Raw genomic sequence first — 122221 nt, 5'->3', positions numbered from 1 at the left:
CCCTCCCTGGCGGGCCCCAGTGTGTTTCCCCAGCCAAGAGAGCACCTTCTTTTAAGGTCAGTTTGGGGGTAGACGCTGCTTGGTCGCGCCCCAGGTCCCGGCTCTGGCCTGGGAATCCCCCTGAGGCTCGGCGAGGGCAGCTCCGATTGGCTGAGGGTGCACGTGACGTCAAGGCCTCCCCGACGCCCCCTCCCCCAGAGGCACGTGGGGGCAGCTTGGCAGGGGAGAGGCCCGGGGTCTGGGAGGATTCGGGGTGTCCCCCCAGCCTGAGCCGGCAGCTGGGCAGCGCAGACGCGATTCTCCTCGGACAGATTTTTCCTTCGTCCCCAATCCCCCTCCAGCCCCCCCGGAACGGCAGCTGCTCAGGCGACAGATGCGCCAGTTAAATCCACCCAGCTGGGCCCTCCGCAGAGCTAACCGCCTAGAACCCACGATATGGGGGGAGAAGGTGTGTGTGTGGCACGGCCCTGACCCATCTCTGCCCCCTGCCCTTTGACCCCTTCCTCTTTACCGGGCAGGGTCAAGGGGCCCCTCTTGCGGACGCTTCCCCAAGTTCAAACGCCCTCCTGGAGCTCCAGGAAGATTTGGGGGACCTGGTGCCCAGAGAGGGTGTGGCTCTTTCCAGAGACTACACAGCACCCCTGGGCCTACTGCCCAGAAAATGCCCCATATTATGCATATATTAATAATTATAATGATCAGCTAACATTCATTGAGCACCTACTGTGTGCAACCCCACGAGTCTAGAACATTGGAATATTGTTATTATCCCGTCTCAGGTGTAGAAACTGAGGCCCATAGAGAAATAGCTTGAATAGCTTGGCTGCCCACATAGACAGGAATCTGAACACTTCTAATCATTTCCAGGAACTCAGGGGCCTCCTAGCTTGGAAGGCTCTTAAGGCAAGTGACTTACCTGAGGGCACTTACGGGAGTGGGGTCCTAATGACCTCTGCTGCCCTGTGTTTGGGCCCCTCTGAGCCTGGCCTGGACCAACCCTCACCCCTCTTGCTTCCTCAGCCCCATTGTGGGTGCTACTCTCGCATGGAAGCACTGAGGACCCCGGTGGGCTTCCTGGAGAAAGGTGTGAGTTTCCTCTGAAATGTTGGGGGTGCAGCTGTTAAGAGCTCGGTGGTGTCTCTGAATGTGTAGTTTTATACCCAGTCTGTCCTGCCCCAGGGCCTTTGTACTTGCTCTTCTTGCTGCCTAGAATGCTGTCCCCACAGATCTCCAAGATGGCTTCACCGAGTCTCAGTTCACATGTCACCTCCACAGCAAGGCCCACCTTGACCTCTGCAGCCACAGCTTTGCTGTCCTTTTCTATCTACCTACCTGCTTTGGTTTTCTTCATTTTATTTTTCACAGCAAACATTGTACACTGTCTCCTCTGCTGAATCACCATTGCCTAGAACAGAGCCTAGCACACAGTGCTCAATAAATGTTTGTTATCCAGAAATCTCAGAAACATGAGCATGAATAGGGCACTGGAGGGTAGAGGGCAGCCATGGAGAAGGCTCATGTAGTAGTTCTGTCTTGGTGTTTGTCTAAGAGCCTAGACCATGCCCCTGTCCTGTGCCCCTTCATCCGAAGTATCCCCAGGGCCCACTTCATTCTGCTCCGCTCCCCCCCACGATCCCCATCCCTCTGCTTCAGCCACTTGCCCTCTTTCTTTCAGCATGTCAGACAGACACAATCCTGCCTCAGGACCTTTGCATGGGCTGTTCCCTCTGCCTGGTCCAGGCATACCTCTCCCAGACCTCTGTAGGGCTGCCTCCCTCACCTCCAGACTCAGTTAGAATGTTCCCCCAACCTAAATAGTCACCCCCGTTTCTCTGGATTGCCTTGCTGTACTTTTTACCAATCGTATTTCTTTTATCTATTTACTGGTTTCTCTTCTTTCCTCCCGGCTGACAGTTAACTGGGCCAGAGTCTGTCTTGGTCTCCACTGTCTCCCCAGTTCAAGAACAGGGCCTGGCACCTAATAGGCACTCCACAAATGTGTTGAACAAACGAATGCATGAATTGGAGGTCTGAGAGCTCTCCAGTGCCCACCCTCATTGTATGGATGGGGAAACAGACCCAGCCTGGCTGGAGACAGGGGTGCTTATTAAGCACCTAAGATGTGCACTGCATGAATCTGGGCACTTTGCTCATCTAGAGATAGGTCAGGGATTTGAACCCAGAACATCTGGCCCCAGAGTCGGCCTGAGTCCCCCTCTACCATGGTAGAGAAAGGGAGGATGTGTGTGGGACCTGGATGCACAGTAGGCCTTCAGCCAGACAGGCACAAGTAGGGGCTGCCCAGCCTGAGACCCTCTCTCCAGCCCCTTGGACCCAGGATGTCAGGCTGACTATGTGTCTGGCTGGAGCTAAAAGTACCACACACACATATCCGGGCATCTTAGAGAGATGAGCAGCAGGATTGCATCCTGATTGGCTACTGGGAATGAGAGTGATTACAAGAGCTTCCTCCTGCTGTGAACCAGTGAAATCCCCAGAAAGGGCTAGGTGACTCCTGGGTGGTCCCAGAACCCTCCTTCTCCAAGGCCTCATCTCCATATGCAAATAAAGGGGCACCCAGAGAGGGAAGTGGGAGGGAACCAGTGACTTTCAAGCTCCCTGGGGTCTGTCCTGGTTATGGATAGGAAACTGAGGCACCCAGAGGGCAGAAGGCCAGTGTCCCTTGGGGAGGAGGAGGACAGTTGTCATATTCTCCCTGTTCAAAATCTACCCTCATGTAGGTGCCTCATCCCAGCATAGTGAACACACAGAGCTCAATCCTGCCTCAGGGCCTTTGCACTTGCCATTCCTTATGCTTGCGAAGACCCTTGTGTGTGTGGCCCATATTCCTTTCTCCGAGAGGCCTTCCCTGACCATCCCAAGTTGGGGGGAGAGCAGTCTTTACTGCCCTCCTTTTCTTAACTCTAAAATCATTTTGTTAATTCATTTTTGAATCAGTGATGCAGTGAGCTACCCTTCATCAGAGGCAAGCAAGCCAATGGTGGAACTGGGTGTGCTCTGTAGGAAATTCTGATACATACTACAATATGGATGGACCTTGAGGACATTATGCTCAGTGAAATAAGCCAGATGCAAAAGCGGAAATCCTGTCTGATTCCACTCCTAGAAAGTCCCTAGAGGAGCCACGTCTATAGAGACAGAATGTGGATGGTGAGGCCAGGGGCTGGGGGAGGAGGGGGGGGATTAGTGCTTCATGGGGACAGAGTTTCAATTTGGGAAGATGGAGAAGTTTTGGATATAGACAGTGGGGGTGGTTGCACAACAATCTGAATGTGCTTTAATGCCACCAAATTGAACACTTATAAATGGTCAAGACAATAAATATTACGCTATGCATACTGTAATGCAATCTTTAAAAAGAGAGAAAATAAAAACTGTTACGGAGAAAAAAACAGACGGCACTGGTGGAGGGTGTGTGAGAATGACCTCAGTGGGTGGCAATTCCATCATCGCCACCAGGCCTCGCGACTCAAGTGACACTGACGTCAGTGTGTGGAGGTGCCTTGGCGGCACTGGCTTCACAGTCCACGCCCGTAGTTCATCGGACCCTTTGCGTCCCGCCTGGGACAAGCTCAGCTCCTGCTGCCTAACCTCCGACGACTCCCGGGAAGCAGAGCTGAGCCTGTGGCCCTTACTCCTCATTTTATTGAGCGCCTTCTGTGTACTGAGTCGGGGCAGTGCTGGGGACACAGCGGTGACCAAGACAGAGCCGGGCCCCATCCTGGCAGAGCTCAGAGCTCAGGGCTGGAGATGAACTTGTTTAACAAGTATTCGTTAAGCACCTACTGGGTGTCCAGATTGTTCTAGACACTGGGCACACAGCAGAGAACCGAATAAAGTCTCTGGCCTTGTTCTGGTGTGGTTGACAGGTGAGAAACAACAGGGGTGGGGCGAGAAGGGGGCAGGGGAATGGGGGAAAGTTTGGATTTTATTTCAAGGGCACTAGAGAGCCATGGGAGAGTTTATAGTAAGATGATCTGATTTAATTGTCAAAGGTCCCTCTCGTTGTCTTGCACGATGCACTCAGGGCAGGAAGGGGCCCAGGGAGCCCAGGGAGGAGGTGACTGCACTAGTCTAGGGAAGCTAAGAGCAGGGTAGGACCCGGAGGTGGAGAGACATGGGTGCATTTGAGAGGCATTTTGGTTGCAAAGACAAACGCCTTGGGGAGTGAGAACGAGGGAAGAATCCAGAGGATTCTGAACTCCTTCCCCTGCAGCCCCTCCCCAACCTGGATCTCTTCACCCTCCATCTCTCCCATCTTCCTTTGGGCTCAGCTCATATCACCTCCTCCGGGAAGCCCTCCTGACTGCCCTGGCCAAGTCTGAACCGTCTGCCTTGGCCCCCTCCCAAGTCCCAGTGCTTTTACACAGGGCAGAAAGCCTACCTGTTCCCTAAGAGAAGGAAGGAAGATTCCAGGCTTTTGGGATCTGATTCCAGATTTTGACAAATCAATAATCCTGACTTCTGGGTTTAGACTCTTATCTGCACCTCCCAGGGATGCGCCTCTTTTTTTTCAGTCCCCTGAAAGCTGGAAGGGAGAGCAAAAGAGGTGGGACTCACTGGGGAAACAGAGGCATCATCCACTGCTTCCCTCCACTGCTTTCCAGTAAGGGTCCCTGGGGTTGGAGGCGGCAGCTCAGCTACCAGAGTGGAAGCCCGGGCAGGGGAGCCTGGCGTGGGAGCGAGGCAAGGCCGGGACGGGCTAGAGAAGAGTCTATTTTTCCTCCTGCAGCTGTATTTATAGATTCCCTTTGATGTCCCAGCGGTTGGCTGACCTGGTTCTCTGCCGCTGCGGGAGGAAGACAGGTTCTCAGAGCTGCTTCTTGGAGCTGGGTGGGGCGTGCCTGGTTGTTGAGAGCCGGGTGTGCCATGCCAGGGCCCTGGGCTTGGAAGGGGAGGCAGCAGGGAGCTGGCCTCAGTTTCCCCTTTTGCAAAGTGGGACTTGTCAAGGTACACTTCCCAAAGAGTTTCAAAATGTGTAACACAGAGTAAACACATGTCGGTGACTAATTACCTCGTTATTCAGGGAAGTCATTCAGTGGGCAAGCTGGTTCGAAGAGCATTTTGGGAACTGGGTATTTAACAGGATTTTTCTTCTTTAAGAATGTTAGGGTAAGATGAGGCTAGATACAAGTTAATGAAAATGACCTACCTGCCACAAAACCGCAAGTGGGGATCTCTTTTACACAAGACAAATCCTCTAGTTAACAGTAACTTCCCAGGGCCTGGGCTTCCATTGGACCATATGGAGCAAAGTTGAGCAGAAATGTGTTCTTGTAGAGCAACCGTGTCCAGTAGGACTTTCTGTGATGCTGAATGTGTTCAAAATCTGTGCTTTCTAGAAGGGCAGCCATCAGCCATGTGTGAGTGGCTAGTGCAACTGAGGAACTGCATGTTAAATTTAAGTAAATTTTACTTGATTTAGATTGCAGTGGCTATCGTATGTGCCTAGTGGCTCCATACTGGACAGCGTGGTGTGAACAGAATCTGCGATGATCCCGTGAAACATCGAAAGCACAGTGCACCACCCTTCCTTTCTTTTCCAAGTTGTAGATAAGTTTTCCTAACAGCTGAAACAACCATAACATCTCAGCAGCAGCGGCAATGACAGCCATGTCCTTGGGGCGCCCCTGGCTGTGAGGGCTTCCTACACAGATGCGAAAGAAGCATAGTGTTGACCCCGACGCAATGCAGCTCTCCAGCTTTGTGACTTTAGGCAAGTTGCTCACCCTCCCTGGGCCTTGTTTTCCACATCTGTAAAACAGGACCTGTATAAGTGGTTCCCAAGACCTCATTTGATTTGGGTGACAATTAAATGAGTGAACCCATATAAAGAAGGCACACAGTGGACATGTCTGTGAAATGGGGTCGACTATACTTAAGAACTCAAAATCGTGAGTTCATAGAAAGGCTCTAAACATGGCCCCAGGCACATAACACTAAGCACCAAGGATGGGTTAGCTGTTATTGTTACTGGTGGTGGCAGTGACCAGAGAGGTTGACTCACTTTCCCAAGGCCACACAGCCAGGCAATGCCACAGCTAGGAGTTGAAGTGGGGTCTTTCCAGCGAAGGTTGGGAGCAGTGCCAGGGCTCTCTGCAGGGTCAAGAGGGATGGCGTCGGGCCTCTGAGGACCCGGCGCCCAGGCTCCAGGGTTAAGCCCCTGCGGCAGCTGAGCTTCCGTACATCTACTCCTCTGAAATCCCTGGGAAGAAAGGCATCAGGTGTTCCGGAACAGGCGCCTGCTCTTGACAGGCCTGCACACACATGGAGGGACAGCTGGCAGAGGCTGGTGGGCCAGGGAGGAGGAGCACAGGAAGGAGGCTCCTTGGCTAGAAAAAGGTCACAGGCTGCCCCCAACCCACCCTCCTCCAGACAAGGGCCACACGCCTTCATGACAATCCTGCAGACCTCAATTCCTGAATCAGGATTTGGCAAATATTTAAGGAGTGCTCGCTGTGTGCCAGGTGCCCTGCTGAGCTCTCTCCTCCAGCACTATGACACTAAGGCTCAGAAAGAGGCGGTCACTTGTCCCGTTCACAGAGCAAAAAAAAAAAAACTGGCAAAGCTGGGACTGCAAGCCTGGGGCTCTTGCTGCTGCCTCAGGGCCTTTGTGCTTACCATCTCTCTGCCTGGAACACCCTCCCTGGGTCGCTCATGCCTTTAGTCCTCAGCTTAGATAACACCTTCCATGGGAAGCTTCCAGGACCCACCAGCTCCCTGACCCCATAGCTGCTTGTGTTCCCCTATCACAGCCCTGTGACCACCCCCACCACGGACCACCTCCCCAGTGGGCTGTGAGCCCCTCAGGATGGGGTTGTATCCCCAGCCGCCAGCACAGGCTTGCAGACAGTAGAATATATGTTAAATGTTGAGTAATATGAATGGATAAACGAAAGAATGAAGTCAGATTTTCTACCCATCCCCCATTTCAAAACTGGCTCCTAGACGGGCATCGAGGTGCGAGAGGTCTGGGATTTGAAGCGGGTAAGCGCTGGTGAAGGGCTTTCTGACAGTTTCAGATGAGAAGCTTAGCCCAGGACAGGTGTCTGAGGTGGGGGTCTCCGCAGATATTTGCTAGGTTATCAGGCCCAGCGGGACCCCCTGGGAGGACGGAACCTCAAAAGCTGTGGCTGTTCAGTTACAAACTATGAGGTTCTGCCGCAGATGAAGAAGAGCCGGGGGATCCCCACCGCGGAGGTCCCTTTTCTACCTGGCCTATGAGGCCACTCCTTCCGACAGGGCTGAAAGGCGGGAGGGGGCCTGGAAAGAGGAGGAGCTGAGAGAGGGAGGGAAACAGAGACAAAGAGAAGGGAGTTGAGTTAGGGGCGGGGCTCAGGAGGGGCGGGGATCGGGGAGGGGAGGGGCTCGTCACGGGGGTGCTCAGAAAGGTTGAGGACCGGGGAGCCCCACTTTCATCCTGTCTGTCCCGGGACCCCAGGACGCCAGGGTCCGGAGCGTTTCACGTCACCGGGCTTCACGTCCATCCAGGAACCTGACCGCGTCCCAAGGGCCCATGGTCGCCCCCGATCCCGCACCCTACTCCACCTTTTCTCGGATCTCCAGGTTGTCTCCGATCCCCCCCGCCTCCCCAGTCAGCTGTGTCTGTATTTATAGCGGTGCGGGCCGATGTCATTTCACTTCCGAAAGGGATCTTATCCCCTATGCCTGCCTTCAGAACCCCCCACACCTGTTCCCGGCACGAGCCCCGCGGCCAGCAGGTGGGGGCGGCCTCGCTTTCTGGAGCCTCCGAGGGGGAGGGGACTAAGCTCTCCCGGCTCCCCGAGATTCCCCCTCAGTTGTGAGCCTCTAGCGCCTCCACGAGCCACGCCCCTCGCCGAGGCCACGCCCCTCTTGCAACCCCTGCCTGATCTCAGGACCCCCTTCCAGCACGCCGGCCGGAGCCGCCTGGTTCCCAGGCCCCCCAAGACCCCCAGCCCCGCCTGCCCCCTCCTCCCCTGGCCTGCCCATTGTCCTGAATCCGGGGTCCCGGGAGCTGGGCGGGCGGGGGTCTGCGTGCAGGGGGCAGAGCCCGCCCGCTGCCCATCCGTCTCTGGGCAACGCTGGCAAACCTCTAGCGACGCTGGCCCTGCGAGCTTGGACACAGAGGCGGCGCTGTTCCCTGGGAGGGGCTGGGGACATCAGGTGACAGCCGGGGAAGAGGGTCTCAGGCAGGGGGCAGATCTACGTGCCCCAGGTTGTAGAGAGGGTAGCAGCGGTGGCCATGGGAAACCATGCCCCTCCTCTGTTCCCATGTGTCCCCCAGTCATTCAACACCCCTTCTTCCTCTTCAGACCCTATTGTTCTAGGCAGACCGACGCCCCTCGCCTGCACCCACGAGCTCCTCACAACCTTACCACTGCATTCTGCAATTAAACCCACCCTGCAGATGAGGAAACTGGGGTCCCCACTCCCCCTGACCTGGGCCGGGACCCACCGGGACCCACCCCTGCCCCCAGCCGAGATGGTGGCAGCTTTCATCTGCCCCAGTGGTCGCCTAGATGGGGGGTCCTGCCATTGGCATCTTCTCCCCGAGTGAGGTGTCCCCCTGCGGGGGTGGGGGTGGGGGGTGAGCGCCCCATCAGAGTGGATTCTGGAAGGAGCGGTGGGATGGGAAGCGGGTGCACGTGAGCACAGACAGTGGACTCTCATGTTGCTGTAAAGAGAAGCAGAAAAGCTGGGTGGTCACAGGAGGGGATGTGGAATCAACCCAAGTGTTTGACAAAGATGGAAAGTGCCGTGAGCAGTGTAAACGCTCACCAAACGGATGCTGCTAAATATACTTTTATTATATATTAATTAAAGTCATTATCCTAACGGACGGTTGTTACCGGTTCCCAAGGCTTTGGGCAAATCTCAAACAGCTCCAAAGTCTGCCATCCCCTTCAGTTCACAAAGGAAGGGTTAAAAGTGACAGCAGACACCTGGGGCTGGCCTCCCAATGTCTAGCCCGAGGTATCCCTGTGACGCTGGCGCCTATTTCTATTTTATTGTGTTGGTTTCAAAATCCAGGAGGGTACAGGTTTCCTGCCTCTGGGACTGGGGCAGAGCGGTAAACAAGGCCTCTCCAGGAAGGATGAAGAGGTGGAAACAGCTTCGAGAAGTTTGGTGGCTGAGGTGGGGACAGTCTGATTAAGTCAGGGTTGGGGGGCACCCTGAGCCTGACCTCCCCCAGCTGCCTGTTTACAAGTTATGTCTGGGAGGGGCTGTACCCTAGAACTGGGCCTGAATGCTGACTTTCAGCCAGTGCCCATTTATTAAGCACCTACTGTGTGCCAGGCCTCTCCAGGGCTCTGGGAACTCGCTGCAATTGCGACAGATATTAATGAAAGAAGCTCCGAAAGAGTCCCAAGGAATCAGAGACTCCCGAGGGAGTGAGGGAGCGGAGGGCCAGCCTGAGGAAGTGGCACTGCAGCTGGGAACAGGATGAGAGACGAGGGAAGGGTGGGAGACAGCCTAACAGCAGGTGCAGAGGCCCTGGGGCCACAAGGAGCACTACTGGTGGAGAAACTGTGTCATCCTGAACAAGCCTATCTTCTCATCTCTGAGCCTCACCTACACCGTCTGTGAAATGGGAATGATTGCAGAACCTCAGAGAACCTACCTGTCCAGGTTGTGGGTGGGTGTCCTCAGAACACACTTCAAAACTTACTTTTTTATTCTGTGGGTTGTGGATTTGTCTCCGTGTGCCAAGGACCCCTGTGCATCTCTGTGTGTTCTTGGTATGATCACATGTGTGAAGGTCAAACATACCAAGGGCTTGCAAGGGCTCGGATGGACATTCTGAGCCTATAGAGCAGTGGGTGCTCTAGTCTGGGGGCTAGAGGCAGGTGGACAGGCGGGCAGCAGAAGGTCCAGCCTGTGGGTTCGGGCCTCGTTTCCGTTCCTGGAGTTGCCCCCTCCCACCTGCCACGGCCTGGCTCTGGCCCAGCCACTGACCTCAGGAACTTGAGTCCCCCCTGGGATGTAAGCAATCAATTAGAATTGGCAGGGCCTACCTAAGTAAAAGGCCTGCTTTAATGAAGAGGCTGCATAACTGCTGAGGGTGGCAGGCACCAGGCTGAGCCAGGCCAGCCAGCGCTACAGGGTCCCAAGGCCACCAGTGCCCACCTGCCTGCCAACTCCATGAATCCCATGTATGCTTTATTATGTTTATCATCAATAGGCCAACGCTGTTGACAGGTGGGAGGGAGCAGCCCTTAACTCATGCGGTCCTTAAATATTTATTGGGCATCTACTGTGTGCTAGGCTCCGTGGTGGATATAAATGCAAAGTGGGGCAAGTCACACTGGCTGTGCCCTCCGCCCAGTGGGGGTGACACATAGCACCAGGTAACCCACATGGGGTGGAAGGCTGTGATGGGGACACACACATAGCTGTGGGGAACAGAGGGGGCATCAGGCATCAGGGTGGGCTTCCTGGAGGAGGTGATACATAAGCTGAGATCTAAAGGATGAATAGGAGCAAGTCCCAAAGGAGGGGAGGGAGGAGGAATATCGTGACATGGTTAGGAATTCCCCCACGTGTTCAGTTGTCTGAAAATCCACAAGCAACTGCAGAAGGCAAAGTCATGCCCCCTGACGACTTCATGTTCTAATCCACGGAACCCATGAATATGTTACCTGACTTGGCAAAGGGGAATGAAGGTTGCAGGTGGAATTAAGTTTGCTAATCAGTTGACACGAAGTTAAAGAGATGATCTTGGATTATCCCGGTGAGCCCGATATCATCACAGGAGTTCTTAGGTAAGGGAGGCGAAGAATCCGAACAGTTCAGGATGAAAGACTCTTGCTGGCTGTGAAGCCCTTGAGGAAGGGACCACCCTACGCCAAGGAGGCGGTGCCTCTTGAATCTGAAAAAGGCAAGAAACCACCCTCCCCTGGAGCCCCTGGAAGGATCAGCTCTACCCACATCTGATGTGAGCCTGGGAGACCTATGTCAGACCTCCAACCTACAGAACCTCAAAACCACGAGTCTGTGTTGCTGTAAGCCAGGGAGTTTGAGGGTCCTTGGTGTTCCTTGGCTTGTAGGGGCACAGCCCTAGTCTCCGCTCTGTCTTCCCATGGCTGTTTTCTCTGTATGTTGAATCTTACGAAGGCACCAGTCATTGGATTTAGGGCCTACCCTAAATCTGGGGTGACCTCGTCTCAAGATCCCTAACTAATTGTATCTGCAAAGACCTTGTTCCCAGACAAGATCCCTTTCTGAGGTTCCAGGTGAGCATGAATTTATTTCAAGGGGGCACCATTCAACCCGATGATGTGTGTTTGATTTTTGTCTGTCTCATCGTCTGGAACGTCAACTCTAGGGCAGAATTCTGCACACCTTGAGCCCTGCAGTGTCCCCTGTGCGTGGACCATTGCCTGGCGCACAGATGGCACTCAATAAATTTCCATTCATTCATCAAAGTATTAGGAAGCACTCACTGTGTACCAGGCCTAGGGACTCTGCCCTGGGGGAGCTGCTGACAGGCCCTTGGTGGTTTCACAGGGAGAGAGAGTTTTTTAGCCTCCAGAAAAGAGAGACAATGATTCTCCATTGTTTCAGGGCCTGGGCCAGACAGAGTGAGGGATGGGAGAGAACAGGGGACCTGACCATGACTTCAGTTCTTCATTGAGGTGGGGGGCGCGTTTATGACGCCCCCACTGTGTGTGATCACCTCGGCATTTTCCCTACCTTCTCTTGCACCCCTCATCCCAAGCCTGTATGGGAGGGTTTCACCCTATTTTATAGGAGAGGAGCTTGAGGCCTAAAGACAGGGAGGGGTTGCTGAGGGGCACAGGTAAATTCACTCAGCACATCGGCACTGAGCACCTACTGTGTGTCAGGCCCTGTGCTGGGGGCCCTGTGATCACTGCAGGGGCCAAGATTTATTGGTGCCCTGTCCTCAGGGGGCTCACAATCCTATGGGAGTGATAGACTGGAAAACAGGCAGTTATAATGAGTATAATGAGGGTAATGATGGGGTATTCCCAGTCTTTTGGGGGTGCAGATGAGGCATCTGGCCAAGTCTGGCAATCAGGGAAGGCTTCTCAGAGCAGGGGCCATTGAGGTTGAAACCTGAAATATGAATAAGCATAGTAAGAGGAGAGAACATGGTCCAGGCAGGGGGTACAGCATGTGCAAAGGGCCTGGGGCAAGAACCAGAGAAAGGATTGATTTTAAGAAGTGAAGAAGGAAATAGGAGGTGGATGATATTGGTAAGGGTCCACCCATGCAGGAACAGGTCTGCTTTATTATTTTGAGGGCTCTTTTGGGGTTTCATATCAGCCTGATAAAAATCCTTTTCTAATCGTTGATGTTTAAGCTTATCTTCACTGTTCTTTTCTTTTTTTTTCTTAACATCTTATCACAGGACCTTTCAAACATGTATAAACATAGAGAAAATAATACACGGAACCCCCAGGTAGACAGCATCAATGTCATGTTGACAGGTATCAACTCACAACTGATCTTGTTTCACGCCTTTTGGTATTACCTTGAAGAAACTTCTGCACATCGTATAATTTATCCATACACATATCATTTTGTATCTCTGAAAGATAAGGACTCATGGCTAAAAATTTAACAGTATTCCCATTATCTCATCCACCCAAATATCCCATCAGTCTTTAAATTTCCAATTCTATAAAAAAACGTCATCATTTCTTCCCCTACAGTTTAAAGCAGGATCTAAATGAGATCCACATATGTAATTGGTTGATACATCTGTTTCTTTTAGTCTGTAGGCACCCAATTATCTCTTTCTTCCTTTTTTTCCTTTTTTTCTTGCCATTTACTTGTTATTGACCCCGCCTTCTGTTTCAGGTGCGTGTCTTCAGACGCACATAGAGGTGGATTTTGTTTACTGTTGTTTCTCTGCATTCCAGTCTGAGAGTCTGTGTCTTTCAAGCGATGAGCTTAATCCATTTATATTTATTGCATTTGTGGACATATTTAGATAGATCTCCATCACCTTCTTTTATTGTGTGTTTTCTATTCAACTTGACTTTTTTTCCTGTTGCTTTCTTTTTACCTCCTCCTCCACCTTCTGCCAAATTTGTTTGACTTTCTTTATTTCCTTTTTTATTCCCTCTAGTGATTTGGAAATTATTCATTCTATTTCTGTCCTCTGACTAGTCGCCCTTACAGTTGTTAACATGTGTACTTAGTTTATCATAGCAGAGAGTAAGTCAACGCTTCTTTGCATCTCTCAACAAGACAAGGTCTTACGATTTATGCACACCAGATGCCCCCTCTACTCTGCATGTCACTCTTGTCTGGTATTTGAGTCCCTCTGTGGCACACCCAGGGATGGACATGAGGGTGAGAGGGGTACCCATTTGGGGCATGATTGCCTGCAGGAATGGGGGAAGAGGTGGAGAGGAATTCCAGAGGCCCTAATTCCCTGTGTGACTTCAGGCAGTTCCAGCTTTGGGCCTCAGTTTCCCCATCTGTAGAAAAGCATTACAGTCCCTCCTGTGCCCACTCTCTTCTTTGTTTCCACCATTCAGGCAAAAGACCCTGCAGGCAACTAGAAATCAGGCCTGACGTGAAGGGGGAGGGAGCCGCCGGGAGCTCGAAAGAGAACGCTAATGTCATTATTTACTTCACTGAGCTAAATAATTTCAGGAATTGCTCATCAGGGCCTGATAATTCGATTGGATTTCACACACAATTAGGCCTTCAGAGATGCGGCACCAAAGAGGACTTTGGGGAAGAAGCCAGTCTCCCTACCAGGGAGGCTCAAGGTGAAGGGGGCAGTGATGGGGGTCCCCAACTCCAGGAAAGGCCAAAGGTGGAGGTCAGAGGGAGACCCGGACGTCCCGAAGTAACTGGGTCCAGCCGGGACTGGAGGCAGAGACCCACCCATCAGATTTAACATGCCATCATTCATGTATTAGTTGATTTATATTTGGAGTCCAGAGAATCAAATATAATAATAATATCACATAAGGAACAACCTCGGTTAAGAATACAGTTTTGTCACTTTTGCCTGAGTTTTTTGTTTTTCTTCTTATGTGAAAGAACTCAGAATGCACAATTTAAAATCTAAGCCAGATCCGTCCCACCTCCTGCCCACAGCCCGTGAGGCCCTGCATGACCTACCCTGTCCCCTTCCTGCCGTCTCCCCATCCTTCTCCCCCTCGCTCACTCTGCTCCAGTCACAAGGGCCTCCTCACTGGTCCTCCAACGTGCCAGGCCTGGTGCTGCCCCAGGGCCTTTGCACAGGCTGTGCCCTCTGCCAGGAATGTCTTTCCTCCAGGGTCTTTTCTTCCTAGCGAGTGGCTGTCTGTCCATCCTTTAATGCCCTTGTCCTAAGTTCCTCTTCTGTGCAGCCTTAATTCTCCCACCCAAACCGGAGCATCCTCTCCCCATCCTCTCTAGACAACCCCCACCCCACCCCTAGCTCCAGCTCCCTTCCTCCACAGCCTGTCCTTGAGGGCTGGGGGTGGGCTCTGGGGGACCTCCTGGGCTCCAGTACCTGCCCGGATACCCAAAGATGCTTGTTAAAACACACCAAAGAGCGATTCAGACTCTTGAATGTCACCGAGTGTCTAAGGCTGACCAGGTCTCTCCTAATCTCTGCAATGCTTCGTCTGTCTCTCGGGATCTGGGCATATCCCGGATCCCTCACGTGTCTCTGGGTCTGCCCCCCTCTCCCTCTGCCTGGGTGCCTTACCTTGGGGCATCTGCATCATCCACTGCCCCTCTCCACACACCCCCTACTTCCCTCTGCTCATTTTCCTGCCTGCCCCCCCCCCCGCCTCCCCCTCCCTTCCTCCGTTTTCTCCCCTCCCCAGGCCCCTGTGGAGTCACACACCTGGTAACCCTGCTCACAAGGGCAGGGGATGGTCTGGCCTCTCTCCAACATCTCCCCTCACCCCTTCCCCTCTCCCTGCCTCTCCTCCCTCCTCTGACGTAATATTTCAGTGTGTGTTTGCTGAGATCTCAGATGTGCTGGGCGCCCTCCCCCAGCACTGTCTGTCTCTGAGCTTCACATTCCTCTGCTCTACCAGGTTGGGCCCCTTTTATTTCCGGGTCTCTCCATCTGCTCCCCGCCTCCCCAGGTACTCAACTTAGAGCTGGGGGGTGGAACTGTGATGGATCCTATCGGCTCACTGTCTCCCTGATTGGCTGGGAAATGGGGGTGGGGAGCCAGAGAGGGAAGGGGGACTCCTCAGTCACACAGCACCTGGCTTGGGGTCCCCTGAGGCGTCAGGAGCTGGTCCCAGAGGCAACCCCTGCTTGCCGTGCGACCCCTGGCAGTTCGGCCTCCTCTTTTGTATGGGACAATGGGCGCACCTTCTCATGGGGTGATGATTAAGTAAACCAGCACCGAGAAGGTGCTCAGAACATGGGAGGAATGGACTCTGAGGGTTGCTGTAGCCATGGATATTCCTAGGTGGGGAGGGGGACGTGGGGAGGGGCTGACTTGCTTTGGGACCCTCATCTGAGACAGTTTGGTTCAGAAAGAGTGATCTGGGGTGGGTGGGCTTGGTGGGGGGCAGGTGGGAAAAGCTAGTCTGTTTTACCCAAGAAAGGGGGTGAGGGTTGGGAGGCTGGGGGAGTCAGGGGCTTTGGGTTGCCTAGCAGCAAGATGAAGTTGGGGGACAGGGTAAAGACATCCCAAGAGCAGGGATTGTTGAGGGCATTTAAGAAAAGGGGGGCTCCCAAGATTTCAAAACAACCTAAGTGTCTGACAGTAGATGACTGGATGAAGAAGAGGCAATACATATACACAATGGAGTACTATTCAACCATAAAAAGTAAAGAAATCCTGACATTTGCAACAACATGGATGGATCTGAAGGGTATTGTGCTCAGTGAAATAAGTCAGGTGGAGAGAGAAAAATACCATACAATTTCCATCATTTGTGGAGTGTAAAAACAAAGCAAAACAGAAGGGACAAAATAGCATTAGACTCACAGACTCCAAGAAGAGACTAGCAGTTACCGGACTGTTGAACCACTGTGATATACATTTGATAAAATAAAAAAGAAGAAAAGAAAAGGGGGCTGACTTTAGGATTTTGCTTGGGGGTGGGGAGAGGCAGAGACTAATCAAAGAATCTGTGTGTGTGTGTGTGTGTGTGTGTATAAATTCATTTGTTCAGTCCATATTAAGAGCACCTGCTGCATGCTAGGCAATAGAAACACAGCAGTGAACAACACAGACAAAAGTCCCCACCCTTGTGGAGGGGACATTCCAGGGGGGGAGATGGAGGATTAACAAGATAAAGGTCAAGTGGTGAGGTGAGCTGTGGACAAAACAAAGCAGGGTGGGCACTCAGGGAGAGCCTGTCTGAGGTGGCAACGTTTGAAGGAGATGAGGGAGGGAGCCATGCAGAGATACGAAGGAAGACCATTCTAGGCAGAGGGCAGAGCACATAAAAGGCCCTGAGGCAGGACCATTACTGGAGGGGTGTTTATATATACATACCTTTTTTCAACTATAACAGGATAATATTCTACATTAAAACTTTCCTATCACTTTTTTTTTTAAGGAGAGCAAGGCAGAGGCTTTTATTTAGAGATAAAGCCAGAGGACAGAGCTCCTGGCTCAGGCCAGGAGGGGACAAGAGAGTCCAAGGTGGTGTGCGCTGTCTAGGGGTTTTATAGGCTGTTGAGGGACAAAGGGCTAAGGATGCACACCTGCTAAGTGGTCCCAAATATCTTTGAAGAAACACTAAGTTTCTTATTAGTCTTCCTGGTTATTTACAAGAAATTTACTGCTCTGATTTCCTCCCAGGATAGCAGCTTCCTCGTCTGGGAGCCTACAGCTCAAGACTGCCTGCTTTGCTCCCAAGGTGGGCTGAGTTATTGTCTGTTTGCTAAGAAACTTTTTTAAGTAATTGGGTTTTAAGATGGAATCCTTCCTGTTTTTACTTTGTTGTTTTGGGCTTGCTTGCTGCATTGCCTAAGTTGCAACAAATCATTTGTTTAGGGCTGGAGGAAGGAAAGCAGCACTTGGGTAGAGTTAGAAAAATAAGCCGGGTGGGGGGGCAGTAGGCTAAAGCAAATCTCACAATGGATCATCTTGCTTTTGTTTTCTTCCTATCACTTTTAACAGCTGTATACTATTCCACAACAAAACCATAATGTGATGTCCTTAAAATTTAGAGCCCTAATTCTAGAATGGCTCTTCAAGGATCCTCACCTCTTGTGTGATCCCCTCCAACTGGGTGTGAGTGGGGTTTATGACTCACTTGTAATCAACAGAATATAGCAAGAGTGATAGAAGGTGATTTCTAAGGGTTAATTGGGTTAACATAAGATGGTAACTTCTGTACTGCCGGTTCCCCTGCCGTCTGTCTCTCACTGGCTCTGTTTGCATGCTTGCCCTGGTGGGGAAGGCCAGCCTGCAGGGAACTGGCTGCTGCCAACATGCCCTCCACCACCCTTGGAAGCCGAGCCGGCCCCAGTCATGCCTTTAGATGAGACCATGACCCCATCCATCTCCTTAAATGTGGTCTTATGACACCCCAAAGCAGGGCACTCAGCTAAGCCATGGCTGTGAGTAGCAACGCGTGTTGCTTGGAGCCTCTAAGATCAGGGTCATTTCTCACACAGATGACTAAGGCCACATGCATGACTTCTTCCTTGAGGTCTGTTTCTGGAAGAGGAAGAGGGAATGAATGGCACGGGCAAAGGCTTGGCGGTGAGACAGGCTGGAAAGCAGTTTCCTCTCGTGGAGGCGCAGGTGGCATTTGGGCTTGTTGGCAGGACACTGGGGGGGCCACTGGAGCTCTGAGGCAGCCTGTGATGGGATGGTCTGGGATTTCAACTGGCCACTGCAGTCATGGCTGTGTGGGGACCAAGCTGTCGGGGGGCAGGACCGGAGCGGGTGGGGGGCTTGAGGGCCCCAGAGGTCTTCTGCCGAGCAGCCCTGACCCTGCAGGTGCCCCGTGCATTTATATCCCCCCCATCTTCTAACCCCTCCGTCTCTCCCCACCCAACTCCCTCCACTGCCCGCGATGGAGAACGGAATTACATTTTTATAACTGCTTCTTTTTTCCCCAAACCGAGGTCCATGAGCACCAGGCTAAATTTAAAGTCAGAAGGATGTAGGGTGATCAAGTGCGCTGTTGCTCCCCTGCAACAAATAAGCACCTCGATTCAGGTGCTGCTTCCCTCAGGGGGGCGGGGGGAGGGGTCGTTTTTCTGAGGGGTGACGGCACTGAACTGGGAAAATTCAGCCTGTGGATCCCAGACACCTTCTCCCTGAAACCTCACTCTGACCCCCTCCACCCGAACCAGGGTGCCTGCCTGATCACCCTGTGCTGGAACCCCCTGTTTATATGTTTGTCACCTCCTCAGAGACTTTTCTTTTGCTCTTCACTCTACCTGGCACAACTTTCCCATACCACTAGGGCTAACTCAGCCTCCAGGTCTCTGTTCAAATATCACCTCCTCCAAGAAGCCCTCCCTGACAACCCCAACTCAAACAGCTGCCCAGACACTTTCTATGCCATCATCTTCTTGCATTTTCTTTATAGCATTCGTCACCACCTACAATTCCCTTATGCTAGTGATGGTAATTCATGAAGTACAATTAAGGGAACTGGATCTTAGCTGCCCAACTTCTCCTCAGTCCAAACTACAGGCTGACAGAGGCGTGGCCTGCCCACCCCCCTCTCCTTCTCGATCACTCTCCCCCAGGAATTACTTTGCAGCACACAAACATGTTTTAAGTGAACTACTGCACTGGACCGTGTATCCAGTGGTTCCTAATGCTCTGTGCATATTAGAATCACTTGGGGAGCTTTCAGTTCTTACCACCACCTTCCACCCTATCCCCTGCCCCAGAGATTCTGGATTATCTGGTCTGAAGTTGGGGCCTGGGTACCTGATTCAAATGTACCACCAGGGTGTGGAATGACCACCCTAAGTTTCCTCATTTCCCAAAAAGACCATGCTCAGTGCTGCCTCCAGGTCTTTGCTGAAGCTGGTGCCTCTGACTGAAACACCCTCCCACTCCTGCTCCACCTATTTAAATCCTCCACCACTTCTTCTCTCTGTTATAATCATTTATTTTTAATTTTGAGAAAAGTGCAAAGATGAATATAGGAAACACCTGTGTATCTTCCACTGGGACCAACAGTGAATGATTAACACTCATCATATGTACTTTCGGTCTTTTTCATTTTTAAGAAACAAAATATGTGAACTAAGCATGACATTCCTTTGATCCCCACCACTATTCACACATTTTTATACGTTTATAGACTTACATACTCTCACCCACTTACATTCATGAACAGTGAATAGGATTATTTCGTGCAGCAAAAATATGCATTTATGTACTCATGGTATACAAAATTTTGCAATTTCCTTTTTACACTGAACATTTTATTTTTGACTGGGTTTGAATTCAAGCTCTGCCACGTGCAGGCTCTGTGACCTTGGGAAAGTTATTTAACCTCTCTCTGCCTCAATTTCCTCCGAGTCATGATCTATTGCTGAATAACAAAGGGCTCCCAAACTTAACAGTGTAAAAACCACAAACATTATCTCCTAATATTTCTAATGATCAAAAAATTGAGTGTTTTATCTGGATGGTTCTGAAGGCTTCACTGGGGCTGGGGGAGCCGCTTCCAAGCTGGTCCATGCACACAGCTGTTGGTGGGAGGCCTCAGTTCCTCTACACATGGACTTCTCAGTAGTGCTGCTTGGGCATCCTCACAACATGGCGGCTGGCTTACCTCCCAATTGAGTGATCCATGAAAGAGAGAGCAAGGATGAAGTCAGAGTGCCTTTCAAGCCCTCGTTTTAGGAGGCACACATTGTCACTTCTGCCTTACTCTGTGCATTAAAACTAAGTCACTAAATCCAGCCTACCCTCAAGGAGGAGGGAATTAAGCTCCACTCCTTGAAACAATTGCCAAAGAATTATTGGACACAATTTAAAGCTGCCACATGTGGAAAATAGAGATCCTAATACTCTCTACTTTCTAGGGTGGTTTTCTAAGGGCTGTTGTGTGTTATCATACATAAAACGCTTAGCACAGTGCCTGGCACATAGTAAGTGCTCAACAGATGTTAGATATTATTAGTGTATAGATCTAATTATTTTTTCTGCTCTACACTATTTCATCATGTGAATAGGTCTTCATTTATTTATGTGTTCTCTTTCTCCACGGACATTTAGATTAATTCCTAGTGTTTAATATTACAAACACTGCCACTGTGAACAATCTTTACACATCTTTCTTTGCTCTTGGCAAAGAATTTCCCTAAGGACCGTGACTAAAAATGGAATATCTGGGGCCCTGGAAGTGTGAACCCAGGAAGCATCAATTCTCTTGCAACCTGTCTCCGTCCATTCACCAAACAAGAGTGCACCAGAGTTAATGCCTTGGGGCCTTTGCACATGCTGTTGCCTCTGCCTGGAATGCTCTTCCCACAGATACCCACACAGCTCCTCCTCACCTCTTTTAGGTCTCTGCTCAAATGTCACCTCCTCTGAGATATCTTCTATGAACATCTTGTCCCTCTGAGAACCCCCTTCATTTTTGGCCAGGGAACTTTCCACCTGCCATTATACACATTTCACTGGACTGTTACTGTGTGTCTTCCCCCCTGGAATGTCAGCCTTACCTGGGCAGGAAATTTCATCCATTTTCTCCAACTGCTGCTTCCCCAGCACCTAGAACAGTGCTCTACACAGCAGGTATCCAGTAAGTATTGTTGAGCGGGCATCAAGGCTGGGCATAGCGCTGTATGCCCCTAGTGCATAAATAACATGTCTTCAGGAGCTGCTTGGCATGGTGTGAAATAACCTTGAACTGCAGTTTCAAAGAGACTTATCTTAAATGTCGTTTCCATTGTTTTGCAAATCTCAGTTGGGTCCTGGGGGGGTCTGGGATGCCTCTCCCACCTGCTACTCCCGCTGGATGCCACAGGATGGGTGTTTCTGCAGACAACAGTAAACCAGTTAGATTCAGGTGAAACTCTGTTTCCAGTTACCTTCTATCTATGCCAAGAGGTACCTATTTTTCTTTCACCATCGTGGCTAGAAGAAAAAAGACTTGAAAAATCCAGTACATTTATTGATGTTCCGAATGTGAGTGGGTTGCAAGGAAAATATTAATTAACAACTATGGGTTTGGGGGAAATGGAAAATGGAAGAAACCATGGTCTCTGGTTTGGAAAATGTTACCTGTTTATTTTACAGATGAGGAAACAGGGGCCCAGGAAAGAGGATTTCCCAGGACCAGGAGCCACTGGCGGACTGAAGGTCTTCCTCTAGGAAGGGAGAGGGGTTGAATGGAGCAGAAGGCATTCCAGCATCTCCACCTCCTCACCCTTCTGTGAGCAGGGGTCTCCCCCACCCGCCTCACCCGCAGCTGATGAGAAGATGCTCTTTGAAGATCTTCAGGAAACAGCATTACAGGCAGGAGGAACAGCCCATGCAAAGGTCCTGGGGCAGGGCAGTGGCTGTTGTGTGGGAGGGACAGCGAGGAGGAGGCCCGGGTGGCTGTGGCAGAGTGAGCGACGGGAAGTGGGTAGGGAGGGGACAGGGCAATTTGTGCAGGGCCTCATGGGGCAGCGGGAGGACTTGGGCTTTGACCCCCAAGGAGATGGAGACCCTAAAGGGTTGTGGGCGGGGCACCTGACTCAGGTGCTCATGGGTGCCCTCTGGCGGCTGCAGGGAGAATGCACTGAAGAGGAGAGCGATGGAGGAAGGGAGACCAGTTGCACGCAGCTCCGTCTCTCGTTTGTTCTGTGTCCCCAAGGCCCGTGAATTCCTTCTCTGGGCTCGGTTTTCTTATCTGCTAACGAAATGAACAAAGCCTTCCTCCGGGGCCGAGGCAGGGACTCTGACATAACGCGCGGAAGCTGCCTGTTGCCCCAGATTCCTGCTGGGCGTGGAGCACTGAGTTACTATTTTACCGTGTCTGGGTTCTGCTCACACACCCTCGCAGAGGTGGGAGGATGAGGTCAGCGGCACCCCCAGCTCAGGCCCCGATTAAGTCACCAAGATAGGCGGGTGGGTGTTGAGGACAGCGGCGGAAATCGATTTCCCACCCGCACCGTGTGCCCCCCTCCCCGGGAGATGAGGGTGAACAGACGCTGAGCAACATCACACATTACAGGCTGTCTGGCGCAACCCTCAGCACACCTCGTTGCCCAAGACCTTCTCCTATAGGAAGCCTTCCCAGATTGTCCTGACCTTCTGAAGTCTTCTTTGTGCAGAGGACCTACTTCCATAAGCTGGGTTTAGCACTTTCTGCATCCTCAGCCAGGCTTTGCAATGCGGAATGATGGGTATCATGCGTTTGGTTTACAGACGAGGAAACGGAGGCTCGGAGTGGACCTGTGATTTGCCCATGGTCAGCGGGCAAGAATAAAAAGGGCCCTCCCCGCTTCCTCCTGTGGTTGACGCCCGCTCTCTCTTAGAAGCAACTGAGTCTCCAAAGTGAAGGTTCCTCTTGCCAGGAGTGGCGGGGGACTCAACTATCCTCAGAGGCAGCGGCAGATCAGGCCAGCCGCTCCCCAACCACCCGCGCGCGCACAAAGGCGCACACGCGGCCGTTCATCCCCGCAGACGCCGCCTCCCACACGCAGGCGGCCGGCTGGCGTCTGCACGGCTGACACTTGTAAATACATCCTGCGGCTGGGCGGGCGCCCTCCTCCGCGCCTTCCCCGCGGCCAGGAGGGGTGGGGGATGGGAGCGACGGAGGCAGAGGACTGATGTTAAGGACCTTCCCGCCCTGTTAGCGGGGGAGAGGAGATCGCCCAGGGCCTGTGATCCTGACCGCAGGCCGAGCCCCCGGGATGAAGGCAGCTCCCACTCAGGGCCCTTGGGGTAGTTGTAGGAGCCCCCCCAGGATGGCCGCGCTGGGCCCAGCCGCCCACCCGCTTCCTAAGGATCCCTGAGAGGGGTCTTGCGGGAAGAGACGGATGGACTGTGGGGTTCAGATGGGTCGTGGTCCGTGCGAGTTACGCCTGGGCTTGGGACGTGGGAGGGGGGCCGGTGCTCTGGTCACTGCCACCGGCCCCCAAAGCGCCCCGGCGGGTGGGGAAGCCGCCAAGCTAGGGAAGAGGGACTCCCGGAGACTCCCGGGAAATGGGCTCCCCGGCTTCTATCCCCACCCTGCCACCATCGTGGTCCCAATGCGCAGGCGCGAGGCAGAGGCCCAGAGAAGGGCGTCGCTCGCTAGGGGTCACACAGCGCTGGGAGGGGGGCGAGGTCATTTCGGGGTGCAGGTGACACTGGATGGGTCTGGGGTCTGGAGTGTCTTGGATCTGTCCAGCACGCAGATCCCGCGCGTCCCGGCAAACCATTCCCGGGAAAGCTAAGGAGCCGCTGGCCCGGGCAGTGGGCAGAGCACGCCCCCTGCCGGGCACGGCCAGAAACGGCGCAGCCAAGACACTGGGACCCGGGACCGAGCCCCCACCCCGGCTGAAGGCCCTCAGCTCCGGGTTGAGCCTCCAGTCTGAGTTGAGGTCCGACACCGGCTGAGCTCCTTGAGACTGGCTGAGCCCCCCATCCCGCCCGTGCCCTCAGCCCCGGATAGAGTCCTTTGTCCCAGGCTGAGCCCCAATTCCGAGCTGAGTCGCCCCCCGGGAAAGAGCCCCTGGTCGAGTCTTTACTGGCTCAGCCCCTGCCCTGCTAGGGACTCCAAGAATGTCGAGGCCACCCAGAGGCTCTGCACATTTTTACATCCCATTTACACTGCGCCGGGTTCTAATCCTACCTCTGCCACGACCTGGGACAAGCCTATCCTTACTTTGAGCCTCAGTTTAATCATTTATGAAATGGGACATTTGTGCCTCATTGCAGGGCTGCTATGAGGTTTGGGTGACTTTAATTTATGTAAAACGCTAACAGTGACTGGTACATAATAGGTGATCAAGGAGTATTAGCTATACTATTGTTATAATAATAACATATGTTATTACCAAATGTGCTGCTGGGCACATAAAGAAGAAAAAAGCTTTATTGGCGCATAATTACATAGATTTCACCTCCTGAAAGCATATAATTCAGGAGTTTTGGCATATTACATTATTCATTTTCTAAAATTGTGGAAAATATGTAACAAATTTACCACTGTAACCATTTTGAAGTGTACAGTTCAGTGCCACTAAGCACATTCACCCTGTTGCGTAGCCATCCTCACCACTCACTTCCAGAACTTTCCAGTGGCCCAAGCTGGAGCTCTGACCCCATGAAACACTAGCTCCCTTTCCCCCTGCTCTTGTGACAGGCTCTTCGGTTTTCAAGGTTCATCCGCGTTGTAGCAGGTGTCAGAACTTCCTTCCTTTTTTGGCTGAACACTATTCCCTTGTATGGATGAACCACGATTTGTTTATCCATTCAGCTGTTGATGGACATGTGGGTTGTTTCCATCTTTTGGCTATTGTGAATAATGCTGCTATCACCACTGTTAATAAAAGTATCTGTTCAAGTCCCTGCTCTCAATTCCTTTGGGTGGATACCTAGGAGGGGAATTGCTGGGTCATATGGTAATTTTATGTTTACTCTTTTGATAAACTGCTCAACTTTTCTGTAGCAGCTGCACCATTTTACATTCCCACCAACAAAAGTAGGAAGGTTCTAATTTCTTCACGAATATGTGCACTTTTTATTTGTTCTTATTTATGGACACCAGCAGGCTTTATTATTCCCATGTCACAGATTTGGAACACTGAGGTTCAGAGAGATGAACACATGTAGGCAGATAGTGACAAAGCTGGCTTTGAACTCACCTGGGTCGCACTTTGCCCATGTCCATCCTGGACTCAAATCAATTTGCTGTGGTTTAATGAGATGTTAATCACACTCCCTTTGCCTCTGTGGCCCCCATTAGCTACACTGATCTAAAGAAGGGGTCTCCACAGTTTGAGGGCCAAGGGCGTGGAGAGAGGGATCTATAACAGTGGGTCTCAACAGGGACAAATCTGCCCCCCTAAGGGGGACAATTGGCAATGATCAGAGACATTTTTGTCCTCACTGGGGAGTAGAGCTTGTTCCTGACATCAAGTAAGTGGGAACCAGGAATGCTGCTCAACACCCCCACAGTACCCAGGAGGGCCTCACTCCACACACAGGAATTACCATCTCCCAATGTCAACAGTGCCAAGGGTGAGGAACTCTGGACCTGGCTGTGGGTGGTAGTTGCTGGGACAAGCACTCCTGGGTTGGAATCCTTGCTCTGCCACTTGAGCCTGTGTGTCCTCAGGCAAGTCACTTCCCCTCTCTGGGCCTCAGTTTCCTCCTCCAAAGTGGGATGTGGAGACATTTCATTTATTTTTGTCTCATGAGGCCCATGCCAGGGTTGTGTGTCCCCGGTGTGCAGAACAGGACTCCACACACCAGGCACTCAACAAACACGTGTCTGGCCTGCTCTGGCCTCCCCTGGCCCGCGCTGCAACTAACACCGAGTTGGGACTGCAGGGAGGAAACGGGGCAGCAGACGGGCTGAGAGCCGCTCCTGGGCTCACTTCCCAGGACTCACAGCTGCATCCTCCTGGGGGGCCCCAGCTGGCCCTGCCGCTCCACCCGCTGGCGGCCAGCAGGCTCCTGCATGTCCCACTGGCTCATTCCCACGGAAATCGAGGCTGGATCGGGGTGTCCCCTGGTGAGGTCCCCAGAGCCTGTCCCCCAGTGGCTGCCTAAAACCCCCCGAGAATTTATCTGCAGCCCAGAGCAGTGTACCTTCAACCTTGGGTCAGATTCAGCCCATGTGAGGGTACAGGAATCTGCATTTGTAAGGGATTCCCAGGTGATTCTGATGTAAATGGTTCCCCGGGGCCGTACGTAAAGAAAATGGGTTTCTGCATTAGCCCAGGTGGGTCAACTGAGTCCCGGAGGGAGGGGCCTGCCCAAAGCCACATGGTCCGTCTGTTTTTCTTTCTGGCTCTCTCCGTCCTTTCTTTCCACCCAGCCCCCGGCTCTCTGTTTTTGACTCTGTGCCTCCTTCCTCCCCTATCTTCGGCCTGTGCCCCAAGGCCAGCCCAGCACCCCCGCATCCGGCTTCTTTCTCGATTCCGGAGGAATTCCCCGGAGCCTTTTGGCCCCGCCTCCTCCCGGGAGGTGCTCTGCTCCCATTGGCGATTTTGTACGTGGCCCGCACTGCCATTGGCTGGGCCCACGCTCTAGGCCCGGCCCCTCTCCTGTCCTTTCGGTGCGGGCGGGGGCGGGGCGGGGCCGCGCCTAGGGGAGGGGCGATGGGTGGGCGGAGTCTAGCTTCCCGCCCCGCCTCGTCCCAGTCCTCTGGCGCGAGTCCCTCGGCCGCCGAAGCGGTCCGTCGAAGGTGGCGGAACAGATAGCCGACTACCGGTGGGACCGACGGACAGGCCTGGGAGAGCAGGTGAGTGAGCGATGACATGGAGCCCCCCACCTGGCCGCCCTCCGTCTCTCCTGCCCCCTATACTCCTGCACCCCGTATCTCTCTGTGTATTTCTGCCTCAGTTTCCCTGTCCCTGTCTGTTTCTTGCTTGCACTCTGTTACTCTCTTGCTGTGTGGGTTAGGGGGAGGCAGACTGCATCTGCACTGTCCCCCGCTGGCTTGGGGCGGTGCTTTGGGACCAGCTTCCCCCTACCCCGAAACACACAGGTATTCTGATGGACTCTGCCCCTTTCACAGTGCAGGGTGCCAGGTACTAGGGCCAGATTTCAGTGTCAGGAGGGCATTCCAGGTGGTGGGGAGCCTGGCCAAAGGCATGAAGGTGGGAATGAGTGTGGCTTGTGGCGGTCCAGGCAGCCAGGATAGCCAGAGCCGCGCCACCCAGACTGGCCACCTAGGAACTCCCTGGTGGCCTGAAGCCTTGGCCTCACTTTTGCCAGCTGTGAACTGGGAAGGTAGCTGTGGTAACTGGCGGGTGATCTGACCTAGATCTGTGTGCTTCCCCACCTCCTCTATCCTGGGGGCCCCAGCTGTAAACAGACCGGGGAGGTTACTTCCTGAGCATATCTGAGCCCAGCTGGGGTTGGTGGATGCCCTGGGGGGCCGCAGCAGGGTAAGGACGTTCAGTCCAATAGTTGGGGAGTTCAGACCTTGGAATCAAACAGACGTGGGTTTCCGTCTCTGCCACTCGCCAGGGTACCTTGAACAAGTAATTCGATTCTCCGAGCCTCAGTTTCCCCTCTGTAAAATGGAGATGGACATAACTCCTTGAGGGTCAGGGCTGCTTCCAGGATTAAATGCTGGAACATGGGCCCTGCATGTCTCCTCCTGGCCCTCACCTCCCACAGTACACCTCTCTCGCCATCTGCTCTACATTCCTCCAACATGTTAGGCACAGTCCTGCCTCAGGGCTTTTGCACGGGCTGTTCCCTCTAATGCCATGCCAGGTTCATTGGCGCCAACTTTGAAACATAACAAGTTGCCCAGATGGGCCTGGCCAAGGGACTGCCAGGCAAGGTCTGAGCGACTGGGAGGGGCCGAGGAGGGGCCGGCCCAGGGACGCTGTACCTATGGAAACCGGAACAAAGAACTGTCGCTTCAGCCACACAAACACACCTGGGCTACGCTTCTCCCACTTGGCAGGGCCGATGGCTTGGGATGCCAGTAGTGGGTGAGTGCCCAGACTCCTGGAGGGAGTGGGTGGAGTGCTCGAACACTGTTCTGACAGGGCGCAGGGGGTCTCTAAACCAAGAGACCAGTCAAGTGCGGAATGGAGGCCCTGTAGTGGCCCCTCCCTTGGCCTTATGCAGGTCACATTCCCCCTGAGACTGTTTCCTCATCTGAGGCCTGGGCAGGTGAAGGCCGTTTGGTTGCTTCGGTGATCCAGTGTGGTAGATTCAGGAGGCCTTAGTGTCCCTGTCTGTGAAATGGGGCCAGGAGAGGGTGCCTGAGGGAAAAACTCCAGCTGTTGTCATGGAAACATGCCCAGAGACAGATGCTGAATAAGGACTCATGCTTGTCTGGGTACAGCCTCAGGTGGTACAGCTGCTCAGGTGGGGCCCAGAGATGACAGGACAGGACGGGGCGCAGTTACGCCGCATGTGGCTCCTGTGGGATGCCGCATCCCCACCCTACCTCAGAACAGCCTCCCTGGATTCCCACCCACCTTAACTTTCGTGAGGCCGCCACTGGCCGAGTCCTTGGGATCTAGGAAGCTCTGCCTCCAGGCCTGTCTCCCTTTCTGTGGGTGGGAAGCATCCACCTGGGGGAGCCTTGCCCCTCTGGTCATTTATTCACTCAGCAAACAGGTTTGAGCACCTACTGTGAGCCCAGCCTGGTGCCGGGTGTCCGGGATGCAGCAATGACCCAGGCCAATCTGGTGGCCTCCCTTATTGGGCTCATAGACAGGTTGGGAAAGATAGCCATTCATCCAGAAGAATCATTTTGCTTAATTGTAATTGCAAGATAATGGAGAGATAAATGGATGGGAACTTGTTGGGGGATCTGGGAGGGCTTCCTGAGGAGGTGACATTTGAGCTGAGGCCTGAATGACAAGAAAGTAATAACCAATGGGAAACCTGGGGAGAAGGGCATTCCAGGCAGAGGGGACAGCTAGTGCAAGGGTCCTGTGGTAAGACCCTGCCTGGCATGTAGGAGGAACCGCAGAGAGGCCCATGTGGCTGGGGCGGAGTGAGAGAGGGGGAGGGAAGGGCCTCGTGGGTGTGGGGAGGCCTTGGGCTTTGACGGGAGGAAGGTGGGAGCCCTGGAGGGCGGGTGGGCAGAGAAGGGGGTACCTGACTCAGGTGCTCATTGATGCCCTCTGGTGGCTGCTGCCAGGAGGACAGACATGGGAGACAAGGACAGGAGCTCTGGAACTGGGGGATGAGGGCAGAGGCTGTACCAAGGTGAGAAATGGGTGGAGCCGTGCTCACTTAGGGGCTGTATCCGCATCCTGCCAGGTGACCCTGAAGCCTCTGCCACCTGCTGTCTTTTGCTCAGCCTGAGCCCCAGCCTGGCCTCTGCAGCGGGTCAGTGGTGGTCTCTCAACATTCATGATTGGCCCCCAAGCCCTTTCTTCAGTGGAAATCTGACCACAGTGGAAAGCACCCTGGCTCCCACTACAGCCTGGAGGCAGCCAGGCCCTGCCTATTATTGGGGTGGCCCCCCAAGGGCTCCAGGGAACCTATTTTGAGAACCACTGGTGTCCCCACTCTCCCTTTTGTCATATCTAAAGTGGGCACTGACCAGGAGGTCTGAGTGATGGTCAATAAAGGGCTTGATGCAGCGGGTGCCTTGATGCCGGCAGTGGGTATTGTGTGGAACAAGGACTCTGGGGGCATTTGCCACTGCGGGCAGTGGCCTGGGGTCCCTGAGGCCACCCTGAGCCTCTGCAGCAGGGCTGAGACGAGATGGAGCGGCTGCCTGGGCTGTGCTGAGCCGGCCATCAATTATTGATGCGCTCTGTATGGGGCATGAAGAATTCATGCTGTGGGGGCAGTTGCCCGCGGGCCAGTGGCACGCTGGAGCCGGCTCGTCCCCGCTCATGGGAGCCCGTGGCTGTATTTCCAGGAATTTCACCATCTGGCTTACACACAGCCGTTATTTAAAATATATATGAACTTCTAGTTAGGTACATGTGTCCAGAGAGTGGATTGGTGGTTTCCAGGGGCTGCAGGGGGAGTGGAGGAATGATTATTGATGGGGATGGCTTTCCTTTTTGGGGAGGTGAGAATTTCTGGAATTAGATGGTGGTGGTGGTTACACAGCTCTGTGACTATGTGAAAACCAGTGAACTGTACACTTTAAAAAGGCGAATTTTGTGGTATGGGAATTAATATTTCCACAAAAGTTATGAAAAAGCAAAAGTCATAAATAGTCAAAAATCATAACTTGCTAATTATTTTACTATGATCTGTATCCTTGAGGTTATTTTCATCTACTGTATCTGTTGGGTGGAAATCGTGAGCACTTCTTCCCAACTCTGTTCCCAACTTACCATTGAGCTTGAAATGGGCCCTGGTGGGAGAATTTTTTTTTTTTTTTGTAGATAATTATTTTTTATTGAAGGGCAGTTGACACACAGTATTACATTACATTAGTTTCAGGTGTACAACATAGTGATTCAACATTTATATACATGATACTTCTAGGTACCAGCTATCACCATACCAAGCTGTTACAATATCTTGACTATATTCATTACATCCTGGTTACTTATTATTTTACCATTGGAAGTGTGTACTTTTTTTTTTTTTTTGTGAGGGCATCTCTCATATTTATTGATCAAATGGTTGTTAACAACAATAAAATTCTGTATAGGGGAGTCAATGCTCAATGCACAATCATTAATCCACCCCAAGCCTAATTTTCGTCAGTCTCCAATCTTCTGAAGCATAACAAACAAGTTCTTACATGGAGAACAAATTCTTACATAGTGAATAAGTTCTTACATGGTGAACAGTGCAAGGGCAGCCATCACAGAAACTTTCGGTTTTGCTCATGCATTATGAACTATAAACAGTCAGTTCAAATATGAATACTCATTTGATTTTTATACTCGATTTATATGTGGATACCACATTTCTCTCTTTATTATTATTATTTTTAATAAAATGCTGAAGTGGTGGATAGATGCAAGATAAAGGTAGAAAACATAGTTTAGTGTTGTAAGAGAGCAAATGTAGATGATCAGGTGTGTGCCTGTAGACTATGTGTTAATCCAAGCTAGACCAGGGCAATAAAACATCCACTTATGCAGAAGATTTCTCTCAGAACAGGGGGGGTGAGGTTCTAAGCCTCACCTCTGTTGATCCCCAATTTCTCACCTGATGGCCCCCCTGCGACTGTGCCTGTCTTAGGTTGTTCCTCCCTTGAGGAATCTTACCCGTCTCTGGCTAACCAGTCATCTTCCGGGGCCATACAGGGAAATGTAAAGTTGGTAAGTGAGAGAGAAGCCTTATTGTTTGAAATGGTTAGCTTTTTACTTGTTTGCATATTTATGCCCTGTAGCTTCTATGCCCAGCATTTGTCTTGAGGTATCTTTACCACTTGGAAGAATTATGATACTCGGTAAATTTGATATGAGGCACGAATTCTATTTAAGGGTTGTAATTAGGAAGGAAGAAGAAAAGCTATAGAAGTAGCAGGCGGCAGAAAACATGGGAAGATTATTTCTTTGACATATCTTCTTGTAGAGTAACTTCAGCATGTATAGGTTTTAAGCTACTACTTAAATTGCGCACACACATTAACATAATAGGAGTATAGTTACATAACCAAAGCATACCTGTAATTACCAGCCATCTCCAGTGAAACCAAGAAAACCAGTTAGGCACCTTAGGCATTTGTGAAAACTTATCTATGATATGGTGGATATTGTCCAACTGAACTTGAACAGTCTGAGAGAAATCAGACAAATTAAAACAACCCATTCCTGGGGAATGTTCACATCCCTTATGTTCTTTTAACAGTAAATAGTCTGTAGTTGTAAGATTTTGGAGCGCTACAATTTGCACTTCTCCTAATTCTTGGTTGAGTTCCAACAGTATAGATCCAGTCAAATTTGTTGTTTTACTGTATGCACAGGCCAGCTTAGATGTCTCCTTCATTCCCATGGCAAGTCCAGGAACTGGTGGGATGAGTGCATCTACAGCTGTAGCAGTGCGTGGATCTTTGTTGGGGTTTTTTGATGATCATCTTCTGGCATGAGTCTTCCAGAGAGTGCAGATGTTGGAAGTTCTTTTTCATATCGTATCTTAGTTCATTTTCGGGGTAGCCAAATTAGGCTTTGATCCTCTGTATAAACACAAACAGACCCTTTGCCTACACTTTTATATGCCCTTTATACCCTTGTGTAGAACTCATTGGAGGTTACCACACAGGAACTGCCCTTTCACTAATCTACACTTACATGACGAATACTATGTTTACTAGGCTCTCCCCTATAACTGGTGGGAGAATTTACACCAGGGAAATGGGCAAATACTACCAATCACGGTTTGATTTCTTGTTCTGTTGATTGTCTTGAAAATCAGGGGTTAGCAAATTTTTTCTGTGAAGGGCCAGATAGTATACATTTTTGTCTTTGCAAGCCATTCAGTCTGTGTCATCTATTCAACACTTCCTTATAGTGTGAGAGCAGCCACAGATGATGCATAAAGAGGCATGGCTGTGAGCCAATAAAACTTTATTTACAAAAACAGGCAGTGGGCCATAGTTTGCCAACTCCCAGTAGAACTTGGGAAAGTGATGAAGAAAATGTCAATAATGAAAATTAAACTTAAAAATGTGACTTGTCACAGCTGTCTCCTTGTGAATAGCACAAAAGCATTGAGGAATTTTGCTCCCACTCGCAAAAACCACTATCTGATTCGGCGAAGGCCATGCTCATGTGACTGATGACTGACTAAATGCAGTTCTAAGTCTTCTTGTTTCACGTTAGTCTTACTTGTTAATATAAAGGAACACACCAAATGAGTACCTGTCAGAACTGCACTCACTTGCCAATCACATCTGTAGGTTGGCTACTGAGAAACATTTGGCAAAACGCACTGAGAACATTTTGTGAGAATCAATTGGATATATTTATAGTAAAGAATACTGTATAGCTTACTGTGTGTGTAAATTGTGTGGCGCGCATCCTGTGTGTCAGGAACATTTATGATAAATAAACGTATGTACACATGTGTGTGGATTTGTTTTTTGCTGGAAAGCCAGTGGTTAAGAATTTCCCGGCACATGTGGTGTTAGGATACAGCATTCACGGAGAATCTGAGGGGCACGGAGGACCCTGGGAATGTGTGGGTTGAGGGGCCACCCCAGCATGACCACGGCCCGGGAATGTGTGGGTGGGTTGCTGTGTGCTCAGCCCAGGTTGACTGGGGGAGCCTAAGTCATAAATCAATAGGCAGAGTCAATTAATTGTCAAAAAGAAAGGGGGGAGGTTTGAAAAGACTGGGAGTGAATTATTTACGATGTCAGGGAAAGCCTCTCTGTGCTGGGGGAGCCTGTATATTGTGAATGCGCCCTCCCCCGGCTTCTCCGCTGTGGGGCAGAGGGCACAGCACAGGCAAAGGCCCTGAGGCCAGCATGTTGCAGGGACAGCGATGAGACCAGCGAGGCTGGAGCTGAGCGAGGGAGGGGGACACAGGAGGAAGGGCGGTCTTGGACGTCCCGGGGAGAGGCGGGGCCCGGCTCCTGAGTTGTGGAACCAGGGAACGGAAGGGATGGGAAGAACAAGGTCCACAGAGGCGGGTGTGCTCCACCCTCAGGGGAGGCTTCCACTGGTCTTGCATCTTGCCCTTTGCCGCCACCTGGAAGGGGTGCGTTGTGTCTAGAGAAACCCTGAAGTTCAAGATCACTGTCTGTGGCCAGTTTGCAGGGCATTTGGGAGCTCGAGTGTCCAAAATGGGACAGGGATGACATTTGGAGTCCAGAAAACAAAGTGGTGGTTGGCAGAGGGCTAAGGCCAAGGTGCCGACTGCGGTCCGGAATTCTGGGGGGGGTGTTGTGGGGGACAGGGCAGGAGTCAACAGGTCCAAGGACTCTGCACCTGGGCACCCATTTCACAGATGGGAGGGCTGCTCCCCGGGATGGGGCATGCCTGGAGTCACAGTGGGGAGACCTCAGGGCCAGGGGAGGGCCTGGACGGTGGACAGGCCTTTGGCCTTTGTCACTGTTCCTCCTACATGGAGGGCGCGGTCCTGCCCCAGAGCCTCGGCACCAGCCCCGTCTGTTCCCCCGACCTTGCCCCTCCAGTCCCCCCAGCTGGAGGAGCTCCACCTCCAGGAGGCCTTCCTGGCCCTCCTGGCCGAGGTCACCTGCCGTCCCTGGCTGTCACCGCCCCCCTCCTCCTTGTCTTCCCCTCTCTCCCTGAAATGATCCTGCTTGTTCCTGTGTTCGCTGCTTGTGAGCTTTACCACCACCCTACTCATTTTATTTTCAAACTGCAGGTGGACAGCACCATCTGGGACTCGGTTTCAGGAAAATGGGGCTCCCGGGTTATTGTGTTGTAACTGCATGGCGTAGGTCTGGGGGTTAGGACCCCCTGGGAGGCAGGGTCTCTTGGTTCTTCCTGTGTCCCCAGTGCCTGGGACACAGTTGGTGCGCCTTAAATGCTCACTGAGTGCCTGAAGGGGTGTTCCAGCCAAGCCCTGAAGCTTTAGCGAGCTTTTCTGGCCTGGCGTGAGAGCCAGGCGTCGCGGCCCCGGGGAGGGCAGGGAGTGGGGGCCCTGCCCCAGGAGGGCTGTGAGGCAGCCTGACTGCCTCCTGGCTTGCCGGCCTCCCACCTGGTGAGTGCAGCAAGCAGGAAGGAAGGCGGGAGTTATTTCGGTCTGTGGCCTGCTCTGGGGGGGTGGTGGCGGTCATCACGGCAGGACAATGGGTCGGGGAGGAGCGGGTGGGTGGCAGGCGGCTGGGCTGGCCCAGGTGTGGGCCGGTGTGGGGCTGCCCCAGTGGTTGGGGTGGAGGAGGTTAGGAGGGGAGACTACAGCTGCCCCGTCCCCTGCTGCTCTTCCTACTGGGCTTGGGAGGAGGTACAGCTGAGGGCCCAGGCCCTTCCCGAAGCTGGTAAACAGGCCCAGCTGCCCTCCTGAACCAACACTCCCCATCTCAGGGCTTGTGATGGGAAGGCCAAGGCCCAGAGAGGGACAGAGCCCTGCTCAGGGTCACACAGTGACTGAGATAGGCTGACAGACCTGGGCTCTAGGGCCCTGGGACGCCAGGGCCTCATCCCTGAGCTCAGGAAAGGCCTTTTCCTCTCTGACTCTCGGTTTGTCCATCTGTAAACTGGACAGATTGGGATTGTCCACAAGTTTCAGCCCCAGGACAGAGCTAGCTCTGATCTGCGCCATTTCATAGATGGGGAAGTTGAGGCAGGAGGTGGTTGTGTCGCTTGAGCAGGTGGAGCTGGGAGCAGGCCCTGAGCACTGGGGCTGCATTTGTCATGGGACGGCTCCCCGCCCTCCAGGACTCAGAGCAGGCACCCCCCAGGCATCAGGGTTTGAGAAGGGAAGGCGGAGGGGGTCAGGCGTGCAGAGGCACTGGGGGCAGGCAGTCACTGTGTTGCTCTGTGGCCTTGGAGAAGTGGCTTAGCCTCTCTGAGTCTGTGTAATTTCTTTTGCAAAACCGGCAACCAGCCCAAACCCTGCCAATACCTGGCGGAAATTACAAAATGGGCCAGGCAGCTGCCTCAGGGCCTGGCACGTGGTGCCGGGTCACCAGCACCTGCTCCAGTCCAGGCCTGTGTAGGCCCCGGGTCCGGTGACTGGTGCTGGGGGCGGGGAAGGCTGTCCAGTAATCTCCATGCCCACCCTGACCTCTGAGGGCAGGCGAGAGCGCAGCCGAGGGGTGGGACTTCTCCCGGGGCATGAGCTCGCACAAAGACCGGCTTTGTGGGGACTCCTGGAGGTGAGTGGGCGCCCACGTGGCATTCCTGGTGTGGCTGCCTGGGGCTGGGGTGGGGGTGGATTCTACCCGAGGGCTGGGGTGGCTCTGGGGCTCTCCTCATTCACCCGGCAGATGTTTCTGGTGTCTCCAAGGACACAGCGGCTGAGTCAGGGGTGGAGCCAAGCAGTGATGGGGGCGCCGTGTGGCCCACCACAGAGAGGAGGTGCCTCACCATCAGTTTGGGTGTTCAGGGATGGCTTCTTGGAGGAGGTGGCATCTAGGCTGAGGGGAGGGATGAATCTTTGAGGGGAAGAGGCAGGAACGTCGGGTCCAGGGCTTCAGGGGATGTATAGGAGTTTATGAGGAATGATGCAGGGACCTGAATGAGATGTGGGGCTTAGTCCTGGGGCTACGGGGAGCTGCCAGCTGTTCTCAGAGGGGAGGGGCCATACCCGGATGTGCAGGAAGGAGGTGGTAGGAGTAGAGGCTGCACCATGTGGCGAATCTGGAGACACCTGTGGCAGGAAGGATGACAGAGGACAGATGGGAGGGGCAGACAGAGGGCCCTGCAGTGGGAAGCCTGGCCATTGGTCCCCCAAGCCGGCCTGCCATTCTCCTTGGCCGTCTCCCCAGCCCTCTCCGGGGCAGCGACTTTCACAGGTTAATGTTTCCGTATGGAAGGGCTCATCAGAGTGGTGCATTTCCAGAAACCCCACAAACGGCCCCGGCGAGTCCACAGCCCGGGCCACTGGCCCTCCCGGTCTGGGCCCGAGGCTTCAGGACGTGCATTGTGAACTCATGGGACAATAAGCCTGGTGAGCTGGTAATGGTAACTGGGCCTCCCTTCAGAGCAGCCTGGGCTGGGACCCCGTTTAGATGAATAGCAGGATGGGGTGGGGAATGGGGAGCTGGCCTTAGGGGGCATGGGGTCCTCCTGTGGTGACTCACCTTGGCCCCTTCTCCACCCACAGCAAGGATATGGTGGGTCGGGGGACTGGGGCCCACAAGTAGTGACTTCAGAGCGTCCTGCCCACATTTTACCATTATGCATTAATTCTTTTGACTTAACACCCTCTTATCTTTTAAGAAATAAATTCCCTACACCCTTTTTTTGTTGTTGTTAAGAAACAAATTCCCTCGGATTGTCATCCTCCCACGGTTTTCCTATGTAAGGACTTTTCCCTGCTTCTAGCTACACGGAACTTTGCTCCTCTAGGCCTGGGAGTGTGCAGATCTTTTGGCCTGGGATGCATCCACACCCGTTTTCTTACCTGTCCCTTTGTCCAGGAGGCCTGCGAGGACCCCCTTGATCTACTGGGGTGCTCATGCCGTGGGCTCTGGTAGCTTCCCTGATGGTGGCACTCACCACCCATTCCTGACATGCGCACTGGCCTGCTGGTTCTCCACTGTGCACACCGCGCTGGTACACCATTGGTACTTAGTAGTAGGTCTGTGGTACGGTCACACTGGTGTCCATATGGCTCCCTGGAGGTACACCCTTGGCATGCACCCATTTCACAGATTGGGAAGACAATGGTAGCAAACAAAAGTGGCCCACCAGGCAAGCCCCCACCCCACCACCGGGGGCCAGGGGCACTGACGATGGGTCTGTCTCTCCTCCTGGCAGGGCGATGGACACCTTCAGCACCAAGAGCCTGGCCCTGCAGGCCCAGAAGAAGCTCCTGAGCAAGATGGCGTCTAAGGCGATGGTGGCCGTGTTCATCGATGACACGAGCAGTGAGGTGCTGGACGAGCTGTACCGCGCCACCAAGGAGTTCACTCGCAGCCGCAAAGAGGCCCAGAAGGTGGTCAAGAACCTGGTCAAGGTGGCCATGAAGCTGGGCGTCCTGCTCCGTGGCGGCCAGCTGGGCAGTGAGGAGTTGGGGCTGCTGCAGCGCTTCCGCCAGAAGGCGCGTCGCCTGGCCATGACGGCCGTCAGCTTCTACCAGGTGGACTTCACCTTCGACCGGCGCGTGCTGGCCGCCGCCCTGCACGAGTGCCGGGACCTGCTGCACCAGGCGGTGGGCCCTCACCTGACCGCCAAGTCCCACGGCCGCATCAACCACGTCTTCGGCCACTTCGCTGACTGCGACTTCCTGGCCGCACTCTACAGCCCCACCGAGCCCTACCGCTCGCACCTGCACAGGATCTGCGAGGGGCTCACCCGCATGCTGGACGAGGACAGCATATGACCCCCGCCTGGGGCTTCCTGCGGGGGGCAGAGGAGGGTGACCTCTCCGCTCCCACCCAGCTCTGGCCAAGCCCCCGGACAGGTGGCCCACCCCCTTTCAGATGCTAAACTGTTTGAAGAAGCAGTTTTCAGGACCTGTGCTGCTTCTCCTCCAGCCCCATCCTGATGGGGAGAGGAATTCAGTGTGGAGACCCCACAGCCTGCTCAGGGTGGCATGTCTGCAAAAGCCAGCATTTCCCACTTAATAATGTTGCTGGGGCTTTTCGTTCCTTCAGACAGGGTTGTGGTGAACCAGAAAAGGGTGCACTGTGTACCCCAAATTCCTCTGTGGCAGCCCTTCCCCCTGGGCCTCCAAATGTGACCTTATTTGGAATAGGGTCATTGCAGGTGTGATTAGTTAAGATGAGGTCACACTTGGAGTCGGGTGGCTCCTAACCCAGTATGAGTGGTGTCCTTATAAAAAGGGGACATTTGGACAGAGACAGAGAAAAAGGCCATGTAGAGGTGGAGAGATGTGTCTACAAGCCGAGGGACACCCAGGATTGCCAGCCACCCCCAGACATGGGGAAGGCCTGCCATAGGCGTCAAGGAACCAGCCCGGCTGCTACCTTGATCTCAGACCTCCGGCCGCCAGAACTGGGTGGGGACACGTCTGTTGTCTCAGCTGCCCGGGGGGCCACGGAGAGGGCTGGGTGGGCGCTGTCAGCGAGACTGCCTCTGTTTGGGTGGAATTGGAGTCCTGATTCCCTTGTGGGAGGGGACAGAGGGGGCCCCCAGTGCAGGGCTCAGAGTAAAGCCACCTGAGATGCACCCACATTAATCGGTCATTCATGCTGGGGAAACACACACAGATAACTGTTTCTGTGAACAGACCTCAGACAGGACAGTTCAGTGAAGCTTGGCTTTGGTGGTGCCCAGAAGACAAGCGATTCTTAGCTCAAGATGGGCACACAGGGCGTGGGAGTGTCCTTGCCACGTCTGTCCATCAGAAGGGGACACGGGCTTTGAAAGGTTGCAGAATGCTGCTGGAGTGCAGGCGTGCCAGGGCGTGGCAGGTTAATGAGGGTGCCCATCGGGGAGGGGAAAATGATGTCCTGTGACCGCCTGGAGAACCGCGTCTGTTGAGGGCAGAAGTTGCAAATGGAGCCTGCACGTCTTTTTAGGCAGGAAGATGGGTTTGGTTGGCCCCCTCCAACGTTTGACACATTTGGAATTAGCTGCCAACATTTAAAAACAAGGAAGCAGCACATCCTGATCTAGATTTGGAGGTTCTGGAACTCCCCCGGGGCCTGGACTGCCCCCTGGTGAAGCTGCACCGGGGTTGTCCCCTCTTTGCTTTGCCACAGTCTCCACCACTCCCTTTTGTCTCTCCCTGGCTGAAAGGAGATAATGACCTCACCTGCAGGACGGCCTTTTTGTGCTTTGGTTCCTGCTTCCCTGAAAAAGCCAAAGTTCTTTCACCGAGAGCCAGCCCCACTCTTCCAAGACAAACTCCTCTCTTATCTTCCGTCAAGAAACACATCTTCAAATTCAAGCACACACGTGCATTTTGAGCACCCCCGGAAGCCCCAGATGAAAGCCTTTGCCCTGGGCTCTGCTGCCTGAATGTGTCAGTGTGCGTAACGCTTTGTAGTTGTGCCCTGCTGGGCTGTCCAGCCTGTCTGGACTCTTTCCATAAATTTGAGGTTTAATTTAAAAAACCAGAGAGCGCTGCATAACTATTTAAATAAAAGTGCCCATCTTCCACTCGCATTATGCAGAACTGGTGATTGAATTTCTCTGCGCGCCGTCTGACAGCTCTCGCGCCCTCCTGGGGTTTTTGCCTTTTCGATCACGGCTGCATGTAAACGTCAAACGCCCCTGACCCTCCCTGACAGGTCTGATTTCCGCTCCACCGGTGGCAGGGGTGACAACACTAGCAGAACGGCCGGGCTTGGCTTCTGCGCGCCCAACAGGGGCTCCGGCCAGCTCTCCGTTGTAACCGAGGTCCTGGGGCTGGGGTGGCTTTGTTTCCGAGCTTACCTGAAAGCTCCGTAAAGATGCCCTCACATGTCCCCTGGGGGCAGAGATGTGCCCACAGGTGCCCTGCCCCGTCTCGGCACGGCGCCCTCACGGGCTCTGCGTCCTAGGTGAGGCCCAGGGACCTGGAAGGGATGACTCGGGTGCCTGTGGGAGGATCCCGGCGGGCTGGGATGTGACCCCCGCCCCTCAGCGACCCCGGTGCAACACTGCCCTGTTTTTGCAGGAGGCCCCGGGTGATCTCGTCTCAGGCCCTGGAGGCTCGCTTGGTTTTTCAGTCCCTTGAACCTCAAAGTTGGGAGTCAGGAAGGCTCCAGAACCCGGGAGGGGACCGCAGGATACCGGCAGGTCCCTGTGCTCAGCAGACCTCAGCTGGGCAGCCCTCCCTGCGGCCACGTGGGTCCCAGAACTCCCAAGGCAGCACCGACACGTGCTGTGAGGATGACGGCAGGCTGTTCCCTCCCCCGAGCGTCTTCGGGGCCGAGGACCCCCGCCCCTATTCGTTCACACACTGGACTCTGAACCTGCACCTACGTCAGCACCGAGTGTGAACAAGGCGCCAGCCTCACTCCGCCTCCTCCAGGTGAGCTACCCTGGGCAGGCCTAAACGCCCTCCGCCCGCTTCTCCTCTGGCAAGTGGGGTCACAGCAGCGCCTAGGTCCTCAGCTGGCAGGAGGGCCAGGCATGGGAAAGGTACAGGGACCCCTGCATCGGTCCCATCGGTGATTCTGATCAGCAAGGACCCGATTCACAGCCCAGCCGACCGATGCCAAGAGAGCTCTGCAGTTTCTTTTCCCATTTGCTCCCGAGAAGACATGGTCGGAGGGCAGGTTGAAGGTCAAGCTGGACATCAGACTCCCCCGCCCCCACTGCTGGGAGACCAAGGCCCGTCTGAACGGTAGGGCAGCTGGGGATTTATTTATTTATGCTGCTTGTGGGTACCTGTTTTAAGTCACCATGCCACAGCCTGGCCTCAAAAAATTAAGCAAAGCCGACCCCCTGGGTGCACTGGAGCAGGTTTGCCGGGGGCGCTCTCCCTCTGCCAGGGCCGCCTGTGTGAGCCGCAGGTGTGGCCAGCTTTGTCCCAGGGGATCAGGGCCAGCCAGCGCCTGGCACTCAGCGGGTTCACAGCTGGCCACCTTGGCACCCAGAAAAGGTGTGCCCAGGGCCTCCAGGGGCTTCGGGTGATGGAACTCACCCATCTCAGGGTAGGGAAGTGGGGGTGGCCAGCCCCATGCTGCTGTCCCGGGCCCCCAGCTCTGCACCCTGCCAGGTGGGCACCAGTGCCAGTTACCAAGTCTGTGTGATTGGTTTTCAATCGTCTTATTTATTTAAATATAAAAGAACATTTCATTTCTTCCCAGTTAGTCTGAAAGGAGGTCCCCTGGGGAGGTCGGAAAACAGCTGGCTTGGGGGGCAGAGAGCAGTGGGGTGGCTTTCCCGGGAAGCACCCTGGAGCCTGGCCTGATCCCAGGGAAGACAGACACAGGGTTCAGAACCCCCCCGCTGGAAGCCCCCACTCTGTGCCCTGATGCGTCTTCTGGTAAGATGGACGAGCAGCGGGTCTTACCACTCTGTGCTCCGGAGAACAGGGCAGAGAACAGGGGCAGAGCAGGTGGCGCCAGGGGAGGAGCCCAGCACATCGTCGGCCTCCCGGCCCCACTACTCTGCCCTAGGCTTCAGCTGCTCTGCAAACCCCTTGGAACGGGACATCAGCCTGTTCAGAAAACCAACAGTCCCCCCTAGGAAAGCAGCCCTCTTGGGGTCTGGCTCCGTCAGCCGACACGAGGAGGAGCCACCCTCTGATGGGGCTCTGGGTCACAGCTCACTGCGGGACGCCTTGGCCACGATCACCAACTTGGACAGCTCAGCCTTGAATGCTCCAGGCCTGTGGGCCACTGCAAGAGAAGAGGCGGCAGGTTGGGCTCGCGCCACTCCACAAACGCTCCGGGTCCTGGCCAGGGTGGGGCCAACAGTGAGGGAGCAGTTTCCGTAGTCGGCTCCACATGGAAAGGCCCCTGGCACTACAAGTCTTACAGGTGAGGGACAGAGAAGGGTGGAGAGGTTGCCCTATCCTGAGGGTAGCCGGAGGCCACAGGAAATTTCCAGGTGGGAAGAGCTGTGGTCATTTCTGCCATGTGGCGAGTGGCTGGGGTCGGGGCTCAGACTGCATCATCTCCTGCTCTCACTGGCAAACTTGTCTCATGCCCATATGGTACTTTCCCAGCAGCACCAGGGAATCTGGCCTGTGCCCACCATCCCGTTTGCTCAGCCCTGCCCTGACTCTCTGTTCATCCTCCCCTTGTACTGCATGTCCACGAGCTAAGGGTGATTTTTATATTTTTAAATGGCTCTAATAAAAACCGAAAGAATTAATGGTATTCTGCGTTTTGGTTAAGCGATGTGAGATTCACATTTCCTCTGCCATGAAATAAAGTTTTATTAGAATGTGGCCACACCTGTTCACTGACATGTGGTTTATGGCTGCCTTTACCCTACAGGGGCAGGTCAAGTAGTTCTGACATGGGCCTTCTGCCCTGAAAAGTGAAAATATTTCCCATCTGGCCTTTGCAGAAGCAGCCTGTGGCTGTGGGCTCCGACCTGGAAGAGCCAATGGCACCTCCTCCACCACGGGGCCCCTGCCCACCCTCTCCTGGGCGTGCTGTCACCGCTCTCTCCCACCTCCTCTGCTCGGGTACCTGGGGTCTGGCTCACATCCTCCTTTACGTACCTGCGGTTTTTGTCACTTCAAATTCCTCATTTTTCAGGGGAACATCGCTCTCTCTTTCAAACGCAGCTTTAGACTGAAAGAGGACAAGTGGGAACTTTTCTCATCAGGAAAAAACGCATTTTTACTAAAGAGGTGTGGGATGCTCTTCTAAGCACATAAAAGAGGATCCTGCAGAAGCAATGGGTGAATCCACTTGAGAATGTCAGCTGGCTTAAAACTTCAAGCCTCTGCTGCAAATCCTAGGAGGAAGCTTATTTCATTCCATTTTTTTTCTTTAGTTAATAATTTATGGAAATGGTACCAGCATGGCCGTCCCTTAAATGTGATTATTAAAAATCAGGATTGTGTCTCGAATCAGTTAAAATAATAGAATTTTAAGGTAAGAAGGGACCCCACAGAGCAATTAGTTCAGTGGTGTGGGGGTGTCTGATGCGTCCAGTTGGAGCCACAGCCCCCCATTGTGCAATCAAACATCCGCTGGTGTGAAGGTGTCCCGTAGACGTGATCAAGTCCATCACGAGCTGACTTCTAAGTCAAGGAGGTTATCCCCAGTGACCCGGGCGGGAAGGGCCTTCAGGGTGGAGCCGAGGCTGCCCTGAAGAAGAAACCCTGCCCAGGGACGGCAGTGTCACCCGGGCCCGAGAGGGCCTGCCCTTCCTGCCAGCCTGGCCAGCAGGCTCGGGAACCACCTTGCCGACACCCCACAGCAGACACCAGGTCATGGCAATAAATCTCTTAAAGCCTATCTCCTGTTGGTTCTGATAAAGAGGTTTTCTGGACTGACAAAGTCATTTCCACGCTGTTTCTGACCCCATCACAGAAGCAAGGGCCGGGGGAGAGGCTGTGCAGTGCAGCAGGCCTCTAGTGGGGCACCCGGGGATCAGGAGCACGGGAGAAGGGGCGGGCTGGGCTGTGAACCAAGCCCACGGGGGCCGAGGGGAGTGCCCTTCCCAGCCCACCGAGCCACACGGCCTGCGCCTCCAGGGCCATGGGAAGGGGCCCTCGTGCCCTCTGGCTTCCTGCTTTTCCTGACAGGTCTCTAGGAATTGGCTGGGTCCCCCTCTGGGTACCACAATTCCTCGTCCCGTGCCTCCAGGCCTGGGGTCGGCCTGGTGTCCCTTGTCCTGCCCAGTTACGAAATCCCTTCAGAGTACCTGGTGTCCGTCTCCCCACCTTGCCTGCCTCCCCGCTGCCTCCGGCGGTCTGGGAGGCACAGTCCCCAGCGGGCGCCCCGCCAGCCACCCACACGCCCCGCCGGTACTCACGTAGGCCATGCCGTACTCGATCTCGGCACCCCGTACCTCTGCCTTGAACTGCGTGAAGTACAGGTAGGACTTGCCCTGGGGTCTGAGAGAGAGGCCGGGCGAGGGGGTCAGTGGGGGGGCAGGGGTCCCCTGCTTCTCAGGATGGAAACAGTTTCAAGGCACTGCTCACTCTGTGTAGAACGGGGCCCCTTCCAATCACCCCATCTTTCCTTTTTGCTGGAATGTTCTTCCAGCTGAGATGCTGACAGGCCTCTTTCACCTTCTGGGCACCAGCTGCTCCAGGCCGGGGACCCTCGTGTTCATTCACTGAATGCTTTTTTAATCAAGTGCTAATGATAATATTATTATTAAATATTAAATTTATTGCATTAAAATATATTGCATTGCAATGGGGGCCAGGAGGGTGAGGACAGGAGTTAACCAGGAAGGGGGGGGGCAGGCCGTGGGGCCCCCTGCCTCTGCCGTGCTGCTCTGAGGCCACTGGGAGCTGCGAGGGGCGCGGACGGGCCGCCTTTCAACGGGGCTGGAGAAAGCCTGCTGTGCATGCTGGGCCCCCTGTCCCTGGCGCCTCTGCTCGTTCCCAGCAGGGGCCAGTCCACAGGACAGGTGAGAACTTCCCCTAGCGCTGCTTAGTGAGCACCTGCTGTTTGTAAAGCAGCGAACAGGAGGCTGGGATGGTACCAATCAGCATGATCAAAATGCCGAGTGTCCTTTGATGAAGGTAACGGACTCTCATTTGTGGACCTGTCCCCGTGTACGGGCCCCAGGCCCGAGGGGGGCAGCCACAGCCTGGCCATCAATGAACGCTGGAGGCACTGGCTCTGTTTGGGTTGAGCCCCAGGGAGCAGGGACACGATCTGACACAGCTCCGTCACCTTCACCCCACCAGCAGGCTGAGCACCCCCTTCCTCTGTCCCTGGGCTCCAGGCAGCGGGATTAGGAGGCGAACAAGGTGTTAGCCCAACGGCGGGGAGCGTAAGCCCTTGGATAATGACCATGACTGAGGGGTGGGTTGGGGAGCGCCTGGGAGCCTGCCAGCCCCTCACCTGGTGCTGGCACCCCTTCCCCGGGACCCCATGGCCAGGACCCTCAGCTCACCTCCAGATGGTGCAGGTGAAGTGCTGGTTGTCTTCACTGGTCCCCAGGCTCATCTGCCACTTCTGGGGAGAGAAGACAGACGCGGGTCACTGGGTCATGAAGCCTGGCGTGCGCAGCCGCGCCCTGCGTGTCAGGTCCACTGCAGTCCTCCAAAGGGAGCAGGCCTTTCCCGGGCCTCCCGGGCCTCCCGAGCCCCCCGGCCAGAGCTCAGCCCTGAGGTTCCCCCAACTCCCACTCGGCTCCGGGGCAGGGAAGTCACTGTGTGACACCACGTGGTGGCCGCGTGTCATTACGCTCGTGTCCAGACCCACAGAATGTACAGCACCGAGACTGACCCCTCACGTCAACCGTGCACCTGGGGTGATGGTGACCTGTCAGTGGAGGTTCACCGAGGTGACCCACGTCTGGTGCGGAATGTGCTGATGGGGCGGGGGGTTATCAACATCTGCTCAATTTTGCTGTGAACCTAAAACTGCTCTAAAAAAATAAAAAATTACTAATGTTTTAATATAAACTTTGTATTTAATACTAAACTAGTTAATATGAATTAAACATTTTTAATTTAATATTATTTAAAAATAAAAGGTTTTAAATACAAAAAAAGAAGAGGAGGGCGGGATCTGCACGCTTGCTCGCAGAGGCCCCAAGAAGCCCGCAGGACGGGGCGGGAACGGGACAGACAGGGGGGGCCCGGAAAGCTCTCAGCGTGCTTTCCTTTTTGAACAGTGTGACGGCGGTAGCTTTCTTGAAAAAAATTTTTAAAAGCTCAGTTTTAAATGGTTCCAAAACACACACCTCTACCAGTGTATTCGGATTTTCATGGCCTCTGCACACCTGGCCAAATGGAAATGCGGAAGCCTCCTGTTCCATTCTGGGCTATCGAAGGCATTTTTATGTGTGGCTGGTAAAAATGAGCATTTACAGCCCTCTCCCAATGGTAGTGATGGCCTCCGGTCACTGGGATTCCCGGTTTAATGTCAGAGCTTTTTCATTAATAAAAAAGAGGCCATGTTTATGTTAATTATAGTGGGGGTAAACGGTCACTTAGGAGCCTTTTGCCTGTGGCATGAAGGTGGGATACAATTATTTTGTATCACAGAGAGACAGCCACAGGCCACACCTACCGACTTAACAGATTTTTTTTTTTTCTACTTACAAATACCTATCATGTGGCTTGGGGGTCGGGGGGGCCTCTGAGCACCTGGAAAAGTTTTATGCTATCAAATCCATCTGGGGAGGTTTTCCTTAGAAAAGACTCTTGAAAGTGAGGCAAGTGTTTTTTTTTAATGATGAACACAAATTTAAAACTGAGAGTTTCTTAGCCAGTGGGTCAACATCCCTGTGAGTGGTTTGGTTTTTATGAACAGAGCCGTGGTCTGGTGGCTGCAGGGTGGGTGGGTGATGAGGTGTCATGGTGAAGCTGGGGCTCTGGCATCGGACCCTCACGAGTGTGTTCTGGGGCAGCCTGTTCGGCCGGAGCCTCTGTGACCTTCTCCATATGGCCAGGGGGCTGAGGAATGTAAGGGGCCGGGTGGAAGAGATGACATGTAAATGGCAGCTGATATAAACAACAGATGGGGACTCGGACCATGTGTTCACGTACGCCTCTATGAGTTCTGACAAACGCAGACAGCTGGGTGTCCACCACCCAATTACATCCATCTCCCCAGTTTCTGCCTCTCCCTGCCTGTTCCCTTTGGAGTCCACCCCTTCCTGCAAATTCCTGGTAACCACCGATCTGACCTTGCTTCCCACGGTTGTGCCTGTGCAAAAATGCCACCAGAGGGGAATCTGTGTGCAGCCTGGAGTCTGTTTTCACTTAGCGCATGTGAGAGCCACACGTTGCTGCATGTATCAACGGTGCGTTTACTTTTTAACAGCTTCACTGAGAAAGTTTACATACTACACAATCTACCCTTTTAAAGTGCACAACTCAGTGTTTTCTAGTATATTCAGAGTTGTGTAACCATTGCTACTTTAACATAATTCCAGAACATTCCACCACCCCAAAAAGACGCCCCTTCCCCATGGGCAGTCACTTCCCAATCTGATACCCACAACTCCACCGTCTGTAGATTTGCCTGTTGAGGACATTTCACAGAAATGGAGTCACACACTGTGCGGCCTTCTGTGTCCGGCGTCTCTCACTGAGCACCGTGCATTCAGGGTCCATCCTTGCCGTCGTGCGTGTCAGGCCTTCATTCCTTCTGTGGCTGAGTGACACTCCGGTGTGTGGACAGCCCCCGCTGTGTGTAGCTACTCGTCAGTGGATGTCCATCTGGGTTGCTTCCACTTGTTGACTACTGTGAATCATGCTGCTGCGGACAAGTCCCTGTGTGGACCTAAGTTTTCGCTTTACCGGGCAGACACTTGCAGTGGAAGCATGGGGCACATGGTGAGTGTTATGTTCAACTTTGTAAGGAATGGCCGGTTTTCCCAAGTGGCTGCGCCACTCTGCATTCCTGCCCACAGCGGATGAGTGTGCCAGCTGCTCAGCACCCTGGCTGGCACTGAGAGCTTAGAAATAACCCTGTGCCAACTGTCACGTGACACCAGGTGGCCTCCCAGGTGATCCTCTGGAGAGACACCCTGCTGCCAGAGAAGCAAGAGCTCCCGCTCCCCCTCCAAGGCCCTGGGCTGCGGGCTGTATGGCGGCGCACTGGGCCCTCCTGGGAGCTCAGACTAGGACCAGTTTCTGCTCTGTTGACGGTGCCTCTGGAGAAGCGCCACCTGGGCCTCCCAGACTTCCGTTCCAACTGCATCTCTGCAAGTATCTCCAACTGTCCCTGCGCATTTGCTGAGAATCCAGCCAGCCATTTGCCTGTGAGGTGGAAACAGGCAAGGAGCCAAAGAGCCCATGGGCCATGGGCACCAGTCACGTTGAGCAGCGACAGAGCTCACCGTCACTCTCCCATGGCACCACTGGCACGGCAGGTAGCCACCTGTGGCCTCTGACTGTCACAGTCCTAGACCGGTGCTGCTGGGCTGCGCCCAACACATCTGCTCTTCTCTCGGGTGATGTCCTTCAGGAGGACAGAATCAAGCCCATTGCTGCTTTTATGGTTTGTGGCCCAACGGCTACTCCCAGAGAAGGCCCCAGCCTGGGGTCGCACCCACCAGGTGTGAGTGGACTTGGCTCTCGCCCCCAGCTCTGCAGAGAACTGTGCACCCCAAAGGCTTTAGTCACACAGGTGCGCCTGCTTTAGTCCAAGCTGCTGGTGACCCTGGGCACGTCCTGGCACAGAGTGGCTGCTTAGGGGCATGTGCTTGGGGACCTCGGGCACTTCCCAGCTGGGAGCCTGGGTCTGTGCGTCCTCAGGTGTGACGTGGGGATGACGACAGGACAGTCTCCCCTCCCGGGGGTGTGGCTTAGCCCAGGGCAGGGCCCCTCATAAACGCCATGGTAGTGACGCTGTTATGATTTTATCCACCAACACATCGATCATCTACACAACCGAAGCAGCCTCGAGAGGGCTGGCACGGGCAAGGGGGTGCACTGGGAACAATTCAAGAGCTCTTGGGGCGCCAGGCTGGACAGTGGGGTTTGGCTCACTCTCAGGAAGGATGCCCCACCACGTGGCCCACCCTGCGAGGAGTGGACTGTTTGAAGAAGCAGCGAGGCCTGGAGGTGCTGAGGGAAGGGGCAGATGGTCACAGGATACCCACTGTGCTGGCAGCAAGGGGAAGGGCACACGAAGCCCAGCAGAGCTACCACCCGCTGGCTCCCCTGGGAGGAGTGTCACCAGTCAAAGTACTGTTAAAGTGCTGTCATTGGGAATCATTTACTCTCTTTGCAAACTGGACATATCTAAAGTAATAAAAAAGGATTTCATGTTGCTCTTGCCCAGTGGTTCTCACCTGGGGCTCATTCTGTCTCCCAGGGGACACTGGGCGATGTGTGGTATTTTTGGATGTCACACTGGACGTGCTCCTGGCATCGAGGGACTAGGGGCCAGAGAGGCTGCTCAGCTCCCTGCAGTGCCCAGCGCGGCCCCCAGAGAGTGAGCCGGGCCTGGTGGCAGCAGTGCCAGGGAGAGACCGGCTCTGGCCCATTTCAGGGCGCTGTCCTGAGAGGGAGAGCAGACCGGGCTCAGAACGAGCGTGTGGAGCGTGTCCGGCACGCACACGGCAAACGCTGTAGGGGTTCCCAGGCAGCCTCTGCTCTGACGCTACGCTGGGATGGGACACAGCGCCGGACTGTTCTGGAATGGCGGCAGTGCTTCCTAGAGTCTGGGTGTTGGGGAGAAGAGCACACTTAGGGACACAGAAGCTGTTTCTGCTGACTTCGGTAGCTGCAGTTTTTCCTCTTCAATTCTCTCTGGTTCTTGCTAACAAAGCCTGGATCCAAGGAAAACACTCCGCTTGGACACTGGCTGTTCTCCCTCCAGACAAAACCGGTGGCGGCATCCAGCCGCGACTTAATAACAGTATTTTATTCTCAGAGTATTTATCTGTCATAGTGCATTACTGGATGCTTTAGTACTCTATTGCTGTGTGCATTTATGTCCCGGGGCTGCCGTAACAAATTACCACAGATTTGGTAGCTTATGACAATTGGAATTTATGCTCTCCTAGGCCTGCAGGTCGGAAGTCCAAATCCAGGTGTCAGCAGGGGCAGGCTCTGTCTGGTGGCTCAGGGGAGAATCCTTCCTGCCTCTCCAGTTTCTGGTGGCCCCAGGAGCTCCCTGGCGTGCGGCTGCTGCCTCATCACTGCCTCCATCTTCACACTGCCTCTTCCAACTTGCGTCTTCTCTCAAATCTCCCCTGAGGGTCTCTTATAAGGGTACTTGTCACTGGATTTAGGGCCCACCTGGCTAATTCACGATGACCCCTTCATCTCAAAATCCTAAACTTAATCACATCTGCAAAGATTCCATTTCGAAATAAAGTCACATTCAGTTTCTGGGAATCAAGATGTGACGTATCTTTTTTGGGGGGCTCCATTCGGCCTACTACCCCGCATAATAAATCACCACAAATTTAACAGCTGCAAAGCAATGCCCATGTGTTAGCTAACAGTTCTGCAGGTCAGCAGGCTGGGCTTGGCGCGGCTGGGTCCTCCGCTCTGTCTTGAAAGTGAAACTCAGTGTTATCAGCGAGACTGTGTTCCCATCTGGAGCTCAGGGTCCTCTTCCTCACACGCTTGCGGCAGAATTCAGTTCCTTGTGGTTGTAAGGTGAAAGCATTCACTTTCCTGCCGCCAGCCAGGGGCCGCACTCAGGCCCCTACAGGCCACCTGCACACCTCACCACGCGGTCCCCTCAAAGCCAGCACTATTGCACCACATACTTCTCATGCTTCAAAATCTTACCTCCTTTTCTGCCACCAGCTGGAGAAAACAGCCAGCAAGAGCGGGGGCCTCAGTGTCACACGGCGAGACACCGAGTTCTCCATCAGCTTGAATAAGCCTGGAGGAGGACTCTGCCCCAGAACTTGCAGATGAAAGCCCAGCCCGGATGACACCTTGCGTTTGGCTTTATGAAGCATCCAGAGGAGCTGACCACGACTTTGAACCTCCAGAACTGAGAGATGATAAATGGGCGTTTTAAGCTGCTAAGTTTGTGAATATTTGTTACATATCACAGGCAACGAGTTCAACACCTTTAATAGATGCTCACATCCCTCCTCCTCTGGAACGATGAGTGGAATCTGCCATCACTATTTAACTTGAACACTGTCTTTTACTGGTTAAGCAAGAATAGTTGAATGAGCGCCAGTTGATGCACATATGACCCATCTCCTCTGTATGACAGTGGGTATCATCATAGTAAACTATGTAGAATTATCAACAACTCACCTCATTGGTCCCTCCTTGAGAAGCATAGGTGAACACACAAGTATATTTGTCCTAGAGAATGGAAGAAAAAGGCTTGTTAGGAGGTAATCCTTAGTGCTGAAACTACAGGCTCTCAAGATGTCCTTCTGAGATCCGGATCAAGATCTTGCTTTTGAGCATCTATCCTAAAGGGACGGAAGCGGAGCCAGATATTTCTAGCTATGTCCCTGGAGGCCAGCCCCACTCTGCTTGTGAGTGAGCTCCTGGGTCAGGACAAACAACCCATGTGGCTTTCAGGGGAGTGAAGAACAGGAAGGGGGAAGTCACATACCCTCTAGTACCCACCCGTGTGGGAACATGGACTCTGGATGCAGGACACCTGGGGGCCCATCTCTGCTCTGCTGTGTGCCTTGGAAAAGGGTAAACTTCCCATCTGTAAAATGGACCTAACATAGAATGCGTTTGACACAATACCTGGCTGTAAGGCAGTACAACAAATAGAGGCTGTTGCTGTTATTGTTACAGAAAGGGAAAAGGAACGCCATCTCCAGCAAGCTGGGGACACAACTGGGCTAGACTTAGGCCAGCTGCCTCCGGGTCAGGAGGGCCTGGTCGCACATCTCCATGAAAAAGATGGGGGCCCTGGGAGATGGACGGAAAGAGCAACATCTGTCCACTTCCTCCCTAGTCAGAACTGCGGTGGGACTGACCTGCGGACGCTGGAGGCGAAATACCCCTCATCCTCCAGTGCCCCTGTCCCCACCTCTGGGCCCACTACGCCCTCCAACGGCAGGGGATTCGCCTGGGTCTGGGGCTAGGGCTGCTTGAGTACGCCGGGCATGTGAGGAGTCAGGGACTGAGGCTACTGACCCAGACCCTTCAAAGTCACCTGAACCCTGCAGGGCTAGGCTCCTATCCTGCAAGTTCAGGCCTGGGTCAGTGATGACCCCGCGCGTAGAGTCTAGGTCCCCGACGGTCCGCGCCCACTCCTCAGGCCCCGCCCCTCAGGCCCGCGACCCCTCAAGGCCCGCCCCGACGGTCCAGCCCCGCCCAATCCCCGCCCCCAGCCGCGCCGCGCCCCTCGGGCCCCTCCTCCTCAAGCCCAGCCCATGAAGGCCCGCGCCCACTCTGTAAACCCCGCCTCCGCAGACAGAGTCTTTCAGTCCCCCCGAGCTGCCGCGGCACATACCCCCGGGCCCGCGTTCTGGGAGAACGAGTGCACGACGCCGCCGGGCCGCACGTCAAATGCCACCGTCATGGGCTCGGACACCGCCTCCGCAGGCCTCAACGCTACGGCAGTCAGGAGCAGCGCGGCCCACAAGCTCGCGCTGCCGCCGCCGTCCCTCCTTTCCCTGGGCGCCGCCATCTTGGGATCGGGTCCGCGAGGCAGGGTCGGCGGACGGGACGCAGCGAGGGACACGTGGAGCGTCCGCCGGAGGCCACGTCGGCCTCGGCGTGGCCACGTGACCCGGCGCGCCCCGCCCGCCCTGTGGGTCCGCCGTAGTGGGGGCGGGGCTTGGGCGAGTGAGTCCCTGGCGTGCGTGGCCCTGCTGCCGGTTCTCCCGCAACTCCTGGCCATGTGGCCCATCTTACCGCTCTTCCAATTGGTAAATGTAGTAGGGAAATAAAAGGTCACCACTAAGGTCCAAATTAATAAATCTAGAAATGAGAGAAATGGAAGGTGACAGTGGGTCCAGTTCCACGTAATTGTTGCCAAGATCCGTGGACGATTCTAAAAATTGGTGGGGGAAAGTATGACGAGAAACAGAATATTTGCATAGCCACAAAGTATTTCCCCCCAAGATACTTATTAGTTTCAGAGAAAAACAGTAGTGTCACAGTGGGGACGCCATGGGCAGCCCTGTGGTCAACGTTAACGTCACCAACAATGATGATAAAAAGTACTGGAGCCACCGGGGGATCCCCTGAGAAGGGACTCCCAGCGGCATCTCTGGAATTTCTGCCCAACATACAGGACTCCCTCTAGTAAGCGAACATCAGTCCAGGTCCCAAGCCGAGGGACATTGCACAAGATAACTCAGCAGGTCCCTTCAAAAATGTCATGAAACAGAAAGGCTGAGTAGCCATTACAGAATGAGTAGCTGAAGACAACAAAACATGTGGCGTTCAGGATTGGAACCTTATTTTGGTTGGGGCCTTTAGGACAAGAATACCACAGACTGGGAGCCTTATAAATAACACCTTTATTTCTCACATTTCTGAAGGCTGGAAGTTCAGGATTGAGGCAGGCTTATTGGGTGTCTGCTGGGGGCCTGCCTCCTGGTCTTCCTGCTGGGTCCTCACAGGGTGGAAGAGGTGATGGAACTCCCTCTTTTTCTGTTCTTAAGGGCATTGATCCCATTCACTGAGGGGCCCACCCTCAGGACCTAATCCCTTCCCAAAGGCCCCACCTCTCTCGGTACCGTCACACTGGGAGTAAAAATTCAACATGGATTTTGGTCTATAGCAATCTCGTCAGTCCATAAAAATCCTGGTCCAGAGAAAACTACCTTAGAGGGAGACATGGCGAAATTCACGTAAATTCTGTATATCAGATAACAGGACTGTATTGACATTCATTTCTTGGCTTCAGTAACCTGGCTCATACCATAGTTACAGATGTCAACCTTAGGGGAAGCTGGATGAGGGAATTAGAGAATTCTGTACTATTCCTGCAGTTTTTCTGTAAGCCTAAAATTATCTCAAATTTAAAAACTTAAAAGGAAATAATCCTAACCTCAGGGGATTATCAAGATTGAGGGAATGCAGGTAAAGTTTGTACTAGAACGGACTCTTGTACTAGCTGTTGCCAGCATCAGATGCCAATTAAGCAATCTCAGGTTTTCAATTACAGAAGAAAAAAAATTTTTTTTGGTCACAAATGGCTTTATTAAAATTTCAAGAAAACACTAGAGGCCTAGAGTGTCCAGAATAAAGCTTGTTTTCCTAGGCCTTCCTTGCAAGCACAGAATCCAGAGACATGTCCCAGGTAACACTTACCCTGGGCTCTATTTTATTGGTGGAAGAATTCAAATAATTCTCCTCAGATACAGAGGATGAAGTTCAGTATCAGGGAGGTCAGAGGACCCAGGAGAAGGCTGATTGCTCTGCAGAAAACCCTAACTCCCAAACTGACGCCTTTCTGCTGGGCAGCCTGTCTTAAATTGGGATAGCTGCTTGTGTCAAGAAGTTTTTTCCTCTTTCCAACTGCCGGCTCTGGATCCGTTAGAAATTGGCTCCCCAAACTGGCTGCGAGCGGTCCTGTTTCCTTGGTGTTTCACACAGCATGGTTCCGCTCCTGTCTCCCATTCCCTCGCTGCGTGTTTGACCTTCAGCCTGTCACTGTGAAGGATTCAATTAGTGGCTGAGTGCTCTTGCTAACAAGATATTTCAATTGTGAACTCTTCAAATCTCCTACTGAAAAGGGATAGATTTGTAGGGGGAGTGTGTGTCTTCTTTTCAGAAAGATTGAGCCCCCAAGCTTCTTTTTTTTTTTCCTTTTTGGAAAAAAAAAATCATACTGGAGAGATTAAAAGGAAAAAAAAAAAACCACAATACTCCAAAGATTCTGGTTTTTCATCATGACATGAAATCTACCTGGAAGTCCTAAAGGAAATGATTGGATGACACAAATTTCATGAACTTCTCTCTAGGGTGAGGACACCATAAATGGGGTAGGTATGGATATAAAGGGATTGCATGGAGATCCTTTGTGGTAAATAAATAGTTCTGTATTTTGATTGTGGTGGTGGTTACAGAAATCTATACAGGTGATAAAGCAAAATAGAACTACACAAACACACACATGAACACGTGTAAAAGCTGATAAAATCTGAATAAGGTTAGTCTATTAACTAACTGCATTGTATTCCTCAGTTTCCTGGTTTTGACAGTGTACTCTGGTGAGGTAAGATGGAAGCGGGGTGAAGGGTTCAGCGGGGCTCTGTGCTATTTTTGCAACTTCCTATGTGTCTATAGTTAGTTTTTTTTTATCTTTTTAAGTACCATAAATGTGTTTAAAAGGCAAATGACAAACCGGAAAATATCCGCACCAGATAAGACACAGGATTTCTGTCCGTCATGAATGGGTTCTGGCAATTAGGGAAGAGATGAGCTCTTCCAACAGGAAGGAAATCAAGCATATGCACAGGGAACTTGAAACAGAATCGGGGACCCCCCGCTGCCAGCCGACGGACACCCACCCCAAACCCATGGTGGTGAAAACAAGCAGCCCATGTGTCAACCTGGAAGAAGCCAACGCTTCTTAATCTGCCACCTCAGAGACTGAGACCTTCTGCCAGCAGACATCTGTCCTTTTATAGCTGCCCATCATCTGTCCCTGCTTCCTTTTGACACCCCACTTCTCCTTCTAGGCAGGAATGTGACTGAGTAACGTTTCGCCAGGGGTTGATGTCTCATGACTATCTGAGTTTTAACTGAGTGAAGCAGGGGTAGAAGATTCTGATGACAAATTGCTGCTCTCAGATGACTGTGGTTTTCCAGCTGCCAACCTCTTGGGGCAACCCTAATGCCCCTTTTCCCACCAGTTTTTGTCTTATGACTAGTTCCTTCTTCTACTTTATTTTACAGTGGGCTATGTGAAAGACATCTTGTTCCCAATACTGATTTTAAACATTCATTGGCTGAAGTTCATACCCATAAACATTGAGATCAGCAACATAGTTTGATTTGCCAGAGATAATGACAATGGGCTGATTTCCTCCATATATAAAGAGTGTCTTCAAATCAATAAGGCTAACAGATCAAAGAAAAGGGGGGCAAATGATTACTAGTAAAAAATTGTCTTAAACATGAAAATATTCCCACATAAAAGAAACATGAGTTCAAGTTACAGTGATTTACCATGTTTCACCCCTAAGATTAGCAGATAAAAATGTTTGATGACCTGGGAGTTCCACTCCTAGGAATTTACCCAAAGAAAACAACTTCTCAGATTCACCCCTATGTTTATCACAGCACTATTTACAATAGCCAAGATATGGAGGCAACCTAAGTGTCCATCAGTAGATGAATGGATAAAGAAGATGTGGTACATATACACAATGGAATACTATTCAGCCATAAGAAAGAAACAAATCCTATCATTTGCAACAACATGGATGGAGCTGGAGGGTATTATGCTCAGTGAAATAAGTGAGGCAGAGAAAAGACAAATACCAATGATTTCCCTCATTTGTGGAGTATAACAACAAAGCAAAACTGAAGGAACAAAATAGCAGCAGACTCACAGACTCAAGAAGGGACTAGTAGTTACCAAAGTGGAAGGATGGGGGAGGGTGGGTGGGGAGGGAGGGAGAAGGGGATTGAGGGGTATTATGATTGGCACACATGGTGTGGGATGGATCATGGGGAAGACAGCGTAGCACAGAGAAGACAAATAGTGACTCTGGCATCTTACTACACTGATGGACAGTGACTGCAATGGGGTATGGGGGGGGACTCGATAATAAGAATGAATGTAATTAACAACATTGTTTTTCTTGTGAAAACTTCGTAAGAGTGTATATCAATGACACGTTAATAAAAAAAAGATAAAACATGTTAACATGCAGACTGGTGAAGGAATGGGGAGACAGGCACACCTCTTCCCTTTTGGCAATGTGTATGTTGTCGTAGTCTCTTTGGGACGCAATGTGGCAATATTCTTCGAAATCAAAAGTAAATATGCCTTTTGATAATTCTAGTTTACCCTATAAACTCAAACATATGCCCAAAACACATACAAGGCTATTTGTTGTAGTATCATTTATACCAGGAGAGGACCAATTAGAGCCTGTGCGCCCAATCCGGCCAGCTGCCTGGTTTTGTAAATAAAGTTTTATTGGCACACTGTCATGCCCACTCAGATATATTATCATCTGTGGCTGCTTTTGAACTGCAAGAGCAAAGCTGAGTAGCTGCAACTGTCTGGACTGAGAAGCCCAAAATATTTACTCTCTGGTCCTTTATAGAGATTGTCTGCTGACCCCTGATTTATACAAAAAAAACGCAGAATAACCTATGATATCCCTTAATAGATGCTTGGCAAAATAAATTATAGCACATTCAGAGGAGGGAATAGAATCCAAGTATTAAAAATACAGACTGGGGAGGAGTGACCTCTCCAGAGCGAGGGTGCCTTTGCTCACATATATATCTTTTGTACTCGTTTGTTTTGTTTTTTAAGCCGCTAAATATTAAAGTGGGACTTCCCAAAGGATGGTGAGGGTGGTTGCGCAGGACGAAGCCATCCTGTTGTTAGAAATTCAGGTACCATGCGTGCTGTGTGCCCTGCGACAGTCAGTCGCCAGTCTCCCTAGGGCTCTGGGCTGGGGTGTGGCCTGCCCAACGTCGTCTGCATTTCCTGATTCCCGAACCGCAAAATCAAGCAGCCTGACAAGCACAGGTGCAAAAGGATGTAGTGGTGGCTGGGCGGAGCATCCGGCCGGAAGGACGTGTGCCTCGGGTTAGGCTGTTGCCCTGGGAAAGCCTGGGGGCGGGGCCAGGCTGTTGACAAGGGGCGGGGCATCTTCCAGCCAAGGCATGGCGCCCCTCCCACTTTTGTGCCAGGGCAGCCGTGGTTCAGGGCCAGGACCACGCTGTCCCCTCCTGGACCCGCCTCCCTCCCGTCCACTCCGGGGAGCCCCCAGCGCCAGCCGAAAGAACCTCGGGCAGGTGGCAACGCTTCCGTCTGGAATCGTTTAATGAGTCTACTTCTTACACGCATAATTATAAAAGAATAAGAATCGACAAAAATATTTTCTTTCCATAATATGTAGAGGCGGTTCGTTTCTGGTGGGTTTTTTGTTTGTTTGTTTTGCCCGCCCCGGGCAGAACTCCAGGCAGGGAGGAGGGAAAGGAAGGTAGGCTAAGGGTAACCCTGAGGCGGGGAGGGTTCCACGCCCACCCCGAGCCTGGAACCCTGGAGGGTTCCGGGTCTGCGCGCCGGCTGGGCTGGGGAGGGCCAGCAGCGCTGACCCGCAGAGGCAGCCTGCTGGAGAAGTGGGGCTCACCGGGTGCCGCCTGGGGTGCACCCTACGGCCAGGCGGCGGACCGATTCTAGATTCAGGCACCCCTTGCTTTGCGTTTTTTAAATAATTGTGGAAAACAACCCCTCCCTCCAAACAAAATGCAGATATGAAGAGGGCAGGTAGGGGAGGGGAAGCAAAGCCTACTTCTGCCAGCTGAAGGGTCAAGACCGAGGTGGGGGCCACGGGCCGCAGGCCGGCTCCTCCGAGTCGCTGCTGGCCTCTCCACTAACCAGCGGGCAGGCCTCCTGCTCCCGTGCCACGCGGGGAGGGGGCGGCTTCAGGAAGGGCCTCGTGGCTGTCGGCCTCACCTCTCGTCCTGGCAACCAGGGAGCAGCAGACAAAAAAAACCCCAGGAGCATTTAAAAAATGATAAAAAAGCGTCAGGGGCAAAGGCGCGGGCTTCTGGGGCGGGCTGTCCAGCGCAGGCGCTGGGAGGAGGTGCCGCGCAGGGGCCTGCAGGCCACTCCTGCCCGGTCCCTGTGGCAGCGAAGCCACTTGTGCTCTGAATGTGCAGGCCCCGGGCTCCGGGGCTCAGAGGTGCTCTTGGAGAAAGTGCAGCAGGGTGACCTCATAGTGCTCGCCGGACTCCGGGCAGCGAATGCTGTGTCTCTCGTTGGGGTAGATCTGGGGGGTCAGAGAAGGCAGGGCCGGTGGCACCGGGGTCCCCCCTGCCCTCTGAAGCCCCTCCACCTTCGGGCTCAGCGCGTCTCCCCTCGCACTGGGGAACTGGCTGACCTGTGCTGATTCCCCGCAGGGCCTCAACCTGCCATGCAACTCTGGTTAAATGACAACCTCCTACACTGCGGCCGTCACTTGAAAAGCTTAAGCACCTGCTGCTCTGTCCCCAAACCTGGGAGGTACAATGAACCCATCTCAGCAGAGGGGGTGGGGCTTCACATTTCAAGGATGTTTCCGGGCTCGTCACCCCAACTGTTTCCATTTCAGCAAGGGCCATGTTGGGACTATATGTGCCAAGGCACCCAGGATGGCCACACCCCAGGCTTTGCTAATTTTCTCGGTCCTCTCACCCAGAAATGAGAGGGGGGATCATTCCCAGAGAGGGGCAGCCGTACGTTGGTTGGAATAGTCCAGTTCCTGAGACTGACGTCCTGGCCCTTGGATGGATGGCGACACGGCATAGGTCTTGCCTCTGGTCATGAGGTGAGGGCTCCTGCACCCTGACAATTCTCAGATGGGCTCGTGGGACAGGTGGGAACCTGCTCCAGGCTCTTCCAAAGGACCCAGCCCCAGTCGCACCCAGGGGCTCACTCCTCCCTCCCTCCCTCCCAGTGAGATGGGTTTCTGAACTAAACTATTCCTTCCTCTCCAGCCCACAACCACTGCCTTGAGAATGCAACCACCTGTGCAGAGGTCTCTCCTCCTCCACCCCTGCCTCCATTAATCCATCCCTAGATGAATCAAAAGTTTGCTCACACTGTCACAGCATGGGCTCCATTCCTTCCCTACCTACTTAGCAGCACTACCTGGGAAAGACCGTGCTGCCCCCACCCCTTCGTGCTACACCGAATCCTGGCTGTCTGGTTACTTCCTCCTCCTGGGCTCTGAGGGCAGGGGGAGGCGCTGGCTGGCTCCAGCAGGGGCCTGGTATGCAACGGAAATGAGATACGTGAACAAAGAGGACCTGGGACCCCCAGCCTCTCAGGTCTCCTGAAAGAGAAGGTGGGGTGGACTCCACCTCCCTTGGACACGCCCACACCCGCCTGTGTGCTACCTATTCACCTGTTCTTCCTGAGAGAACCTGAGTGGTGCTCCAGGCCTTGCTGAGAGGCAGGGGTTATCACGCCCAATTCACAGATGAGGAAGTGAGGCCTGAGGTTAGTGGACCTGCCACCTGCAGCCACCGATGGCCACACGGGGAGGGCACAGCTACCTCTGGCCAACAGGCAGCTCTTCCCTCCACAGGGAACTCTGCCTCCCTCCTGCCCTGACTGTGCCCAGCCGCAGACCCCGAGGCCTGTCTGTCCTGCCCCACCACCCTCACTGGCACTCCCTACAGAACCAAGCACGCAGAGGCATCTGGGGGGCACGAAGACGGTGAGCTAGCGGCATGTGATCAAACCCATCCCTCTCACCTTCAGATCACCTCCTGAACCCACCAGGACTCCAGTTCCCCACCGCCAACCCGTCCCCTGGAAGGTCAGCTGACTGGCCCCTGTCTGTGGGGCAGTCGGGGGATTAAGGCCACAGCCAGTCCTGCTTACAGGCCCACACACCTCTCCTTCACCCTGACAACAAAACCCAGCTGAGGCTCCGCCCCTTGTCTAAGACCCACCCCGTCATGGGGAAGCCCCGCCTCTCGTTAGGGTCTCGCCCTTCAGGGTGCCCGGGTCCCACCTCCTCTCCCACAGACTCACACCGCTCTGCTTGCCTGTATGGGGGCTACTCCCTCCTGCATGTTCCCCGTGCCTCGTGTCTGCCACAGGGTCACTCCTGTCCTGATTCTACAGCACCCTTAAATGTCACCCCCTCAAAGAATTCTCTGACCTCACTCCTTAAGGTAACACCCCTATTAGATGCTTTCAGCATCTTGTACCGTGCCTTTAAGGCAAGTTTCTTGGTTTAAAATAAAACGTGTGTGTGAGATACAATTTCAGTGACACTGACCTCCCTCTGCTGGGGCGGGTCTGGCCTGGTCCCCTGGTGTTCCCAGCACCGAGGGCAGCAGGGACCCAGAGGGGCACAGGGGGTCCAGGTGGGCGTGCAGGACGGCAGTGGTGGGTGAGCCACAGAGGGCCCAGGGAGGCTTGGCCTCGGGTGGCAAGCCTGGTGGCCGGTGACTCTGCCACACCCCGCTGCTGCCCACCCTGCTGGCTCCTGGGGAGAGGCCCAAAGCATCCAGGGGCCACCCACCTGGAGGTGGTAAGGTTTTCCCGCTCGGATCAGTTGGGAGACGAGGAAGTTTGTGTGGAAAAAGTGCACGTTCTCATCCAGGAAGCCATGCAGGATGAGCAGGCGGTTGGGCCTGGAAAACAAGGTCGGGGTGAGGGTCTGAGGCGGGACCCTCCTCTGCTGCCCCAGGGGGTTAGCCAGGGCTTGCCCCCCACTCCTCCCCCGCCCCAGGGACGGCGGAAGCAGCAGATCAGCACCAGAGGCTGACGGAAGCAAAAGAGGGGCATGCCTGGCGCGTCCGGGAGACCCCCCCTCGCCTCCTTCCAGGCAAGGGGCAGAGAGGGGTGTGTGTGCAGTTGTGCATGGAACGCCCTGAGCTACAGGGAAGCTTCTAGAGCAGTGCTGCCCTGGCACTCAGGGATGACAGAATGTTCTAGACCTGCCCTTGCCCAGTGAGGTTCCGCCACTACCACCACCATCACATGTGGCTCCTGAGCCATTGAAATGTGGCCAGTGTGGGTGAGGAACCATATTTAAAAAAAATTTTTTTCTCTAAAAACAAAATCCAGGTGAAATTCACATAACCTAAAACGAACTCCTTTTTAAATAAACAATTCAGGGGCATCTGGGGCATTCACAGTGTTGTGGAACCATCACCCCCATCTGCTTCCAGAACATTCCCATCAGTCCAAAGCAAACCTGTCTGCTGGCAGTCACTACCCTTACTCTGAACCACCCATCTGTGTCTACCTCGACAGATTTATTATTCTGGTGAGTGTGATGTAGACTTAAATTTCAGTGGCCGAGAGTGGATGTGGGCTGAGTATCAGGCGGCACAGAATCAGACCAGGGGGTTCAGAGCTCGGCTGCATGCTGGCATCCCTGGGGAGCCCAGACCAACCCCAGAGCAAAGAGAGCAGCCTCGTGGGGAGGGGCCCTGGTGGGGTCGGCCCGCGACAAGAACCCAGCGCCAGCAGCAGGGCCTATGGCGGGCGCCACACCAGACAGCAGCAACACTCCTTTTTTTTAATCAGAGAAAGAAGCAAATGCCAAAAGGGTGACAGGGGACATCTGAGCTAAAGGCCCTGAGGGAACAACCGTATGGACCCGTGTCCTGAACCACACTGTCAAATCCCACAGACAGGCTGCTCAGGGTCGACTGACTGAGGGCCCCATGGCAGGGCCAGGGGCCCCCTGCTTCCGACGGCACCCGCAGCGTGAGGGGCGGTGAGAAGGGAGGTGCAGAAGGCCCGGGAGCCCAGCCTGAAGCCGCAGGGAGACTGTGGGGGGTGTCCCGGACAGGGCGGTGGCAGGGCCAGGAAGGGTGGCACCAGAAACACGGGGGCCTTGGCGACTTGGAAGGGCAGGGCAGGGGGACCTTACTCGTTGGGCAGTTTCTCCACATGCAGAGCCGCAGAACCCGCTTCATAGCCAAGCTGGTTGTTCTCTGGGATGTCCATGTAGCGCTCCGTGTACCCTGTGTCATAGGCCATCCAGACTGTGACTGGGGCACCCGCGATGGCCACCTGAAGGCCACGGTGGACACAGTGGAGACAGAGAGAGGAAGAGAGAGACACACGCGGGTCAGGGCCCCGGAGCCCACACTCGGCCGGTTGTCCCAGGTCCCCCCCGAGGATGTGAGGAGCAGGCATGCACGCACGGGGGCTGGCAGGGGAGGGGCCCTCAGACCGTGCGCCCCCGGGGCTGTGCATTGTCAAGGGAGGGCAGGTGAGCCGAACAGCACGTTCAGGCCGGGCTCGGCCCCTCCCTGGTCCCACTGCCTTCCGGCCTCCTCCTCCTCATCGCCGCCCCGCGGTGCCCTGACTGCCGCCGGCCTGGGGGCCCCTCCCCCGACGCTCTTCACACCATGCCCCACCTCTGCCCATCCGAGGCCGGGGTCCCGGGCTCAGCCTCCCACAGAGAGCTGCCGGCGGGGTTTTGTGCAGCCGGAGGATGCCATCCTGGGGTCAGCAGTGGCGGGCAATGAGGAGGGGGGCTCGGCCCCGTGGGGCGGCTGCGGGGAGAAACAGCCACGTGGCAGGGCCCCTGCCGAGACGCCTCCCCGGGGGGCGGGCTCCGAGGGGCATGGGCGGACGCCGGAGACAGGAGGGCGGGGTGGGGGCGGGGCCCACCTTGAACACGTGAGGCTTGTGGATCAGCCCCATGAGCGAGAGGAAGCCCCCGTAGGACCACCCGTGGATGGCGACTCGGCTCAGGTCCACGAAGCCGTACTTCTCGGCCACGAACTGCAGGCCCTCCACCTGGTCCTCGATCTCCACCTGGCCCTGAGGGACGAGGCCGGGCACCTCTCAGTGGCCTTCTTCCAGGCGTGCACCTTACTGTCCCACCCCTGTCCCCGGTGGGGAGCCTTCTGCCCAGCTCACACCCAGCTCTCTGGAAGCCACTCCTTTCTGCAGGCCCCATTCAAACCTGCTCTCTAGGATGGCAGGTGGGCAGCCAGGCCCACCACCAGCCCTGCCCTGCCCCCCGCTGACTCTGGGAAAGTCCTGTCCTGTCTCTGGACCCTCACTTTTCCCACCCCTCAAATGAGAATGTTAACAAGAATAGGATCCACTTTATAGTGGATGTGACGATGACACGAGAAGGTGCATGTCCTGCCTTCAGAAGCCTGGCACATGCTAAAGTTTAAAGGGACAGCTAGTGTCATCACCATCACAACCACCACCACAATCACCACCACCACCATCACCGTCACCACCACCACAGTCACCACCACCACCACCACCACCACCGTCACCATTACTACCACCACCATCACCACCACTACAATCACCGTCACCACCACCATGACCACCACCACCATCACTGCATTTTTACAGCCACCAGTCCTTGTGGCCCAGCTGTGGGGACTTCCTGCTGATCAGGCCTTAACAGATATGTCTGGGTGCATCTGGGTCTCAGCACCAGGCGGGATGTCTGTATTCCTGTCTCCCCATGAGGTGCAGCTCAGAGCTGAGCAGCAAAGTGGACATTCCCCTTGTTCCAAAAGGCTCCCCCACTTGTGCCTCTGCCATCCTGGCCAGGACTGCCCTTGAGGGAGGTGGCTCAGGGCCACCCCAAACCCCAGGTCTCCCTTCACCGCACAGGAAAGGACCAGAGGAACTGGGGAGAGATGTTACCATTTGGTTTTTTAGGGCCCCTTCGAACTGAAGCCCCCGCTGACATGAGCCCCTGCCATCAATCACGACCACAGCGTAGCCCAGGGATGCCAACGTGTTGAGCCGCAAATACTTGATTCCTTTGAAGGAGTTATTCACCAGCTGCACCTGTAGGGGACGGTGAGAAGAGAACATGGTGCTCTGGGTGCAGTGTGACACCCAGCACGAGAGGCTGGCCGGGCTGGGCTAGACAGGCCGATGCCATGCGACAGGGCAGGGGACTTGCAGCCTACTCAGGGTGCCTGTGCTTTGTTGGAAGGCTACGGATGGCCCCGTAAGGGTTCTGGATGTGGAGGGGTGCAAGGTCAGGTGGGGGCCCTCTCTGCACCTGGCCTTGAGCTTGGGGTGTGTAGAGAACAGGACCCCAACCAGGCCCCCTTCTCAGCGGGGGCCTTTGCTCCAGGCCCTTCCTGGAGTGACTCCCTCATGTCTGCGGCCATGTCCTGCCTCTTCTTCACCTGCCAGTTATCCCTGAACGGCACTCAGAAGCCAGTGGGGGAGGAAGGCAGGTTGGTGTGGGCAGCCATGGCCTCTGAGTAACCTCACATACACCAGGTCATTGCTTTGGCACTACTGGTCTTCGGGGCCTCATCTTCCTGTGGGGGGCAGTCCCAGGCACTGTTGGGGTGTTGACAGCATCCCTGGTACACACCCACTGGATGCTGGGAGCATCCCTCACCCATTATGACAACTACAAATGTCCCCAGATATGGCTGAGTGTGCCCTGGGGGACACAACACCCTCAGGCGAGAATTGCTCTCCTGGACAGACCCACCTGCCAGTCGGCCTGCTTGGCCCTGTCCTGTCCCCTTCTCGCAGTGCTGGGCCCAGGGCTCATGGCTACTGCTGTTCCTAAGCTGGTGACCAGGAGTGAAAGCGGATCACTGCTGGACAGGGGACCCAGAAGCACACATGGGGGTCAAGGGGAGCTTCCCAGAGGGGTAAGGGAGCGTCCTTGGTGGAAGGGGAGGTAGGCCGTATGGGAGGGCGGGGTGTGCAGAGATCCAGCAATGGAGTGGGGGCTCCCAAGGAGCCTGTGGGGTCAATGGGGATGGGGTGGGCACTGGGAGGTGGCCAGGGGGCCCTCTTGCACTGACTCTTTTCCTGGCCTGGCTGGTGCCCAAGGACTGGCATGGAGGGAAGGCTGTGGGGAGCAGGGTTGGTACCCACCTGGGGGCCTCCATACACAAAGAGGACAGTGGGGTGCTTTTTCCCAGGTTGCACTGCGTGAGGCTTGTAGATCATGCCATAGAGCCGCACATCTGACCGTGTATGGAAGTGGAAGATTTCTGGGGGCACATAATCCGGGGGGCAGCCTGCAGAGACAGAGTGGCATGGCTGCTTGGGCCGGAGTGCATACGGCTCCAAGCAGGGCCCACTCCCGGTCAATACCCACACCCTACTGCCTGGTCCCGAGCCACAGAACGTGGACAGAAGGCACCCCGTCTTCTGTGCTCCCCATGGTTTAAACCAGAATCCAAGGGCTGGCTGTGACTCTGGAGCCTGTGAGCATGGGCAGCCTGGCCCTGGTGTGTCCTGAATTGCGTCCGGTAGGCCCCTGACACTTGCCGGAGCTCATCTATGGAAGCGACAGGGCGTCTGGTTTGTGATTAACGGCCGATTTTATGGTCTGCTTCTGATTTTCATGGTCACCTTTACTTTTGCAAATCAGCACTGGTTTTCTAATCATGATAGTGGGGCGAAGTCTTTCTTTAAGACAGGTTTATTTAGGTAAATAGGGTAAGCTGATTTAGAAGGAAAGCAACCTACATGTGGTCGGCAAATGCTTTCAGTAAAGGGCCAGAGAGTATTTTCGGCTTTACGGGCCGAAGAGACATTGGTGATTTGTTTCATAGCTACATGGCTTAGCTGTGTGGTCCTAATGTGCCCACACACAGCACATAAATGAAGTCTACAAGTATGGCAGGATGGGAGTTTGGGGCGGTGATGCCCTAGTCCACCTGCCCACAGCCCCGGGTTGAGTGTCAGGACAATCGAGTTCCCATGGCTGCGTCCCCTTGCGGTGCCTGGGGCCTGGCAGGACCCACTCTTCCCCAGTTTCTTCCCCTGTAAAGCCAGGGCCAGAGTTCCTGCCCTGTCCTGCCCCATGTGGTAACGTGTGGAGAGTCACAGACTGAGCTGTTGGGCGGAGGAAGCCTTTCATCTACTTAGATTCCAGAGAGGATGATGATCTAACAAGATGCTTTCTAGCCCATAAGACACCTGACAAACACAAGGGATTCTTACTTCCTAGAATGCCCTGGACATCTCGCGCGTGGCAGATCTGGGACTGGGGAAGGGCGTCTATGGTAGTGAGTGACTCCCGTGTGCCGGGCCCTGTGTGAACATCTGGCTTTCTTTCTTCTTACGCACCGCCACTGTACCATTTCGTAGATGAAGAGTTTCAGGAAAACAGTGGCCTATAGTTCTGCAGCCAGAATTGGAACCTGGGGCCACCACAGCAGAGTCCTGGCCACCCTCCAGGGTCCTGGGCAAACTGACCGGCTGCCTCCTGTTCCCCGAGGCCCCCCTCATGGCCAACCCTGGCTCCTTCCGCAAAGGCTTCAAAATATCTGCTCTGCGCAGGCGCCCTTGGACGGCTGCCCCTGCGCATGAGGCTGCCCCACACAGGGACCCTGTGTCTGGCGGACTCGGCTCCTGAACTGAGTCTCTGCTCTGGGGTGTGCAGCCCTTAACTGCACTGCAGGAATCAGGCTGTCCCCGCTGGCAGGGCACACAGGACAGCGGGGCCAGTGGTCATGGCTCAAGGACGCGCTCTCAGGCTGTGTGGCCTTGTACCCACCAGGATGGCCCCTCTCACTGGTGTTACTTAACACTTCATTTTACCATCAGGCAAAGTGAGGCGCCCAGCAGGAAGGGACTTGGCCAGGGCCCCAGGGGATGTGGGGCTACTCACTGGCCGCCTCCATCATGCTGGCCCAGAAGTGGGGCTGCTTGTGCAGAGGGTCGTCGTCGGGGCCACTCAGCTTGTAGACGTGCACGCAGGGCGGCGTGCCCACGCTGCTGTAGTGGCTGATGAACATGTCGAAGTTCTGGGTGGGTGGGGGGAACAGGGTGCTGAGCGATGCCATGGTGCCTCCCTGCCCACCCTCACCCACCGCTTGCTGCCTTTATGCTGTGGGTTCACTGTTTAAACTCCAGAACTCGTCTACCCACGCGAGGTGGGTGCTGTTCCCATCACCCCCTTTTTGCAGATAAGCTAACCAAGGCTGAGGGCAATCTGCCCTGGCCAGGAACCCCCAGGTGGTAACTGACAGGCCTGGTCAGAACAGATCCTTCCAATGCCAGAGCCTGCTCATCTTGCTGGTTCTACAGGCAGCAGATTGCTACCAAATGCTTGCCCTGGACTGGGAGTGGCCCTGTGCATGGCCACTGCCTGACATTCTACAATGTTCTGAGAGGCTAAGGGTAGGTGCGGGGATGGTGCCACCGGGCACACAGGGAAGTGCCCACCTGGCTCATGGAGCAGCTGTGGGAGAAGCCGGGGGTGGTAAGGCGCACGATCTCGCCCGCCGACTCGTAGCTGGCCACATAGAGGTGGTGCTCCAGGGGCGTGTCCTTGGTGCCCTGGAAGTACACGAGCTTCGTCTCCTCGTTGACCCAGATCTGCGGGGGCACAGGGGCTCCTTGTGACGCAGCCCGGGGCTTCCCGAGCCTCCCTTCCCATGGAGGCTGGTAGGGGGTGCTGACACCCAGCAGAGGGGCCAGGCCCCTCTCCCTACCCCCATGGGGAGGGTCCAGAGTTCGGGGTACAGGGGGCGCATTCCCTTTCTTAGTCCATTGGCTGGAGAAGCACCCTCTGGGAGAGAGATGTTTCTTGGACCTGGGGTGGCAGGGCCAGCCCCCAACCTAGCTGGGGAACCCCAGGTCCTCTGGCAGGACATGGAATCAGAATGCTGACCCTGGACAGCAACTTCAGGGTGTGCGCAGAGCAGGGGCAGGGCACAGGCCAGAAGTTGAGGGGCAGGCCGTCCTGGGCCCAGGGCCCACCACCCTTGCCCTGGTCCCTGGTGGGGTAGCCCACCACTCTGACCCAGGGGCTTGGGGTGAAGATGTGCCAACTCCCTGTACCGCCTGTTTCCCAGGTGAACCCCCATCAGACTGTGCTGAGGGGGGCCCTCAGGAGGAGCAGGAAAGAGCCAGGCCCTAGGGAATGGCCGCTGCCTTCCCGGGGCCACCCTGGGCCAAGTGCTTAAAAAGGGCGCGTCCTCTGACCGGCAGTTACACCCTGGGAACTGTTCCTGAGGACTCTGCCCAAGAGCCAAACCCAGAATGGAGGGACAAAGATGCTCAGAGTGTGCTTAAGAAAGCAGGGAACAACTTGAACTCCCAGACACACAGATGGGTTCCATCATGATGGCAGAATTCTCTGCACCCACAAAAAAACATATTTTCTTTAAAAAAACAAACAAACCGTACAAATCCCCCCCCCAAACAATGATGCTCTGTATGTCCTGTGGAGATGTGTGCAAACAGGAAAGATCTACGGTGACTTCCCGCGGGGCGTCACCTCTGAGGAGGGGGTGAGGCTGTGGGGGCTGCGGGGTGACGATCAGAGGGATTCTGAATTTAGTCTTTTCTAGACCAAATCAGTTTGTATAACAAACGCTGATGTGGTTCGTCACTTCCTCACATTTAAAATAAATGGGGGTTTCCTAGAAATAGAGGATGTCCTTGGAAAACCCCAACCACATGGAGTTTTGGGGCCAGTTCTGTCACAAGGACCAGCAGGAAAGGAAGTGACCCCCGGAGGTCCCCAGACAGGCCGGGCAGGGCAGGGCAGCCCCCTCTGCCAGTGCAGACCAGCTGGAAGGCAGAGGGGCACATGGCCTCTTGTTATAAGCCACTCTTTCTCCTTTTTTAATGTTTAAAATGCTATGGTTGCTTTTTTTTTTTTTAGCTTCTGGGTAAAAAGATGAGAGATGTTCAGATACTGAAACATTCACAGAGATGGAGAGGCAGAAACTCTGGCTTGTGTGTGTGTCAGACGTTACGCTGAGGGTTTCAAGTTACTTTAAGGCAGAGTCCTTGCCCTGGGCTGGCCCTGCTTATCAGGGGACATCTGTGGTTGTCACACTAACGGGTGCTTCTGGCATTAAGGGGTAGGGGCCAGGGAGGCTGCTCAAGGGCCCCCTGGGCCCAGGATGGCCCCCCCCAGAAAATGAGCCAGGTCCGAATGTCAGCTGTGCTGATGGGCATCAGCTCTGCTGTAAAGATTAGGGGATCAGAGCTATCTGATGGTCCCATTTTACAGACGGGGAAACTTGAGTGTTAGCATCCAGGTTGGTGGGGGGCAGAGCTTGGCTAGGAGCTGGGTGGGGGGTGGGGGGCGCCTCCAGCAAGACTCAAGCACAGCGGAGCGAATGAGCAGGCAACTGCTCTTCAACCTTCTGGTGCCTGACCTCTGACCTCCTCGCCTCAGCACAAAGAGCTGAGTGTGAAACCAGACAGAATTGGGACCAGGATACGTTGTCTTGCAACTTGCTTCTTTCCCAACAATCTGTAGTGACGTCTTTCCAGGGCAGGGGCAGAGAGTTCCGTCAGGTGCGGTTACACTGTAATCAGTGCCATTACCTACGGAACCCCGACCCCCAGTGTCCCCACTGCTCACTCACTCACTCAGGGTTCGTCACCCATAACGTCCCACGGCAGGAAGAGTGCACGCAGGTGCGGTAAGCATGCAGGTGCTAATGCCTCTAATGCCTGTCTGTGGTCTGTGAGACACTTATGCTTGTGTGAGGTAGGGATGCAGGAGGGTTAGAAGAATTTTGCAGAACTGGACCCCGGCGAAGCCACTATGGTCAGGCAAAGTCTTTCCACGTTTTATGATGGTTTGTGTGGGGACGAGTAGAAGGCATGCCTCTTGCGTCTGAGGCTGTGGCCTTTGCTCTTGAACCTCCTGGGGCAGGCGTGGGGTGGGCCCTGGTCAGAAGCCTGGGGATAATCCCACAGTAGGCAGAAGTGTCCCTCAAACTGCTCTCCGGGGAGAGGGGGTCTCATAGACCAGAAGGAGGGTAACTAAAAGACCAGGGGGTGCTGAGAGCAGACCATGGCCCTCCCACCAGGATCCAATCGACGGGGCCATGGAACAGCCCCTGCTTAGTGATCCCGGTGTCCCCAGTTGGTCAAACCAAGGCCCTTGTGCCCCTGAGTGTGCCAGAGCCCCGGAGGGGGCTGAGCGCAGCACAGCGGGAGGGAGGGGAACCCGGGAGCACACAGGGCGGGCGCGGGCATGCACGCGTTGCATCTGCACATACGCGCGAACGAGCGTGCTGCAGGGCGGGCGGGCAGGGCTGCGAGGAGCTTCTGGTACCTTGGAGCCGTGCCTGGCCAGGACCTCCCATTCCCCGCTCGTCAGGGCGATCTCCTCCTTGATGGGACACTTAAATTCACCTGCAAGTAAGAAAAGGGAAAGCTGTGAAGGGGGCCTGGCTGCTGTGGCGGTGGGCGGGCTTGGCGACACTGGGCAAAGGGGCCACGTGCAGGGTCCCCACCACGTGGACGTTCCTAAGAAGATCCAACAATCTGCATTTCCATCGGAAGCTCTCGGTTTTAGAACCCCGTGTAGCCCCCAGGCCCCGGACCGGGGATCTCTCGGGACCCGATGGGATGCCGGAGAACCAGGTCTGGGTCAGAACCCTTGAGCCGAGCAATGGCTCAGCTGAGTTTTTATGGCGGTGGGGGTTTTTGGGTGGATCTCGCTTTTGAATTTTTACCAGGTACACATTTGAAATTTAAGGTGGATTATGATCAATGGCTCAAGTTTCTTTCATATTCTTTTGGGTCTAGAGCAAACTATTGCGAACTTATATCTACGGAGAGACAGATGTCCCACACGCAGACAGAGGGTGGGTAGGCTGCAACTCCCAGAGCAGAGATTTGGGCCAAGTGGTTTGTCATAATAAGGGAGAGAGGGATGACCCCCCATGTTCCTCACTCACAGAGGCTGCTCACCCAAATCTCTATGATGCCCTTTCTCTGTCGGGCCTAAGGAGGCGGAGGGTGGGGGTGAACTGCACACTGCCCCCGTCTTGGGATGGCCCCCACTACTTGCCATTGGTTGGTCTACGCCTGTGTCCCAGGCCAGCCCTGTCCTGCCCCCCATGAGGCCCCCCAGGCCCAGTCAAGGGTCTGCCCTGGTCCCTCCACCTCAGTCCCATTCACTCTTGCTTCCAAGTCTCATCGGACTTCTGGATTCAAGCCATGCTTCTCATGGCCCAGAGGGCCCCCCCCAACCGCACCTGCCCAGTCCTCTCGCAGAACCCTCAGCTGAGAAAGCCACTGTGTCCCCCGAACATGCTCGCCTGCCAGTGCCTCCAGGCCCCAGCCTCCCTCCCACCTCACCGGGACACCCCGAGGCTGCCTTTGAGGAACTCATTCCTTCTGATCTGAGCGACAGGGCCTTGGCATCTCGGCTGCTGGATGGCTCTCCCGCGGGTGCGAGCCAAGGACAGGAAGTGTGAGGTGGGGCCCGTGCAGGGCAGATGGGAAACCACGTGTGCCCACCTCAAAGGCAGGAGGCCCCTGACAGGTACCTGCTGCAAGTCCCGCCCAGCAACCAGCAGGCCAAAGGTGAGCTCGGCCATTCCGTCTCAAGAAGCAGCAGGGAGGATTTCTCAATGAAACCTCACAATATTAGGTAGCAGCGGCGAAGTCAACAGACAGACACACAGAAAGAGAGACGCCAGTGGGCCAAGGAGAACACCGTGGAGATGGCTCGGCCAGCCTGAGACGGCCCTGCGAAGCGCCGGTGGCAGCAGCTGCTCCGAGGCCCCCATCTTCCTCGACCCCCCATCGCATGGGCTTCGCCTGGTCCTGACACCCAGGGGCCCCGGACTCCACCCTCTCAGGGTCTCTGGCCTGTGCCGGCGGCTGCCTCAGGCCTGTTAGTGGGCTTTGTCTCAAACTGTGGGGAAGCACTGGGCCATGTCTGGGGACATCTGTGGTTGTCACAACTGGGGTGCCTCTGGCACTGAGGGGGTGGGGGCCAGAGATGCTGTTCAGCACCAAAAGTGCCCAGGATGGCCCCACCTCAGAGAATAACCCAATCCTAAAGGCACCTGTGCCGAGAGGGACAGACCCTGTTCCAGGCTTGAAGAGCCCTGGCACGGCTCCCGGACTGCGCAGCTTCCCTCCCCAGGCTCAGCCCCTTGGTGCCCGGTCCTCTGCCGAGACGCCATCTGGTGAGGATGCCCACGAGCCCATCGTGAATCCACTCTGCTGCCTGGAACTCCGGGCGCGCGAACCTGCCCAAGTGGCACCTCCACGGGTGGGCCGCTTCCACCTGAACATGTTCGAGCCCAAACCCTGGGTTCTCCCCTCCTGAAACTGCCCCTCTCGGAGTCTGCTGCGCAGACCAGACCTCCAAAAGCTTCCGGGTGTCCCGGCCTTTCCTCTTTCAGACTCGGCAGCCAACCTGCCAGCACACCGTACTCACCCCAGCTTCACCCAGGGTCAGACCCACCTGGGTCAGCCCAGCCAGCCGCTGCGACTCGTCCCTGTCACCTCTCCTTCACCTCAGGCTGTGCTCCACGCAGCAACCTGGGGAATCCTTTTAAACTAAGCTCAGATCAACGGGAAAAGCTCAAGACCTCTCCAGAGCCCACAGGCCCTGCCCAACCTGCCAGGTGCCATCCCCTGCACCCCTTACTTGCTCTGCTGCAGCTGCACGGGCCCCTAGCTGTCCCGCCAATGACTCAGGCCCAGTCCTGCCCCAGGGCCTCTGCATGGGCTGCCCCCGGGCCCGGAGTGCTGTGCGGCTGCCTCTGCGGCCTCCTCCAGGTCTCTGCTCCACGCACATGACCCAGAGACGTCCGCCTGACCTCCCATTCCACAAAGATGGCCCCTCTCTTTCCACTGTCTTGCTGCACTTCCTCTGCTGTGCTCATCTGCCCCGAGACCCGAGACAGCATCTCTGGTTTTGTTTTCCTGCCCACCTCCTCCACTGGCATTCCACCAGACCAGGCAATCTTCTTGTTCTTGTTTTACAATCATACTCCTGGCATCCAGAGCTGGTGTTGGCAACCTTTCCTATAAAGGGCCAGAGAGCAAATATTTTTGGCTTCGTGAGACATACAGTTTCTGCCATGCTACTCAGCTCTGCTGGCTATGGCATGAAAACAGCTGCAAACGACCCACAGATGAGTGGGCATGACTGTGCGCCAATAAAAGTTGATGTAGAAAAACAGACAGGGGGGCTGGATTTGACCTGTGGCTATAGTTTGCCAAGCCCTGGTGTGAGGAGGGCCTGGCACCTAGTAGGCACTCAATAAACACTGGTGGCTGAGTGAACGAGCAGCTGGCTACAATAACCCCTGCTGGACGGGGAATGATGTGTGGAAAAGCCTGGCTTCCTGCTCTGCCACCCCTCCCGGGTGGGGCGGCTGGGTCACAGGCAGGGTCAGCAGACAAACGGCGCACTGAACTAGATAGCCGATGGGTGAGCAATGGTTGGTGGTGAGTCAGGCTCCGCTCACCTTCCTGGGGAGTGAAGGGCTCACTCCAGTCATAGCCGTGGGCCTTTAAAACAGCGGTGACCTTGTACAAGTGGCAGAAGCCGGTCCTGCACTCGTTGGCTCGGAGGAAGCAGAGCTCGTCCTCCCCCTCTGACTGGGGGAAGGGGTAGAAGATGTCATGGACCTGTCCGGGCAGGAGAGGAGAGGCCGTGAGAAGGTGCCCTTGCTCCCCTAAGGAAGGTGAGGCCCTGGCGGACGGCTGGGCTGATGGGGAGGCACAGCCAGCCTCCCGCGGACTCTCGCGCCCGACGCTGGCCTGACGGCCCAGTTGGGACACACCCGCCCCCCGCCCTTACGTTGATCCACACGTCGGTGACCTCCTCGTACACCACATGCGGCTGGATGTTCCTGGGCACCGCTCTGGCAAAGGCCATCCGCTGCTCCTCGCTCTCAGTGATGGGGATGAACAGGGCCGGGGGCAGGAGGATGAGCTGGAGCCGCTGCTGGGGCCGGTCCAGGAACATGGCCCAGGCACTGAGCGGCAGGATGAGAGGGAAGCCGGGTGACGCGTGACCCCCCCTTCAAACTCGTGTGTAAATCAGAACTGTGCCCATTTTGCCAACACTTGACTGAGTAACCCTGCAGCCCACAAAGGTTTCCTGGCTGGGACATGCACTCCGGGGGACACGGAAAGATGACAGAACACTATAACTGTTCTGGAAACCTCTCACGCCATTAAGTCTTAGAGCGGCACTTGGCAAACGTTTACAACTTCTGTGGAATCCTCAGCCCATATATACCATCCTATACCTCATATTTTGCCACAAATAGGCAATTTTTTGAAAACCTGAATGTATTTAAATGATGACCTGTCAGTACGAGTGGCAAAATGGAATATCCACAGAGAACCACCAAATCAGAATACCACTGCAGGGATGTGAGAGTCTGGCGAGAGGCCATGGCCCGCCAAAGGCCCTGAGCCTCCGTCCAGGATGCCAGTGAGGACGGGGACCTGGCAACGTTTGGGGGGGGTTGGGGGCAGAAGCACATTTTCCTGTAAAGGGGCCAGCAAGTAAATATTTCAGGTTTGTGGGCCACACAGTCTCTTTGGCAACTGGTCAACCCTGCCAACAGTGCGAATGCAGCCACAGGCAGTCAGTAAATGACTGAGTGTGGCCGTGTGCCAATAAAGTTTTATTTACAGGCACCAAATGTGGATTTTGTATCATTTTCACATGTGATAAAGTATTGTTCAGCCCATGGGCGGCGGTGTGGGGGCTCTGGTTCAGGCGTGCTTGTCCTTGGCATGGGCAGAGGGCTGAAAGGTGAAGAGGAATGCTCCCCCTCGCCCCCCACCCCCCGACTGCGATGGGGACACTCACTATCTGCCGTCCCGGGTCCACCCGGCCCTGGCGAGGTATTCCACCTTCGGGAAGAGCACACCGAAGGGCTGTACCAGCTCCTTCTCTTGGGTCGAGACGATCTAGAGAGAAGAGACAGCGGACCCAGTCACACTGCAGCCCGACCACGTGCTGCCAGGAGGAGCCGGCCACCGGGAGAGGGACACCGTGCCCCCCAAATCTACACACTGGAGTCTTAACTCCTGGAACCTCGGAGCAGGGCCTTCTTTGGACACAGGGTGGTGGCAGATGTAATCAGTTAAGACGAGATCGTACTTTGGTGGCCCCAATCCAACAGGACTGGTGTCCTTATGATAGGGGAAATGTGGACACAGGCACACCCAGGCAGAGAATGTCTTGTGACAGACACGGAAGGCGGCGGCCATCTGCAAGCCAAGGGGAGGGCACAATGCTCCCTCACAGCCTTGGAAGGAACCAGCCCTGCTGACACCTTGACACTGGCCTTCCAGCCTCCTGAACTGGGAGACGATAAACCCCGTTGTTGAAGCCCCCCTCTCTGGTCTACACTGCTTTGTTACAACACCCAGCTGGCTGGGAACGGAGGGTTCTGGTCAGGTTGTCACTGCAGAGACAGGTGACCTTGGGCAAGATAGCTTCTGGATGCTGAAGCTTGTGTGAGGCTAAACGGCTGGCATGGCTTCCCCCGTGAGGACCGCTGGGAGAGAGGTGGGCAGGGCCGCGGGCATGTCCCACACTCGAGCTGCCCCAGCCCGCATCCTCCAGCTGCCTGCTCCGATCAGTGTAACTGGTGCCCACTTCGGGGCCCTGCTGATGCCAGCCCACTGTCTACCAGTCTCTCAACACACAGCCTGGCCTCCCAACTCCTCGTGAAGAAGCTTTTCCCGAGGGTCCTGGCCACTCTTACCTTGCCTTGACTGTCGGTCTGGAACTCAGCCAGTTTCAAGGTGATCTTGGGATTCTTGCTGCCTGCAGAGAAAGCAAGGTGAGCCTGGCGGGTGTCAGGGCAGAGGCTGCAGGGCAGCGCCTTCAGAAAGGTGACACAGATGAAGGGCGGTGCGGGGAGGAAGGAGCCGGGTGTCCGAAGGTCTCCCTGTGGGTTGGCACCCTTTCTGGTTTGGGCACAAAGTCCCCAGGCAGGGCTTCCTGACTTTGGGCCTAGACCTTGTTCCCGACAGTGATGTGACAAGCTTCATAATTTAAGAACAGAGGCCAGACCCTGTGCTAGTTGAGGATTAGGGGGGTGACACAAACTTGACAAAGACACCTCCTTGCCTTTGGAGAGCTTGAGAGCTAGCTGTGAAGGCACCCACAATAAAACAACCGATGACACAGAAAGGTGGCACGGGCCCCAGAGACGCAGTTGGGTCCTGGGCTGTCGGGAGGCGTAGCTTATAGGCTGGGACAACCCAGGCCTGCTTGCAGAGGTCGGGTATGGGTCAGGCTCACAGTTCAATCACAATCTCAACTCTGGCCCTCACTGGCACCCAGGCAGAGCCATCTCTGAGCCTCGGTTTGTCTGAGTCTTTCCACCTAAGCCAGGGACTAGAGGAACTGTCAGGAGGCCCGACCTCGCACGGCACATAGTAGGTGCTCACTGATGGTTAGTAAGAATGATTATTTTATATGCTTCCATGGAGACCACAGACAGACTGAACCTGGCCTGTGTGTATATTTTGTGTAGCTTACTAAGTGTTTTTAAATAAACTGAGGGACGTTTTAAGAATTGGGAGATTCTCAGGTGACACCGGATTCTTGGCTTCTCTTAAGAAACAGGCAAACTTGAGTCTGACCACTGCCCAGATGCCCTCACCCACCCTGGGCCCTCTCCTGTCCCAGGCCCTCACCTGTCCTGGGGTATCTGTAGGAGTCCGTCTTCCTTTCTTCCAGTGCAGGAGAGGGCACGTGAATGACTTCGACCTCCGACTCATCAACTTCCTCGTAGAGGACTCGCAGTGTCTTGTGGCCTTCCGCACCTGGGAGGGGCAGGGCAAACCACTGAGGGTGCCAGGCAGCCCCACTGCCATCCCAACCCCTGCCCACACACCAGGGCCCTGCTCTACCACAGCTGGGTCCAGACAAGAGCATGAGGCCTGGGGTGCGATGCTGGCTGGGCCACTTACTAGACCTCATGCCATCACGTCTCCTCTTGGGATCTTGAAACCCCAACCCTGGGGCCTCAGGAAGTAACTGCAAGTGGAGACAGGGCCTTTAAAGAGGGGATGAGGTTAAAACGTGGTCACTAGGATGGTCCCTGATCCAACAGGACCTGTGTCCTTACAAGAAGGGGAGGTTAGGACACAGACATGCACAAAGGAAAGAGCAGGTGAGGACGCAGGGAGAAGACAGGTCTCCAAGCCAAGAGACAGGCCTCAGAAGCCACCCCTGCCGGCACCCTGATCCTGGGCTTCCAGCCTCCAGGGCTGGGAGAAAATACCTGTCTCTGTTTAAGCCCCCTGGGCCTGTGAGATGTCTGTGTTTAAGTCGCAGGCCTGTGGGCCTTTGTTCTGACGGCCAGAGCCGATCAGTGCACAGGCTCTGGCTTAAGAAGCAGCATCAAGTTAGAAGTCATCAGAGAAGCCGGTGACTAACTGGCTGCGTTGATGTCACCGGGATGGAGCCCGTGGCCTCTCCTTCCTCGGCCGCTGGGAGTACTCCTACTCTGCGTCCTAAGCCTCCCTGGGGCCGGACCACTGACACCTCCAGCCCGTGCCACACCCCAGTCAGCCTGCAGGCCAGCCCGCCCCCCACCAGCCTTGGGTGCAGGGTTGGAGTGGCTCAGGGGCCTGAGGCCACCAGTCCCAGCACGGCAGGCCTGCTGCTCACACTCAGTGCCTAGGGCTTCTGCATCTGTCCCCGGGCATGGAGGACCCCGGGGGCCTTCAGTTTGTCGGCCGGTAAGCAGCCCTCGGTTGCCTCGGTCTCAGAAAAGACACTGCTCTGTGCAAGGCAGCCGGGAGGTGGCCCCAGGGCCTGGGGTCTGAGGGCAGGGTCACCCCAGGAGGAATAAGACTCCCTTGGGCTGCAGCATTTGGGGTCTTCCCCAAAGGGGCTTCAGGGCCACTCTCAACAAAGTAAGGTCCTTTGAGGTCATCCAGGCCAGTGGATTTCCACCAGGATCCACTCTGTGACCCCAGGGGACATCTGTGATTGTCACAGCTTGGGTGACACGTTGAGTGGGGGGGCCAGGAATGCTGCTCAGCCCCCCATGGTGCCCAGGACGGCCCCACGGGGACATGGCCCCAATGTCCACAGCGCCGAGGGGGAGAGACCTTCATTTAAAGACTTTATAGACCAGTGTGGCGTGGTCAGGTGCTTCAGGCCCCCAGGGGGCCGCAGGCTGAATGACCTGACCAAGGTCGCACATTCCCAGTCTGGGACCCCCCCACCCACCCTCGGACGTGGCCCGGGGACATGTGCTGCCCTCTACCCATCCGGAGGTAGGAAACTGTCCACTCCGGCTAGGGCTCGGTGCCACCAGCAGGCCTCACAGGCCGCTTAACACTGGCAGCGACTCCTCTTCCCAAGAGCCAGCTCTTCGTATCACAGGATTTTAACGCCTAGCTGCTATCTACAGTAGGACTATAAAGGCTTTTTTTAAAGTCGATTCAAGGAAAAGGTGGGTAGATGTAAAGGCAACAGCGACAGCAGATGGGTGGCACGTGGCTCTGATGGTGGACGGCCAGCACCCAGCACCCTGGACGCTCGGCTGTCGCGGCCATGTGCTCCGCTGAAACACAGGGGTCTGGGGATGAGCTCTGGGGCGGGGACACCAGCCAGGCCCCGGGCCGGGGCGACTGAGAACAAGGCAACCTCAGGGCCAGTGCTGGTCTAGGGGCAGAGGGTCTGACGCTACTCGTGCGCCAGGAAACAACTGCCCCAACTCTCAGAGGTCCGATCTGCTTGACTGAATACGGGGTGGGTAAGATCCCTCTGTTCTGCTGGGGCAGAATATCTGGAATACAAAAGGGCCCACTGACCTGGCTTCTCTCATAATTGTTGGCAAAGTCCATCAGGACTTAGCTTCACCTCGGCTGTCTCACAGCTGGGACTCTTCCCTATGGCAGCTCTGGGGTCCTCAGCACTGTGGACATTGGGCTTGTCCTGGGCACTGGGGCATGTCCTCACCCACTGTCTGCCGGGAGCCCCGAGTCTTAACAACCACCGACGTCCCCAGACAGGACCCAGTGTCCCCTAGGGGCAGAGTCACCCCTGGTAACGTGCCACTGACAAGCTCCAGAAGGTCGGGACGTGTGTCCAAAGATGTTGGCCGCAGTATTGCTCGTAACATGAATCAAAACCAAACCAGAAACCAGGGACAACCAAAAACACGGAACCGGTTTCAGTAAACCGTGGCACATCCACGCCTGGGGCGGCTGCGGCCTTGCAGAGCCCCTCTGCGCTGACCGCAGTGGACTGAATGAACGCATTCCCACCGCATCCGATGGTCCTGGGAGGCGGGCCTTTGGGACAGGATTAGGCCCCGAGGGTGGGGCCCTCCTGAATGGGATCAGTGCCCTTACAACAGAGACCCCAGAAGGCCCCCAGCCCCTTCCTCCACAGGAGGACACAGCAAGAAGGCGCCGTCTGTGAGCCTGGAAGCAGCCCTCACCAGACACCGAAGCTGGTGGCGCCTTGACCTTGGCCTTCCAGCCTCCAGATCCACGAGGAGTGAGTGTCCGCTGTTTATACGCGCTCCCCGCCCCCCAGCTCCAGTCGTGGCATTTGTCACAGCAGCTCACAGGGACTGAGGTGCTGATGTGACAGAAAGGCCATGGAGGTTTAAGTGAGAAGAGCAGAAAAGCAGGTGGACGGGCGCTGTTAATAAAAGCGGTGTGCGCGGAGGTGGCTTCTAACAGCGGAAAGGGACCTACCCTCCCAGGAGGCTGTGGGACACCACCAGTAGCCAGTGAAGCGGTCAAATTCTTCCTGGATGACGAAGGTGGCCACGCCAGCAGACCTGGGGTCATCGAGGACATTGGGTAAGCCTGGACGGGGAGAGAGCCGCACAAGCAGTGAGACGCCGAGCCGACAGGAGGTTTCTCCCCTGTTGCTGTGGATGCGTGGGGCCGGAACACTCGGTGGGACCATCCCGGGCACTCTGGGCTGTTGAGCAGCACCCCTGGCCCTACCCCCTCGATGCCAGGAGTGCCCTCACTCAGCTGTGACAACTACAAACGTCTCTGGATGTGGCCAGCATCCAAGCCGCCCTGGGCTCCGAAGCTTGGGTTTAGAGGGAAACCCAGGGCTGCGTGGCAGGGATCTGGGGGATCCATGCGGACGAGGGATCCGTGACATGAGACCACAGCGCACAGACGCTGCAGACATCTGCAGAAGGACAGTCGCTTCCAGCTGGCAGGGGTGTGAGGGCAAGATTGGGGAGCAGGCCTAGCTGAGCTTGACCTGATGGTGTGGGACAGGAGAGCCGGGTGGGAGGGGCCCGACAAGCAGGGGGGCCTTGGCGGGGAGGCCAGGCCAATTCAAGCAGAGACAGACCACAGTCCAGACGGCTGGACTTGGCGAGGCCAGGGGAGGGCTGCACGGGAGGGTGACCAGCGGGAGCAGGGCCTGGGGAGGGGCCTGGCTGTTGGGGGCAGTGGCGTGGGGGCAGGAACCTTTCTAGAAGCTGGGCAGGCAGCTCTGACTGCAGTCCGCAGGGTGTGCTGGCCTGGACTCCAGCCAACCGAGTCCTGCATGCTCCTCTCTGCCCAGCCTCACCTCTGTGACAGAAGGTCAGCCGCCGCTCCTCGCCCGTCTCAATGTTGGCTACCCACAGGTCGCTGTTGTTGATGAAGGAGAAGAAGGTGGGGTCGGCGGGGCAGATCTTGGGGTCCATGCGGGGCCCAGAACACTGTGTTTTGATTTCCAATGGCTTCATGGGGGACACCTGGGGACAGAGGAGCCCGGCTCAGGGGGGGCAGAAGGCCAAATGGCCGCCCGCCCGCCTGCAAGGGACTGGGGCTCACCATGAAGCCGTTCTTGCCCCCGTCCCAGCAGTGGAACAGGCTGTTGCTGGCCTGGAAGAGGAAGAGGCCGCTCTCACTGTGGAAGTCGTAGGACGTGATGCCGAAGACCCCCAGGCGTTTTCGCTCCCGCAGGAGCTCCTCCTCCCGAGAGTAGACCCCGTGGTGGGGCGTGGCCTGGGGACATGGGGACAGGGGCGCATCAGCAGCTGGGCACCCTGGGCATTTCTGGGAGGAATCTGACCATCTGCGTTTGGTGCATGCCAAGGAGAACTTTCCAGCGAGCAGAGCTGTGCTAGGCAGAAAGGGCAGAGGAGCCCCAGACCTAGTGGCCGTGCGGGTGCCCAGCGGGCCCTGGCGGGTTTCCAGGGCTCACCCAGGGCTTCCTCCCTCTGAGCCCCGTCTCTGGGCTTGGCCTTGCCCACGAATTACACGTGGAGGTGCAAAGGGATGAGGGCTGTTAATGACAAGAAGTGTGTCTTTAAAAAGCAGAGCCCAAAGCGAAACTACCCCATGAAGGACGCTGTGTGAGCACGAGCTGCCCGGCAGGGGCTAAGGGGCAGGCAGAGGACAGTGCTTGGCACTGGCACGGAGAAGCTCAGAGGGTGTCACCTGCCTCCCCACCCACCACCCTGGCACTATCACAAATAAGGCAAAGGGCACTCTGGTGCCTTGCTGCCATCTCCTCCCAGTGACAGTCTCTATAAAAAGGTGTCAGCCCAAGTTAGTCCCACGTCTTTGGCGAGGCGTTTAGAAGGAGGAGATGCATCTGATAAGAGCTCCTATCAGAGGCCTGGTCTCTGGGGCCTGGGCACACAGGGGGCAGGAGTGGGGGGGCGGCTCCCATGCAGCCTCGCACCCAGCTCACCTGGAAGTGATCCAGCATCTGCTTCCAGGACAGGAGCAGCAGAGCCTCCTTCCGTACCTTCCTGGGAATCTCAGAGTAGAGGAGGGAGTTCTCTCGGCTGCCGTACGGCATCCCTTGGGGGAGACAGAGGAAAGCCAGACGGGTAACCTTGCCCAGGATGGGGAGAGGGCCCGCAGCCGGACTCTGGCTCCTGGGGCTGCGCCCAGCTGCTCCTGCTCTTATACAGCCCTGGCGGCACGCTCCTCCCCAGAAAAGCTCTGCGGCAGCCCCTGTGTCTGGACCTCAGCAATAGGGATGGCGTCTCCCACTCCTGAGCTGTTGGTGCTGAATGGCTGGGCCTAAGTTACTGAAGAAACAGCGCGCAGGATGGCACCAAAGGGCTGCTGGTGACCTGCCACCCTCGGCGGGCTGTTTGCTGTTACAGGGTTTTGCACGGGCCCAGAGTGAACCGGGGATCAGAGTAGGAGCAACTGTGGGACAGGAAGTGGGAGGAGGGTGTCCAGGCCAGCATCCCAGCCCCTCTGCTGCCATCAGGGCGGGTCACTCTCTGGGGGGCTGGGCAGCATGCCCGCGGAGCAGACACGCCTGACTGGGAACCACTGACCTACTCTAACACTACCCATGAGAGTAGCTGCCCAATGGGGGTTCTGTGCAGATTAAATGAGGTAAGAAATACAATGCACTTAACACAATGCCTGGACTATGTCAGCTTGGAGAGAGGCCAGCGAGTTTCACTAGTAAGCTGCACCTTTTCACATTCCTGCATTCTGCGATTGGGACGTATCTTCATGTTGAAGGTGTGGTCATGTCCTTAGTGGTAAATAAAAGACTGGTTATCCTCCAACCGGTAGTGTTTTTGGCATGAGGTTAACAGCCGAAGGCGGATGACTCTGTCTGGAAGCCTTGGTGCCCCCCGGCCATGCAACGAGGTGGGAGATGGCGTGGCACATTCACCACGTGCAACCCTGCAGCAGCTGGCAGGATGTCCCGACAGCCACGGATGCTCCGTGGGCTAACGATGGATGGATCACAGAATTCGCAAGCCCCTCTCGGGTCCTCTCTCGACTTGGAGTCTTTCCAGAAGGGAGACTCGATCTGGTGCTGGCCTCTCTAAGGGCACTTCACATGGCCACAGTCAGACTCATTCCCCGCGAGAGGTGCAGACGTGCCACTGGGCCTTCTTCCTTCTCGAGTTCACGCGAAAAGTGGGGATGAGAATGACGTGGTGAGATTCTGATTCCCCTTACGTGAAATGTCCAGAGCAGGCAAATCCAGAGGCGGGCTGAGGGAGGGGCTGCGGGGGGCTGCCTGCTAGCGGACACAGGGCTTTTTCTAGAGAGCCGGAAACGCTCTGGAATTAGATCGTGGTGACAGCTGCACAATACCGTAACTACACTAAAAACCACGGAGCTGTCCACCTTTAAAAGTGTGATTTTTATGGGATCTGAATTAGATCTTAATTTTCTTAAAAAAAAAAAGCATCGCAGGGCATGTGGAAGCTGGGAGGGAGCAGGTGCGAGCTCCGGACCGCCCCGGCCGCGGGGCTCTCTGGCGCAGCTGGAGCTCTCCAAACAGGACGTCAGCAGCAGCGGTCTTGCCAAGGACACTGGAGCCACCTCCCCTTTCCAGCTGATTAATAAGTGATGATACCAAATGGCGCAAGCCAGCACATTCCCCGGGTGAGCTGCCCTCAGCACTGGTGACAGTGACGACCGACGAGCGAGACGGGGGTCTGAGCAGGCGGACGGCTGTCTGCTGTCTGCCCCTCCCCTGCCTTCTCTTCCCAGCTCCGCCCTGTCCCTAGGGACAGCACCCCCACCCCCAACACCCACTGGCAGGGCAGGTGGCCCAGGCCTGCACGGACGCTATTTCTACCACCGTGGCCTTGATGGCTGGCCTAGTGGCCACGTGGCCCATACTGGGCCGGGGCTCTCCCCTGGGTCTGGACACAGGACATGAGGACACAAGAGGTCTCCCTCCCCTCTAAGGGACACCCAGAGCTACCTGGGGCCAGTGCCCAACTCAGCCCAACATAAGACGCCCACTTGCATCAAGGGAAAGCTGACCACGTGGAGCGGGAGCGACAACATGGACGAGGTTTCCCAGCGCTGCAGGTGGAGCCTGGAACCTGAGCCGCCACCATGCCATCTTCCTGGCAGCAGACGCCAGCACATTCCCTTCTCTGTTCTGTCTTGTTTGCCTTGGGCTTTATAGCAGCCATCCGGAAAAGCTTCCCTTGTGGACCTAGTGACTGGCTCCATGGGCTTCCTGGTGCCCACTGAGGAGGCAGGGGCCCCCAGGGGGAAACGGACAGGGCAGGTGGCACACTCAGGAAAACGGGCTGGGCCTCACCCTTGGAAGCCCTCTGTGCTCAATCCACGGACATCTGCAGGCTGCCAGCATTCACCCAGGTGCTGGGCTGCTGCAAAGATGGACTCTAAGTACTTGGGGGCTCGGGTGAGGTCTGCCCTAGGACTTGGACAGGAAGTGAGGTCAAAGGTATACGACAGTATTGAGTGACGCAGACAGATCGGGGAAGTGGGCACAAAGTCACCCTGGCTGCTGGAGGGCCTCTGGGCTGCTCTAGGCATGCTTTGGAGTCAGCCAGGTCCACAGCTTTTGTCCGGTGTGGCCCATTACCCACTGGGGTGGGCCCTTGGCAGCATCCTGTGGACCGCGGGGACCACCCTCCCCAGCCTGACTGTGCACAGGCCGTAGCCACCTGGACATCCGACCTATGCTGAACCAATTCAATTCCCTCTCCTGAAAACAGAGAAAGCTTGTCTGTTTCTGCTGGTATCTGGAACCCCAGGCATGAACCCCAGGAGCCCAGCAGCGGGAGGCAGGTGGGCAACGAGGTGGACCCAAGAGAGGAGTGTGTCCAGAGCACATGCCAGGCTCCACATTCCCAGCGCCATGTAACGAGGCCCCCAGGGGCTCTCGGACATGCCCCTGGGTCCTTACTACGAGGTGTCCTCGGTGGCTAACCTAGGTTGGAGGGTTTCTGTCTTCCGGCAGCTCTGTGGCTGGCTGAACAACGGCTCCTGAAGAGGTCTGCGTCCTAATCCCCAGGACCTGTGACTGGGTGCCTTCCTTAGCAAGAGGGACTTTCTAGAATGGGACAGAGCTGAAGACCTCGGGCTGGCGAGATCAGCCTGGATGAACCAGGTGGGCCCTAAGTGTCACCACATGTCCTTGTAAGGGTGACAGAGATCTCAGCCACACCGACGAGGCCCATGGGACCAGGGAGGCCAAGACGGCAGTGATGTGGCCACAAGCAGAGGAACACCAGCGGCCACCAGGAGTGGGAAGAGGCAGGACCAGATTCTCCCCTTGGGCCTTCCAGGGAGCACAGCGCGGCCCTGCTCACTCCTGGGTGTCACACAGTTTTCGGGACTCCTGGTGTCTGAACCGGGAGAATAAACGTCTGTTGTTGAGGCCGTGGCGACGTGTCCCAGCAGCAGCCCCAGCAGACACCTACGAGGGCCTTGACCAGGACGGCAACCTGAACTCGGGCAAGTGAGCGGTGGGCAACTGTGTTGGGAGAAAAGGCTCATGAAGTCATGGACCCTCCGGGGAAAGAGAGGCAAAGGCCACCAGAGGCCCCAAGTCTTGGCCACTCTCAGTCCCCACAACCAACTCCATCTTGGGCCAGTGAAACCTGAAGCCCTCCTGTCCTGATCTCCCCGAGGCCGGAGCTGGCAAACGTCCTCCTGCAAAGGGCCAGACTGTGCGTATTTTCGGCTTTGTGCACCAGGTGACCTCTGGCACCCACACTCACAGCAGCCACAGAAGGTAGGGGAAGGCCTGGGCATGGCTGGGCACCAATGAAACCAGGTTTCCAAACACAAGACAGCCTTCACTTGCCCACCCCTGTTCTAGGCCATTCCCGGCTCTAACGCTGTGCTGCCAAGCTGCCTTCTGGTTTCCACGTGGGTCTCCTTGAAGAGGGGCTGTGCTGCCTGCGGGCAGGGGACAGCCATCTGGCGTCCATCTCGGTCACTGTCAGGTCGCCGGGATGGGGTCAGCCTCAGGTAGAGGGTGTTGACTGACACCTGCTCATCTGCAGGCACTGCCCCTGGGGCTGAGGGTGCACAGACGGCGACCCAGCCCCAAATGTCCAGTGTTGTAGCTGAGCTCCTGTCCCGGGTCAACAGGCACAAGTCAGGCTGCTTTCAAAGGAACACGTTTGGAACTGTTCCTTCCTGCCTGGTGAGACCCTTAGGCAAGTAGGGCAACGCTCACCTGCCCGACAGACATTTACTGTCCTCTGACCAGAAGCCAGGCCCTGGCCCGGAGGCTGAGGCTACCGGCACACAAGATACTCATCAGTGCCCTGCAGGTCCTCAGGTGGCCAGGCAGGGAAGACAAACGATAAACTGCAGGTGACAGAGAGAGTGAGGCACAGGCCCGCAGGAGAAAGTGACTAGCAATTAACAAGCTCACCCGGCTATCTAGGGCAGAGACAGCACGTCTCCAGTAATCCCAGGCACGTGGTTATGCAATCATGGCACCTTCCCTTGAGCCTCAGGATCCTTCTTAACACATCCGCCCACGGCGAGCGCCTGATGGAGTTACTTGCGCCTCCCCCCGCTGGGGGCGTCCTGTTGCTCACTGGCCAAGCCCCACCCAGTCCGGGTGCCTGGGAAGTGACTCAGGCGGTGAGCCTGGCTGACCCGGGATGGCAAACAATCACAGGGGCCCTGGCCCACCCACATACGGGGCCCAAACCACGTGGCTGCCCCAAGAGCCGGGGCAGGACCACCCCTGCTTCGCTCACCCGCACCCCTGACCCCCTTGCGGGACCCCTGCACCATCAGAGCGACGAGATGTCACCACGGGCGGCACAGCGTCGTGGGACAGTTTGCCCAGGGCCAGGCCCGTCTGTTCAGACCTCCTAGCTAACAGGACCACAGGACTTCGGAGCAGCTGCCATCCAGGAAACACCGCCCTGGCCGACGGCAGCCTCCCGGGCCCAAGGCTGCCTGGAAGGCTTACCAAGGTAGTAGAGGCGGTGGGAGTGGGGGCCGGACTCGTCCGTCTTCTGCACAAACTGGAAGTCGTGCGGCGCCTTGTTGATGACGAGGCCCGAGTTCTTGCGGCTGCTGTGGATGACGTCCCGAAGCTCGTCCCAGGAGCGCTTCTGCACCTGGAAGCGGGCCGCGGGGTCCTCCACCTCCACCGCAGCGCCCTGGCCAGACGCTGGCGCCCCGGTGGCCATCCTCTCCGCCCCTTCAGAATTCAGCGAGAAGCTACGAGGGGTAAGGGAGAGGATGAGAAGGGGGCTGGGGCCCAGGCCCACCTACAAGCTGCTGCTCCGCACGTACTCCCACCCCCTCCAGACCAGCCTGGCCCCCGTGCACCTTTCCCCGTCTGCCTAGGTATTTCTCCAGCTGTTCCACTCCCTCCAACACCATGAAGGCTTCAGACACCCACACCACCATCCCCTCTGCCGAGTGACTACAACTGTCTCCCAAGAGGACTCTGCACACCGCTGCGAATCTGATCCCTTAACTGAAACCCTGAACATCCTCCCTTGGTTTTCCATAGCCCCTTGGGTAAACACCAGGTCTCAGGACAGCCTTCAAGGCTCTCTGACCTCTGCCAGGCCTTCCCTTTTCATCAGTTCTCCAGCCAAACTGGCCTTCTCCCGGCTCCTCAAACAGGCCAGCATCCTTTATACCCCAGGGCCTTTGCATGTGCTGTTCCTCCTCCTGGAACCCTTTTTTCTGCTCTCTGCTTGACTAACTTCGTAGGTGAGCTCTTAGTGTAAATGCCTGTCAGGCCCTCAGATGCCTTCCCTGACCATCCGTACTAAAGATGGTCTCCCTCTTAGTCCTTCACATGCCACCTCGTTGCTGCCACCCTAAGAGTGTTCATCACAATGGTTGTTCACTGACTGCCTGACCTGTCATGGTGGTGTCCCCAGAGCTACATGTGGTCCCTGGCACACAGCAGGGGTTCCACGGAGGGCCATGGGATCTCTTGTACTACGCCTTCTGGGAGTCATACTCGCTCACAGGCAAACAACTGAGCACAGTGAATTTAACTGAGCACCAAACCTTGGCACCCTTGCCCAGCAAGGGAAGCCCTTGTGCCTCACCGGAGGTGCTCAGGCAAAAAGGCAGCACAGCCCGAGGGTGACAGGGGCACACGCCCTTCCCTCAGAGGACGGCCCACTCCCTCCTCCCGCCCCTCCCCGCCCTCGCTGCGGAGCACACTTCTTGAACGGACTGGACCAGCCAGGCAAATATTTGCTTTAGGGAAATCTAAACACGGCCACAGTGACCCGGTTCTGGAAGAGCAGAAGCCATCTAGCGAGTCCAGCTGAAGGAAGCAGGGCAGCCTTGTTTTCCTCCCTGGGCACCACCCGGTCGGAGGCCCTGGGGACGCTGGGACTCCTGGGACCACGTGGCTTTCCAGGGGGATGTCAGTGTTTGTTTGCCAGAGGTGGGGGCTGCACCCAAGGCCGGCACAGCGTGGGCCAAGGGCTTTAGAGAACTAACAGGCAGAGCCGGGCACCCTTTCTCCCAGGTGCCTTCCAATTCCCAGACAGCCTTGCCCCTTTCCACAAGACCCCACAGTGTGGCCTCTGTAGGAGGAAGGGCCCCCGCCTGCTTTGAGGGGAGGAGGAAGGATGCCAGAAAGGCACTGACGGCTTCTGAGCACCGCCTCCATGGGCGGATTTCCAACTGACCCCGGAACAAATGACAGGAAGAAATGGCCCTTCTCAGTAGATCTACTTGAACAGCCGGCAGCGGCTCAGGGGACACAGCGGGTCAGCGTGTCCTGCCCCCAGCCACAAAGAGCAGTCTGTCCGGCTCCTCCCACGGTGGTTTTGATGACACCGACCACAGAGCATCCTATGGGGCCCTCAGAGCTTTCGGGGCCCTCGGGTCAAATAAACCCAACCCGGAGAGGGCTGGAGACTTGCTGAGGGTCACACGCAGCATGACCTGCCCACTGCAGAGCTGTGGATTACCTGCAGGGCGGTAGGGGTCGGGCCGGCTGGCTGAGCGCGCCACAACCCATGAAGCCCCAAGCGCTGCTGGCAGCAAGCCCGGAAAACCAAGCCGGGGGGCTCCTCCCACCAGCCCAGCCCCCACCCCAAACTCTGGTTTTTTGCTCACAGCAGAAAAACGGATAGTGGCCTCAAGGGCTCCCAAAGGGGACCCCAGCAACCAGAGCCTGGTGGAAGCACTCACAGAATCACATGGCCTATTTCCATAGCAAAGTACAATAAAAACGGTCTTGCCTCTGATCGCTGCAGATGGCCCAAGGAGCAAAAATACGGCCCAGGAGATGAGAAATGAAATGAAACATTGGGAGAAAGTTCTAGATGTGGCCGGGCAGCCTGAGCTCCCAGACAGGCTGAGGCTTGGTGCTCTGCCCAGGCCCTGCACTCGGCCGAGAAGCAGAGAGGCTCCAGGGAGGCGGGGACAAGGAGCAGGTGAAGGAGACGCCGCCGTTCCCACCCAGCACCAGCCTGTTGCTGGGCTTCTCAAGTCAAGAGTTTACACAGCTGGAAAAAAGAGAGGGAATTCCAAGCCACTTAGGCCAGGTCCACCTACACTTTCCTGCTGCTCATTGGTCGCATGCCGCACAGCCTGTGAACGTCACCGGCAACTGCTCGGGTTTGACCGCCTGTGCGGTCATTGACAAGGCCTAATGGGAGTTCTGTGAGCTCTGGGCCCTCAGGGCATCCGCTGGAGACCCGCACAGGGGCTGTGGCAAGGCAAGCAGGCAGAATGCAAGAAGAAACCGTGGATTCTCAGTGTGGGCTGCCAGTCTGGGAGAGTTCAGACTGAACACAGAGTGACGAGACAGGAAGGGAGGTAGGCGCTGGGAAGGCGCTGGGCAAGGGGAGGCGAGGAGCGGAAGGCCTACCATGCTTTGGAGGAAGGCATGCCTCTGAGTGGCCCTCCGTGCAGTGTCCTGGACGAAACAGCGGGCCATCCCCTGCCTCGAGGGGGCTGCCCTGGCACCATCCAGGCCTTCCACCATTACAGCCAGCCTTAGAGAGTCTGTGTGCAGCCCAGCCTGTGCCACCCAGGACCTAATGCACTGGAGAAGGGAGACTTGGGTCCCCATTGCTAACCAGCCCCCAACCCATGTGCCCCCAGACACGGGAAGCGTGCATCAGGGGAATCAGTCACTGGGTGGACATCCCGTGTCTTCCAGAGGCAGCTCCAGGTCCGTTCCTGCCTCCCGGATCGCTCACGCTCACTTAGGGTGTTAGAAAACCGCCAAGGGGATCAGTCACCTGGGCGAGGGATTCCTACAGCCTCCTCACCTCGTGCCAGACCCCCAGATGTGAGATTTACCCAGTGCACAGGCTTGCGTGCATAATTACACTGAATCCTCACTGTAACCCTGGGTGGTGATTTCTGGGGTCATCCCAATTTGGGAGACGAGAGTGTGGGCTCAGAGAGGTCAAATGGCCCACCCAGTGTCACCCCATGAGGAAGGGGAGGGGAGCCTGAGTCTGTTGGCCCCAGAACCCACATCCCAACCGTGAAGGCTGTGGTTCTCAGCTGGGCTGATCCTGTCCCGGGGGGAAATGGGGACGTGTCAGGGGACGTCTGTGCTTATTATCACAACTGGGGTTGCTCCTGGTATTAAGTGAACGGGGGCCAGGGAGGCTGGTCAACTTCCAGTGGCCAGAACCGCCCCCCAGAAAACAATCTGGTCCTGATGTCAGTAGACCTGAGGCTGAGGAAAGCTGCACACCCACACGGCCTCCTCACATACCACAGAACAGTGCCTGGGGAAATGCAGAAACAAAGGGGGCGGCAGCGTGGAGCAGGGGAGGTGTCTCCCCAGACAGAAAGCTCTCGGGAACTCAGGAACCTCTGCAACACCCCCACCGATCAGGGCTCCTGAAGCCATGCCCCCTACCTTCTCCAACTTCCTGTGTTCTCAGTGTCCAGGCGAAGCTTCTTAACTTTCCGCATTCACCGCTCGGCTGACCTCAGGAGGGTGGGGGAGCCTGCAGGTGGAGACACCCCAGGACTGAAACTCCCAGCAGTCCGCGACAGCCAGCCCTTGCCCCTTCTCCCCTCCCATTTCCTGAGGGGAACACCCAATCCGTAGGTGTGCTAACGAGGCAGCCGGTCAGGCCCTGCCCTGAGAGGGTGCCTGGCATTTGCCAGAAGCCAGCATTTCTGGCTGACTGGTTCTCCCAAAGGAGAAGTCGCTGCGAAGATGGGAGTCTCAGATGACTCCAGATCATCCCCAGGCACTTGCCAGAAACCAGATAATCCCAAATTCCCCATGGGGGCTGCTCTCAGATGGCCTTCCCCATCTCACCTTCACCCTTTGTCCTTCACCATGACCTCCACGCTGGCCTTACTCTCCCCTAAACCCACTGACTCATTCCCACCTCAGGGCGCTGGCACTTGCCAGTTCCTCTGCCTGGGACACCCTTTCCTGCTTCCCGTATGACATGCTCCCTTTTTTCCTTCGGGTCCCGTATCACCTCTTCAGGGGTCTCTCTTGGCACCCAATCCGAAGTTGCTTCCTTGTCGCCCCCATCCAACACCTGGTCTGCTGCACACCACTCCTTCCAGGACAGCTAAGCTCTCAACAGGGGTGAGTCAGAGCCTCGGCCTCACACTAGCCCTCAGAGTAAGTCCCTGATGGGTCAGACGGTACAAACCAGGGTGACCCCATGTCTCTGAGTCACCTCTCCCTCTCACTAGGTATATTTAAACGTGGGCAGTATCCTAGGGCCTCAGGAAGATAGATGATGATGGAACAGAGTCTCCTGGGATCAGTGGGTCCCCTAACCCAGTGGGTCAAAAGCAAGGCCTATTCTGCCCCCAAAGGGACATTTTTGGTTGTCACGACTGGGAGGCATGCTATTTGCATGGAGACCAGGGGTGCTGCTAAACAGCCCACACTGTGCAGGATACGCTCCCCCCACCACTACAAAGCCTGATCAGGCCCCAGATACCACAGGTGCTGAGACTCACAGCCCCTGCTCAGGAGTGAATACTCCCCACTGGGAGGTCAGCTCCACAAGCACGCACATCCATCCTCTTCCCCTCTTCCTGCCGCACCGCCTGAGCCAGGAAGCACTCAGTCAACATTTTAGGTTCAGTGAGTGAGTCCCTGTCCTTGCTTGAATGCTGTCTAAAGTCAAAAGGACCTCTGGTTTAGTTAGCACCTAAACAACTTCCTGATGGGCAGGCAGGTGCCCAGAGGCTTAAAGAAAAGCAAGCACAGACAGGTCACAGGAAAGAGATCACACAGAAGAGGTGAAGCAAAACATCCCTTTAAAAAAGCACTGGCTTCCCTCTCAGTCCAGGAGTGAAAGGAGTGGTCTCTAGAATCAGAGAGAGAGGGGTTCAAATCCTGCCTCTACCACTTCTGGTCTGTGTAACCATGAGGGAACCCCTTAACCTCTCTGTGCTTTCATTTCACAAGCTATAAAATGAGACTGCAATCCCTAGGCTTGGGGCTTGCGTGAAGATTAAATGAGACTGCACAAATAAAATACCTGTCATAGCAGAAACTATGATAGCCAGCACTGCTGACTTAACAAGTTATTTAAAATCACACCCAGGGGAGAACTGGGTTAAAGTTCCTTTCAGAGCCAGCATCCACACCATCCACTAAGTTAGGTGTGGTTGGATGCAGCCCTACCTCCACCAAATCCAGCTGCAATCAGTACTCTCTCCTCTTTCTCCACCAGTCTTTCCGGGGCTTCTTACTGGGACAGCTGGAGAGGGATACTGGGTGGGAAGAAAGTCTCCAGCCAGAGCACACTAAGCTGCAGCTATTGGTCTGGGTACCCGCCAACTGTCCCAGAGGGAAATGACCCCAGGGTTGTAGAAAACCACTTCCTGCAGACGTCTATTTCCCAGAGAAGGCAAATGAACCCTACAAGCCCACACACCAGCCTTCCTGGCCACCCCACACCAGCACAACTGACCTTCTAAAGGGTCCAGAAAGCCTCCATTCCGGCTGCATGTGTGGGACACAGACCTTGACAGAGTAAATGTGTCATTAACAAGGAGGGGTAAGGGAAGGACTGGCTAACCCACCCTCTCTCCTTCCACCTGGGAGTCCCGACTGTTGGGGCCTGATTCTCTACCTGGATAGATTCTAGCGATGCCTCACCGCCCTGTAGCACTGTCCAAACGCACCTGGACGAAAATTCCTCCCACCGGGCCAACTCCCCCAGGACCCAATGGGGACTACAGGGATTGGTGATCAAAGTGCACACCTCCTGGGCTTTGGTCCCTGCTCCTGGAAAGCAGGTTCGTTCTTGCGCCAAGACAAGTGACTTCCTCACCGTGGGGGCGCGTGGTGGGAGGGCGAGGTGTCTGTGGTGGGGGAAAAGGGAACGGCGACTTCTGATGGCTCAGCGGCAGCGTGGATGGGGAAGTGTCAAGGCTGGTCTAAGGCTGTGTGGGAAGGTGGGCCGGAGCTGGACAAGCCTCGGCGGGAGGCTGAGAGAAGGGGATGTGGGTGGCGGGAGACCAAGCGCTGGGAAGGGGTGCAGCGGGTGAGGACAGGATGCGGGTCAGGGAGGTGGCCTCTGCTCTCGTATCGGGAGCATGTGTTTGCACGGGGAGGGGACCTCCAGAGCCTGCAGGGAAGGAGGGAGTTCTTGGGTGCGGCCACCCCAGAAGGGGCCAGAGGCAGGCGGCTTGGGCAGCAACGGGATGGGTGTGGACGCCGGGCCGGGGAGAGGCTGAAAAGCGCCCCGGCCAGCGGACGTGGCGGGCTGGTTAGAAGGAGCCGGGGCGGAGGGGAAACCGAGGCGGGGGCTGTTGGAAACGGGAGTCCGGCCAACGGGGAGGCCAGGGAGGAATGAGCCGGGGAGGCCAGTCAATGGCGGGTTCAGAGTCGCGGCCGAGGCGGGACGGGGCGCGCGGGCGCTGCTCACCGGGGCTCGGGGCCGGCTCGGGGCGGCAGCCGGGCTGGGCAGGGCGTCCCAGGGCCGGAGGCGCCTCACTCTTGCGGCTCCATGCCCGGGACTGCGGCCCCGGAAGTGGCGAGCGCGGGGAACAGCAGCGCTGGCGGACACGGGGGACTGGGCGGCTCAGGCTCCTTTGACCCGGAAGTCGAGTGGCCCAGCCGGCGACCTGGGATTGGCTACCGCCCGGCCGGCACCAAGGCGCCCCCGGTGCTGGGGGGTCGCTCTGGCACGGCCCTCCGGGCCAGTGGCGTGGGACGTCCCACGGACGGCGTATTCTGGCGCGGGGAAGGACGCAGGAGAAAAAAAGACACCCCCACGTAACTTGGTATCACCCAGTCAGAACTATAATACTTCCACTAAAGAAACATAGAAAGGCTCCTGACAGCTGTGGCGTTGGTGGTATAGTGGTTAGCATAGCTGCCTTCCAAGCAGTTGACCCGGGTTCGATTCCCGGCCAACGCAAGCATTGGTGGTGTTCTATTTATCTTCTTTTCTCCTTCACAGTCTAGGTAAAACTTTTCGGTAAGATCATACACCCATTACTTTGAAAAAACTTTAAAAACTCCATAGTAATTTTGAAAGTGGCAGAAAGAATAAGGATAAAGCGCACGGAACAAGAATTTGTATACCGGTTATTTTGAAATAGGTTTTAAAGCTACTGTATATATAGGAGAAAATAAGTGTTTCCGCCCGGGATCGAACCGGGGACCTTTCGCGTGTGAGGCGAACGTGATAACCGCTACACTACGGAAACCCACGGAGGCTGGTTTCCCCGGGAGTATCATAAACCAACTATAGGACAGAAATTGTCCCACTGTAGCGCTGAAATGAATATTGTTTGGTTGCGGTCAACCGAGATGATTGCCGCTCTTCCTGAAAACCCATCACTCTGCTGGAGACAATGGAAGCTGGAAGGAATTAAAAAACAAGAGAATGTCCAACACACTCACATACACACATCTTTACAATTTTGTCAACGCCTTTTCTATGAAAACAACCCAAGACAAATGTTGCTAAAAAATCTGAAGACAATGTTTCATGAGTTCGTCTCAGAGATGGAATCTTTATTTAAAATATCACTAAGTGCCTACAGATACGTACCATATTGGTTCGTCCCAGACCACTTTCTACAAGAACTTGCTGTAAAGGATTTTTATTGTTTGTTTGCACTCTAGGGGCTGGGGGGCGGGTTGGGGGAAAAGCCAGACATAGAAGATTAATTAAAATGACTTTTCATCTCCTAACCTAGAGCTAACTTGTTAGCATTTTAGATCAGTCTTTTCGTTTCTTTTTTAAAAGAGATAGTATAAGGGGAGGGAGGTAATGGCAAGAATTTAGGGTCAGACTTCAGTGAAAGGGAAGAGTCCTTCCCTTACCCCTCCTTGTTAATGACACATTTACTCTGTCAAGGTCTGTGTCCCACACATGCAGCCGGAATGGAGGCTTTCTGGACCCTTTAGAAGGTCAGTTGTGCTGGTGTGGGGTGGCCAGGAAGGCTGGTGTGTGGGCTTGTAGGGTTCATTTGCCTTCTCTGGGAAATAGACGTCTGCAGGTTCTTCCCTGCACCCTCCCCGAGACCAGAATTAGGGGCAAAAATTAAGAGGGATGCAAAAAACCTCAATAATCAAGATAGCGTTTTAACGCAATATTCTAAAATACCCAATCAACGGCGAAACCAATCTCATGGTGAACAACACTTTAGAACTTTAAATCAAGACAGGTTTTTGCTGTGCCTTGCCAAACTATACTGGAGTCTGAAGCAAAAGCAAAAACGTGTGCCTTTCTTTACCTCTTTTATATATACATGCATATATTTTCTAATGGCTATTTCCTCTAGAAGATCGTGGAAAAAATATTGAACCTTGCAAGTAGATACATTAAAATTCACAACATTAAGAAGTTAGTGTAATTTTACTTTCCTGCATTTAATGGGAGCAAACCCAGCAATATCATTTTCCGTATCTACTTCTGGGGGCATTTAACCATTAAAAAATTATATAAAACATATATCGAGAGGCACGTATTTTTCCTTCTGCCTCAGAGTCTAATATGGCCCAGCAGGGCACTGTCACATGACAATACATCGCAAAGACCTTCTGTATTAGTTTCCTACTGCTGCTGTGACAAATTAGCACAGTAGCTGGAAATAACACAAGTTTATTATCTTACAATTCTGGAGCCAGAAGTCGCCAAATTGGTCTTAAGAGGCTAAAATCAAGCTCTGTTGGCAGAGCTGTTCCCTGTGGAGGCTCCAGGGGACACTACGTTCCTTTGCCTTTTCTGCCTTCTAGAGGCCACTGCATTTCCTAGGTTCACGGCCCTGCATCACTCCAGCTTCTGGTTCCCTTGTGACACCTCCCTCGATTTTGACCCTCTTGCCTCCCTCTTATAAGGACCCCTGCGATTACCTCAGGCCCCCCAGATAATGCAGAATGATCTATCTCAGGATCTCTAATCCCATCTGCAGTCTCTTTTTGCCATATAAGGGGACCTATTCATAGGTTCCGGGGATTAGGATGTGGATATAGCAGAGCCACGTTATTCTGGGGGCTTTGGATAAGACAGACCATGGGGTGCAGGGTGAGGGCAGGCGCTGAGGGACCAGGGCAGGGGGTTCCTCTTGTGGTCCAGGTGAACAGTGATGGGCAGAGGCAGTCTGAACCCTCCACAGTCTGTCCTCCCCACATCCGACGCCAGAGGGCGCCCGTGAGCACCTGAGTCAGGTGTCCGTCCTCTGCCCACAGCTCTCCGGGACTCACACCTCCTTCCTGTTCAAAGCCCAAGTCCTCCCCACTGCCCACCAGGCTCCCCACGACCTGCCCGTCCCCTCCTTGCCTTCCCCCGCTCCGTCTCTCCTCCTTGCCCCCTCTGCTCCAGCCACACGGGCTTCCTGTTCCTCCAACAGGCTCAGTGCTGCCGCAGGACCTTTGCACTGGTTGTGCTTGCTGGCTTCCCCCAGGTATTTCCAGGGCTTTCTCCCTCTCCTATAATTCATGGTTTCAATGTACCTCCTCAGAGGGGCCTTCCCCGAGCCTGGCTAACTTTAAAACTTTCTTCCCCCCACCTCCCCACCTCCACTTTGGCATCCACAAATTCATTCCCTATCATTTTACCATGTTCTTTCATTGGCTTATTAGTGCCTGAAATAATCCCATTTTGCAGATCTGTTTACTTGTTTCTCCTCTGACTTCCCCACTGGGGTACGAACTCCACCATAGCAGGGTTTCTTGTTGTCTGTTTGAATCTACTCTTTTCCCTACATGTCACTATAGGCTCAGAAACATTTCTGTTGAAATTAGAAACAAATGAACAGATGGCCAGAGGAAGAGAAAAGACCTGGGAGTGAGGGTGGAGTAATATGGGTGGGCTCCCTGGTGGAGGGAGAGAAGTTCAGAAAACATGTTCTCTCTCCCAAGAATCACCTCAAAGCCTGAGAGCTCACTTACCTGTCCCCCCAAAAATACCCTCATTTAAAATGATTTCTTGGGTTCTTCAGATCTGCTTGGGGCAGCCAACGAGATGTGTGATGCCCAGTAAGTTGCTCCCTCTCTCGGCTTGCATTTGCCTGTTTGAGGTCCAGCAGGTACCCCGGGGGAGGAGGCTACAACCAGAGAAGTGCCTTGTCTGGGAAGGACAATAATTCCATCTTCCCACTAGGTGTCAGCAGGAGCACAGCCAGCTGGGCATCGCTCAGTGTCCCCCAGTCCCCGAGGCCAGAGGCCACCCCTTCCTCACTGCCCACTCCCTCCACCCATCCAGCTCTACTCTGAGCCCTGGACGCCGGCATCTCAAAGACAGACATTTCCCCCCATGCACACACCCCAGTATTTGCAGAAGTGTCCCTGTTCCCAAGCAGGCAAGGTTGCCGGCCTGTTCTACCGGGTGTCTAGCCATTCCAGGAGCCTTCAGGAAAGCCGGAAGCAGGAAGAGGAAAGAAAAAAGAGAAACAAGCAGGGATTCCATGTTTCCAGTCTGGGAAACACTTCTTGCAAATGCTACCTGCGTAGATATCTTTGTATGTCTGAGAAAACTATGCATGGGATAATGGAGATGTGGGCTGGGAACTGCTCTAAGAAATGCCACATTAACCGAGGCATAGAGAGGTTAAGTCATTCACTCAAGGTGACACAGAGAGCTTAATTAACATTTCCAAGGCCACATAGCTTATAAGTAACAGAATCACAATTCGAAGCCACTGGTCTCGTTGCAAGGCCGTGGCATAAGACTAGACTGCCTTCGAGGCAGATGAAGTTACAGTAATCATGACAACTAAAAAGAAAATGCAATAAAAAGCCCTTGAATCTTTTTCAAAAGGGTGGGGGAGAGCTTCTCTTTTCATGACACACCTTTTGTGTTGAATTTTTGGTGAACCAAGAGTTAGTTTCATAATTCAACCCATTAAAAATGGTAGAAATACAGACTATTTGTTCCTAGTCTTTTCAAAACAATAAGGAAGTCATTTCTGATTTAACCGATGTCCTCTGTGAGCTGGTATCACTACTTCAATGAAAAATTAGTTAAGAAAATAGTGATAGTTAAAGTGCCAGGTCCTGAAATTCAGGTGTTTTAATCACTTCTTTATGGAACTAGTGTGTGTATGGGGTGGGGGGGTCCTCATTATGCCCATTTTACAGATAGGGAAACTAAGGCTCTGAGATTTAAGTTACCCCAGAGTCTGTGTACTGAAGAGAGAGCTTGATTTCAGGAACCATCTCCTTCACTTCAGCTCTACACTGGCCCCCCAGAACAGCGCTCTTTCAACTGAGAGGAATTTTCACTATTGACAAATGAAATTAAATAATGTGTTCCCTGGGTGTCAGACACACAATAATCATCTTTATTCTCAGGGCCACGGTGGCAATTCTTTAACAGATTCCCCCGAGGGAGGTTTGCTGGGAACCGCCCACGTCACTTTATCTTCGCAATTTTCATTGACTTATGAAATGATGCCTTTTCTCTGCAGCCCAGGCTAGGTTCCCCCTGCCCACAGTTCCTGCCATTTGGGGTTCCTTCAGTTCTATCTCACACACCAGGACCATCACTGCCACCAGAACAGCATGTTAATACTTACTGAAGACCCCTGGGCGCTGGGTATTCTTCTGGCACATATCAGGTTATACTTCCAACAAATGAGGTGTGATTATTAATCTCACTATCCAGAAACCTTTCCCCAGTTAGCCCCATGCCTATAAATATAGGAACAGCCTTCTCCGTCGAGAGATGATGACAAAGGAGGCATATTATTTTTGCCAGGGGACAGGGTGGAGGTGGGGGTGATGATGCAGGAATGACGATAAAAGAGGCTTGTGTGGTTGGCAGAAGCTACGGGATGGGGAGACTTGGGGGTTGGGCATGGATGAGACTTTCCTCCGGGCCTCCTTCCTGCTATTTCTGCCTCTCATTTCCCAGCATCTTGAGGCCACGTTGCATTGTTCAGCGATATTCTTAAATGTAGGGAGAAATGGGACTTCACAGGGGGAATGATAGAGAGACGTGAGATAACTCTTATTCCTCACATCTATCTCTCCGGCCCCCACAGTCACCCCAACACACACAGAAACTACTGGAATTTCCCCAAGACTGGGTTTCTCTCTCATTCTCTCTCAGATGACCTGGTAAACAGCTTCACTGTGTGATGCCAGACAGGTGGCTTTCCCTCTCTGACCCTCAACTTCCTCATCTGTGACATGGGGATAATAATAAATAAATAAAATCAGTGCTAACTGTGGGGCTTGGCACGGAGTAGGTGCTCAATTAGAGTGTCCAGGTGATGTGTGTTGGGCCCTGGATGCCCTCCAGGTGGGGACACTGGTGCAAGTTCTGCCATCAACTGGATATGTCATCACAACCGACACTTCTCACCGCCTCACTTCCCATGTGGGGATTCTCACCCCTGACCCACACCCTGAGTCCACCATGAAAATGAATGCACCCCTCAACTGTTGACTGGGCTGCTATAAATCCTCAGCCGAATTTTCCAGGTCTCCTCTTTGAACCCACATACCACCGGAGGGTCACATCACAAATAAAGAGCAGCTGTGATCCAACAATCACAACGGATGTTTGTTGGGCACCACCTGTGATACCAGGTAAGCAGGGTCCAGAGCTGACCTCAGTTTTCTCATCAAAAAAGGGGGGTTACAACAGCATCTGTCTCCTGGGGCCGTCACAAGCACTAAATAGGCCACGATGCACCTGGCACTGGGTAAGCCAGTGGTGTTGAGGACCTGCTCCTTCACAGGTTGTTCAGCCCAGCCCCTTGACTTGTCCACCCAGGCAGGGGAGCACTGTGGTCTGCCAGTCTTCCCTCCAGAGGTCTTCTTGCTTTTTCTGTTTTTCCTTAAGCCCAGCCCGTGTCTTAGCCATTGCTCTGTCCATAGTGCACAGCCTGTGGCACTCAGGAAAGATATTAATTCTATGAATGAATGAGTAGACAAACCGGAGAAAGCATCGTGACTCCCTTCTGGAAATCTCTTTCCTTTGAAGAAGTGAGGCTGACTTGCTCAAGAGTCTATTACATTCACTTAGTGTTTATCCCCCAAAGTACTATAGCCTTCTGGTTAGGAAGACAGGCCTTGGACCTGGGCAGCCTCCGCTCAAATCTCAGTCTTGCCCCTGAATTGCTGTGTGACCTCAGGGAAACTACTATCCCTTTCTGTGCTTTAAGTTCTCACTTGCAAAACCGGAATACTGTGAAGGGCTTAATAGGTAATCCTCCAGAAGAGTGTTTTTGATGTGGAAGTTAGTTTTCTGTGTCCCCTTGACTGGGCCACTGGGTGCCAGATGTCTGGTCACTCAAGGCCCTTTCCTAAGATTCTCTCTGGGGATTGATTATCTGCTCCCACCTGCCTCCCCACCTCCTGTTGGTTTCCCTTGGCCCTGTCCACACCTCTGTAAACCAATAAACCCTGTGAGGAATCTCTTTTCGGTCCCCCATCCAGAGCAGGCCAGCTCTGTCCCTCCAGGACCCCCCCGATTCACCTGGAACACACCCCGAACTGCACCACAGACGCAGCCTTGCATTTGGGGCGGAGTAAAGAGAGGCCTGGAGACCTGCCGGGGGTCCAAGGAGGGGGTGGTCTGGCTGGGGTCCAGGATACGGGGTGGGAGGCTGCGTGGAGCAGCCCCCTGCGCAGCCCCTGTGGTGCCCTGGGGGACAGAGGCGGACGTCATTTCCTAGATGGCGACACGGAGGCTTGGGGGCCTTTCTGCTCTTCCCTCCGTGCCCGGGGGAAGGGCCGGTCGGGACGGGGAGGACAGGGGGGCGGCGGGGAACGCGGAGGCAAAGCGGGGCGGGGGTCTGTTTATTAGCTCTCGCCTCCAGCTCGCGGTGAATGGGACCGAATCACAGCCGCCACCCGGAGAACTCGGGCGGGACCGGGCTGGCGGGGGGCGGGGGGCCCGGCGAGCCGGAGGCCCCCCGGCTGGCCAGGCGGGGCGGCGGGGGTGCAGGCCGCCCCGCAGGGCTGTGCGGACCCGCTGCATTCAGCTCCACGATGGCCAATCAACGACGGCAAGGGACCCCGTGGCTGCGGGAAAGGGGGGGACGGGGGCGGGAGCCTGGGGGGGAGCCCCACGTGATCCAGGGAGCCGTCACCTGGCCTAGGGCCCCAGGCCCACGCAGACCCGTGAGGGTAGACACATGCGGGGGCTCTGGGCCCCCCAAAACACAGAAGGGCCGGAGGTCTGTCCTTCACCACACCTGTCCCCCAAGACGGGGAAGCCAGTGGGACCCAGAAGGGCAACAGGGCCCGTTGAGGGTAAATAAACAGAGGGATGGCCTGGGAAGCCCACTCTCCCACCCCTGCACCCCGTGGCCCCTCGAAGGAATGCTGAATGGCGGCTTCATTTCCTTAGTCCACAAGGCTCTGCTGGTCTGTTCCTGGGTCGGCCGTTACTCAGGGGGTCCACTCCTCAGTGCGAAGAGGTAGGGGGTGCGAAGGACCCTCCCAGGGGGGAAGCAGACCGTGCCTCCAGGAAGCCCTCCTGGATTGCCCTTTCCCCTCCCCTTTCTGGGGCGTCCACCCCTCTTGGGGCTTCCTCCCTTCCCTGAGGTCCCGTCTCTGAGACCTCATACTTTTCAGAGTCTGCTTTCCCCTTCTCCTCCCCTTGAGCACCCCCAGGCTCCCTCCCCTGGGACCTGGAGCCAGAAGTCCTCTGCTGGGCCGGGCTTGAGAGGCCCCCTGATTCTTGCCTGGCCAGGCTTTTGGGGAGAGGCGCTTCCACCTCTTCTGGCTTCCGGGTCCAAGCAGCCTGCTTGCGGGTCTATAGTCAACACTTGGTGGGTGACATGGGCTGGGGGCCATGCCCGGACACCCTCTGTGGTTGTCAACTGGGGGCAGGTCCTCCTGGGGATTTTGGTCAATACACATAAAATAATTTATCACCATAACCATGCTCATGTGTCTAGTTCAGTGGCATGAAATGTTTTTGCACTGTTGTGCAGCCGTCCCCCCATCCATCTCCGGAACTTTCGCACCTTCCTAAAGAGAAACTGTCCCCAGGAAACGTTAGCTCCGCATTCCCACCCTCCCTACAGTCAATACAGTACACTTGAGAGCAAACATGCCTGTTATTTACAACAACCAAGATATGGAAGCAAGAAAAGTGTCCATCAATAGATGAATGAATAAAGAAGATGAGGTACATAGACACAATGGCATATTATTCAGCCATTAAAAAAAAAAGAACTCTTGCCATTTGCAGCAGCATGGATGCACGTAGAGGGTTTTATGCTGAGTGAAATAAGCCAGGAGGAGAAAGACAAATACCATATGATTTCGCTTATTTATGGAATATACAAATAAAACAAAACAAAATGAACAGAAGAGCAGTAGATGCAGAGACACTGAGAAGTGATAACAGGGGTTACCACGGGGGAGGGCTGGGGTGGTGGGTGGGGGATAAAGGAGCACAAAAATTCTCCGTCACAAAGTAAGTTGGTCACAGGGATGCTAGTACAGCGTAGAGAAGACAGCCAGTGATTCTGTAACGTCTTCCTATGTTGACAGATAGTAACCACACTAGGGAGGCTAAGGATTTAATAACACGGTAACTGTTCAAACACTGTGTTGTGTACTCGAAACCAATGTAAGATTGTATATTGACACTTCAATTAAAACAATAAAAATATCGTAAAATTAAAAAAAAAAATTAAAACATGCCTGCAGAAGTTCTCCCACGCATGTGTGAGTAACTAGGTAAGGTGATGGATGTTAGCTGAACTTCCTGTGACCGTCATGATACAATATATACAAAGATCAGGTGGTTATATTGTACACCTTGCACCAAAACCATGTTGTATGTCAGTTGTATCTCAATACAACTGGGGAAAAAAAGCAGAGGTTTTTACCCTGCCTCTCCCAACCCCGAAAAACCCCAGAAGGGCAGAAAGAGTACGAATATGGTCTAAAAATATATATATATATATATGCTCATCTGTGGAACTGGGCAAGTGTCAGACAAAGCTATGAGTCTTGTTACCGTATCTCCTTCCCCATCTCTCTGTGTATGGCTGAGTTGTATAAAAATTCTACATCATAAATTAGATAATATATACACATATAGGTTATACATATAACCTATATATAATAGATGGTAATAACCATCTATTCTATATCATATAATACTGAATTCTGTGTTATATGTTGTATAATATATGCACACACATATATATAGGTTATATAATATACAGTAATAGTCATCTATTCTATATCTTATAACACATGCATACAGCAAGAGCGTGCATTGATGTTTATTTGTATATGTACATTTGGCCCAATAAGACTAAGATCTCAGAAAACAAAATCAACCCGTAATGATTGAGATTGATCATCATTGTATGGATTATTGGAGGACTGCGGTGTGAAACTGACTCAGCCAGGGAATGGTGGGATGGGGGCCTCCTGCCCTCTCCATCTCCCCAAGTCTGCCTGCCTCTGTCTGTGTGTCCATCCGGTCCTTCTGTCTCACACACACACACACACACACACACACACACACACACACACACACACAAGCAGCCTAGAAGCCCAGGCTTTTGGGCAACCAGGGAAAGACTTCCAACATAAACTCTTCCTTGCCTTTGGGATTTTGTCCCACGTGCATGGATTGATTACTTATGCAAAAACACAGCCTCTTTAAAAAAGGAAAAGTGGTAGCTCTACACTGCGATGATTTGGAGTGATGTGTGAGATTAGTTAAATGAAAAAAATCAATGAAATGATACGTTGGAAAGCAAATCTGTGGGAGGGGAGGGGGCAGAAAGAGAGACAGAGAGATAGGGAGACAGAGATGGGAGCCCAGTCCCATCAGAATATGTCAACACTGTTCATTGAGGCCCCTCCGTCTAGAAAGTTCCTGGTTTGGAAGCAGGGAATTCTGCTTCCTTAATGTAAATTCTTTGAACAAGTAAGAGAATATGGTGGCCTTATGGGTAATTTTTATAATCCCTCCCCCAGGTATTTCTGAACCTTCCAAAGCTTTGCTAATGAACGTGCATTGCTGCTGTAAGCAACATTTGTGAGGTTCATAGGGTCCCCTGCAAGCGTCCCTGCGTGATACGGATCACGCTGCTATGAACATGTGTATGTGGGTTTGTGTGGGGATGTATGTTTTCATTCTCCTGAGTGGACAGTTCCGAGTGGACTTGCTGTGTCCTGTGATAATTCTATGTTTGACTTTTTGAGGAACCACCAGACTGGTTTCGAGAGTGGCTGCATTTTCCATTCCCACCAGCGATGTGCAAAGTTCCTGTGCTCCGCATCCTCACTGATGCCTGCTGTTATCCAGCATTTTGCATCCTAGCCATCCTGGTGGGTGACCTGGTATCTCATCGTGGTTTCACCTTGCATTTCCCTATGATTAATGACCTGGAGCATCTTTTGTGTTTCCATTGGCCATGTGCCTTTTTCAGAGAAATGTCCGTTCAAACCATTTGCTTTTTAAATTCTTTATTCTTTTAATTGTTCTCTTCTTTTTCTAAGGTTTGCAATCACCTGCCTGATAGGGAACTGTTCTCCCCACTTCACAGATGAGGAAACTGAGGCTCAGACAGGGGCAGTGAAGGAGGTGGTGAAATAGGTGAAGGGGGAAAGGAAACAGAAAGAAAGAATTGGGCAGTGAATTGCCCAAGTCACAGAACTTGGCAGGGGAAGAAGCCAGGTCGGTGTGACCTCCAGGACAGGAGCCGAGGTGGGGGCAGCGTCTGGAGGGGGCTCCTCCCATAGCAGAGGGATGCAGGGGTCTTTATTCTAGCTCAGCACAAAAAGGCACAAAAGGGCTCTTGAGAGAAATGAAGAGCTCAGGTCCCTGGGGAGGGGAGGCGGAGGCCAGTCTTGAGCCCAGACATCTCCCCTGAATCCGCCGTACCCACCCAGTGTGCATATGCACAGCCTCATGGTCCTGCGTGTCATCTGTGTCACAGCGGCTCGTGGGCCAAGTACACAGAGAACCACCAGCACCCCCATGCACACACAAACATGCTCAGCCACACACTTCCGATTCTTCTAAATCAAAGCACCCCTGAGCCCCAGCTCAGCCAAGCAGCCTCCTGGCTGCTTCCTGCCTGGGCTTCCAGGCTATGTGTGTGTGTGTGTGTGTGACAGAAGGACTGGATGGACACACAGACAGAGGCAGGCAGACTTGGGGAGAGGGAGAGGGTGGGAGGCTCCCACCCCACCATTCCCTGGCTGAATTGGTTTCACACCACAATCCTCCAGATAGGCCCTTGAAATGGGGAGGGTTAGGACCGAATTTTCTAGAAGAGAAAACAGGGGCTCCGCCAGGCCACGGGGATGTCCAGCTATTAATGATGTGGTCAGGGTCCCTTTGCAAATTGGAGGCTGGGGTCGAGACCATCAGTTCTACTGGTTCAGGCTGCACGCTATCTATTTTTTTTTTCTTATTAAAAAAAAAAATTTAATGGCTTCTCATAAAAATCCAGATTGCCAGTCTCTCTGGAAAAAAATTGGCAGATCAGGCCAGGCTGGGCTTGTTTTCCTGCCTGGAGACCTGCAGCTGTGACCAGAGGCTGGGGCAGAATATGTGGCTGCCTGCCATCGCTCGTGTGCCTTGGTGACTGTCTGTCTCTGCGTGTGCCTCCGTGTGTGAATCTGTGAGGCCGTGTGGGTTTATGATGAGTCACACCCAGTGTGGGCGGAGGGTGTGTGAAGGTGAGTTTCCAGCCCATGTGTATTGGTAGATGGCAGCTATGCCCCATGCATGCACCTGCAGAGGTCTGCCTGGCTAAGTGTGCGGCAGTGCTTGTGTTGGGAAGGCATGGCCTGCTGGCTTTCCGTGCATCTTGGTGCCGTATATGGGAAGCACAGTTTGCATGGATGCTGGGGCTTCAGAAGTGTCTGGGCCTGTGCTGTGTGAGTGTGTGCGTGTACACTATGATCTGTGTGTCCGTGACGGCGTGGATTGTGTTGATGAGATCCTGTGTGCGTGGACATGGGACTGCATGTCTGAGACCGTGTACGCATGTGCACATGTGTCTGTGAGCATGGGTTTGCGTTCTAACATGTGTGTCTGAGGATGTTTATGTGGATATGTTCATGCATTGGTGACTGTGTGTGCCCTGGCCATGCTAGTAGCTCGTGGATTGGGTCTCTAAGTTGGATGCAGTATAAAGACTTTTGCATGTGGCCTCAGGCACTTCTGCAGCTTGACTGGGTCCTCAGCCTGCAGGTTTATGGCGCTGGGGGCACACTCTTGTGACCCTGCTGGAAAGTGTCCCTGGGGCCTGGTGGGGCAGGGGGCGTTGTCCCAAGAATTGCGGGAGCAGCAGTGGGGTGCCCGTGCTCATGGCTGTGTGTGGCTCTGGGGTGACCTCTGGGGTGCGCGAGCAATGGGGGCCCGACCCCTTGGGCCCAGCCTCCCTGCCCCCTCCCAGTCACCAAGTGCATTTTCCCAGGACACCCGAGGCCTGCCGTGGAGATACATCGCTGTCCCACATTACCTGCCCCTCTCCCCTCCTCTCTGCCACAGTCTAGCAAGGGAGAAGGGGCCACAGGCTGCCATCAGCTCCTGTAGGCTTAAGTGGCCCATTTCCTGGCTGGCTGTGTGCCCAACGCAGACGCCATTAGGGTAATGAGCCCGCAGCCCCTCACTGCCCAGCACCCTGGCAGCCAAGGAGGGGGTATCCCTAGACTCCCAGGGCTGTGGTCCCCTCCAGCTTGCACTTAGAGGGTTGCAGGTGGGGAGCCGGATGGAAGAGCCCCAGAGAGAGGCAGAGACAGAGGCAGGACCCCGAACAACGATGCACACAGGATCAGATGGGCGTCGAAAGACGGAGGCAGGGAGATACGGAGAACACCAGCTCCTGTGTCCCACTGGCTGAGGGGCCCTCCCGTGCACTGGCTCCCTGGCATGCCGACCACTCTCAGTGCCCTGACCAGAGAACCCTCTCAACGTGCCATACTCAGAAACTGAGAGCTGGTGGCCTCAGGGGTGGGCTGAGGCATGGTGGGTGGGGCACCAACAGAGCCTCAATTAGAAACTTGGGGATCGCCCTGTGGACTTGACCCAGATCCATCTATATGCACAAATCAGTGGACAACGTATGATGAGAAGCAGGAACGCGAGTAATCCTTACATGCAAGGTCCACAAATGGACGCTAAAATCAATGGGCAAAAGGCTGAGGGCAGAGTGTGAGCATTGTCCCAGCGTATCTCCCCCAGGATATCTGTGAATCACAAAGAGAAAGATGGTAACCTCCCAGTGGAGGCTCCGAGCTGGCACCAGGGAAACCATGAGACCCAGGTCATCCCCAACGAGGAGACGCACTGATATCAATTACCTCTTGACAGGATGCTCTGGGAACATGACGCTTCAGTGGTATCCTTCCCCAAATGCATAAACTCAACCTAATTACAAGCAAACATCAGACATGCCCAAATTGAGGGACATTCTACAAAATATCTGGCCAGAGCTTCGCAAAAGTGCCAACATCGTCAAAGATGGACTGGAGGAGTCTGAATACTTTACGGGATCTTAGAACAGAATCCTATTAAGATTTAATCGCACTAATTTAATACCATCAATAACAATAGGATTAACAATGTCATAATATTAATCCCAGTAAGAGGAAACACTGGTGAAATTTGAGTAAGGCCTGAAGTGTGGTTAAAGAGCATTGTACCAGGACATGGCTAATTAGTGAACTGATAAGTGAATTAGTGAATCAATAAGACCATTAGTGAAATTTGAAAAAGGTTTAAAAAAACTTTTTTACTGAGCTAGAATTGACATGTAAACTTGTGTAAGTTTAAGATGTACAGTGTGTTGAGTTGAGTATATTGCGATATGATTTCCACGATGGTGTTAGCTAACAGCTCTACCTTGTCGGGTAGCTATCATTTATTTTTGGTGTGAGAACAATTAAGATCTAGTCTCTTAGCAACTTTGGATAGAGCTGCCCAAATGAGCCCAGGCAAGAACTACTCAGGCCAAACCACGGAATCATGAGAAATAATAAACTGTTGCTGTTTAAGCCTTTATATTTTGGGGTGGTTTGTTACACAGCAATAGGGAACTGGTACACCTCTGGCCCGTTGAGATAATGCCCCTGAATGCACAAACTCACGGACTGGTCCTGTTAAGCAAGCAGATCAGAGCTCAAAGGAAGCAACAGATGTTTAAAGTTTCTCTGTCTCTCTCCCTCCCTGACTCATTGTCTCTGCATCTCCATGTCTCTGCCTCCCTTCCTACCCACCCGCCCTCCCTTCAAACATGGGATCCTGGTTGTTGGAGAGGATCCCCCGCAAGGTGACAGGTGGTCAGACAACCTGACACCCCCAGGGATTAGCTGCTCTACCCCTCACTGCCCCCCTGCTGCCCCAAGATATTTGATGCGGTGGACTTTTCCACTCTACCTTGATTAAATTTCCTAGTGTTCACCTGTGAAGTTCCCCATATCCCTCCAGACGGCTGAGCCTGGGCTTCAGTCTGCAATGTCCCCAGTCCTCTGCAGGTCCTCCTGTGCAGCAGACGGTCACATGACCGACAGCGCCACTGTTCCCGCCTGGGTTGACAGGGCCGCCCTCCCCACACCCCTGCCTCCAACACACACACACACACACACACACGTGCACACACACACACAGCACCTGGACCACCATCCTCCATCCAGGAGACTTGCAGTATGAACCCTGTTCTCAGTTAAAATCTTACTTTAAAAAAAATCATAAGTTGCCTGCTTAGATTTTTTTCCCATCTTCTCCTGCTTGTTTTGAGGAGACACAAAAATGTGTGAAATTCTTGTTTCTCCTCCCCAAATATTTTTTTTTATGTTTTAAAATAATTACAGGCGCTACAGGAAGTTGCAAAAATTTCACAGGCAGTGCCTGGTCCCCTCCTGCAGCTTCCTGCAATAGTGACGTCTTACGTAACTCCGGGACATTCTCAAAATCAGGAGATTGACATCGGTGTGGCACTGTTAACTAAACGCTGGGTCTTCATTTCCAGTTTTACACAAGCTGTCCTTGTGCACACACATCTAAGTGTGTGTATACATGCTTCTGGAGTCACACACACACATGACCCACACATGCACAGAGACATGCCTGCATCCAAGCACACGAGTCACATGCAGTGTTGCGTGCACATGTGTGTACAGCAGATTCACATGACCACACATATGTGCACACGGCCACACTCAGACATGCCAGTGTGCACACAGCTGATCATACAAGTGCATGTAAAGGAACATTCAAACACACAGGGGCCCACACACATCTTGGAACACCTACGTGAAAGTGCACACACATGTAGTCACACCCATGCACAACACACAGAGTCATACATCTGCGACCCATACACACACAGTCACACACACATTCAGACACCTACACACATATTCACACACACAGCCACCCATGTGTGTGCCCTCCAGCACATGTGCATGCACACACACACACACATGTGCTGCCTTGTCCATACAATAACTCATACTGGAAAAATCCACATGGTGGCTTATTATTAATATCATCAGTGCCCCCCCTCTGCGCCCGGCTTTCCTAAATCGTACCGGTCACCATGGTTTCAGGCTGCCTGAATTTGCCGGCATTCTCTCTCTCTCTCTCCGTGAAGAAAACATTTGCTGCATTGGTGTAAGTTTTTCTGGCTTTGGATTGAACAGGCACAGAAATACATTCGGAGTTCTGGAAGGGAAGAGAAATGAAGCTGCACCGAGGCCTTCCGGCGCGGGCCTTGCAAACCCCTCATGGAGCTCTGTGTCATTCAGACTGCAGAGGGAGACCTGGGGTGGTGGCTTGGCCCCAAAGCAGGCGCTTTGGCCGCTGGGCCACCTTGCCCTTCACCTTGTCCCCCTGCTGCATTTTTGATACTCTGAGTTGTCCCCCCAGCCCAGCCTCTCACCCACTTCCCACCTGACCTCTTGACCCCCTCCCCAGCCCCCCTACCCACTAACAGATACCTCAATGCATCCACATTCCAACTCACATCCACCTCCTAGAAACCCGGCCCTCATAAGATCTCACCACCATTCATCCCGCCTCAGGCCAAAAATCTCAAGAGGCCCCTTGACACTTCCTCTGCTCCCAACCCAAATGCCACTTCCCCACACCCAGTTTAGTCCTAGCCAGCATCAGAATCAGGACCTGTCCAAGCAACATCTGCAATGGGGGTTCCCCTCACTCCCTTTGCTCCCCACCAGCCTGGCTGCAGTGCCCAGAATGGGCCATGTTCCCTTGCACCCCAGGACCTTTGCACATGCTGTGCCCGCCTCCAGTAACTCTCTCTTCTCAATGTTTCTCTTCGTTGCGCCAATGCATTCTTCAGTTTCAGCTGAGATGTCACCTCCTCAGGGAAGCCATCCCTGTTTCATGCTCACGCGTGTCCCCTGTACTTTTCTCCAATGTCCTGCGCTAGAATGTTTCTTTGTTTATTGTCTCTCTCCCTTTCTAGATTATAAACTCCACAAGAGAGGGATGTTTCTCTGGCTCATTTATCGCTCATCAAGAACAATGTCTGGCCCACAAGAGGTGCTCAATAAAGATTTGCTGAATAAACAAGTGAATGAGAAATAGTCACCCCTTGGGTCACGGCACCAGCAGAAAAAGGGTTTTTGTCCTGTCTGGGAGAGCCAGGGCTGGGGCGGACACCAGGGTTTGTTGCAACATCCAGAAAGCTTCTTCTTCTACCTCTGTCCATAAGCTCAGGTGGGCCCAGGTTTTTGATGTGATTAAAACAGAAAAAAGAGAGAATAGAAACAGTCTTCCTCATTTTAAAAGGGTTTTTGGGATAAGAAAAGAGTGAGTTCTTATTTCATAGATGTAAAATTCATCCACGTAAGTTTGTGTCCATATAGGAAAAGCTCTGGCAGGATGCGCTCCAAACTGCCCAGAGGGATTCCGCTTAGAGGTGGGACTAACGGAAATGTTGACTTTCCCTTTTCTTTTCCTTCTTTAACCTGCTCCGCTTGCACTTTCAAACTGCACTGTGATGGATCATCAAGTGACTTGCAGTTGAAGGTAGGAAATAAGTGATCGATTTGAAAATCCATTCAAATGAGCACATTTATTGATGTGACCATTCTGCCCCCAACAACCTTTGCTAAGGAAATGAATATGACTGTGTGCAAAGATTTAGTGCCAAAGAGCTCAGTCACTGTCCCCCCTAAACTTTGAACAACCTAGAAGTCCAATGATGGGGCCCTCATGACTTAAACCGTGGGCTGCCGTGTCAGGAAATATACCGTTGCAGAGAATTTCAAAGCCTGACGAGATGTTTCTCGTCTATTAAGGGAAATAACGTACCGGGTGATTCCCTTTTTGTAAATACACAAAAGCGAACAGGTATCTTTGGGAAACATGGGGGAAGCAGAAAAATAAAAATAGGAAAGCGCTAGCAACAATTCCCCCTGCATGAGGTGCTTGTGGGTGACTTTTCTTTTCTTTGCTGTTTCTCTCTCGTTTTGAAATTATCCACAGGGAATATGCACTCATGTGATAAGAAAAAGACAACAAATTAAATTCTTTTTGAAAAGATGCAGCCGAGGTAGTGGCAGATGACTGTGTGTGTGTGTGCTTAGCTGACTGTGGGTACGTGTGTGGAGATGGAGCCCTGACCGCTTCCCACCAGCACAGGCCAGGGCTTCTCCACCTCGGCACGGGCATTTGGGGCCGGATGAGTCTTACTCGGGGAGGAGGGAGGCATCCTGTCCATTGTAGGATGTTCAACTGCACCCCAGTCTCCACCCATTATATGCCCTTAGCACCTCCAACCAAATGTCTCCAGATGTTGTCAAATGTGCCCTGGGAGAGGCAAAAAATAATCACCCCTCACCCAGTTGACTACCACTGGTGTAGACTGACGAAGCACAGCTTCTACGACTGCCCACCCACACAGACTCTGCTGGCTGTCACAGGTGAGCTGGGACACTGCAAGGGACATAAGTGACCCAGGTCATCCGCCTGGATCCTCATCAGCGAAGACTTACTCCCAGGGGCCCTCACCTGCTCGGGGCCTCCCAGCAGCTGCGTCCACTGAAACCCGATCCTGTGTTCTCACGGCGGGGCGGGGCGGCAGGCTCACCCAGACCCGGGAGGGGAGACGGGGCCACAGACGCACCAGGGGTGCCGCTCTGGACAGCAAGCAGTGTCAGACCCCAGCCAGGGAAACACTCCCCTTCCGAAACCAGAGACCCTAAGCTCAAAGCTGCTTAGAAAGCCACTCTAGACTCATCGGCCTCTCCCAACCTTTAGCTTGTGGATTGTTTCAATCATGGTCATTGTTTCAATCATGGTCATTCTTTAAAATCACATATCAGAGATCACAGTCCTCACCCACGGGTGATTCTCCTCCCCAGGGGTCATTTGGCAATGTCTGAAGATTTGGGGTTGTAACAGTTTGGGGCGCTCCCGGCATCAAGTGGGTGGGGACCAGAGATGCTGCTCAGCAATTTACAGTGCCCAGGATGGCCCCCCACAGACAGTGACCTCACCCCAAAGTCAGCAGCGCCAAGGTTGAGAGACCCTGAACAGACTCACAGAATAAATAAAAATCGTAAAGGTTAATGTTTGTTGAACAGATGACATGAATTGGAAAGACCGTCGGACAAATCTAAAGCAAAACCATCCCTGAAACAACTTCTCCGTTGTCACCAAATGTCAGGGAAGACAAAGAGAGCCTGTTCAGACAGGAACGCCAAACGTATGGTTCTGATCAGGCCCCAGATCAGAAGACAAAAGCACATTGTTGGTGGGCAAAATCTGCATATGGATTATACACTGGATAACAACATCGACTCCATGTTAAATTTCATGGATTTGTTGTATCCTCATTATGTAAGAGACCAGCCTTTTTCTTAGAGGCACCAGATCTCTTAAGGGGCTTGGCGACAATGACGAGCTGTATATTTTAAAATGTTACCAACTGATCAAGTGCGGCTGTGGGTCCCTGAGAGGTCAAGGTAGTATTCTTCAACTTTAGATATTCTTTTCAAAATAGAAAGAAAAACCAACGTGCAGAACTACTCAGCAGCTAAAAAGAATGAACTGCCAATCATATGCAACAGCCGGAATGAATCTCCAGGGAATTATGTTGCGTGAAAAAAACCAGTCCCCAAAGGGTACATACTGTGTGCTTCCACGTATAATGTTTCCTGAACATTCTTCAAATGGCAGGACTGCAGAGGGTGGGTTTTTTGGTGGATGCCAGGGGTTAAGGGCTGGGAGGAAATGGGGTGGGCGCCCCACGATGACAGAAATGTCCAATGTCAACATCCTGGATGCGCTCTTATTCTATGGTTTTCCAGATGTTGTCATTGGACTGGGGGAAGGTACACTGGGTCTTGTTGTATTATTTCTTACAACTGCATATACAAATCGACAATGACCTCGGAGTGGAAAGTTTAATAAAAAGTGTATATTACTAACTAAAAATGTCTGGGCACTTAATATGTCACCAGCACTGATTAAGCGTTTTACACATGGGCTTTAAAAAAAACCCTCAGCCTGTCAGGACGGTTCTGCCACCACTCCATTGTACAGAAGAAGAAGAAACAAAGTCTCCAGGGCATAAAGGGAGTTAATTTGATCACAAGGAAAGTATGTCAGAATCTTTGGGAAGGTGTTGGTGGGGGGTGGTATGTAAAGGCTTACAAAAGCCTTCTTATTTATTTATTTGTTTGTTTGTTTGTTTTTATTAAGGTATCGTTGATATACAATCTTATAAATGTTTCACAAGAAAAACAATGTGGTTATTACATTCTCCCTTATTATCGAGTCTCCCCCCCATACCCCATTGCAGTCACTGCCCATCAGTGTAGTAAGATGCCACAGAGTCACTACTTGTCTTCTCTGAGCTACACTGTCTTCCGCGTGACCCCACACACACCATGTGCACCAATCATGATTCCCCACAATCCCCTTCTCCCTCCCTCCTCACCCGCCCTCCCCCACTGCCCCCCCTTTGGTGACCGCTAGTCCCTTCTTAGAGTCCGCTATTTTCTTCCTTCAGTACAAAACCCTTCTTAAGATGATAATAATCATAAAGACCATTACACTCATGGTCACTGTCATTTCTTGAGCGCTAACTATGTGCCTGGCACTGCTGTGGCCCTCTCTGTGTTCACTCATTTTATTCTCACCACATCTCAAGGAGATAGATGCTGTAAGTAGCCCTGTTTTACAGATGGGAAAACTGAGGCATGGACTTTATCCAGAAGGCAATAGGGAGCCACAGGAGAGGATAGAGCAGGAGACTAACATGATTAACTTTGCTGACACCAAAATGAGTTTTACCCACACACACCAAATGATTTTTGGACAACAGCTGACTGTCCTGCAACTTAACTTAATTCTGCATGGAGACAGTGTGAGATCCCACAGGGCTCAGTCCCACAGGACTACCCCCACTTTAGCCACCAATCACAAGTCCCTGTGCACTGTTGGTGACTGTGTAAAATGGTACAGCCACTGTGGAAAATAGTATGAACAGTTTATAGGTTCCTTAAAAAATTACAAATAGAATTAGCGTATGATTCATCAATCTTCTGGGTATGTATCTAGAAGAATTGAAAGCAGGGTCTCAAACAGGTATTTGTGTGTCCATGTCCACAGCAGCACTATTTATGACAGCTGAGAGAGAGAAATAACCCAAGTGTCCATTGATGGATGGATGCATAGACAAAACGTGGGCCACCCATATGGTGGAATATTACACAGCCCTAAAAAGGAAAGACACCCTGACACCTGCTACAACGTGGATGAACCTTGAGGACATAGTGCCCAGTGAAAGCAGCCAGAAGCAGAAGGCCAGATGCTGCCTGACTCCACTGATCTGAGGTCCCTAGAGGAGTCACATCCATAGAGACAGAACATAGATTAGGCAGGGCACCCCATTAAGCCACACCCAAAATCTGACCCACAAAAACTGTGAAACCATAAATATTGTTGTTCTCAATTGGGGTAATTTGTTATGCAGCAATAGGTAACTAATACAGCAGCAGCATGAGAAGCTTTGTGAAGGTAACTAATAAAGTAGCAGTAAGCTTTGTGAAGTGAGTGCGCAGTGAGGTGCGACAGGCACTCCTGGAGAGTGGAGTCCCTGCCCCCAGCTAGATGCCAGCCCATCCCAAGCCTGTTGCCTCGTCTGGAAAATGGGATTCATAGAGGCGTGTGAGGTAGAAGGCAGAGTGCTTAGCTGAGGCCCTCCACGTAGGAGCAGCCAGGTACAGGGGCTTCCGTGAGAGGAGGATGATTGGGAGGGACAGGGACTGTCTCATCTATGCCTGTCTGGTGACATCTCCCCTCTGAACACCGGCTCTAGCCTGGTGGGACTTCAGCAACTGTGTGTTAATACGGATCTGTGTTCTGTCTGTACACCCTGTCTTGCACATGGGGGAGCCCCTGGCATGGGTCCCATCCATGATGGCGGCGTGAGTGTCCCCCGGCTCCATCTGTGACCCTTAACCGGCTGTGTTCACCCACGTGGATGTCACGTCCATAGTGCGACTCAAAGCGGCTGGGCTGGGGAGCCTGGGACTTGGGCAGAGCTGAGAGAGGGAGGCAGCTCGCCTCGCCCACCCGATCCCCCCTCCTCGCCTCCCGCAGAGTCTGGAGACCCTCAGCACAGCCACTTCTCCCCGGCGCCGGGCGGAGAGGACGCGCTGCAGGCGTTGCTCCGGCAACGGCGGGATGCCCAGCAACAAGTTCGCGGCGCGCGTCACGTGCCCGGCGCAGACCAATCGGAGGGCCCTCCCGGAAGCAGGTCAGCCTGGGCCAAAGTCCGCCTCCCCCCTCCTCCCTCCTCCTAGCTCCCGGCGCGCGGCTCGGAGCTAATTACCGTAATTGCGGAGGGAGAGCTCGCGCGCGGGGGCTGGGCAGGCCCAGAGGGGCTGAGCGGCGAGCGCAGGAGGCAGCCCCGTCTCCCTCCCGCACTCTTGCTTCTCTTTCATAACCGGCGTCAAAGCGCTCCGTAAGCGCCTACTGTGCGCACCTGCTGTAGGGAAGGAGGGCCCGGACGCTTGCAGAGAGGGCGGGGAACCCTATCCTCCAACTTGGTTTGATTCTTAAGTTTTAGGGTCTCAAACGAATTCAGTTGCTGTTGGCTGTGTTGAATTACACACACACACACACACTCCATTCCTCTGAGTCTCGGTTTCCTCTGGTATAAAACCATGGAAAATTCGTGTTGAGGGTGTGCATTAAAACACTTGGCCCAGGGCAGTCGGGGTTCTAATCCCGTCTCTGCCATTCACTGCTGTGTGACTCTAGGTGAGTCCTTTAACCTCTCTGTGCCTCTGATTCCTCATAGCTTAAAAAAGCAAATAAATTGGGGGGGTCCCAATATTTATTAGTGGGAGTTGTATTTATTAAGAGACTGTATATGAAGCATATAGTTGGCATTCAGTAAACAGAGGCTAATCGTCATGATACCAGTTTTTATGGAGAATGCGGGCCCCAAGGACCAACTGTATCATCGGCAACAGGAAGTCGCCCAGCGTCTCAGGATATGGACTGGCCTTCATGTGGGATGAACCTACAATGCTGGTTCTCACCTCCAGGCCTTTGCACCTGCTGTTCCCTTTGCCTGGAAGGCTTTTTCCACGGTTTGGCTCTTTCTTCCCTGAACTGTTTCTGCACAAATAGCTGAGCGTCAGAGGGGCCTCGCTGACGCGCGCACACCTTACTCTCTGCCTCAGCTCTGCGCGAGCTGCTCTCCGCCCCCGGGTCGGCCAGGGATCTGTCCCCGCCCCCCCCCCACCAGGATGGGTGGTCAGAGGGAGGCCATCTGCGGGGGAGGATTGTTCTGGGAGTTTTGTCAATGCATGTTTCTGAAGCCCCTCTGAAAGCTGGGAAGGAAGAACGTGGTGTTCGAGTCCTCCCAGGACTCGGGGCTGGAGGGAAGGTAAGAGGGACGTGGCTTTCCCTCCTCAACCCTGCAGCCTGAGAGGCGCCTTTCAGAAACCGGGGGGCTGGTCCCGCTCAGCGCACAGACACAACCCCAGAACGCAGCTGCAAGTGGGGGCTTTGCCCGCAAGCAGCAGCCCTCCCCCCCATTCCCTGCTGCGTAAGCTTGGGCAAGCGTCTCAATCTCTCTGTGCCTGCTTCCATCTCTGGAAATGGGGCTCACAGCACCAAGTCTGGGAAATTAACGTGAGGATGAGATCAGGTAGAGAGACCCCGCACCTAGTGGGTGCCCAGTAGCTGGTCGCCAGCGTTAGTGTTTAAACAGGAAAGGGACTTACTGAAAGGAGGTTGTCAAGGTCACAGGAGCAACAGGGAAGCTGGAAAATTGGTTTTGGGAATAGGCAGGTGCTGCGGGAGAAGCCATTTGGGGGAGCAGCAGGATGGTGTAGGTGAAACACCCAGCCTTGCCCACCACCCTCTCTGCACGTGACCATGAGCTGACCTCTCTGTGCTCCCCTCTCCCCCTTCTTCTTTCAAACAGAGACAGAACCCATGTCCTGACCTCCTGGAGGGATGGGAGATCATGGCAGATATCAACGTGAGAAGGGTCCCGCAAGGTCCTGAAAGGCCCAACTCGGCACCCACAGCATCGCCCACTGATACCTGCTGCGGCCTGATGTTTGCGGGAGCGTGTGCTTGGTGCTGGCGCTGCCAGGGAGAGCCGAGGCAAAGAGCCCCGGAGAGGGGTGGGCCAGTCCAATGCTAGTCCTGGCAGTGTCCTTGACATGCCTCGTGAGCTAGAGGAAGTTGTTTTCCCTCTCTGGGCTGCGTCGAAGTGAGGGGCAGGCAGCTCTATAAGAGGAAGACCTCCTTTCAGATCCCCCCTCTGCATCTACTGGCTGGGTGTCTTCGGTGCAAGGGGACCGTGCCCCCTCTCTGAGCCTTGGTTTTCACATCTGAAAAACGGGATTCAGAAATCGTGCTGCCAGGTGGGGATGAGGAGTAAATGAGATCATTCACTCATTCATCTGTTCAATGACCAGCAAATCCCAGGCATTGGGAAATACAGTGGCGATCAACACAGGCAAGATCCTTGCCCTTATACGATGTATAAAACTCTAAGCCTATAGTTAATGACAAAAGAGCATCCGCAGCAACATACTTATACACGTTCACTTCTTATACAGGGTTCACTTCTATACAAGTAAGCAGTGCTTGGCATAAACTAGGTGCTCATGAAATACCGGCTCATTTGATGGCAGTAATACCAGCACCTTACATACTGTAAGGTTCTCTCCTTCCCACAGGGTCTAAAGTGCCTGGTTTGGGGTGATTCTCACGCAGGGGGCACGGGACTGAGACCTTCGTTAGGGATTCCCTGGCAGCCCAGGCCGGGAGGACACCTGTGTGTGGTCCTGTTTGTATGTTCTGCCCATTCTGGCTAAATGCCTTCATTAATCTCCCCCTGCCTGGGCTTGAGGGTCGGGTTTCAGGGCCCCAGGCAGATGTTGACCAGAGTAACCCTGTTTCCTTAATCCTCAGGGCTCCAGAAACTGTCCTTAGAAGAGAGAACAACAGGCCTGCTGAGGCCACCATCTGTGCAGTCTTGATTTGTAAATGCTCATGAGGGTGGCAGGAGAGAGGTCTCTATAGTAACGGCTGAGGAAGGGGCCGTGCGTGCGTGTGTGTGCATGTGTGTGTGTGTGTGTGTGTGTGTGTGTGAGGCAGGGGACGGGATGGAAGATTCATTCGAGACTCTTATTCCTAAACCTTTTCTTCTGCCATGATGAGCTATTAATTAATACTCATTACTGACTTATTATCCCCGGAGATAATTAGCTACTGTTCCTAACTGGAGTCTCGCGGGGGACATTTTCTAAAGAGATTCATTCATTTCTGCCCACCTGCACCTGCCTTTCTCCTGGGACATAGGCAAATGTTGCAGATCCTGGGGACCCAGAGGGGAAAAAAAATGGAACAAAGAGGCCTCTCTATGAAGCTGAGATTCCCAGCCAGACAAGGGCAAAGCCTGAATTAGCAAGGGCACAGTTAGTGATTTAAAAATGCCAGCTGTGATTATTCTGGAAGGTGGAATGGAGCCTCCTAAGGTGCCAGTATTTGCAAGGGAAAGTTGCCATCACAGTTCAAACGGACCAGTCAGACCCAAAGGCAGGCAGGAAGAGGGGGAGGGGGTGGGAGGACTCTACAACCAAGAGTTCCCAGATCCAAACGTGCCAAGCCCAGCATCTCCTCCTGGCCTTTGCACATGCTGTTCCCTCTGTTAGGAGCATGCTTTCTGCAACTTCGCCTAGCTCACTCCTCTTCAACCTTCAGTCTCTGTTTAGACAGAGGTGCCTCCTCCAGGATGCCCTCCTTGATTTACACCTGTCTTCCTCAGCCTGGACTGGTACAGGGGACTCCCCCTGGCTTCCAAGTGTCTTGGTCTCTTCCAACAGAGCTTTGTTCACTCTGAGCTGTAATAGCCTGGGACGGTCTGTCTCTCTAGCTAGACTTCTTGTTGAGGATTATGTCTCCTCCTACATAAACTATTAAGTGAAAAAGAGCATGTTCTACAAGGTGTGAATAGAACGTTCCCTTATGTATTAAAAAGGGAGAGAAGACACTACTACCCACTTAGTAGGTGGCTAAAAAAGAAGTGGACAATCCCAAGTGTCAGCAAGGAACTGCAACTCCGATCCCCTGCTCATGGGAATGCAGAATGGTGTGGCCTCTTTGGAAAGAAAGTTTGGTAGTTTCTTAGGAAGCAGGATAAATTCTTATCATATGACCCAGCCAACCCACTCCTGGGTATTTACCCTAGAGAAATGGAAACATATCGTCCACACAAATACCTGCATGGGTTTATTTATAGCAGCTTTATTCATAAGCTCCAAAACCTAGAGATGTCCCTGTACCCAATGTCCCTGCACTGGCGAGTGGATAAACAAACTCTAGTCCTTCCACAGAATGGAACGCTACTTAGTAATAAAAAAGAGCTCATTCCTGATACACACAACAACACGGATGAATCTCAGTGCATTACACCGAGTGAAAGAAGCCAGACACAGAAAGCCATTTAAGTGATGTTCTGGAAAAGCCAAGGCTGTAATGATGGAAATCAGATCATCAGGTACCAGGGACTAGGGGTGGGGAAGGGGATAGACTACACAGGGGGTACGAGGGAAGTTTTGGGGGTGATGTAATTATTCTGGATCTTGATGATGGAGTTGGATACACATGCATATGTCAAAATTTATAGAATTGTATGTCTAAAACTGTGAATATTACTATATGTAGATTATACCTTAATATACGTGACTTTAAAAGAGAATTCTTAAAAGTGTTAAAAAAATGTGGGTGTTTGGGAAGAATGATGTATAAGTTTGTACATTCATGAAAGACCTCTGGGTGGGGACAGAGAAGGGAATGGAAACTTGACCAAGAGCTTAGATCTTAGAGTTGGCAGACTGGGATCATCATCCTAGCTCCAACCCCTGCTCACTGCGGTCCCTGGGCAGGCCCCCACCCCTCTCTAAGCCACCTGCCAAATCTGCAAAATGGGGCATAGCATACCTGTTCTGCAGCCCAGAAGAGTTGGCAGGAAAATCTCAGAATCCTAGGTGTAAAAGAGTTCTTCCTCTGCTCTCCTGGAGACACAAGGTGAACCCAAGAGGAGGCATCATGGTGGTGGTGGGGACAAGTGAGCAGTTTTGGAGCCAAGTGACAGAGCTGTGTTCAAATCCCAGCTTGCCCTTCTGCTTTCCTGGTGGCCTGAGGCTAGTTACTTAGCCTCTCTGAGCCTCAGCCACCTCATCTGCAACATGGGGACCACAGTGGTAGCTATCTTCTGAGTTTGCCCAGAGGCCAGAGGAATATTTGGCATGTAAAGGGTTGGACACAGAGCCCAGCACAAAGTAAAAGCTTAAGGAGGGAGAGAAAGAAAAGAGAAAAGGTTTCCTTGAGTTATTTGTTCCTGGCCTGAGCGACCAGTACCCAGGCCACCCTCTCTGACAGTATCTCCTACCCGACCCCTCCACCCTTGATCACCCACCACCACACCCAGGCTTTTTCTGTTTCCACCCCCACCCCTGGCTTTTACCCTGACTGCTCCCTCAGCGTGGTATTTGTCCTTTAGATTTTCCCAGGCCCATCTCCTGCCTACCTTTCAGTTCTCAGCTCAGATGGCCCCACCCCAGAGAGACTTTCCCCACCCACCCTCTCATTATCTAGTTACAGTCTACCTAGGGCCTGGCAAATCACACCCCTTGGGCGGCCAAATGAGCTACTGCTGTTTTTACAAATAAAGTTTTATTGGCACACAACCTGACCCATTCATTTTTATATTCTGCAAGGCTGACTTTGAGCCACGACAGCAGAGTGGAGTAGCCACCAGGGAGCCCCACTCACCTGCAAAGCCAAACACATTTACTTTCTGGCCCTTTTACAGGAAAAGTTTGCTGAATCCCACTCTACCACCTCCCCCTGGTGTGTTTTCTAAATCGCAGTTATTGTGTGAGGTTATCTTGTCTTTTATTTATTTCCTTGTTTATTGTCTGTCTTCTGAACTAAATGTAGGACAAAAGTCATATCAGTTTGGCTCCCTGCTGGATTTCCAGTGTCTGGCACACAGCAGACATTCAAACAATGTATATATATATATATATAGTGTGTGTGTGTGTATAGTGAATGAATGCATAAAGTAGGCATGGAGGTGTAGTTATCTGGCTATGTCTTTCTTGAATGTTGGAGGACGAAAGGACTAAAGAAGTCCTCTAAACAAACTCTTACTGTAAAAAAGTGGGGCCACACACTGAGTGTAATGCGCACCCTCAAGGAAGATAGTGAACCAAACAGGTACCAAGGTCGAGAGGCGAATCCTGAGATCTAAGAATCCTCTGGTTACTACAAAATGCACCTCTCTGCAAAAAATGATGGGAAGCACAGGAATGAAATGGAATGCACTAGCCTGAACTGTATCTCAGCTTGGGAAGAAATTCTATAAAGAACCATATTGGGATGGCTGGTGAAATGGAATATAGACTAGTGATTAGACAGTAGCACTGTAATGATTTTGACTTCTGGAATACAGTCATTACACTGAGGTTACAAAAGAAGACTGTCTTGATCTTGGTGGATGCATGCTGAAGTATTTAGGAACAAAGGGGCAGTTTTACATGACTGGGACAGAGACAAAGATATATGTAGAGGAAAAGACAAAAATAAAGCAGATGCGGCAGAGTGTTATCAGTGAATGGGTGAATTTAGGTAGAGATGGTATGGAAATTCACTGCACTATGCTTGCAACTTTCCTGTGGTCTTGAATTTGCTTTTCCAAATAAAAAGGTTAAAAAATAAATAAGGAGGAGAACAAATGAACATTAATTTTGATTTCTGAAAACATTGCATTGAAATATTGTTTATCTTGATTTCTGAGTTGTGTTTTTTTTTTTTGGTGATCACTTAAATTTTGTACCCAAGGCAGGTGACTTGCTCATCCTATTCCTGGCCCTGATTATTTACACCCAACATGCAATCCACACCATATCATTAATTCCTCATCACAGTTACCTGAGAAGGTATGGCCATTATCACCATTTCACTGCTGAGGGAATTCACACAGAAAGGTTCAGCTGTTCCCAAAGACCCACAGCAAGGAGGAGAAAGAGAATATGGATTAAAAAAACCCAAGTTTGTGTTTTTTTGGCACAGAGCCTGCTCTGTAAAGCAAAACAATAAACTAAGTTATGAGTTGGATAAGTCAAGGACTCAAAAGATCTAAGCTTGAGTCCCACCTCTGACCCAGGCTCCCCTGAGCCCTCCATTCCCACAGGCCTCAGTTTC

General features: G+C 54.0%; 3 protein-coding genes, 1 long non-coding RNA gene and 2 other non-coding genes across 15 annotated transcripts; 2 read left to right on the top strand and 4 right to left on the bottom strand.

Annotated features, from left to right (window-relative positions):
- Positions 1 to 21144: 21144 nt before the first annotated feature.
- On the bottom strand, positions 21145 to 22854 carry LOC118911759 (uncharacterized). Its single transcript, XR_005024578.2, has 3 exons — positions 22210 to 22854; positions 21345 to 21776; positions 21145 to 21249 (listed from the first exon to the last, which is right to left on the bottom strand). It is a non-coding gene; the product is annotated as an uncharacterized LOC118911759 (long non-coding RNA).
- A 3349-nt stretch (positions 22855 to 26203) lies between these two features.
- On the top strand, positions 26204 to 39186 carry TNFAIP8L1 (TNF alpha induced protein 8 like 1). Of its 3 annotated transcripts, XR_008993008.1 has the most exons (3): positions 27434 to 27531; positions 36874 to 38091; positions 38144 to 39186. XR_008993008.1 is itself a non-coding variant. In XM_036884225.2 (2 exons), exon 2 carries the CDS (start codon positions 36878 to 36880, stop codon positions 37436 to 37438), a length of 561 nt encoding a protein of 186 aa, XP_036740120.1. In that variant the 5' UTR covers positions 26204 to 26324; positions 36874 to 36877; the 3' UTR covers positions 37439 to 39186. The 3 variants fall into 3 exon arrangements, 2 of the variants coding, with proteins under 2 accessions (XP_036740120.1, XP_036740109.2); XM_036884225.2 differs by lacking the exon at positions 27434 to 27531 and adding an exon at positions 26204 to 26324 and having other exon boundaries at positions 36874 to 39186; XM_036884214.2 differs by having other exon boundaries at positions 36874 to 39186.
- A 1577-nt stretch (positions 39187 to 40763) lies between these two features.
- MYDGF (myeloid derived growth factor) lies at positions 40764 to 51751 on the bottom strand. 2 transcript variants are annotated; one of them, XM_036884199.2, is made up of 6 exons: positions 51516 to 51735; positions 50348 to 50398; positions 44551 to 44612; positions 43453 to 43534; positions 42188 to 42260; positions 40764 to 41354 (listed from the first exon to the last, which is right to left on the bottom strand). In XM_036884199.2, exons 1-6 carry the CDS (start codon positions 51690 to 51692, stop codon positions 41275 to 41277), a joined length of 525 nt encoding a protein of 174 aa, XP_036740094.1. In that variant the 5' UTR covers positions 51693 to 51735; the 3' UTR covers positions 40764 to 41274. The 2 variants fall into 2 exon arrangements, with proteins under 2 accessions (XP_036740094.1, XP_036740084.2); XM_036884189.2 differs by lacking the exons at positions 40764 to 41354; positions 42188 to 42260; positions 43453 to 43534 and adding an exon at positions 43794 to 44095 and having other exon boundaries at positions 51516 to 51751.
- A 5260-nt stretch (positions 51752 to 57011) lies between these two features.
- DPP9 (dipeptidyl peptidase 9) lies at positions 57012 to 93146 on the bottom strand. 7 transcript variants are annotated; one of them, XM_036883828.2, is made up of 24 exons: positions 92969 to 93144; positions 92303 to 92402; positions 92009 to 92061; positions 90551 to 90707; positions 89971 to 90061; positions 86071 to 86324; positions 81073 to 81185; positions 80208 to 80381; positions 79960 to 80128; positions 79116 to 79229; positions 76089 to 76217; positions 75149 to 75210; positions 74245 to 74345; positions 73219 to 73396; positions 72884 to 73046; positions 69721 to 69800; positions 66861 to 67013; positions 66304 to 66439; positions 64557 to 64702; positions 63348 to 63494; positions 62340 to 62492; positions 61591 to 61733; positions 60229 to 60340; positions 57012 to 57981 (listed from the first exon to the last, which is right to left on the bottom strand). In XM_036883828.2, exons 5-24 carry the CDS (start codon positions 90024 to 90026, stop codon positions 57889 to 57891), a joined length of 2676 nt encoding a protein of 891 aa, XP_036739723.2. In that variant the 5' UTR covers positions 90027 to 90061; positions 90551 to 90707; positions 92009 to 92061; positions 92303 to 92402; positions 92969 to 93144; the 3' UTR covers positions 57012 to 57888. The 7 variants fall into 7 exon arrangements, with proteins under 7 accessions (XP_036739723.2, XP_036739714.2, XP_057345793.1 ...); XM_036883819.2 differs by lacking the exon at positions 90551 to 90707; XM_057489810.1 differs by lacking the exon at positions 92303 to 92402.
- A 245-nt stretch (positions 93147 to 93391) lies between these two features.
- Positions 93392 to 93463, top strand: TRNAG-UCC (transfer RNA glycine (anticodon UCC)). Its single transcript has one exon. It is a non-coding gene; the product is annotated as a tRNA-Gly (tRNA).
- A 219-nt stretch (positions 93464 to 93682) lies between these two features.
- TRNAV-CAC (transfer RNA valine (anticodon CAC)) lies at positions 93683 to 93755 on the bottom strand. The gene has a single exon. It is a non-coding gene; the product is annotated as a tRNA-Val (tRNA).
- Positions 93756 to 122221: the final 28466 nt, after the last annotated feature.

This window comes from Manis pentadactyla, chromosome 12 (genome assembly GCF_030020395.1).
Source record: "Manis pentadactyla isolate mManPen7 chromosome 12, mManPen7.hap1, whole genome shotgun sequence".
Taxonomy (NCBI): domain Eukaryota; kingdom Metazoa; phylum Chordata; class Mammalia; order Pholidota; family Manidae; genus Manis; species Manis pentadactyla.
The sequence above is the reverse complement of the archived record's forward strand: the minus strand, read 5'-3'. Positions and strand labels throughout refer to the sequence as shown.

What these genes read in the sequence shown, in the direction of transcription:
- MYDGF (XM_036884189.2), bottom strand. Translation starts at nt 51,692, where the DNA reads ATGGCGGCGCCCAGGGAAAGGAGGGACGGCGGCGGCAGCGCGAGCTTG. An exon ending in CTCAAGGAGGGACCAATGAG is followed by an intron (nt 44,613 to 50,347) that starts GTGAGTTGTTGA and finishes TTCTCTCCCCAG; the next exon opens with AAGTGGCAGATGAGCCTGGG. An exon ending in TTCACCTGCACCATCTGGAG is followed by an intron (nt 44,096 to 44,550) that starts GTGAGCTGAGGG and finishes CTTTACAAACAG; the next exon opens with CAGGTGCTCACTAAGCAGCG.
- DPP9 (XM_036883828.2), bottom strand. Translation starts at nt 90,026, where the DNA reads ATGCGGAAAGTTAAGAAGCTTCGCCTGGACACTGAGAACACAGGAAGT. An exon ending in GCCCTTCACTCCCCAGGAAG is followed by an intron (nt 69,801 to 72,883) that starts GTGAGCGGAGCC and finishes TCTTACTTGCAG; the next exon opens with GTGAATTTAAGTGTCCCATC. An exon ending in GTGGAGAAACTGCCCAACGA is followed by an intron (nt 60,341 to 61,590) that starts GTAAGGTCCCCC and finishes CTTGTTTTCCAG; the next exon opens with GCCCAACCGCCTGCTCATCC.
- TNFAIP8L1 (XM_036884214.2), top strand. Translation starts at nt 27,509, where the DNA reads ATGGCTTGGGATGCCAGTAGTGG. An exon ending in GCTTGGGATGCCAGTAGTGG is followed by an intron (nt 27,532 to 36,873) that starts GTGAGTGCCCAG and finishes TCCTCCTGGCAG; the next exon opens with GGCGATGGACACCTTCAGCA.